At 39.6% G+C, this 117,818-nt stretch overlaps 2 protein-coding genes across 2 annotated transcripts; one reads left to right on the top strand and one right to left on the bottom strand.

The window, feature by feature from the left end:
* Nucleotides 1-29,635: 29,635 nt before the first annotated feature.
* WIF1 (WNT inhibitory factor 1) lies at nt 29,636-98,112 on the bottom strand. The gene is made up of 10 exons (XM_045873037.3): nt 97,678-98,112; nt 97,050-97,189; nt 56,145-56,253; nt 47,548-47,688; nt 46,296-46,391; nt 45,004-45,099; nt 40,928-41,023; nt 34,377-34,472; nt 33,570-33,665; nt 29,636-30,466 (listed from the first exon to the last, which is right to left on the bottom strand). The coding sequence occupies exons 1-10, from the start codon at nt 97,823-97,825 to the stop codon at nt 30,345-30,347; spliced, it is 1,140 nt and encodes a 379-aa protein (XP_045728993.1). The 5' UTR covers nt 97,826-98,112; the 3' UTR covers nt 29,636-30,344.
* On the top strand, nt 86,402-86,980 carry LOC135364414 (large ribosomal subunit protein uL11-like). Its single transcript, XM_064590950.1, has one exon. The coding sequence runs from the start codon at nt 86,441-86,443 to the stop codon at nt 86,936-86,938; it is 498 nt and encodes a 165-aa protein (XP_064447020.1). The 5' UTR covers nt 86,402-86,440; the 3' UTR covers nt 86,939-86,980.
* Nucleotides 98,113-117,818: the final 19,706 nt, after the last annotated feature.

Genomic DNA, 117,818 nt, shown 5'->3' with positions numbered 1-117,818 from the left:
CCTGTCTCACATTTAGGTCTTTCATCCATTTTGAGTCTATTTTTGTGTGTGGTGTAAGGAAATGGTCCAGTTTCATTCTTCTGCCTGTGGCTGTCCAATTTTCCCAACACCTTTTGTTGAAGAGACTTTTTTCCACTGGACATGCTTTGTCGAAGATTAGTTGACCATAGAGTTGAGGGTCCATTTCTGGGCTCTCTATTCTGTTCCATTGATCTATGTGTCTGTTTTTGTGCCAGTACCATACTGTCTTGATGATTACAGCTTTGTAATAGAGCTTAAAGTCCGGAATTGTGATGCCAACAGCTTTGCTTTTCTTTTTCAACATTCCTCTGGCTATTTGGGGTCTTTTCTGGTTCCATACAAATTTTAGGATGATCTGTTCCATTTCTTTGAAAAAAATTGATGGTATTTTGATAGGGATTGCATTACATGTGTAGATTGCTCTAGGTAGCATTGACATCTTCACAATATTTGTTCTTCCAATCCATGAGCATGGAACGTTTTTCCATTTCTTTGTGTCTTCCTCAATTTCTTTCATGAGTATTTTATAGTTTTCTGAGTACAGATTCTTTACCTCTTTGGTTAGATTTATTCCTAGGTATCTTATGATTTTGAGTGCAATTGTAAATGGAATTGACTCCTTAATTTCTCTTCTGTCTTGTTGTTGGTGTATATAAATGCAACTGATTTCTGTGCATTGATTTTATATCCTGCCACTTTACTGAATTTCTGTATGAGTTCTAGCAGTTTTGGGGTAGAGTCTTTTGGGTTCTCCACATAAAATATATCATCTGCAAAGAGTGAGAGTTTGACTACTTCCTTGCTGATTAGGATGCATTTTATTTCTTTTTGTTGTCTGATTGCGGTGGCTAGGACTTCTAGTACTATGTTGAATAGCAGTGGTGATAGTGGACATCCCTGCCGTGTTCCTGACCTTAGGGGGAAAGCTCTCAGTTTTTCCCCATTGAGAATGATATTCGCTGTGGGTTTTTCATAGATGGCTTTTATGATATTGAGGTGTGTTCCCTCTAACCCTACACTCTGAAGAGTTTTAATCAAGAAAGGATGCTGTACTTTGTCAAATGCTTTTTCTGCATCTATTGAGAGGATCATATGGTTCTTGTTCTTTCTTTTATTAAGGTATTGTATCACACTGATTGATTTGCGGATGTTGAACCAACCTTGCAGCCTAGGAATAAATCCCACTTGGTTGTGGTGAATAATCCTATAAGGAGGGATTTTTTAAAGGAATTATTTTTTGAGGACCACATTCAATTTTTTTATTAAGATTTTATTTTCTAGAGCAGTTTTAGGTTCACAGTAAAATTGAGGAGATGGTAGAAATTTTCTATATAGTTCTGCCTGTACACATACATAGCTTCCCCCATTAGCAACATCCCCCATTTGAATGGTACACTTGTTACAATCAGTGAACCTACCTCAACACACCATAATCACCCGAAGTCCAGAGTTTGCATGAGGGTTCATTGTTGGTGTTGTACATTCTATAGGTTTGGCCAAATGTATAATGACATGTATCCATGATTTAGTATCATATAGTATTTTCATTGCCTAGAAATCCTCTGTGCTCTGTCAATACATCCCTCCCCTCTACTCCCACCCTGCCAATCCCTAGCAACCACTGATCTTTTTACTGTCTCTATAGTTTTGCCTTTTCCAGAATGTCATATAGTTGGAATCATACAGTATGTAGCCTTTTCAGATTGGCTTCTTTCACTTAGTAATATGCAGTTTAAGTTTTTTCCGTATCTTTTCATGGCTTGATAGTTTAATTCTGTTTAGTGCTGAATAATATTACATTGTCTGGTGTACCACAGTTTATTGACCCACTCACCTACTGAAGGATGTCTTCATTGCTTCACTAAAGCTACTATGAACATCTGTGTGTAGGTTTTGTGGGACATAAATTTTGGATTCCTTGGTTAAATACCAAGGCGTGCAATTACTGGCTTATGTAGTAAGAGTATGTTTAGTTTTGTAAGAAGACAAACTGTCTTCCAAAGTAGCTGTACCCCTTTGCATTCCTACTAGCAATGAATGAGATTTTCTGTTTCTCCACTTCCTTGCCAGCATTTAGTATTGTCAGTGTTCCAGATTTTGTCCTTTCTAATAGATATGTAGTGATATCTCATTGTGGTTTTAATTTGCATTTCCTTGATGATATGTGATGTGGAGCATTTTTTCATATGTTTATTTGCTATCTGTTTTTCTTCTTCAGTGAAGTGTCTGTTTTGTCCCATTTTTAAACTGGGTTGTTTGTTTTCTTATTGTTCAGTTTTAAGAGTTCTTTGTGTATTTTGGATAATAGTCCTTTATCAGATGTGTCGTTTGCAAATATTTTCTCCCATTCTGTGGTTCATTATCTCATCTTAACATTATGTTTTACAGAGTGCAAGTTTTTAATTTTATCCAGCTTATCAATTATTTCTTTCATGGCTTATGCCTTGGGTGTTATATCTAAAAAGTCATCAACATATCCAAGATCATCTAGGTTTTTTCCTATGTTATATTCTAGGAGTTTTATGGTTTACATTTAGGTCTATGATCCATTTATGTTAACCTTTATCCTGCAAACTTGCTATAACGCTTATTAGTTTCAGTAGGTTTTTCTGTTGATTCTTTCGGAATTTCTACATAGATGATCATATCATCTGTGAATAAAGGCAGTTTTATTTCTTCCTTCTCAATCTGTATTTCTTTTATATCCTTTTCTGATCTTATTGCAGTAGCTAGAACTCCCAGTACAATGTTCAAAAAGATTTGTGGGAGGAGACAGGAAGTATCTTTTCAAAGACCGATCAGACTCTAGTAATTATTAATTGAAGGGAAAAGAAACATATTTTTGAGGTTTCATCTTAAGCTAAGTGTAAAACACTTATTAAATTAAAGAAATTCTTCATGCCCTTTTGAGCCCTGGGAAGAAGGAAAATTCATTTCTATGTAGAGAATGGCTTTTTAAAAAACTTAATGCAATTTTCAGTTAAACTCGAAAACTTAGCTTTGTGGGGGTATGATTATAGGATTTAGGCTTAAAGTCTGAAAATCGAATAAATGTGAAAGAAACTGTGAAGATTGGAAAATGTCTTCCCAAGCTCCTTGGAGAGCAGAACTATTTGAGAAGTATTCATGTTACCAACCAGAGTCTCCACCCCAGGAACCCAAACCGCAGCCGATCAAACTCCTAGACACTAACCAGGGGTGTCTGGATGAGCACTCCCAACACTGAGCTCTGGTCAGATTTCTCCCAGGAGTATGTTGTGCTGACTTTAGAAAGAGGTTAAGTTGAATTCAGTGCCCCCTTTATCCAACTTCCAAGAGACATTTAGAATTTTTCATGGAGAAGTTTCTTGGAGGAACTGTGGGGTCACTATGTTTCTAGAATTGTAAGTTTTAAAAGTAATAGTGTAATGATGTGAATACGTCTCCATAATGTGGGTATGAAAAGAGGCCACTTGTCTTTGTTTTCTTTTTGTCAAATCAAATCTAACTCAGAAGCAATCCCCACACCCATGCTGTGACAGCAAGAAATTTATGCTCAATGAAGAGGGCGCACATGTCTTACCCAGGGTTGTAAAAAAATCTTATGTGGTTCTTAGAAAATAGAAAATGTGCCCCTAATCTTCAGCCTGTCACTGCTACTGATATCTTCACCATCCAGATCCTCATGGTCCTTTGAGAATGGGTAGTTACTGGGCCATGTAGTCCATTCTTTCTCTAAGAACTCGCCATTTTCTTGACATCACCAAGGTGGAGGATGCATCTTCATCACTAGCCAGGCTGGCTGGCTTACATTTTAACCTTTCTGTCTTTCAACATAAACCTCCCTTGAGGCTCAGAGTCATGAATTTCTGTCCGCATGCTTCAAATAGGATAGAAAAAATATGATGACAGTAAAATACAAATTAGAATCTCAATAAATGATTCTGCCACAACAGAATAAAGATATGATTATTCCACTGTCTACACTGTTCCTGGCAAAGCAAGGGCTTTGAACTCAGGCAGTTTGACCCCAGAACACATACGGAATGAATTTATTGCTTCATTCTTAAGAAAACCACTGATCCAATCAACCAATGGTATTTATCACCTACCACACTGAAGGCACTTTGTGAGATGCTAGGAATATAGCACTGAACAAAATAGATAGGGCCTTTCTTCATGACGCTTAATGACAGACATAAGCAAATGCAGCAGGGTTGAGTTTATGTCTTACACCTCAGATGTGCCAAAAATTAAAGTAGTTTTGTTTATTTTTTATGATAGGCCTCATTCCTATTGGTGGTGGGGAAGACATTTAAAATTATAAATCTATAAAAGTAATTCATTTAAAAAAACAGTTTAAAATAGCCAATGTTGGTCTAATTCAGTGTCTTTGGGTACTTGTATTTTTTTCCCAAAGGTTTTCACTCCTTCTTTTTCTCCTTCCTTGGGCACAGGGGGAACCTAAGAAACATGTGGGCAGGGAAAGTACTCTCCTGAGCTATGCCCAGAGAATTGTACTAGAATCTCTTTGCCAGTGCCTCATGGGAGTTCCTACAGCCACACAGTTCTTCTCTCTCACAGGGTTTCAGCCCCAAGGAAGAGCCAGGGCCCTATAGTCTGACCACTTTGTGTTATTCCCTTTCTTTCCCTCAAAATGTCCCCAGCAAAGGAGGAGCTTCTACTTCTTGTTGGATGCCTCTATGATGGTTTTTATATGGTCTTCTGCTTCCTTGAGCCATTTACTTATACATTCATGAAATATTTATGGGACACCTCTAATATACCAGTATATACTAGTCTGTATACTCAGGATATGTCAGGGATCAAAACAGAGACTCCTGTCTTTATGAAGTTTACATTCTCCCCATACATAATGTGAGGAGGGGGGGAGAGAACTAATAGACATAGAAAATAAATAAATTATATAGTATATTAGAAGATCATAAATGTTACTGAAAAAGAGAAAGAAGGGCAAGTAGGATGGAGAGTGTAGGGTTGGAGGGCAGGATGCAATTTTAAATAAATGGTCAGGGTTGGCCCCAATCATAAAGAAGTATTGAGCAAAGGTTTGAAGGAGATGCCTGAGTTGGCCATTTGAACATCTGGGGAATGAATGCTCCAGGCAGAGGTATAGCAACTGCCCTAAGGTGGGGGGCTTGATTTGCACACAGCAAGGAGATGAGCACGCCTGGAGCCAATTGAGACGGGGGAAGGTACAGTAGTGACTACAGTAGGGGAGCTTAGTGGGGCAGGATCATGTAACTGTCTGTAATTGTTTATATAGCTCATTTTACCGTTACATTCTTAACTCCTTTTGCAAAGAGGTGTTTCATACTTCTTTTTTTGCTGGCACTGGAGGCACTCAATAACTACTGATTCATTTTAAAAAATTTAGAAACCTCTTCGCGATTATTTGAGCATCGGTCTATAGTGACAAAGGTGATGAGCTAAATTCCCTTCTGTAGTTCTTCATATCTCTAAATTCTCGACAAGGGTTGCACTTAGTTTTGAATTATGGTGAAATATTTCTAGTTTACATTCAGGTCTATGCTTGTTCTGTTGGCAGAACCTCAATGAATCGGGTTGGAGCAAGAAGATACTCATTTGACATTGGGCCTTGCTTCAACAAGACACGCAGAGATTGTATTCCAGGAGAAAGAAGGTTAAAGGTGACAGCAGATTAGCAATGGCACTTAGCTCAAAAGCACAAGGGCTTATGGGTAACAGATGCTTTTTTCCTAAAAAAACGGGGCATTCTCACTTAATATTTACATAAAGAAGATAGCTGTACAATGTCCACAATAGCCAAACTGTGGAAAGAGCCAAGATGTCCATCGACAGATGAATGGATAAAGAAGATGTGGTCCATATATACAATGGAATATTATGCAGCCATCAAAAGGAATGAGAGCTTGCCATTTGCAATGACGTGGATGGAACTGGAGGGTGTTATGCTGAGCGAAATAAGTCAATCAGAGAAAGACGTGTATCATATGACCTCACTGATATGAGGAATTCTTAATTGCAGGAAACAAACTGAGGGTTGCTGGAGTGGGGGGGTGGGAGGGATGGGGTGGCTGCATGATAGACACTGGGGAGGGTATGTGCTATGGTGAGCGCTGTGAATTGTGTAAGACTGTTGAATCACAGATCTGTACCTCTGAAACAAATAATGCAAGATATGTTAAGAAAAAAAAAAAAGAAGAAGATAGCAGGAGGGGAAGAATGAAGGGGGGGACATCGGAGGGGGAGACGAACCATGAGAGACGATGGACTCTGAAAAACAAACTGAGGGTTCTAGAGGGGAGGGGAGTGGGAGGATGGGTTAGCCTGGTGATGAGTATTAAGGAGGGCACATATTGAATGGAGCACTGGGAGTTATATGCAAACAATGAATCATGGAACACTACATCAAAAACTAATGATGTAATGTATGGTGATTAACATAACAATAAAAAATTAAAAGAAAAAAGACAGCTGTAAATGGCCATCCCAGGAAATTCATTGCAGGGATTTGCCTGGCCTACCCTGCAGAGACAGTTCAACTCAGTGATATATATGTTAGATTTGTAGAGCAAATCTAACAAAGGGAAATTAACAAGTGCCATTCCTGCCCAATCAGTTAATTTAATATAATGTCTTGCTCCTAATCCTATTTTTTGTAAACTTCATGCAAACAGAATATACTTGTTTTCTGAAGGGGATCTGGATAAGAAGCTGGTAGCTGAGCATCCAACAAGTTACTTTTCTGCATTTGAACAACTCAGCTGGAGAAATGTGAGGAGCATGCTGGAAAACGAGGGACTGCCCTTTAGTGTCTGTTAAGAATTCACTGTCTTTGTACTGTATGAAAGTACAGGCTGTAAAATATCACATTCCTAGATTGTGGATTAATGAAAATTCTGAAACCACCTACATATGATATATCTCTTGGGTAATCTCACATATGTTAAAATTATTACAGACATTTTCCTATCACCACAATTACAATTTTTTTTTGTGTCAGGGTGGGGAGGAAGAAAGGGAAAGAATTGATAAAATAAAAGTTAGTCTTCGACATGTGGCAAGTCCATCAGATACGTGATAAATCTTTTTCATAGCTGCATTCCATAAGGTGAGAGAGCCTGCTCTCCTTCACCATGGTCTGGCCTTCAGTAACTCAGTACTTCAGTGTATAATTGAACTTTGCCTCAGAAGGAAGTTCCAGAGGCCCCCAGTGGGCAGTTTGTTTCTTGCTGAGCACATTTTAAGGTTGTGTTTTGAGTTGTTTGTCCTTCCCCTCTTTGAATGCAATGCAGTTTACTAGAGTAGAGTTGCTTTTATGTTTCCTTTCTCTTTCATGTCCATTTCTGGCTGACTCTTCAATATTGTGGCCATTGGCATGAGTCGTAATGCTTGGGTAACTGGGCAAGCAATTAGTTGAACCAGACAAATCTTCCTTCTTCAGCAAGTCTTTCCTGGCTTCTCCAAACACAGCTGGCCAAAGACGATGAGAATAAACTAGACAGTAAATCACTTCTTTCTTTAACAGAAATAAACTCAAATTTTATTAATAGCTGTCATTTTGTAGTTGAAGACAAGAAGCTTCAGGCACCAATGCTATAAGGATAATGTTGGCGTGTGCTTCATCTTTTGTGGCTCCCTGCCTCCATTGTAGCACATAACTTGGGGAAAAACATTCAGATTTCAAATCAACACATGGTTAATGGAAGAAGATTCTGGAAATCTCCGCTAACATTCTGAGAGGCCAGCTTGAAAGGGAAGAACTCAGTGAGACACCTCTTCAAACATCTTGGGAACAAATGATAGATTAGTGCTGGGGCTGTAATTAGAGCCTGAGATGAGAATTCTTCTATCCTGGGAACTAAACAAACTGGAGGGAAGGAAAAAAAATCCAAATATAATTTATAGACACAAAAGGAACAATTGAATTAGTAAGAATAGGCAAGAGCTCAAAGGTAAATTGGAGCATGAATTCTGTAGGCACGAGATCACATGAAATGTATTTTTAAAAGCTTTTCAAACCTCTGAATCCCACTGCTCTTGAAATGCAGTTGAAGAAATGGAAAAAACATGGCTGGAAGCTCTAGTGAAGCCAGGGGAGTAAAAATTCTTGGTTCTAGCAGACTGAGCTCATCTCAGGGGTTGGGAATGAAGACAAAAGGGGTTGTGTTCCCACATCGTCCCTGTGGAGTTCGCAAGCACCGTGGCCTCGCCCCTCATCTTTGTAGACACCATATGGGATCAATCTTGATGATGATGATGAGTCCTTGGTGGCTGTGATATTCCCTTAGCAGATCCTTCAGATTTGACCTGGGCTGGGGTGGGGTGGAAGGGCCAAGAAGGAGGAGGGAGAGAAAGGGATCACAGGGGATGAAAAAGGGTAATGAATTTCAAACAAACCACAGGAACACAAAAAGTTAGGACTCCCCAGAAAAGCTTCAACACTTCCTAAACAAGTTAGGGAAAGATCGCTAAATGTGCTGCCCGTAATTTAAGGTAATAAGGAAGAGGATTCCTTTATATTGTGCTTTCTGAAGGCTGGATTAAGTTCTGTTGGATGCTTTCACAAATGATACTATAATTTTTAACTTTCCAACTTGGTGAAGCTTGCCACTTAAGCAGGACACCTCTGAGGAAGTTGGTTTGTGTGTTTTTCCAATTTACAAGAACAGTCTCAAGGGAAAGAGCACTATACTGGGACATTTCAGATGTGGGTTCCTGCTACTGGCTACCTGTGCGACCTTAAGCAGATCAGCATCTCTGGGACTGCCTTCTAATCTGTAAAATGAAGGCTTTGGGTTGGAAGACTTTTCAGAGCCCTCTAAGTTCTGGAAATGCCATCAAATTGAATATTCTACAGATTTAAGTTTATCTTATTCCTCCCCATGGACAGGACTCTTAGTCATCCCTTTTGGCAACTTCCTCAGAATTCTCTTTAAAAGGAAAACGTCATGTAAAACATTTCCTATACAGTGAAAGAGTTTAGAAGACACCACCCCCAAAATATGCTGTTCCGGCATATTGATTATTTTGAGTTAAAGACACTTGAGAAACAGCAGATGCATGGAGGGCACTCTTCCTTTTTCCTCCTGAAAGCAGGAGATGGGGTGCCCATATGGAAGATGCTCCACCTACATGAGAAGAAAAGAAACATTCTTATCACCAGGGATGAGGAGCCAAGGCCAAGAGAAATTTGTGCAAACAAACCTATTAAACTAATCCAATCTTTCTAGTCGCCTCTCCATAATTAACTACCCGAGCCTAAGCCCCGTTGCCTTGTCACGTGCTCACAATTAAGTACTGCTTGTCTAACTTCATGTGGAAATGTTTGACTCTAGCTGTTTCTTTGCTTCTTCATTTTTCTTTGTGAGGGCTCCAATGTACAAGTATAAAAAAAATAACTAGAACTTGTATGCTTTTCATCCTGTTAATCTGTCTCATGTCAGTTTAATTCTTAGGCCCAGCCAGAGACCCAAATGTAGAGGAGAAATTTTTCTTTCCCTGCAATGGCAATATGTGTCTCTAGTTTTTATTTGCTAAATGCATGTGACGGAACATTGCCATCTGTAGGAGTGTTCTCCTCCTTCTTACCGCTCTTCTGGAGGAAGAGTTGTCTTCCTTTCTCTCTGTTCTTTATATGATTGCAAATGATGAGGCCCAAGTAGAAGCCTTAGAAACAATAATGGAGTGAGAGGAAAAAGATAGGAAGGAAAGGAAGAGAAAAGTAAAAAGAAAGAACAGGTCAGAGTGAGAGGGAAAAGAGGATGTGAGGAAAGAATTGATGAAGGAGGAAACTGACCTCCATGAGGAATGGACTCCATCTCTGCGCAGCCCTCAAGATGAGAGGGGTTCAACAGCCCTGCAATTGCTCAAAATTTCTTTAAAAACTAGAGATACTTTAACTGGCCTAGCTGAGGATATACACCTCCTTCCTTTTGAGCTCTATGGGGCTTTCTCTTACACAAATAAAAGGGCACTTGAACAGTCCCTGAGAAGAGGCGGGATCTTCTGACATACAAGTGAGCAGCCCCAAGGGGGCAGCACCACCACAGGAAATTAGGGAGGTATTCCTTAAGGCCTCCTATTAAAGAAGCAAGGGCTGGGTTCTTTTGGGGACGCCTGAGAATCGTGCAAGCCCATGAGTTGAATTGCCATGGATAAAGCTGACTATGCCTCTCCACTCACTTTGCCAACCCAAACAACTCATACATTCAGGGTTGCCACTAGGCCTTCGTATGAGATGGATGCTTGCTGTATCCTGCCATGTTGCATCTGGTCTAAAGAAAGGGACGCCCTGCTGGCAACCAAATTCAGCAGTTCTGCTCAACCTCTTTCATAGGGGAATTATCATCCAGGTCCATACCAGGCAAAACTCAAATTATAACCATTAATCAGCAGCTCCCAGCACTAGGGAGAAGCAGAATCAAGTCACTGTGCAAGGAGATAATGTTAGCACTGGATGATCCTGGTCCCCAGGAGGAGAAATTCCATTCTGGAAGAACCAGGACTTAGGTGTCCTCCTTGAAATATCCTTTAAAAGTGAAGATCTGCCAGCAAAACTAGGCTTTGCTAAAAAATCAGGAGGTCAGGGAGGAGTGGTAGTGTTTGGAAAGAGCAACAATGCTTCTAGGTGGTGGTAATGTTCTCTTTCTTGATTTGGGTGCTCATTACGCAGGTGTGTTTGGTTCATGAAAATTCATGGAGCAGTACAATTATGATTTGCATGCTTCGTGTATATATGTTACTGTTCAATATGGAAAATGTGATCTTTAGAAAGTACCCTAGGTTGTACTCTCCTTGAGGAGAAAGATTGGGTTTTTATTCTTAACTCTGTCCCTTTCTTTGAGCACAATGTCTGGCTCAAATTAACTACTTGATAAATATTTGTTCAATGGAAAAAAAAAAAAAGGAATAGCTTTCTCCTGGTGTCCTAGCACCAACCATTTGTCGTCCTTCAGAAGTTTTGGCTTCTGACCAATGAGCCACTGTACGCACAGAGCTTACAGATGTCAACTAGTGGCAACAATTCTGTGCTACTTGGCAAAAGAAACTCAACGAACAGGTGCCTGGCTTTTTGTATTTTAAGTTCTCTTTAGCACAGGATGGATTTTTAAGCCTGGAGAAGCCATGCTAATCACAAAGGTAAATCATCTGGGACAAGAGCTCCATGGTGGAGAGAAAACCAGACCTCAAGGGTAGAGACCCAGCTGCTCTGGAGGAACACACAGAACTGCTCCAGAAGGTTCTGTCTTACCCAGAGTAGGTAGAACAGCCAGGCCCTCTGGTATCTGTAGGAGAGCCTTGCTGTCTGGTATTTTCGTTGTCATCACAGGACATATTTATCCTGATATAAAAAATACTTAAGGGCGCTTGGGTAGTTCAATAGGTTAAGTGGCTGCCTTCAGCTCAGGTCATGATCCCAGGGTCCTGGGATCGAGTCCTGCATCAGGCTCCTTGCTCAGTGGGGAGCCTGCTTCTCCCTCTGCCTGCCGCTCCCCCTGCTTGTGCTCTCTCTGTCTCTCTATCAAATAAATAAATAAAATCTTTAAAAAAATACTTAAAATTTCTTGTAAACAATCACAGACTTATAGAAAGTTTGCAATGATGATATAAAAACCATCGTTTTTTGCATAAAAAGCATATTTTCTGAACTGGCTGAGAATGCCACTCATCTGTAAATACTTGAATGCATATTGCACACAACCAACAAGAACTTTGCCCTCCGTGGCCACCGTACAACCATCCCAGTCAGGAAATGAACAGACATACATCACTGTGGTCTACATTTTAGTCTCCGCTACAGTTCACCAACTGACCCAATAAACACCCTTCATGGCGAAGAGATCCGGTTCAGAATGATGCATGCCATTCGTTATCATGCCTCTTTGGTTTCCTTACCCGGCAGCAAATTTGCAGTCTTTACCTTGATTTTCGTAACTTTAAAATATTATAGGCCGGTTGTTTAGTAGACTGTCCCTCAATTTGGGTTAGTCTGCTGTTTTGTCATGATTACATTTTGGTTATTCCTTTTCGGCAAGGAAGTCACAGAAGTGAGGCTATGTTCTCGCATGGCATCCTCTTGGATGCACAGGGCTTTAATTTGTCCAGTGACTGGTGATGTTCACTTTGATGATGTGATTAAGGTGGTGTGCACCTGGCTTCCCTACTGTATAGTTACTCACATGTATTCTGGGGGCGTTAATCTGAAACTATGTAAATAGCCCATTCATCATCAAACTTTCAATTTATTCATTTATTAAGTCTGTAAGGACTCACGGTTTCCTTCCTATGTATTCAGTGGGCTATACTGCATTAGATGCTCTAATTTAATTGTCCCTCAGTTTGGTCAGTGGACCCCCTTCAAGTTGGATTCTGTGTCCTTTGACATGTCTTCATCATTCTTTGAGTGCTGTGTTTCCCAGCATAAGATGTTCCAGGCTCGTCTTGTTTTTTTCCTGCTCCGGCCGGGGAATGAGCCATTTTTCCAAGGAGTAACACACATACGCACACACGTGTGCCCCCCCCACAATCTTTATTTCTATAGTTAGCTTTTATATGGAAAACCATGAGTTCACATCCATACCCCTGATTCTAATTCAACACAAACATCTCAAGGTTCATATTTGTAGCTTCCTCCTTTGACAAGGAGAGACTTGACTCCCATTATCCTTAATATATTTGGTCTGCCCCACCTCATGGCTTTAGGAGTGAATTCTTGAGGAAAGGAAGGAAAAAGAAAGGAGCGGGAAAGGAGGGGGCAGGAGAGGTTTCCCCCACCTTTTGGCCCAGAAGAATGCAGTCAACATAGTTGTTTAAAACGCTTATCATATTCTACTATTTAGATGGTTCACTCATATCCTTTGACTTTAACTGAGAAAGAGATATCCCTTCAGACCAGTGAGGAGAAATATCTGATTCTTTTTATCATAGTTTTCAGGGAAGTATTCACCATAAGTCTTGTTACTAATTCAGGTAACCCTGGCCAATCCATCTTGGTTGAGGAGGATTGAAGAGGCGGGTAATGGCTTCAGTGAGGAGAAGATGACCCTGCCTTTAGTTTGTAGCTCTCAGGAGAATCGCTGGAAAACCCAGGCTGCCACACCTCCTTCTTTCAGAGGGACCCTGGTCACACCCAAGAGCCGGGCTACACTGTTGCTGTGGAGAGGGTTGGGGTGAGGAAGGGGCGGCATTCTATTTCCATTACCCCCCTCCCCCCCACTCCCACCCCCAGCCCCGGGGAGCTGGCCTGGTGGGTCTTCCAGTGGCACTGCCTTCCCATTCTTATCACACCCGCACAGCACTCCTGCTTTTTCCAGAGTCCTTCATTTTTTTCAACCTCAGAAAGATCCTACCAACCCGAAGGCACTCTTCAGGAGTTTGGGGCCAGGTTTTGGGCCTCTTTTCCTATTTGAGGTGCTTAATCAGGGGTCCTAACACAGAACATCAGTTGCAATGCTGTTATCAACATTTCTTCCACAAGTGACCCTGCCTGAAACAATCCATTCTTTGCTAGAACAACTTCATTGCCTTGCCTCCTTCTGCCTAGAAAAGTCTTTCATTTTGTACAGCTCCTGGGAGCTCTTTTCTGCTTGCTAAATGGGATGCTGCTGATTCATGAATCATTGAGTAAAGCCAATTCGATCTTGAAATGTACTCAGTTGAGTTTTTTTTAAACACGACCTTGGGAGTTGTAAGACTTGTCATCTCAAACCAGTGAAATACAAGAACTTCATGCTGCGCATGGATTGTAACTAGAGGGAGAAGCTGGTTTCATAAAAACAAAACAACAGCAATAACGATAAAGCCCAGCAATATTGGGCTGATTTTCAGAGTATTTTGTGGCAGACATCATATGAACGATCTCATTGTCTTCTTGTCCACCTAACTTGTTTGGAATTAACTTGAGGCATTTCTTGTCCAAGGAAACATAACCACCTCTCCCCTCTCTAGCTCAGGCCTCTTCATTGTATTCCCACAACACCCTCTGTCCTGTAGAAGGGTAACAAACGATCCACTTTTCCTCTGCAATGATTCACTTCTTCTTCCTTTTTTAAAATATTATTTATTTATTTATTTGAGAGACGGGGCGGGGGGAGAGAGAGAAGGAGCAGTGGGCAGAGGGAGAAGCAGGCTCCCCACTAAGCAAGGAGCCTGATGCAGGGCTTGATCCTGGGACTCTGGGACCATGACCTGAGCTGAAGGCAAGCGCTTAACTGACTGAGCCACCCAGGTGCCTCCGATTCACTTCTTAGTGCAGGGACTGACTCCCCTTTGAACTTTAGCACCTGATTAAATAAATGAGCAACTACTTAGCTCTGCACCGCCATTGCTGGGTAAGACGCTTTGGATTTGAAGATGCCCGTGTACAAGGACATGCTCCAGCTCCTCAGGAAAGGGCAGCCATGGACCCTTCTTTTTAGGAAGGGAAAGCAAGTTTCTGGGAGCACTGCAAATGTTTTGTGGAAATCCCACTTCGGGTTCTCTTCAGGACTCTTTTCTTATTCATCACTCCATGTGCCTCATAGACCAAATTACCACATTTTCTGATGGCTCAACGTGTTCCTGGCTACAGAAGGATGAAATGCTGCTACAAATTGAGCCTTGTAGGAACTTCAAAGGAGCTGCATCTCGGGGGAAACCTGTCCTCCGGCATGCCTTCAGTGAGTCGCAGGCATCTGAAGACAGCAGACCCAGACACCAGAATGAAAATAACAACAAGGGGCTCTGGTTGGGGTTGGGGGGGACAGGGTGCTGCCTCAGATCCGAACGGTCGATTGAGTCCAGTAAGGGTGCTAATGAGCTGTTTTACGTGATTCTGGCAAACTCACCCCGCACCCATAATTTTCTTTCAAGGTATCATTAAAATCAAATGAACCCATATTTTGGGTATCCATTTACACTGTAATTATTTTGGTCTTTTGTAGTGACTTTCATGGTTAAATTAGGCAATTCTTCTCCTGCCTGGTAGATAATGTAATGACTTTTTAATCATGTGTTTTTTTTACCAGCCAAATTGTTTCCATGATCCCATTAGAAATTCTTCTGTAGTGATTCCAATGGGTTTATTGAACTACTGGTGACAGCCACGCTGATGAACTACAGGCTGCTTGCTGCTAAATTCGGCCAATGAATCAAACACCTTCCATTTTCCTGCGAACCCAGAACAAATCTAATGATTCCGATCAATGGACGTATTTCCAGACATTCACCCTAGAAGTCATAAGGAATACCTTGTAGTTGTGGCAGGTTTTTAAAAAGTTGCATTTATTTTTTGTTCTGATTATAAGAGTAATATGTTTTAGTATAGAAAATTCAGAAATACATGAAAATACAAATGCTATAAAAACATCTATAGTTTCACCAATTACTTAAAACCATTTCATATTTGATGGTATTTCCTTATAATTTTTATCTACTTTTGTTTCTGTTATCTGTCTCCAAAATTGGAGTTGTAGCATACGTGCAACTTCTTAAACAGATTTTTTTTTTCATTTAATGTTTGTGATAAGCATTTTTCCAGGTCACTGAATATTTTTCTTTTCTTTTTTTTTTTTTAAAGGAAACCACTTTTCTTTTTTTTTTTTTAAAGATTTTATTTATTTATTTGAGAGAGAGAATGAGATAGAGAGAGCATGAGAGGGGGGAGGGTCAGAGGGAGAAGCAGACTCCCCGCTGAGCAGGGAGCCCAATGCGGGACTTGATCCCAGGACTCCAGGATCATGACCTGAGCCGAAGGCAGTTGCTTAACCAACTGAGCCACCCAGGCGCCCTGAATATTTTTCTTAAATACTTTATTTATTTATTTGAGAGAAAGAGTGAGCGAGAGAGAGACAGAGAGAAAGCATGAGCAGGGGTAAAGAGCAGAGTGGAGGGGGAGAAGCAGACTCTTCCGCTAAGCAGGGAGCCCGATGCAGGACTCGATCCCAGGACCCTGGGATCATGACCTGAGCCAAAGGCAGACGCTGAACGACTGAGCCACCCAGGTGCCCCTAGGTCATGGGTATTCTTTGAAGTTATAGTTTTAATGGTTGTATAATATTCCATTATGTTCATCTGTCCTCTAAATATTTTCTGAGCTCCTTCTATAAACAAGCACCAAATTTACTGTAATTTATTTAGTTATTTCCTTATTGTTTGAACACTTGGATCCTTGTAAAATATGTCACAGCATGGCTCTCTGCTCTAAACCCAGCAAAGTCTCCCTATTTTGCCGAGAGTTAAGTCCTTTGAAGCCTTTCATAACTGCCCCGCACACTTTTCTCTTGGGTCTCTGGCTTCCTCTCCTACTCCTCTACCTGTTCAGGCTTCCCCATATACACTAGACTCCCTCTTGTTCTCTGATTGCCAGACAGGCTGTCATTCGAGTAACATCTTTGCACCAGCTGTTTCCTCTGCCTCCAGTGCCCAAGGACCCACTATCTAGCTATCTCGCCTCCTTTGAAACTTGGCTCAAATGTCCTCTTCTTGGTGAAGCAACCTGTTCCTCCTCATCTGGCTGGAAAGCCACTCCTAATCCCTCTTATTTTGCTCTGCTTTTTCTTTTTCTTCAAGCATCTATTCTCTCATGTACTATTTTACTTTAGCTATTTACTAAGTTTACTGTTTAGTATTGATTCTTCCCAGTATAATGTAAATTCTGTGAGGGTAAAGATTTTTGTCAATTTTGTTCACTAAAGTATTGCAGGTGCCCAAAACAATACTTGGCACATGGTAGGTGTCCAGTAAATGTTTGTCAAATGAATGGATAAAGGTTTTGCATTTTTGGTTATTGTGAACAATGCTGTATTGAATCTAAATCTTTGACTGAAGCTCTTGTGATCTTCTGATACCGAGTCAAAGAAACAAATGCTAAACCTTCTTGATAGGTATTGTTTAGTAACCTTTTAGAAAAGTTGTTCTGAGGTACAGATCTGAGATTCAACAGTCTTGCACAATTCACAGCGCTTACCAGAGCACATACCCTCCCCAGTGTCTATCACCCAGTCCCCCTATCCCTCCCACCCCACCCCCCACTCCAACAACACTCAGTTTGTTTCCTGTGATTAAGAATTCCTCATATCAGTGAGATCATATATGTTAAGAAAAAAAAAAAAGAAGAAGAAGAAGAAGGTAGCGGGAGGGGAAGAATGAAGCAGGGGAAATCAGAGGGGTAGACGAACCATGAGAGACGATGGACTCTGAAAAACAAACAGGGTTCTAGAGGGGAGGGGGGTGGGAGGATGGGTTAGCCTGGTGGTGGGTATTGAGGAGGGCACATTCTGCATGGAGCACTGGGTGTTGTGCACAAACAATGAATCATGGAACACTTCATCTAAAACTAATGTTGTAATGTATGGGGATTAACATAAGAATAAAAAAAAATTAAAAAAAATAAAATAAATAAAAAAAAAAAAGAAAGAAAAGTTGTTCTTTTTTTTTTTTTTTTTGAGAAAGAGTGAGCGCAGGGGAGGGGCAGAGGGAGAGAGAGAATCTTAAGTAGGCTCCACGCCCCGAGTGAGCCTGACACGTGGCTCTATCTTGTGACCCTGAGATCATGACCTGAGCCAAGACCAAGAATCGGACGCTTAACTGACTGAGCCACCCAGGCGCACTAAAGCCGTTCTGATTTACACTTTGAGCAGCACTGTATAACTGTCCATCTCTTTGCATTAACATATGCATTAAATATTATTTAAAAATATCTTTGCCAATCTGATTGATGAAAAATACTACTCATTTAAAAAATTTACCATAAAAAATTTTACAATGATTTGCTACTAAATTTGAAGATTTAAAAATTGGTTTACTAGGGATGCCTGGGTGGCTCAGTCAGTTAAGCGGCTGCCTTCGGCTCAGGTCATGGTCCCAGGGTCCTGGGATCGAGCCCCACATCGGGCTCCTTGCTCAGCGGGGAGCCTGCTTCTCCCTCTGCCTCTGCCTCCCCCCCTGCTTGTGCTCTGTCTCTCTCTCTCTCTGACAAATAAATAAAATCTTTAAAAAAAATAAAAATAAAAATAAAAATAGGTTTACTAGTCATGGACGTATCTTCTTTTGGGGATCACCTGATCACATTTCTTATTGATTTTTCTGTTGTGAATATTAGGGTTTATTTTTATTAGGAATAATCTGTGCATAGCAAGATAATATGCTTAGAGAAATAAACAGTCGAACCTACCACCCAGCTTAAGAAATAGTAGTACATCATAGATTCTTTTGAAACCCTAATGAGTGCCTCCCAATCCCATTGCTCAGCACCTTCACAAAGAAACCATTGTTTTTTATGTGTCCCCAAAAGGCATATTATTTAATTTTGTCTCTTTTGGAAATGGAGTCATACTGTGTGTAGTTTTCTGCACTTCAACATTGTGTTTCATATTTGCCAATGTTTGATTTCTGCAGCTATAGTTCATTTGTTTTTACTGCTGAATAGTATTCCCTTTTGTGTATATACAATTTATTTTTTTTAATTTTATTATGTTATGTTAATCACCATACATTACCTCATTAGTTTTTGATGTAGTGTTCCATGATTCATTATTTGCGTATATGCCATTTATTTATCCAGTGTACTGTCAATGGGCAGTGGGGCTGTTTCTAACTCTTTGGCATTATAAGCAACATTGCTACAAACATTCTCGCTCATGATTCCTGAGGCATTATATGCAAAGTCTCTCTAGGGTATGGAATTGCTGTTTCTTAGAGGCTGTGTATGTTCAACTTTTCAAAATAATGTGAAACCCCTTTCTAACTTGGTTGTATCAGTGTATATCCCCACTAGTGGATGGTCATTTCTGTGGCTTTGTGGCTTCACATTCTTTCCAACACTTGTACTGTGTTGGAATGACTGAAAAATGGTATCCCATTTTGGTTTAAATTTCATTTACCTTTCAAATGATTGTTGGGTATTTACTTTTCCTCTTCTTTTCCTTTTTACTTAAAGAGTGATAATACCCGTTATCATCATCATTTATTGGGTTCTACCTTGTGAGTGCTGGTCCCTGCACATTCCGTGTTATCCCCTCATCAACCTGATGAAGTAGTTAACTATCATTTTTGGGGCCCCAGAGAGATTATCATCAGAGTATATATTATAAACTGTATTTCCCCAAATGATAGCCTTCACACATTTATAACATGTGACTTGAGACCCAAGACTAACCTGTAATCCTGTTAGATTGCAATTTGACAGTAGATATCTAATTTCTGAAGTCTGTCCTAAGGTCTTTCAGAGATTTTTTTTTTTTTTACATCGCTAATAGTTTTGTGAAAGAAAAATTTCTGTCTTGGTTAAGCTGAGGCTAGGGTAGAGTGCCTGGTTTATTTCCAAATATATGGAAAATCATCATTTTTATAGAATGTTTGCAACAATGTGAATGGTTCATCAGAGCTAAACAACAGAAGCCTGGAGCTTCCTGTCAACCTTTTTGAGAGAAAGCCCATAGGCAATATTGTAGGATGGATCCAAAGGGACATGGATCATCATTCTGTTTTGGAAGGTTCCGACTAGATGGTCTCCCAGAACATCTTCTGAGGGAGGAGGTCCCAGCAAGCTTGGCTCAGAGCTACGTATGTGGAAGTGGAGGGTGTGTGTGTGACATGTTTTGAGGCTCCCATCTTGGGCCAAGCTGAAGTGGAAGAAGTCCACTGGACCACAGGACCCTTGGGCCTTCAGGCAGCAGACCAAGGGAGGGTGAGCAGGAGGTCCATGAAAGAGGCAGAGAAGGGATGACACTGTGGACCTCAGAGGCTAGACCCAAACCTAACCTTTTCCATGGCACCCCTGGGCAGGCCCTCTCCCTAATTTTGCTCATCTGCCAGCCCAAGATCATGCTTTGTCTGATGATTTGCTCTGTCAGTAGAGTTCTCAACCTTGCCATCATTCACTTTACCCTTAGCATATGTAGTCTTGTGCTATTATTTATTTAAAAAATAATTTTATCGAAGTATAATTTGCATACCATGAAAGTCACCCATTTTAAGTGTACAATTCAATGATTTTTAGTGAGTTTACTGAATTGTGCAACCGTCACCAAATTCTGGTTTTGAAACAGTTACATTATCCAGTGGGACCCCTCATGTTTGTCAGCAGCCAATCCTTGCTTCCCACCTGCCAGGTTCAGACAACCAGGTGTCTGCTTTCTATCTCTATAGATTTTCCTTTCCTGGACATGTTGTAAAAATGGAGTCATATAAAATGTGATCTTTTGTATCTGGCCTCTTTTTTTTTTTTTTAAAGATTTTATTTATTTGAGAGAGAATGAGATAGAGAGAGAGAGCATGAGAGGGAGGAGGGTCAGAGGGAGAAGCAGACTCCCCGCTGAGCAGGGAGCCCGATGCAGGACTGGATCCCGGGACTCCAGGATCATGACCTGAGCCGAAGGCAGTCGCTTAACCAACTGAGCCACCCAGGCGCCCAGTGTATCTGGCCTCTTTCACTTAGCATGAACTTCATCTGTGTTGTAGTATGTGTCAGTATTTCTTTCCTTTTTATTGTTGAGTAGTGTTCCATTTTTTGTATATACCATATTGTATTTGTCATTCACCAGTTGGTGGACATTTGGGCTGTTTCCACCTTTTGGCTATTATGAATAGTACTGCTCTGCACATTACCGTGTAAGTCTTTGTGTGGACATATGCTTTAATTTCTCTTGGGTATGTACAGAGGAACGGAATTGCTGCATCATATGGTGAGAATATCTAACTATTTAAGAAACTGCCAAAGTGTTTCCGCATCCGTGTCCAATTTAACATTCCATGTGATTGACTTCTTTGTATGAGTTCTTTCTCTATAAGCTGTAGACTTTTTGCAGACGGCAATCCTGCTTGTAGCCCCTTGTAACTCCAGCCGTCAGCATAGAATCGGATTGTGGTCATTAACGATGACGGCTGTGATGGGCTGAATGGTGGCTCCTAAGATAGTACCCACATCACAGGCCCTGGAACCTGTGACTATGATCTCACATGGCAAAAGACGTTCGGAGGAGCTCTTCTTGAGAGGAGGAGCTCCTCCTGGACTAGGCAGGCAGGTCCTAAATGCTGTCACAAGTACCATTAGAAGTGGAGAGGGGGAGAGGGAGATTGCATGCAGATACCCAGAGGAGAAGACTATGTGAACACAGAGCAGAGAGAGAAGTGGCCGCAGCCGAGGAATGCCGACAGCTACCCAAAGCTGGAAGAAGCAAACACCAAACTCTTCCTTCCATCTTCCAGAAGGAGTATGGCCCTGACAACACCTCATTCCAGCTCAGTGAAACTGACTTTGGACTTCTGGCCTCCAGAACAGTGAGAATCAATTTCTTTTAAGCCATTACATTTCTGATAATTTGTTACAGCAGCCACAGGAAACGAATACAATTAATTGCTTAAAATGGTGGCTGAATGGAGCACGAGTAGAAGCTGAAACGCAGCATATTGAGAGGTCATAAACATAGGCCCAGATCCAGAGGACAGAGAGGTTTCCAATTCCTTCGGAGAAAACCTTTCTTATGAATGAAGTGCATTCACAGATTCATTCAGTCGTTCATTTTCAACCACTGAAGTTCTAGGAACTCTCTTTGACTGCCCTTACTATATAGTGGACGTTTTTTCTTTCCATCTGGGAAGGAATTACGTATCAGCCATTTTTGAGTTGTTTGAGTTTATTTTCTGTTGTACCCAAACCAATGCCTATAATCATAGAGTAGATTTTGGAACCAGATTGCCTGTGTTCAAGGACTGGCTTTGCCACTAACTAGCTGTGTGGTTCTGGGCATGTCATTTAACCTTTTTGTGCATGGGATCCCTTATCTAAAAAATGGACATAATAATTGTACAAACTTCATAAAATTTTGGTCAGGATTAAATAGTAAAGGTTTAACACCCACCTCCCTTGATGTGTAGCATTTGCCAATCTCTGTGGTGTAAATGCTCCCTCCATGGACAATCTGAAGCCATCAAGGTAGCATCACTGAATATGGAGTTGAAAAGGGATGCACAGCAGTGCACCATGACATAATATTTCCTCTAACACAGTTACAATGCACTGAAATAACCTCAAGAATGTAGATAATAGTAAAATATAGTAAAATAATTAGGGAGAGATTCATTTTGAGTATTTGTTAACCATGTTTTTATTTTATTTAATTAATTAATTTATTTATTTTTTGAAGATTTTTATTTATCCATTTAATAGAGATAGAGAGCACAAGCAGGCAGAGCGGCAGACAGAGGGAGAGGGGAGAAGCAGGCTCCCCGCCGAGCAGGGAGCCCGATGCGGGGCTCGATCCCAGGACCCTGGGACCATGACCCGAGCCGAAGGCAGTCGCTTAACCGACTGAGCCACCCAGGCGCCCCTAACCTTGTTTTTAAAAATAATTTATTTAATTATTTAATCATGGCTGTGTTTAACAACTGGCTCAGAAATTTCCAAAAACGTAACAACTGACACTTTCTCACAAGCTGGTATAAACTGACTCCAGCTTATTTAAATTAATGTATATAAGGAACTTGGGACAAAGCCCGGCACACTGCAAATAGTATGTAAGTGTTAGCTGATTTCTACTGCTACTGCTATTATTTTGACTGTTGAGCTCTTATGAATGCTGAAATTAGGGCACTTTTCTTCATTACCCTGGGAAAGCCCTGGCACTAACCTAGGATCCTCTCTTGTCCCCAGGGATGACTAATTACTGTTAGAAGAGACCCAAATTTAAGAGCCTGGGCACCCAAGAACAGCACTGAATTGGTAGCAAAATGGAGGAGATGGTAGCTTCTCCATCTCTTTATCAGAATGCTTGATGCATTCAAAGCACTTTGGGCTTGGGAGCCACGTGTTAGGAATAAAGAAAAGGCCCAGAGTGGCACGAGGAGGGCAGCATCTAGCTTAAGCCCCATTTTGGGGATCTTGGGTGAGAACCACCAGCCTGCCAGTGGCAGGGTTGAAGCTTGGGTCTCTTCATTCCAGTCTGCTGTTCTTCCTGCTACACCCTGCTCCCTGTTAGTCTGTAGATGGTGACCTTTTGTTCTCTGCCTGACATCTCCACTTCTGATTTAAAGTTGAGTAATAGTTAAGAAGCAATGTGGAGATCAAGAATTTATGAATCACCATAAACACAGTCCAAAGGCAACTGACTTAAAGAAGTGCTTTAGCTGGGTAGTTCACACAGGCTCCCTCAATGTTGGATACTGCTTAAACCCCTAGAAAACGAATTCATTATAATGATCCCTTTATCCTTTGTTGATGAAACTAATTCCATACGTTGTAAGCTTTTATCTTAAATTTTAAAATACTTACAATAATTAAAGTGTTTTTCTAATACTCCTTTAAATGAGTAAAGCTAGAATCTAACAGATCAATTTATTCTGGAATATGTAGGGGAAAAATAAACAAATTACGTAAAACCAGTTGATTCACCAGTTAACCTGGAAGTTCTTTGTGTTATAAGTTGTAAGTTTCAGTTTTCCTTGAATTAGCTCCAAACAGATAGCATAACATTAGAAATTCTGAAGAAAAAAAAGAGTGCAGTAAAGACTCAACTTCAGAGACTCCGAAGTATTCTGGGACTGTGCACCACAGACTGAATAAATTTTATTCCCCGGGAAATGCTTTAGGGAAGAAAGTTCTCTTTGATCCAGTAAGTTTGGGGAAGGCGGCATATTAGTCCCCTCTCGGGGATGCACGATGCACGATAGGGTGGTAATGGCTCTGGGCAGCGCTACTAGAAAGACAACTTCCTGATTTCATGGAACTGCCCATCTCTGAGACTTACTTGGCCTCAGAATCCTGTTTTCACATACATCATGTCCTCTTGGACAACTGGTGTTCTTCGGGAACGAGTTTGGAATCCCCACACAGGGGGTATTGTTAGCAATAATAAATTGTTTTGTGATCTTCAGCAAACCCTAGCCTCAGTTTTGCCTTTGAATTAAAAACCCCCTGACAGAGATGCCATGAACCAAAATTTCCAGAGAAAACTTCTCTGGAAATTTTGGAATGCTACTTCCGTGTTTGGCCAGTTCATCACCAGAACACCACCTTCTTGGTTCTCCTGTTACTCCATTCCGTTACAACTCTCAATGATGTCCCTCCGAAGAATGTCATCCTGGACTCGTGCACACATAGAAGTGGACATGGCTGAGGCCAGGGAAGCTAGAACTTGCTTCAATTTCAACCAGACGCTTTGTTTCAAAGGTCCTTTTTATTTTTATTTTTTTCTGAAGTCACAACCGCTAGTAATTTCCTTTAGCACATTTGTAGCCACTTACACTGAGACAAGCTATCATGGCATAACCCGTATTCACATCATCATTTCAAGGGTGGCTTAAATGTGAAGGCAGGATGACTGCTACCTTAAGGCCCATCTCGGCTTCATCATCTGTGCCTTCCCAGTCTGGGTTCAGTTTAGAAACCAAGTAGTACTTAATCCAAATAAACAAGCTGGGGCAGAATATCCACATGACTGAAAAGCAGAGCAGCTTTAAAATTCCAGTAGGATACTTGGAGTTTAGCTCTTGTGACACAAGCCAAGGATTGATAAATCAACATGGCGCCCAATGGACTAGGGGCCCATAACTGGCTTCGCTTCTGCTCCTTCCCAGAGTGTTTTAGGCTTAAAGAGGAGCAAATATTCATCTTTACAAAGTAGAAAATAATCACAAATTAGTTTTGGGTGTTTCCTTGAAGTGACGGCTTTTGGGGATATTTGTCTTTGGGGTTTCTGGAGAGTGTCATAACGCTCTTCACTGAATCAAGCTTTCCTGGGTGGAGATTAATTTAATTTCTAAAACAAAGCTTTCGATCCCAATTCCAGCCAGGTCTCTGCCTTTCTGTCTTCTAATAAAGAACAGCAGTTATAAGTTGGAAAAACCCAAGATTATCGCTTTGGTTAAAATAGATTGTTCACAAAATTCTGAAAAATATCTTTCCCTTGTGAGCTCTAAATGAAAGCTACAAATTCTTTCCTAAACAGGAACTGAGGTTCAAAGAACTTGATTGGACTGAAGTATAAAGCAATACATTTTTTCCCCTTAATTTACCCCATATTTTCTTCCCTATTTTTTGCATTTGCAGTATTAATACAGAAGCCATTCAGTAAATGGTCACCGACTTACCTGGTTTGATGGTGAATGAGTCTTCCATTCTCAAGGTTTGGGTTTTGAAGTTGAAAGAGGGACAGGCACAGAAGAGCTTATCTGGCCAGTGCCTAAGGAGAGGCAGATGTTTTGCATTTTACCTAGACTTTCTTGTCCACAGACCTAAGAACTTGCTCCCAGACAGGGCCAGCTCCATGGATGTGTGAACTGTGCAGTTGCACACGGCCCTTGCATGGAGAAGGACCGCAGGCTTAATGCCCTGTGGTCACCATGGTGATATTCTTAATGCTTTTTGAACAAGGGGACCCATATTTTCATCTTGCTCTGGGCCCCTCCAATGAGACAGCTAGTCTCCTCTTGGATTATTGTTGACCAAGGCTCTCCACTTCCCTCTTGCTCTTCTCTCCCACCTATGGCTCCAGACGCAGCCTCAAGCCCATGGTCAGTGTTATGGTCACTGGAATGGGAAGTTGATATTCACTCTGTGGTGAGTCAACCTTCAATGGTCCTCCTGTGGATTGTATGGATTATTTGTCGTCTCAGAGTGGCTTTCTCTTGGTCTGGACTTTTGAGAAATGTCAGGTAATTTCAACAGTTGTGCCAGCCAAACATGATCAGGAAGGGAAATGTGTTACCTAGGAAAAGCTTTGCAATGCCAAAGCTCAATAAAAATTATTTTTCATTTGTAATTCCTAGATTCTTATTAACAATAAACCAGTAAATAGGTGAAAATCAATTTCCACTGGAGTCGATACTAGAATTAAAAAAAAAAGTCTTACTGAACACCTGAGTACTTTGTTTTATGATGTCAGTTTCCTGTAGATTGTTTCTATTTTTTATGTTGAGCCATATGGAGGACATTTATTCAATAGGTTTATTAAACTTTTATATTTGCACCACTTGCATAAACTGCTTGAAAATTATGATGATGAAACTCCTGTCTTTGGATAGTCCTTTGTTTTCTTTCCTTGTTTTTCTTTTTTATTGCCTCAGGAAATTCTTCTGAAATGGCAATGTTTCTCATTTAACTAATTTAAAAATTGCTCACCTCACCCTATGCCCTCTTCCTCCCTTACTTTGGTAGAAATGCTTTTATGAAACCGCACTTTACTGTGATGATTTGCGCCTTCTTGATGAGCATGGAAAGAAATAGTGCTATCTGTGGTTACTCTGTCGATACTCCTGAGAGCATGTGTCACGCATGACCCTTGGGCCTCCGTGCGAGAACCCCCAGGAGACACTGCTCTCCACTGTCAATTAGAGCTGACAGAAGGGCTAGCTCAGCCGGGGTGCTGCCTAGCCCAGCAAGCTAGAACTGCGTCGTAAGGGTCACCGGACAGGGAATGAGATGAGAAAAAAAATCCCGTTACCAAAACTTGCTTTAGGAGGAGTACTATATATAGTTAAAGGGACTATTTGGAGAAGCCACTTGGGGAGGTGCTAAGAATTTTAAGGAGCATGATCAAGCAGCCGTATGCTCCATAAACTTCCCTCTGAGCATCTTGGCTGGATTTAACTGGAGATCTTTTGTTTGCTGGGTGGGGCATGGAATTTTAGGACCAGAGACAAATTGCCTGGGATACTGGATGAGAAGCTGAACCCTGTCAGCAATCCTTTTTTTTTTTAAACCTCTTTAAGCAGCTCCTCTGTAAATAAATGTGGAAGAGATATTTTAAAGACTATTGACATGAAGGGAGGCCAAAGCAGCTTTCCCACAGACCTTCCTACCTTGATTGAGCCCTAATGTAAGTGCCTTGTATAGTTGAACTTCTCCTGAGAAACTGATTAGTTTTTGTGTTTATGGTCTTTGGGACTCATAACCAGCCCCGGTTTCCTCTTTGAGGTGGCTGGAGCAGGGCTTAGAGCTAAATGTGTTGTCCACGTACCTCTCACAAGTGTGTAGGAGTCCCCGTATGCCTTCTGTCTTAACCTCATTCCCAGGCCCATTTTATTGTTTAGCCTTTATTTCCTCTTGCCTAATTTTTCCTACTTATTTTATCTTGTCAGACAGTATACATCTTCTCAGACCACCTTAACTCCCTACTCTTTTAGCTTTTAAATTATTGTTTAGAAGTATTTTATATAAATATTCTCCTCCTCTTTCAGGGGCGGGGGGAGGAGCAGAGGGAGAGGGAGAGAGAATCCCAAGTGGGCTCCAGGCTCAGCCCGGAGTCCAACGCAGGGCTCAGTCTCACAACCCTGAGATCATGACCTGAGCTGAAATCAAGAGTCGGAGGCTCAACTGACTGAGCCACCCAGGCGCCCCTCCTCCTCTTTCTCTTCCTTCTTTTTTTTCTTCCTCTCCCTTCTCCTCTCTTGTGGTTGCTTTATAAGAGTAACAGCAATTATTTCATATCCCTTATTACTGGCCTTTGTTTCAAGAGCTGGCCTCCATTGTTGTGATTCTACATAAACCGACAAAGTAACCAAAGGGCATGTTTTGGATGAAGATTCATAATACATATGGGGGAGGGAGGGAGGCAGTGCTCAATCAATTTGCCAAATAGTAAAGGCTATATTGTTATACAAATAAACATAGACACAGGAAAGCAGCAAATGGTATTAACTATACAGGATCTAAAGACAATAAAGGGGCGCCTGGGTGGCGCAGTCGTTAAGTGTCTGCCTTCGGCTCAGGTCATGATCTCAGGGTCCTGGGATCGAGCCCCCACATCAGACTCCCTGCTCAGCAGGGAGACTGTTTCTCCCTCTCCCACTGCCCTCCCAACCCCCCCTCGTGAGTTCTCTCTCAAAGAAATCAATAAAATCTTTAAAACAAAATAAAGACACAATAAAACACAAGTGAATTGTACTACACCTCACCAAATAAAGCTGTTATGTATATTGATATTAAAAGTAATTTAATATAGAGTTAGTACTATTCACTTACAGTAAAACTAATAATAAATTATCAGACTAACCTCCTAATAACAGTATTTCCGGTTGCCTATCAGACATTTCCACCAAGATGTCCCAAGGGCACATTAAACTCAACATCTTCAGTACGAAACTCAGCATCTCTGGAAACCCTCACCACTGCCCATACTTCTGCCTTCTTAGTCACTTACATCACTGTTCAGATTCCTCTCTAGAACCCTACATTCAGTCAGTGACCCAGTCCCTTGCTTACGTTTGAAATCCTTCTTGAGTGCAGACTCTCTGCTTCTAAAGCCATTTTGGATCCTACTGTCTCTCCTCTTAGCCTGAGTTCTCCCGTGAGGGTGTGTACTACCGGGCGTACATAAAACTGTCTTCTGGATAAGTGGAGAAAATATTAGAGCTTCTATTTACGTTTTTATCTTTTCAACATTTCTGGCTTTTATAAAGCATACCAGTTAAATATGTAAATAAATCATAGTCACATGTAGGAGTATGGGCTCAGAAATTTCTAATGGAATGTAGAGTCAAAATGGTTGGGAGATGATCAATGTAGACTATTGTGGTTCGTCATGCTGCCTTCAGTCTAACTTCCCCACCATTTTATTACTCATCCATGAGGTAAAGTGCTCGGAACAAGCTAAGTACTATTTGTTAGCTATTAGTATTATTATCCTATCCCCAAACTTAACTTTCTGTCACCGTCTTAAATCCTCATTATCAAACATCTGGATTTTTACTTCCAAGTCTTAAATCAGTTGGTTCTCATATTGGGATCCCCAGGGTGAGCTCCTTGGCTCCTGGCCTGCTTCGCCAAGTCTACGTGAGCAGAAGCTGCACTCGGGGCTCTGGCTACTTAGAGGAGGAAGACTGCCGTGGCCCAGCGCCACAATAAGACGTGTTCACTTTGCTTCTAGCCCCTCCCTTGGTCACTTCCCATAACACGTCACATCCCTGAACCACACAAGTCATTATGCCATCGCCCAGCGAAAGAAAAACATATAGGCTTTAGATTATCTATAACATAAAGTCCACATTTCCTTGGGAGAATGAGGAGACTAAAATATATTGGAAAGTATCTGCCTGGGATTTGTGGAGTTTCGTGTTCTGCATTTGCTGAGCAAAAGGAAGGTGGGGAAACCCCCTAGTGTTAAGTCTTCGGAGTCAGGTGACATGAATTCAAACCTGTCCCTCTCAAGTGTGATCTTGGGTAAATTGCTATGTATCTCCCTACCTCAGTTTTCTTATCTGTAAAAGGGCACAATGATACCTTCCTCACTGGATTGTAGGACAACATGCTATCATGTTCTTGGGGACCAATAGGTTTTTAATAAATGGTAGCTCTTGTCATTTGCCACATTCTGACACTTTCAGAAAGTCTTAGGAAGCCTCCCACTAAAGGGATATTCAACACATTCTAGTTAGAGAGGACTTCTTGAAAGCAGTGCCAACTAAATGGGGGCTGACGAACCTAGGAAGGTCTTAGTGCCCAGAGTGTAGCCCGGCGTGGCTGGAGCAGGGGCAGAGGGCTGGGAGGGCTGGGTGGGCCTGGGGAGCCGGACTGGGTCAGAGAATATATCTTCTCTTTTTTATGATACTGCAGAGTTTTCATTGCGACCGACTTTCTTTCCATAAGATAGCACATGCACAGACCACTCCATACAACCCTCAGAAAACTAAAGCAGCACCTTTATTTTATACAAACAGTATAAAATGTTCATTATGTAAGAGCTGTGTTTTGTTTACAATATATTATATTGCTTCAAGCCAATGCCAAAAGTCCATACATTATAGTTCCTATTTTATTGTGTTTACAATATATTATATTGTTAAATGCCACTGCCACAATGTTCTTTTTTTTTTTCTTTCTTCTTTCTTTCTTTCAATACTGAATTCTCTGGAATCATGGTAAGGTCAAAATATATTGTATGGAGAGTTTAAGAACAAGGGGAATTTAAAAAATGTGACAAATGTCTAAACACATGACAGTAAAATTAGAAATGTTGTAACTTCAATACGGTTAACTGCTCCATCCAAACCCTTGATTTATGCATTTTGTTCTATTTACCTTCTCCAGTGTTCCCTAGCCCCTCGACACCGTGAGTGCATTGTGATTTTGGAAATTATTCGCCGGCTACACAACTGAAAAGACACAATTTTAACCTGATCAACTGACATAATATCAAATCTGTTCCAAAGCACTGAAACAAGAAATCTATACCATCCCACTACAGACGTACTTAGAAAACTTAAAAGGAAGAGTAAATATCAGCTCAGTGATTTATAATGAAGCTAATAAAATTCAGGCCAGTATTCTTAACTGTAATGAACATTATTTGAACATTCAACACATGAAAGGTTAACAAAGGCTGTGAACTTGGTGTAACTTAAAACGTTTCAGATGTCGGAGTTCACCAGATGTAATTGGATTCAGGTGGGTCCTGCCGCTCCTCCGCCTTTTTAAGTGAAGGCGGGCGCTGCCTGAGCCGCGTGCTTGCTGGCCTCAGGGCGTGCATGAGGCTGGCTCTGTACCCTGTAAAATTATTCACAGCTTAAAAGAAAAGAAACTACAAAAACAGGCTCTTCAGATTCATTATTAACCATTCAAATGAAATCCATTTTCCCTTTTCAACCCAGAGTGAAAGACCACAGCCACACAAAAAGCCACCTGAATGAAGAGATGTTACAGGTTCAAGATCTCTCCTAAAAAAGAAACCCATTTTAGGAACTCCATCAAATCTGGCTTCCATCAAAGCTCTGACTCACTATAGATTTTGGTCATGCAGAAACTCTTGATGCAAAGTTTGGATGGATGTGCTCGAGTGAAGGATTTTCTCCACCCAAGGTCTGGTAAGGATGTGGCACTGAGGTCCCCAAAGCAGGGATGCACCTGCAGAGGATTTGATCGTTTTCACTGAGTTGCAAAACCAGCCTCGATTATATTGATCCAGAACACGGCCACTCTTCATATCGATCACACAATCAAGTGTGGCTATTGCATTTATACAAAATGGGCATTTTGTAAGAAGTAAGGACTTCCATGATACATTTTAGAGAAGGGTTATGATTTGAATGGATTCCTTATCAATGGGGATTTGTCAGTTTCAGTCATGGCCGGCATCTATCCATTTCCAGCTTAGTTTAAGTAGACGGTAGCACTAATTTCCATCACTTCAGACCTCCCTTTCTCCTACTTGTGAACTTCTGGAGGTGCTTGGGGCACTGACTCATTTCTACTGATTTCCTAAAACGGATCCAAGACAGCAATCACATTTAAAAAATCTGCCTCCATCTTCCTGTGCATTAGAGTCAAGTTTGGCATTCCATTTGTTCCCTGTGGTTTTTAAATGCAAGCATGCCATTAAGTAACTACTGAGAACAGAATACTTTGTTCCTGAATGTGTTTCTTTGAATTGTCAGTATGTAGGCTAGTAGCTCAAGGAACAGCCAGAACATGAGCCAACAATGCGCTGGAGTAAATCCCTACCCTGCTGTTCTCCCCGCCACCCATGAAGCCCGAACCTCCCTGCTGGGGAGGGTGAGCCTCAGCCGGGAAGTCTGTCTCCAATGTCCTCCTCCCCAGTAACATGTCTGGGTGCCTGAGACCTCCCAGACTGTCACCTCGCTGGGAGTCTGTTCTCAGCAGAACTCCGTGCCTCTGCGCTTCCTCGTCACCTCCCCCTGGTCAAAATAAACCTCTTTCTGATTCTCTAAGCAAATGTACAAAATGGTTGGGTGGCCTCTCTTGGACAACACATTTGCATTTTAATCAGGCACCAGGGTATCTTCTTGAGGCAACGCCTTGATCTGAGGGAGGTACATTGATGACAAAACTCTCAGCAGCAGGTCGAGAAGTGGTGGTGGGTGGGGGCTGGTGGACCTGTCCGAATTGCTCATCGATGCCACCCAAGGGCCCCTGACTTGCCTTTTTTTTGGAGGTGTGACTGCTGTACTCTCAGCCATCACTCTTGGTCACCAGGTCCCAAATATTGGTCCCTGAGGATCTCTGTAACTGACTCCTGGGATGTATAGTGTGACCTCAGGCCATTCCTAGGCCTGAGGATGTCTCAAAAGTTACTTGCATCCTGAGTTAAGGGTGGCATAAAGGATTTGGTTTACTCTCTCCCAAAGTGTCTCTAGAAATGGTTCTTTTTCTATAGGTCTTTTAGCCCCCCCAAAACTTCCCCCAAGTGTGTCCCTGCAGGGATACAATTCATCCATTACTATCTGGGGAAAGAATTATTTTCCAGAGGAGCTTGTTAAGCTACACCCACCTGAAGCCAATTCAATCTACCATCTAGTCAATTTAGCGCCTGACAAGACTCAAGCCAATGGCTTAGTGTAGCCTAGACCAGACACCAACCAGCCTTAAAACTAACAAACAAAAAAGCATGTATACCTACATATAAGTATATTAGATATACATCATAATAATATAATGTGAACATTATAAAATATGCACAAAAATTAGAGATTTGGGATCGAGATATATAAATATATTTATATCTATGTTTATATATAAATATAATAAAATAACATAAAATAAAAAACTATTGTCAAATCCGTCTTTTCCATCCACCTAACTGATCATTTCCATACTCCCTGGGCTACATGGACCACACTTTGGAGACTGCAGATCTAGAAAAACATTGGATGTGAAGGTGATCTGTTCCATTTGTGTCCATTATTTTGGAGACTCACTGTGACAGGCACAATCTGAACTTCCACATTTGAAGGCTACTGTATGACTGAAGCCTTCCTTCCCTCAAAGGAAAAGTGGAGCTGGGCCCACAGCTAGGAGACGGAATGCTAGCTGCCAGATGTACCGAAACCACAATGTTTAGCTTGTTCCCTTGCTCACTGACTGTCCTTCCCGCTAGAACCTGGGCTCCACCAGGCAGGGCATTTTCTGTCTGCTCACTGGCAGGTCTTCAACGCCTGGATTCCTGCTTGGAACAGAGAAGATATCAATCAAAATGAAATGGTTGAATTTAACCAGCTTCATTTTGTGTCGAAAACAGGCCAGTGGTTTATCATCTCTACAGCTAGCTCATTTTGGGTAGTCAGTAAATTTTAAAAAGCTCAGCTCCATTATAATCTCTCTCCCATACTCCATAGACCTTTCCTTTCTTTCTTTTTTCTTTCTTTCTTTTTTTTTTTTTTTGGCCTCAAAAGATCTTATTTAAAGTATACCATAACCAATAACATTTAATGATCTTAAAAGAGCAAAATTCTTCATGTTTTATATGCTCACGGATAGATCTTGAAGGATAAAATCAGAGCCAAATAGATCTATATATTTGGTTTAAACTCTTATACTTGTTATTTCTTTCATAGTTACCACACTGTATGACCAAATCAACCTGAATTACTGATTTCACTTAGAAAAGAGCCACGGAGCTGTTTTATAGATGTGGTGATAATTTACACAGCTGCATTGCCCTTAGACACTAAAACTTAGACTCGAAGGTTTAAGGAGTTGAGGGGGCCAGGGGGGAGCACCGAGGAGAGGAGGCAGAGAGGGGGAAGCTGCTTTTACTAACACGGAAGGCAGGGCTGAGCTATGGGTTATCCATTAGCCCCAGGAGCCAAGACAAGTTAGAGGCGGTCTCTCCCGATGTCTTCCACTCACTCACTTTTATTGCAGTTTCTCCCGTGCCAGCCTTCCTGACATTGGCATTGGTTGGGCTCGTGGCAGTTTCCGTGGGTACCACAGCCAGGCTCGCAGACAGCTAGAATCGGAGGAGATAGAAAGTGTTTTCTGAGCTTTCATTGTTCAGAATTAGCTGCTTCTCCTGCAGTTCTTTAGAATGTGTTTTACTGGGGAGCCTGGGTGGCTCAGTCGGTTAAGCGTCTGCCTTCGGCTCAGGTCATGGTCCCAGGGTCCTGGGATTGAGCCCCACATTGGGCTCCCTGCTCAGTGGGAGAGTCTGCTTCTCCCTCTCTCTCTGACCCTCCTCCCCACTTGTGCTCTCTCTCTGTCTCAAATTAAAAAAAAAAAAAAAAAAAGAGCTTTAACAAAAAAGGAATGTGTTTTATTTTGGGCTTCATCCCTTGTTGTTGTTGTTGTTGTTTTTTCTAAGCCAATCTCCAGCTCTAAGTCAGTTTGGGACTTTTTGGAAAAAGGCCCAAGAGAGATGGCAAACTAAAGTTGATGCTTCTCAATCACAAAAGATGGCTCAGTAGGACTCAGAAACTGCTGGAATGGAAGCTCATTTTCCTTAAGAAAACCCCGGATAGTTAAAAAGCTGAGTTGCTTGCGTGTGAATGTGTCTGTGTTTTCCCATGCATGGGTTTCAGACAATGTCTTTGTTCTAGATAAAGGGAACACAGATGTCCGTGAAGAAAGGTTCATTGTGATGCTTAGGCAACATGCAGTAGGTCCAGAAGTTGTGTAGGAGGAGATCCCCAAGCCCGGGCTGATTCCGTGGATGGCTACTTACGCTTTGAACAGAGGTCTCCTTGGTAGCCTTTGGAGCACTTACATTTGCTTTTACCAATGCATTTACCTCCATTTCGACAGGGCTGTGGGCATTTGCCTGAAACAGAGGAGAATGCAAATAAGCAAGGAACTCAGTGCTTCATTCAGAGGTCCTCACATTTTTCAAAGGAACTGCAGGGCTTTGGAGGGTAAATGCTTTTTTTAAAAAAAGATTTCATTTATTTATTTGGCAGAGAGAGTGAGAGAGCACAAGCAGGGGGAGCAGCTGGCTCCCCACTGAGCAGGGAGCCCAATGCGGGGCTCGATCCCAGGACCCTGGGATCATGACCTGAGCCGAAGGCAGACGCTTAACCGACTGAGCCACCCAGGCGCCCAGAGGATAAATGCTTTTAAATGGTAGCTATTCCCACTTAATCAGACCTGCTCTGGCTTTGATACTGTTCGAATTTCATTCTTGGAACAAATGGGCTCGTATTTTTACTTGTGATTTCTAATGTATATCTGCTACAATAAATGTGTTGCCCACATGCTACATTTATGTTACTTTTTAATAAACAGAACAAAATTCTGATTCATAAACGCTTGTAATTTAAGATACAGTACAAGTTAAGATGTGAATAAGCCGCTAAGTGATCTTTTCTCTGAGTTCTGACTTTGCATGTTACTCTATCTGAAAGCAGGCCTACACCTGCACCCAGCAGTATCTTTCCTAGCTTAGGATGCTCCAGAGAGCAGGGCTTGTATGCAGAGAGTTTCTTTGCTAAAGTGATCCTAGGAAACCGGAATGGGGGACAAGGAGAGCAAAGGATGGAAGGAGGAAAAGCCAACACAGAAGTGTGCGTGTGGGTTGGTCATTACTATAGGCACCCAGGCTCTCTCCTGCAGGGTCCTTCTGAGGAGCCATGGAGACTGCACCTTCAAGTCACTTTTAAGAAGGGAGAGGGGGAGCATTTGTTCTTTGGCACCTGTCTCCCGCTAATCGAGGGTCACCCTATGGGATGACTTCCTCACATTTCCAGTCTGCCACTATGTGAGTGTAGACTGATTTTGTAGGACTCAGAGGAGCCTCTGGGTAGAAAGCAGGAGAAGCGTGGAGCAGTTAAGATGGGGTACAATCAGGTTATGCCTGTGCAAAACAGGTTCCCCCAGCAGTGACTGGAGTGAAAGGCGGGCTGAGGAGATATGAGGTAGGGCACCAAAGGGGCCCCATCCCACACCTGTGCTTTTTTCTAGAATGTCTTAGATGCTCACAATACATCATTCTTTCTGTTATGTCAGTGCCAAATGAGAAGTGCTAATGTTTTCATAGCTCTTTGGGTTACAGGGTTTTAGAGCTGGAGTGGGGTCTGAAATGTAAAAAATGATATAATGATTGTCTTCTTATTCCAGAAGCTATTTATTCTCCTTCTGCAATCTAGAATTTGCCATCCTGAGGCTGAATGTTTTAAAGAAGTAGAAGAAAAAGGATTGTTCACCCAGAGCTGAGACCGCATCCCGTGACGGGCATGATGACGTTCCAGAGAGAGCAAATAGCCATTAGGTTTTGGTAGTGGAGGGGTCTGGATTTTTTTATTGTTGTTCTTTTTCTTTTTTTACATTTTAGCAGAACACTCACTACAATATATAAGGAGAAGAAATGAAATCTTTATTATAAAACAACACCCTTTTATTCTCTAAGCTCTTCTTTTTATGGTCAAATGAGCCTTCGAAAGAAGTGAGCTACTCTATGTTTTATCAGCGAGCACTATGTTTGATAAACATGAATTCCATATGCAAATTATCTTGCTGAAACACTTTGCTTCTCTTTTCACTTATCCAAAAGTACTTTCTTCATGTATAAATCGACCATTGTCGTGCAGACAATACAGACATAATAGTGAGATGTTAGAGTCTCTCAAAGACCTGGAATACCATTACACCTTTAAGTTTTTCTGATGCAGGGATGTTCTAGAAACAGGCATCAAACAACCTTAATAATAAAATACCACCTTTTCATTGACCATTAAAAATCCAAAAGGTTCCTTTTGCTAGGTTTGGATACAAAGAATAGCATTTACTATTTGGTCAAGATCCCAACTCTTACCTAAAGGAAAGGAATGCCTAACTCTGAATTTCCATTTGTATCAATGAACCATCTGACCCCACTGTACGTACAAAATTGGTTCATATCACAGTACTCTGCCATGCACTTGGGTTTTTCAAGTAAACAAGACATGGGGCAATAATTATGTGGCAGAAAAGACAGTACTTATTGTGAAATGCTTGGTGAGCCCAAATTTCCCCACATTCAATGAGAGGTGAACTTGGTAGCCAGGGTATCACAGAGAATGACTGGTGGAGAGAACCTTTTCATTGGCTCCATGGGTCTTTTTGTTTTCTTGGTCAGAGGGAAGTGAGAGTCCTTAGGTTCACCACAGCCAGGAATAAGGATGTTCTCTCTTGGTTATCACACAGCAGAAATGTGATTACAGGTGACTGTTCCAAGGCCATTCCAAATCAAATCTTATGAAGCCAAAGCCTCATGAAGGTCTGATTGCTTTAAAAATCAGAATCCTCTAAGTGTCTTTAACATTGACTTCCTTTTCCTGAAAATATTTTGCAACAAATTCTATCCATTGGACAGTGGGAAAGTGAGCCAACTTGAAAGATTACACATTTTTACCTAAAACAGACTAAGCATTGCCTGAAGGCAAACAGATTTGACTAAGTTTATATGTTAGCATTTTTACTATAACCAGTGGATGATTCCAGGGAGACAATGAGTTAGGGATCGACAAAATAAGGACATTAAACTTCCTCTGCCCATCGGATTGTAGGATAACGTAAATGCGTGACTCTGCTTCACATAGAAAACAGACAAAAATGGTTTATAATAGTGTCAACAACTATCATCTCTGGGTCTTAGGATTATGGGTGATTTTTAATTGTTTTATTCAGTATTCTAATTTTTTTTTTAGTATTCTAAATTTTTTTAATAAAGGACATTTTATACAGAGGACTTTTTTTTTTTTTAGTCCCATAGATTTTATTTTATTTTTTTATTATATTCAGTTAGCCAACATATAGTACATCATTAGTATTTGGTGTAGTGTTCAACGATTCATTAGTTGCGTATAACACCCAGTGCTCATCACAACAGGTGCCCTCCTTAATACTCTTCACCTGGCTACCCCATCGCCCCACCCCCCTCCCTTCTGTAACCGTCAGTTTGTTTCCCGGAGTCCAGAGTCTCTCATGGTTTGTCTCCCTCTCTGATTTCTTCCCCTTCAGTTTTCCTTCCCTTCCCCTGTGGTCCTCTGCTCTGTTCCTTATGTTCCACATATGAGTGAAACCACATGATAATTGTCTTTCTCTGCTTGACTTATTTCACTTAGCATAATCCCCTCCAGTTCCATCCATGTCAGTGCAAATGGTGGGTATTCATCCTTTCTGATGGCTGAGTAGTATTCTATTGTATATATGGACCACATCTTCTTTATCCATTCATCTGTTGAAGGGCATCTCGGCTCCTTCCACAGTTTGGCTATTGTGGACATTGCTGCTCTGAACATTGGGATGCACGTGCCCCTTCTTTTCACTACATTACAGAGGACTTTTATAAAAATAAGAACCCATTAAGTTATTTTAAAACTTCATTTATAATACAGTATAAATAATCCATGTAAACTTTTTAGCTGAAAGTTCACTGAAGATCCTTGGGATGTCTCTGAACATTAAGTAACGGGGTAAATGTATACTCTATACATCCAGGTATTTCTAACCATGAAGTTATTTGTTAACTGGCAAGAGTATCTCAAATTAAGTCAAAGTGAAGTTTGAGAAGATATCAGTCCTGAGAGAGGCCACGGGAAATGAAAATATAAGTAACATCAGAATATATATCTCATAAAAAACCAGACAATAACAAGTGTTGTCAAGGATGTGGAGAAACTGGAACCTTCATACATTGCTGGCAGGAATGTAAAATAGTACAGTGGCTTTGGAAAACAGTTTGGCAGTTCCTCAAAAAATCAAACATGGAGTTAACATGTGGCCTAGCAATTCCACTCCTAGGAATATATCCAAGAGAACTGAAAACATATGTCCACACAAAAACTTGTACATGAATGTTCACAGCAGGTTTATGCACAATCGCCCCAAAGTGGAAACAACCCAAATGTCCATCAACTGATGAATGGATAAACAAAAGGTGGTTTGTATATCCATACAATGGAATATTATTCAGCAATTAAGAGGAAGTAATGATACATGCCACAACATGGATGAACCTCAAAAATATCATGCTAAGTGAAAGAAGTCAGACACAAAAGGGCAAATGTTATATGATTCTATTTATATGAAATGCTCATAATGGACAAATCTCAAGAGATAGAAAGTAGACTAGTGGTTTCCAGTATCTTGGGGAAAAGGGAATGAGGAGTGACTGCTCATGGGTACAGGGTGTCTTTTGTGGGTGATGACATGTTCTGGAATGAGACAAATGATGCTGCACAACTTCATGAATATACTGAATAGCATGTGTTAAAATGGTAAATTTTACGGTATGTGAATTACATCTCAACTTTAAAATAAGAACTCATAATTCAACTTTTTGTCTCTACTGTACTAGAGGCACTTTCAACTCCATATTTTCTTAGTAATGTGGTTCTTGTAACAGAAACAGGACATTTCCTAGAGGGATTTGAGCATAACTTGTGATAGGGATAATCAGAAGGCTTCAAAGGCCTACATTTTTGGTGCAGTTAGGGAAAAAAGGAATAGAAATCATTGTCTCTGTTAATGGAAATTTCATAAACCCAAGGACATACTTACATGAAGAGAAATGAGCCCAAGAACAAAGATTCGTAAATATGATCTAGCTAAGTACGTGAAGTCTGAGAGTAATTACGGGGAGAAAATTGAGGGGAGTTTGTTCAGAGATATCTTTATCAGGGCAGGGTAATTAATAAGAACAGACACCACATCCTGAAAATTAATTACATGTTCTATGGAAACTTCAGAGGTATTTCATTTGAACTCTATCAAAAATGGTTACCTCATCTACTACTCATTAAAGTACAAAAACTCAAATAAATTAGAGATTGAAAGTTAAACTAGGAAGTCAATATTACTTAATTTTGAGCCCACTGCAACCCACTTCAGAAACTATGGTTGTACTAAACACAGCAGTATTTTACAGATACAATACAGCTGGAAATTGGGGCGCCCAGGTGGCTCAGTCGGTTAAGTGTCTGTCTTTGGCTCAGGTCATGATCCCAGGGTCCTGGCATCGAACCCCGCATCTGGCTCCCTGCTCAGCAGGAAGCCTGCTTCTCCCTCTCCTCCCCGCTCAGGCTCTCTCTTGCTATCTCTGTCTCTCTCAAATAAATAAATAAATAAATAAATAAATAAATAAATAAATAAATAAATAAATAAATAAAGTCTTAAAAAAAAATACAGCTGGAAATGCAAACGCTACATTCCAGAACTTCCAGAAAGGCAGGGACACGGCACCCTTAGCAGACATGCTCATATTCTTTTTGCTCCTTCCTGAACAGAGCACTGGCGTTCTCTGTCTTCTGGATCATAAAGCAATCTAGGAGGCAGTTGGCTTGTTGCTGAATTTAGGAGAGAGCTTCAGTGATTTGCTGAGGGTTACACGGCCGGTAGGTGGCAGAGCCAGGATAAGCAGTTGGATACCCTGATTCTGAAAACAGTGATTATCTACCACACTCCACCCTTACATTTTTCTTTCTTTGTGTGGGAGCATGACAAACATACCACGAATGCACAATGAAGACATAACTGCGTTGATCCTAAGTTCACAGCTCAGCTATTTTTTTTACCTAAACAAACACCCATGTGATACTTCATCATTCAAGATATAGAGCATTTTTGGCACCCCATAAAGTTCCTTTGCGCCCCCAACCACCATCCTGGTTTCTACTATCATCCATTAATTTTGCCTGTTCTTCAACTTCATAAAAATGGAATCGTGCAGTATGCACTTTTTCCTTTACTTAACATCTGTGTGATTCATTCGTGTTGTGTGTGCTGTTAGTTTGTTCTTTTTTTTTCTTTTTTTATTGCTGTGCCACCCTTTCTCCCTTTTTCTTGAATCTATCCTTTCCTCTTAGATGGGTCACTGGCTCCGTCTAACTCAGGGAAGAAATTCTATGCCTGCAGGTAGATAAACAAATCCACCTGTCCCGAAACTCTGGTCTACATTTCTAGGCTGAAGCGAGAGGCTCTGCACAATGAGAAGGGGACAAACTCACTCACAAGAAACAACGCAACATGCCGAACAACCCAAACCCAGATGTAACTGAGTCAGAGTTTGTGCTCAGAGTCATCTGAGCTAAGCTATGGCACCCACTGCCCCACCTTTAGCCAAAATGAATGGTGGCTAAATCTAGTGTAAAGAAACCACTGGCCTGAGACCTTCGATAAGCTATTCATTGTCTCTGGGCTTCAGCTTCCTCACTGATAAAATGATAGGGTTAGGTGGAGTATTGAGGCTCCCTCTGCCCCCCTCCCCATGAAACAAAGAGAATGCAGAAAGTCAATACTCACTTATTTCACACTGTTCTCCCTCTAGTCCTGGAGGGCAAATACACTTGCCAGGGTAGAAACAGGTCCCTCCATTGAAGCAGGTAGTTGAGCAGTTTGCTATTAGAATGGATAACGGGTAATTGCATTAGACAGTAGGTTAAATCTTAAAAAAAAAAAAAAAAAAAAAATCCAACTTCACTTAAAGTGGGGTGGTACTTCTGAGACATCTGCCTCCTGCCCATTTACTTAGTCAAGTCAGCCACTTTGCAAATGCAAAAATTGTAACCAGTTGCTTGACCAGTGGCAGGTTCCAACAACATAATAGGATAGCACACACATTATACACTATTCTCCCCCGGGGGCTTCTATCTTAGAGAAAAAAGGCAGGGTGTGTAAAAAAAGTTATCTTTTTTATTTTCTTGTAAATATCTATGCCCTTAAAAAAAGAACCCTATAAACCCCCTAAAGTATTTTTTGAAGCTAAAAGAAGAGTAAAAAAGGGAAGACTTACTTTAGGATGGATGAAAGGGAGAGAGGCCGTAAATACTAGGAGCCGGCAAAGGAGAAAGCAACTTTTTGTTTGTTTGTTTCAGAATGAGAACAGAGATTCATCTTATGTAATAGGGATTTAAAAAAACAGGCTTTTAGGACATTTGGAGGAAGGAATGCTGGTGTTCAGAAAAGAACAGACTGTCAATCCTCCTCAGATCCCATTCGCAGGGGAACAGCAGCAGCTACTTGGACAGATTATTGTGGGAGTCCAATTAACTAGATTTTCCAGGTAATAATCCTACTGTTTGTGATTCATCCTAAACCCTGTCTTCGTGTCAACTTCTGGAATTTCACTGCTCACACCTAAAATAAAGGGAGGACAAAAATGGGGACGAGGGTAGAGCAAGCAGCTAAAAACAGACAAGTTGGCTCCTGCTATAAAGGAGAGGAAAATGAGAGCTTGGAGTCTCAGCAATTCCAGTTATAGGGCCTATTTGTTCTTGTCCTATATAAAACAGGCCAAAGCTGGCTACAGATGAACAAATGCTGAAGTAAGCTTCCAGGAGGAAAATCAGAGAGGAGATCCAAAAGTTATGTGTATGCTTTCTTTGTGGAGAAGAAGTCCAACCGGCATGTTCTGCAAATATCATGCTTCTTAAATGATAGAGCTTTTTGTTTAAAATCACAAGTATCTCCCGTCTTAATGCAATGCCCTATTGTTTTGGCAAACCCAGCCCCCCAATACAGAGGGGAACAGCAGCATTTGGGTATAGAATTTAGGATTTAGGAGAACCAGCTCTTTGGGCTTCCTCCTTGCTACTTGCTGTTAGGATTGTTACGGCTTTACAGTTAGTTGTTTTTGCAAGTGTGATTCTGTCTCCCTACTTGTCCCTGTTTCTCCTGGGGAATTAAGAAGAGATGAGAAAACATCAGGATCAGGGTCTGCTTGGCCAGAGCCCTCTGGGCACTATCCCTTCTAACGAATAGAAGGCAGTGAACCTGGGAGCTGAATTGGAAATCACGGAATGATGACAAAGCTAGTTAAAGAATGTGGCCCTGCTCTTAGTATTTGTATAATACTTTACAAGCTTCTCTACCTTTCTCTTGTGCAATGATTCTGGACTAGGAGAATGAACCTGAGACACCAGCTAACTTTCACTGGGGCTGAGGGCATGCCGGGCCAGGGCTTAACTACTCATTTCCTAAAGTTTGCAACGGAAGTCCCAAGAGCCACTGAAAGTTAATCTTTAATGTTGCTTCGAATATGTTGTGCTCAGCTCTAGCTCTGTGCCAGTAATTAAACCATTTTTCAGAAGCTCTATACTCCCTCCTGGATGATAAATGCATCTCTTTGTTGAGGTAGTAAAAACCATTATTTTTTAATATTCCCGGATCTCCAATGAGACCAAGTGGAATTTCAACAGACTTTCCAAAATAATAATAATAATAATACAATTACTGGAGTCTAACAAGTAGGGAAAAATCTTTCATCTGAAAGGTAAAATATTACAAAATGTAAAACATACTGGAATACACATACTTTCCTTCAACAGTGACCATGCAGTGTTTGTGACTCCGTAGAGTTAGAAAAACATTACAGTTGGTACTCCATTGTTCAACGCCAATGACGATCACATCTCAGCAAGCAGCCCTCACAAATGATCTCTCTTTTTTTTTTAAAGATTTTATTTATTTATTTGAGAGAGAGAGAATGAGAGAGAGCACATGAGAGGGGGGAGAGTCAGAGGGAGAAGCAGACTCCCCGCGGAGCAGGGAGCCCGATGCGGGACTCGATCCAGGGACTCCAGGATCATGACCTGAGCCGAAGGCAGTCGCTTAACCAACTGAGCCACCCAGGCACCCACAAATGATCTCTTTAAACTTGTTCATTCCTGAGTTCTTTATCCAAATCTCTGAAGGAGATTTGCTCTATTTCCTAACAGTTTTGTGATAATCTGAGCTTAATTCTGTGTCAAGAATTACCCAATTTTGGAAGAGCAGAGATACTGAGTGCTAAATTTCGACAAATAAAAAGAAACTTTTTTACTCACTGGCTGTTCTTATCTTGTCCTTAATGCTTAACCTTTATGAATTCAAACTTTAAGATTGTGTTAAATCCAAATACTCTAGTTTTACATCACTTCAAAATAAAAGGTAGAGAGATGGTCTCATGTATTATCTCGATTAGCTTGGGGCTGGGGAGCCAGGGGCAGTGGCTTAATTCCCAATTTAGAGACAGGGAAAGTGTGACCCACAGAGAGATCAAGTCGTCAGCCCAGAGGCAGAGTTACTTGTGGAGGAATGGGGACCCGAACAGGTAGGCTGAGTGACAACACAGTACAGCAGAAGATGTGAGTTCGGGTCAAGCTATTGAAGCTCCGTAAACCTCATCTCGCTTCTCTGAGAATGAAGCAGATACAACTTTACATATCTCTTATCTCAACTTTACATCTCATGCTGAATGTAAAATCAGATAAAGGTGCGAAGTACTTTATGTATCAAAGAGCAGACACCTGTAAGTTATTCTTCTGACTCATGCTGAGGGAGTCTTCTTGGAGTTTTTCCTTCTTTTTTAAAAAGCAGTTCATTTACATCTTAATTGGTGCTGACTGCATGATCACTAAAGAGACACTTCTCAAAACTAACACATCTTTCTTTTTTACGGCATGTATTTATTTTAAAAAAACAGGGCTCTACTCATGCAATTAGCATTTTTGACACAAGGATAATGTCATTAAATACATACACTTTGCATAATATTATTTAAGTTTTTCTTCCCCATAAAAGATGTGAACTGGGCAAAACAAATAGGTATCTCATACAGCCTGTGGTCCATTGAGTATTTTAGAGCCAAGTTTGAACCCATTTTCTGAGAGTAAGCCTGGCTACGATGTTACGTCACAGGAAGGAGGGAAACTATCTCTCAGGGCTGTCCTCTGTGAGCAGACCATTGAATTGCTGGTCAGTTGGGAAATGTGGAGCAGGTGCTTTCATTTCAGTCTTCGAAGCTCACCCATAAAACGGATTTAAGACATACCCAAACCCCACGTGGCACACAAAAATCCATGCTCCCCTCCTGTCAAGTTGTCCATGGGAGACAGCTGTCCAGCCAGGGATGACATCTCTCTAGCCTGCATCTGGGACGGGCACCTAGTAGGACCATGAGGCGAATTCCTCTCCATGGAAAAGAATAGGTGTGGAAGTTTTGGCGATCACTTCTGGAACAGGGTTTTTTTTTTTTTTTTTTTTTTTTTTTAAAGCAGTGTCTACTCCAATCTCCTTCTCTGCTCATTGACTGGTTCCAGAGAGCTCCAGAGCTCTAGGTGGGACCACAGGTGGAAGGTGCCTGGGCCCCCAAATCATAGCGTGAAGGGCTGCCCTGCCCACTGTAGGGATTCCTACACTGGAGCATTCTATGAGTGCAAACAAACTTCGAGTGTGTTGAACTACACTAAAATTTGGGGTTAAAGTTATTATAGCAGCCAATGAAGTGTTATACCCTATTTACAGAGCTATTACAGAGAGTGATGATATATCAAATATACTTCTTTTAACTAAACATTTAAAAAGTAAAAAGAACCTTGTTCTTAGAAAGAAACTGTTACCTTTATCACAATTGACTCCATAGAATCCAGGTGGGCAGATGCAGAACCCAGGAGTGACACAAAGCCCACCGTTCATACACCGTGGTGTGCAAAGGGCTGAGAGAGAGAGAGAGAGCTCTGATTAAGGCCAAGTAGGGTTTTAGGGAAGGAACATTTTGGAAATATCAATAATACAAGAGCTCTACATTTTTGATCTTTGTAGTTGGCTTTAAAGTCTTTAGAGATACAGGTTTGCTATATTAAACATTATTTGTGAATTGTAAATGAGGCCTTTTTTCTTTTTTACCAATTTCATAGATGAGAATTTTGGAATTGTTCCATTTCAGTGGCTGATGAAAATTTGTCTAGAATCATTATTTTGACTAAGACATGGCTTTCTTAAGACTGTAAATATTTTTCCCTGCCCTATTTCCTAGATCTTCTAATTCCAAAATATATGCAGACAAGAAAAATTCTTACGTCTTGAAGATGAAAAATATTTTGCTCACTCTCATCAAATAAGCTCTTGGTATTTGAGCATCCTGAGGTTAGTCCACATTCTCCTCTTTAACTCTTTCATATAATAGTAATTTCACTGAGATAGATGTACTTACAATACAAATGATTTTCACCTTTTTTTTTTTGCCTTATAGCAACTTCCTAACTCAGGTGTAGACTTAGTTGTAAATCAAGCTACTTTTAATTGGAGTAGATATTGTCAAATCAATCGTAATATTAGCTTTTTAAATCCAATGTAAGTGGAGGAGAAAAACTTCAAACCTTTCATAAGATTATGCCAAAGCATAGTGTATATAATAGTAAATTGGGGGTGGGTGGGTAGTGGCCACAAAGAATGTAAACATTGTGCTAACGTTTTCTGCCCCTGTCACCATATATTGGATTTAACAGAAAACCACTCTTAGAAGTACTTTCCAACTGCTCTTCTGTGGCTCTTTAAGATTTTACCAATCCTTATGATATGACCACAAAAATAATTCCAAGGACTATGTTAAAAAAGCATATGTGGGGCTCTTGTGTGACATCAATTTCTTTTCTTTTTTTTTTTTTTTAAAGATTTTATTTATTTATTTGAGAGAGAGAATGAGAGACAGAGAGCATGAGAGGGAGGAGGGTCAGAGGGAGAAGCAGACTCCCCGCCGAGCAGGGAGCCTGATGCGGGACTCGATCCAGGGACTCCAGGACCATGACCTGAGCCGAAGGCAGTCGCTTAACCAACTGAGCCACCCAGGTGCCCCACGATATCAATTTCATCAGGAAGCAAGCGAGGGTAGCTGGCTCTCTCCGTTCTTTACCTTTCTCACAGTGAGGGCCATAGAATCCATCAGGACACTGGCAGACACGTCTCTCATTGCAAAAGCCTCCATTTCGGCACCCTCCTGGGCATTCGGCTTCACCAACAAGAAACAAGGTTATATGGACACCTCTGAAATTGTGTTGGGTGAATTACAGTGAGCACGAAGAGGTTCATGGTGACTTTTCCCCCCAGTGCACCGATAACCATCATTTACTGAATACTGATAACTTCTACCTATATTCTCTCTATACCTCTTGTGCTTCACTAAATCCTCATCAAAGTCAGATTTTGCTTCTCTCAATTCTACTTCCAACAGTAGGGGGCTCATGGAAGAAGGCAAAGCAAGGTTTATTCTGCCTTCATCCCCACCTATCAATCTATTGTACCTTCTTAAATTCACACTGAAAGAAATGATAAGACCCACAATGTTCACTTTCAGAGGGTGGAATGGCCTTTTGGTTCATCTTTAGAGCACTGAAAGCCTCCAGAGTTTAAATTCTGTGCTGGAAAACCTTGTATCAAGATGGGAAAAAAATCTAGGCCTTCATGCTTACATGGGCATCAGGGTGAGATGCCTTTGTCTGGCAGAGATTGCTGGTGTGATGGTGGTACCCTGTCCTCCGGGAAGGTCAGCAGCACCAAGCTTGTGGTGGGGGTATGAGTGGTATTGCCCTAATAGATGGTAGATGCTGGTAATGACTGGCAACCTTGCTATGAGGTTGGGGACTCCCAAAGATGGTGCTGGAGGAGGGGAAGGAGAGAGGTAGAAGAGAGGGCTTTTAAAGGGCTATTGGGAGTTCCTAAAATTGTGAGTGGTGTCATAGAAGAGAAAATCTCTTAGTACTATACTGGACCCTGTAGTAACCAGCCCCTCCACCCACTGGTGTGGTTATAATAATAATACCAAAAAATTTATCTATTTATCTATTTATCTATCTATCTATCTATCTATCTATCTATCTATCTATCTATCTATCTATTTTACCCACATCACACTTGGAAGCCTTATGAGCCTTCTCTTGATGGTGATCACTGATTACCTTGTTGACATGTTTTTTTTTTTTAAAGATTTTATTTATTTATTTGACAGAGAGACAGCGAGAGCAGGAACACAAGCAGCAGGAGTGGGAGAGGGAGAGCAGGCTTCCTGCCGAGGAGGGAACCCGATGTGGGACTCGATCCCAGGACCCTGGGATCCTGACCTGAGCCGAAGGCAGACGCTTAATGACTGAGCCACCCAGGCGCCCTACCTTGTTGACATGTTTTAAAGAAGATAGCGTTTTGAGGCGTCTGTAGGATGGTGTTGCCTTCAGAATTCATTACAATCACATTCACTTCAAATGCTGCCACTCCATCTTGTTTTCCAAGACACGGGAAACCGACTTGAACAACTAAGGAAAAAGCAAGTATAGAGAAACAGTTTATCTAGTTGATTCCAGTTGTATAGAAATCTTGGTAAGAGAGACAAAAAGCAAAGCAAAAATGTTCACTTTCATTATTTGATATTCTTGTATCTCCACCAGAGTAGAGACTGTATTTTGATCATATGGGCATTCTCCACAGAACTTACATATCATGCTGGGTGGAGAAAGAATGAATGACTCATTAATTTGTGCCCTCCTAATATGGAATCTGGGATATTTTGTTCCTAGTCTGGGCTTGTACTATCTTGAAAAAAAAAGTTTTTCTCTAAAAAATAAAGGTGCAAATAGGTAGCACAGATTGATTAATTAGGGAAAGAAACCTTGTGGGCACCTTTACCAGACTCCATATAATCCAAAAAGAGCTAAAAAACAGTATTCCAGAATCTATTAAATAAGGACCCATAGGCACTAGTTTATTTTTACTCTGTAAAAAGTGACACAATATTTTCTTTGGAAATATTCTACGACTCAGACTAGACTCCAATTATTGGATTGAGTTAGTAAAGCTAATATTTTCTCAGGCTATTTGTTAATATTAAGAAGTGTTCATATCTTGGGGATCTAGAAGGGAGTTTGGTGTGATAAAATAGGCTTATATCTAATGGTTTAGGTTCCTAAGAATGAGCCATTTGTGTGCATGTGTGTGTGTGAGTGTAATGATCGCTTGGGAGTAAGCAGATGTTGACTTGGCAAAGAGTGGCAACTAATGATGATGGTGTACTGGGAGAGCAAGGAGGCCACCAGTTGTGGATTACCCACAAGTCAGTGGGTGGAAAATGGACCAGGTCATTGGCTAAGAGATTGATTATGTAAATTTCTTCTTTTTTTTTTTTTTAAAGTAGGCTCCATGTTCAGCATGGAGCCTGCTGTGGGGTTGGAACTCACGACCCTGAGCTCAAGACCTGAGCTGAGATCAAGAATGAAGACGCCTAACTGACTGAGCCCTCAATTATGTAAATTTCTAAAATCAACTGGATTATCATAACATATCCACTGGGGAATACTGATCTAACTGATACAATAGGCTCTAGTTCTTCCTTATAAACAGGAATAAATTTTGCTAATAGGTAGATATTTGAAATTTTGCTTCATTTTGTTTCTATATGGCAGGTTATTGTTACTGCCAAGATTGGGGAAATCATCCCAAGGCAAGAAAAATCCTTTTCCTTTAGAGTTTTCATAAACCTTTCCCCTAGGTTTATAAGAAGGAATGATTTGGAAATTGGTATGCTCTTCCATAAGGTGTTGCACATGACCTGGTCATATAATCTTCTTAATGGGCTTAACAACCAAAAACCCTTCTCAAGGCTTTGGCATTGTCGTGTTTATTAAAGTGCCATTCTCAAAATAACATGGATTTCCAGTTCTCCTGAATCTTGAGATCTGAGCATTGCAAATAATCAATTAAATGGTATTTAGACATTTTAACAGAAGTAATAAGAGAGAGAAAACCAAAATTGTGTCTGAAGTTTCAAAGTAAAATTTTCCCCGCTGAAAGCCTTGGTTTAATGAAATCTTATACATGAAAATGCCAATTTACAAAACACAAAAATCCGCTGTAGGGATTTACATTTCAAAAAGAAGCAAAAGGGTTGACAAATTTCTTTCAATTGTTAACTCTTCCAGTGCATTTTCACTTGGTTCAGTTCTAAAATTTTGTTAATTGTTCTCATGAATCTTTTGCATGGATGGGGAGGTCAATAAACTGCCCTGAGGCATAAAAGGATGGAAGAACCTGAAAGGATTCTCAGAGATAAAACTTTCCGAATTTTCTCACCACATGTCATCAGCCGAACTATTATTTTCCAGGTGCATCTTTTTCCTGGACCTTATTCAGCCTCCACTTCGCAGCCTACTTAAAAAAGGCACTTCCTGGGGCACCTGGGTGGCTCAGTGGGTTGAATATCTGACTCCTGGTTTCAGCTCAGGTCATGATCTCGGGGTCATGGGATCAAGCCCTGCATCCGGCTCTGCACACAGTATAGAGCCTGCTTAAGATTCTCTCCCTCCCTCTCCCTCTGCCCCAACCCTCTCTCTTTCCCTCTCTCAAAAACAACAACAACAACAACAACAAAAAACCTCATCAAAGCACTCACTCATGTAGCATAGTTATGCCTAATTCTGTCAAATGCAAAAGAAAAAAAGTCTTTTATATTTTTGAATGAAAAACTTTAGGCAATCTTGGCAGAGAACTAAAGATGTAGCATCTTTATTCTCTTAGTAAACCAATAGGAAAGCTATCTCTAAGAATTATTGTACTAATCTAAAATTATGTCCAATTCATGTTAATATTCATATGAAATACTTTCCCTCTTCATCTTTTAAAGATCTAACACTCGAGGTTTAAAACTGTGCTTATTTTCTTTACATATTTATAATCACAACTTAACAAATGCAACTTCAATTAAAAATGAACACATCACAAACTCCCTCAGCCCAGGTGGAAAAGTTTTACCAACACATACCTATCTCTTTTGAAACAGGAGGTATGTCAACATAATTACGGTCTGAATCTCAATACAGAATGATTTGAAAGGAACCAGGAAATAAAGTTTAAAAGTTAGGAGATACCTAGTTTATGAGTTTCTGTGAATTAACTTTTAAAATAAAAGTAAAAATTAATAAAAGATACGTAAATTACACTAATTACACTTGCCTATTTTTCAGTGTTAAAACATGAAATAGAAATTTTATTTTTTTTGTGCAAATTCTACCTGTCTTCCTTTCTGCTTATAAATTTTATCTATAAGACCATTCAAGTAATAAGAATTGTAATTATACCTTTTAAAGTGTTCCCAAAAAATTTGCTTAAAAAAAACACCTGGGTGCCTGGGTGGCTCAGTCAGTTGAGTGTCTGATTCTTAGTTTCGGCTTGGGTCATGGTCTTGGGGTTGTGAGATCAGGCCCCACAATGGGTTCTGCGCTTAGCAGGGAGTTTGCTTAAGATTCTGTCTCTCCCTCTCCCTTTGCCTCTCCCCCCCAAATAAAAACAACAACAACAAAACCAAAAAACAATACCTGACTTTAGTTAGCCTCAGCTTTAGTAATTGACTTTTGTGCAACTTGTGCTCTACCCAAATTAGATTTCTTTCTGTTTCTCAACATGTGGTATTTGGCCGCATTGTCCTGACTCCACACCCCCATCCTGCTGCTTGGAATATTCTTTCTCTTCTTTTCTGTCCAATGTCCTATTACTCATCTTTCAAGACCAAAATGAAAGAGCACTTGCTCTCTGTAACCTTCCCTAACACCCCCTGCCTAAATCATTTCACTTACGTATTTCACCAACACCTCTATATATGATTGCTTATAATATAATGATTTAATTATGATTCTGCATCCTTCGCTAAGGATGAGATTTTCAAAGGCAAGGACCATATCTTATTTGTTTTTGTAATTCCAGCACCTAGCATGTTCATCACAAACTAAGCACTGACAGAGATAGACCTTGTGGGAGACACACCCATACACCTTTATACACACAGGCACACACCTGCACACATACCAGCACAACATACACATAAACAGACAGAAATTCACCATAGACAGGGGGAGATACAGAGTATAAGACAGGAACAGTGTGCATGCAGAAAAACACACACACACACAAAGAAAAAGAGATCTCGAAGAAAAAGCACAGATGCCCTACTTCCAAGAAATAACAGAAACGTGACAGTTACGTTGTGTTTTTGCAACAATAAGCATATGAGTAGAGGCCCACTTTTACCAAAAGCTAGATGAAATTAGTCCAGATGTTGTGAATTCTAGGGCAGTGTAGATTGTATAACTGAAGCTGAGGTAAATTAAAACAACTCAGAAAAACTAAAGCAGATTGAACACAACCCACAGGGTGTTCAAGTACACACTGATGTGCAGCTGACTGCACACAAACTAAACTCATATAGAAGTAAACAGCCAATGTATTCCTCTTCCGCGCTGGGATGGGGGCCTCCAGTCACGCGAGCCACTGCCCTGACGAGGGAAGAGATGAGAGAGGAGAGAGAGCTCATCCGCGGCACCATGTGACCACCATTCGCTGTGCGATCACAAGATCACAATATAGTCATCAGTGTCCCAAGCTGTGCTGGCCGCCATTCATTCTCTCAGCGAATACTGAGCCCCTTCCCTGGGCTTCACTCTTTCCTGAGGTCTGGGGTCCCTCCAGCATTAGCACCTATTGAAAAATTTCTAGACATGGAATTCCTGGAAGTCTTTGGTTGAGAAACAAGCCTGCTCTGTTGGTTTCATGGTCTGACAGAAATAGTGTTCAAAGAGGTAAAGCCTTGGCTTGATGGGAGCTGTTTTTTGTTATCCAGTTTTACTGAAGCAACCTGCAGTTTGTATTTCCTGTTTTTGTTTTCTTCAGATGCCAGAAGGCAGGCACTTCATAACTGCTAAAGATCAAGAGTTTTCTTTTTCATGCAATGTTTTGGCATGGAGGAGTCTGGGGGGATGAAAGAACAACTTAGCAGCGTGAGGGTATAAAATAGACCAGTAGAATAATGAATACTACCTGGATGTTTAGGGGCAAAGACACACTGATTTGGTTACTTTTTAATAATTCAAGGTACCCTTACTGCTCCTACTGTGGGGACTGAGCTAATAAGGTTAATGAATAACTGCCCTGCAATGAGCTAAAATTCCCATAAACTTCTTGCACCTGCATTTCTGCGAACAAATCCTACATCTGCCTTCAAAACCCTATATGCAGGGGGGTGGGGTTGTACATGCAGTGTGTGTGTGTGTGCATGCAAGTCACCTCAGCCCAGAAGAAGGCTTAGCCTTTTTACTCCTACCTTGTCCAAAGCATCAATTACTTTCCCCCTAAATTTTATTATTTATAAAGATTCTAGATTATTAGAAATTGAAGTTTTATCTCAGCATGGTGTATGAAAATATTGTCACATCATATATTCAAAATTGGATTGTTTCAATATCTGAAGAAATAGAATTTCAGTAAGCTTTTTTTACTAGACACTAAAATGAATAAGGCTAGGAAGATTTAGGATACAAGCATTAAATTGGAAACCCAAAGAAGCAAGATTTATTGTAAGTTGAGCAGGTGTAACTGTATAATTAATTTAGTTAATTAATGGGCTACAATGAGCTTGTATTCCTTTAATAATCAGAAAACGACAAAGGAAAAATTTAAGAATATAAAATGGAAATTGAGATATATCATGTATTTGTTTTATTCCTGACTGCTTCTAAAAAGAAAGAACAAAAAATATGATCAAGAAAATTTAATAAAAAAATTATCTTTGACTAAAAAGAAACACAGCGTGACATGGCATGAGAATGAGTAATGGCCATACTCCAAGAATGTTCTTGTCTCCGTGATGTAGCAGTATGTGATTACATAGCAATGCCATCTGTGTGGAATAGGGATGCCCATGGATCTGGAATGGGATATCCACAGCCTTGGGGCTACAAATCTCAGGTGAGTTTATCTCCAGAATTCAAGGCCTCATTCCTTCATAGGAACTTCCTAGAACCCCAAACCCATCTGGATTGGAAGCAAATACTCTGGAAGGGCTGCTAGTTGTAACTTCAACACTGGGATGACCCAAGAGAAACCCAAATTCACACTCTTGCTGTCTACACCTACATGGGTACTTATGCCAGGAAATTGAAAAAACTCTGCTTAGAGAAAGACAAGTATCATATGATCTCACTGATATGAGGAATTCTTAATCTCAGGAAACAAACTGAGGGTCGCTGGAGTGGTGGGGGGTAGGAGGGATGGGGTGGCTGGGTGATGGACACTGGGGAGGGTATGTGCTATGGTGAGGGCTGTGAATTGTGTAAGACTGTTGAATCACAGACCTGTACCTCTGAAACAAATAATGCAATATATGTTAAAAAAAAAAAAAAAAAGAAGATAGTAGGAAGGGACAAATGAAGGAGGGGGAAATCGGAGGGGAAGATGAACCATGAGAGGCTCTGGCCTCTGAGAAACAAACTGAGGGTTTTAGAGGGGAGGGGAGTGGGGGTATGGGTTAGCCTGTTGATGGGTATTAAGGAGGGCATGTACTGCATGGAGCACTGGGTGTTATACGCAAACAATGAATCATGGAACACTATGTCAAAAACTAATGATGTAATGTATGGTGACTAACATAACATAATAAAATAAAATTAAAAAAAAAACGAGAAGAAGGTTTAATTAGATATCTGAAGCATAAAAAAAAAAAAAGAAAAGAAAAAAGAAAAAACTCTGCTTATTTAGTCTGCAGCTCTTCCAGTGCTGGGATGTGATAATAGAGATCCACCAGAAAGAGTAGATGGTTGCAACCTGAAAATGGACTTTTCAAGGCTATCTGATTTCCTAATTATTGTATAGATTTATATGAGTGCTTATTGAGATTTTCATTTGATATCAAAGTTATTCTAACATTCCGCTAAGAGAATAAGGCTAATTTTTTTTTTAAAAAGGACAGGGTTATGATATCAGTTATTTAAAAATATTATAAAACTAAAAATATTGCACTATTAGAACAAATAGTAAACTCTAAAATTCTTTGTATGGAAGAACTTAATGTGAAATAAAAGGCATATCTTGAATCAATTCAATCTCTCACACTGGAAAAGCTGAATACTCAGGAAAATAATTCAATGAGAGCCCTACCTCATACTATTGCCAAAAGAAATTTTGATAAAATACTAGAAGCATGTGTAAATTATCACATAACTGCTCTTTGGAATAAGAATTAACTTCCAAGCACAGAAGTAAAAAGAAAAACAAAAATGACAACGGGAAAGACAGTTTTGATCACGTAGACTTAGATTCTGCATATCCCCACCTTAAAAAAATAAATAATACACTGAAAAATATGCCAGAAAGTGTAAATAGTTAATATATAGTGAGCTTTGCAGTCAATAAATTATTTTATATTTTCAATATAAAAATGAGCATGGTCAGTAGACATTTTACATCATTTAATAGATACAGGAAAATGTCTTCTACCTCAGTTGGAATAAAAAAATCAAATTAAAAGAACACTAAGAAACCTCTTTTCACTTTTTAAGTCAGCAAAATAGTTCACATGATTAATAACCCTCGTTGATGAGGTTATGGTGAGCTAGGCCCTCTCCCACTGCTAACCAGGATACAAATGGGCACAACCTTTGTGGAAAGTAATTTGGCATTTTGGCAATTTGTTCTAAAAGCCTTTTGAAATGTTCATAGTTCATGTCCTTTGACACAATAATTGTACTTCTAAGAATCTATTTAACAAAATAATGAGATGAGCTCCAAGATTTTGGTACAAACATTAATTCAATAAATATTTGTGAAGTCCTGTTCTGTGCTGGGCCCTGTGTTGGCAGTCGTGATGAATAAGACAAACAGGGCCTCCTACTCAGTGACCATCTATTACTTTAAAAACATGTTTATTGTGACATTTCTAGTATGAAAACCCTGAAAACAATCTAAGTAACACACAATAAGGGAATGAGTAAACCAATTATGGGTATGTTCATAAAATCGATAATGGGGCATCAAAAAACAACTTTTGGAAAAATCTAAAATGACATGGGAAAATGCTTATGTTAAAATGTTAAAAGCAAAAAAACAAAAACAAAAACAAAACCATAGTGCAAAACTAAATATATAATATTATCACAACTATGGAAAAATATATATTCAAGACCAGAAAGAAATGAACATGTATTTGACCATGTTAACATAAATGATCTCTGTACTTCTCTGAAAGTCATGAAACCTGATCTCAGCTCCACTGCTTATTACTCATATATGACTTTGGGAAAGTCAGTGAAGCCTCAGAAGGCTTAATTTTCTAATTTGTAGAATGGAGTGGTAATTCTGGCCTTGACTCCTTCCTAGAACTCAAACTGGATAAGGCATGAGCTCCTACTTTGCAGGCCGAACAGCTCTAAACAAATACCCCATACTATATTTTCTCAGCAGAGAAGGATGATCAGCTCTGAAATATTAACCCTTTTCTCCCACTTTTCCATGTCTCCTCGCTCCTTCAAATTCCTGTTTAATACAATGCTCATTTGCGGGAAGTTTTTCTCGATGTATCCCATTTCCCCCCAATTATTTGCTTTGCATCTTTGCCACATTTATGGACACTACATTAATTCATACTTATTGGCCGGATATATCTCATGTGGTGACTTTCTTTTTTTAATCTGGAATCGCTTATGAACTGGGGCTATGTTGAGCTTTTAGCAAATTAGGAAACAGCCATTTTGTCACTCCCATCCTAATTTTTTGCCCAAAGGAGGTAGGGACATAATAATCGAGCTGCCCTAAACTCATCGGATCTCTTCAGGAAAACATTCCATGATTCCTCTGATGGGTGACTTCCAGATCTTGAATATTATTCCCATCACCATTACATTTTAAGTGTAAGCATCCCCCCCCGCCCCACCACCCCAAGGCAAAGACCACCCACCTGATGCCTTGTGAGGCACTGTTCCCAGCAGAGGGACATTGACGGTTGGGTCTGCCATGATGCCTTTATCCAGGGAGCGTAAGGACAGGAATTCATAGAAGTATTCTGCCTACAACAAAAGGCATTGACAATCAGTACCATGGGAACCATGGAGTGTGAGAAGGCATTTCTTAACTGGTCACTCCTCTGATGGGAGAGTGACATTTTTCACAACAGGAAATCTGGAAAACATGACATCTAAAAAACTGTGTAGGCATAACTCCCCCTTCTGGATTTTAGAACTCTAGAATTAGACTCTGTTTGGAGAGAAGTGATGCTTTAAAAACATTAATAACATCTATCTAAAATATCCATAAGGTAGCTTTTTAGCTTAAACAATATTATTTAGTTGCTGTCTCTTAAAAGGATTGAGAAAAAATGCTCTTAAGGAAACAAGTGGTGTCAAAACAATCAGCAACTGGTCCTTAGAAAACCCATCTCAGCTTCTTGGGTCATTGTTTAATTCTTTTCAAAGCTGAGGTGAGTCTTTTGATCAGAATTTGGAAAGCTGTGATACATACGGGATAATGAAAGCAGTAAGCTATTGGCAAAAGAAGATAAGAAAGTCCAAAATGTAATGAACTTGCTGTGAATATTTATTTTTCAGTATCATTCCCTTTGGCAGGTTTACATTTAAGGTCTCAATTTAATTCTGGAGAGAAAAGCCTAAAAGTGTAAAAACACCATTGCAATATGACAACACGCTATAAAATTTTACATTGTAAACATTTTCATTTCCCCACTAAGTCTAGTAGAGAAAATGGTTCCTGCTACTTGAATAGTCATGAAATACTGAAAATAGTGAAGTATAATCTCCCTGGAGAGCTTTGATGCTTAACTGATTCTCAACTGGGTCATTCAAAGGATTTGTGATAGAAACAATGTGTTCTTGCTTGGGAATAAAGAAAATCAATAAATAGTGCAGATGCCAAAATGAGAGGCGAGCTGAGGGGTTCTGCAGTTACCTGTAGAGATATGCAGGGTTTGGATGGGTTAATTAACTAAATTATGAATTACATAAACATGGGCCAGAATGACGTTTAAAATAGAATATGGTCTTTCTTATAGTCAGTATCAAATTTATTTCCCAGTATGGAAGATATTAAGAGCTACCTGGTAGACATGCACACAATTTTTTTGCCTTATGTCATAGTATCAGTGTATTAGGTATTAAGGATTCCATATGAGGATGACAACGCAAAGGGGTGATCTTAGCTCTTGTGGGGACACTGGCAACACTTGCAGCGTGTTAGGAAACACTTCCTGGTTTCCCCAGGAAATCTGACTAAACTCCCACTGCGGCCCCTTCTTTGGGTGTGGCAGTGTTCCAGATGACCACCATGCAGGGTCCTTAGATGGGCAACAAAGTTTCGTGAATTAATTTTATTAAATTCATTCACCAGAAGGGCCCTGAGATAAAGAGTTTTAAGACCGTCGACTCCTACCCTGTTTGAGGGAAGGCAGAGGATTACAAGAAGTCTGATGAAAAAAAGGAGTGTCATCAAGAAAGGTAATTCAGTTTGGAATGAATGTCCTTGAAAAAGAGAACATTATTTCTGACCCTGCCGTAGAACCTACAACTATTAAAAGTGGGCTCCTTCTTAGTGTTTTGTGAATCCAGGTGTTTTAAATGACCTCCACCATCTCTGTGCCGTACAAGATCATGTTTACCACTTAACATTTTGTTCTAAAACATATTTTAGTTTTCATTATGAAAGGATTTAGTGTTGTATGCCCTTAGAATTAATAACTTTGGGTTATTTGTATTACTAAGTACAGTAATAACAACTAGCAAACAATAACATAACAAACACCTGTGTAATGCATACCACGTCCCAAGATTTATTTTGAACACTTGAATTAACAGTACATATAATGGTGGAAAAGAGCTGAGTGGACAGAGGATGCTGTACTAAATAAAGCATGCTGAAAATAAAACATTTCAGTGGCTAGATTGCTTCAAATACCGTTAAGTTGTCATTTGCGGTTCCATAATTATATTTTCGAACTTCATCACAGTATAAGTGAAATTTAGATTTATATGGGTGATATACTTTAAAAGGGCACTAATAAGAAATACAATTAAATATAAGTTAAAAATTTTTGTGTGTGTTAATAAGAAAAAGGATGAAAGACTAGCTACCCATATTAAAACATGATTGTGTAGGATTGATCCTAATTCATTTTTTCCCAAATTTTCTACAAGTGGTTCCATGCCTTTTATAGTGAAATAAATACATTTATTTAAAAACAAACATTAATTATATATCTTGCTTCAGTTCTGTGTGGCTGATGATAACATTGGCTCTATCTGTATAATTCTCTGATCTGATCATAAATGAAATATTCTTCTTGGACCTCTACTTCATGAGACTCTGCTCATGTAACAATTTGAGTTATCTCTTGTTTGTCTCCTTGAAAGTGTGCTTTTTTTTTTTTTTTAAGATTTTATTTATTTAGGGCGCCTGGGTTGCTCAGTTGGTTAAGCGACTGCCTTCGGCTCAGGTCATGATCCTGGAGTCCCTGGATCGAGTCCCGCATTGGGCTCTCTGCTCGGCAGGGAGTCTGCTTCTCCCTCTGACCCTCCCCCTCTCATGCTCTCTCTCTCTCATTCTCTCTCTCAAATAAATAAATAAAATCTTTAAAAAAAAAAGATTTTATTTATTTAGAGAAAGAGACAGTGTGAGGGGCAGGGAGGGGCAGAAGGAGAGAGAGAATTCAAGAAAACTCTGTGCTAAGCGCGGAGCCTGACATGGGGCTCGATCCCAAGACCATGAGGTCATGACCTGAGCCAAAATCAGCAGTCGGTTGCTCAACTGACTGAGCCATCCAGGTCTCCCTCCTTGAAAGTGTGCTTTAAGAAAACAACATGTAGTAATAAAGTAGCTTCTGAATGTGTCTCTCAAAAACTTTTGCTGATGTTCAAAGAATGTGGAACTGAAAGAATTTCACTCAGGGTCCAGAAACAACTCCATAGAGCCTCTGGGTCTCCTGTTGATGCTTTTGGCTATGGCCACATTAAGTAGGCTGGCAACCTCAGAATCCATTACATTCAGTGTCAGAGAGTTTGTAATTAGCGTTGGCATGAATGCTTAGCATTATGCAGCTACGTTTAATGGATTTGTCCGGACAGCCAATATTCTCATCTTATCAATAACAAATTTCACACTAAAGGTTTTAGGGTGTGCCTTTGATTTCTCTGAGAATCAGTAAATATCAGTTTTTCTACTGCAATTCTAAGACTATATCACAGGACAGGAACTGGTCAAAACAATTTCTTGCTTGGATTTTATCAGCAATAGGCAGTTTCCAGAGAAAAGTTCTTTTTTGTTGTTCTTTCTTTTTGAAGATGCTAATGATACTGTAATTTCTGAGATATATAATTTTACACTTTCCTTCATACTTGGTATATATATTTTAAGGGGGTTTGTCCATCTACTGTTTTCATTGCCTTCTTAAAAATTCCAATTTGAAAACTACTTAGAAATTGACCAACCCTTTGTCTCTGATCTTGACACTGACTTCTTTCATTGTTTCATTTTGTCATTATCAACAGAACTACCAAAACCACCCATGCCATATAAATATTTCTATAAAACAGTTACCATTACCATGTAGTAGAGATGACCTATATTCCTCATTTAACTTAAGTATTAACTTCAATGGCTAAAATATTTCCCTCAAAGCCAAAGAAAAATGGCGGATGAAATAAATGATAGATTTATAATGTCATAGTTTAAGTTCTAGACAAGACTTTCCATTTTTACTTCATTTATAATATCATAAACAGTCTTAGTCTCAAACCTCTCCACTGGAAACACTTATCTGGGGGCAAATAAAACCTAAATTCTATGCCAAAGAGAACAGCGAGCTTGCTTTCAAGTTTGGGAACAAGTTTCACAGATTGTAGATTTATTACTTAGATAAAAGGAACTCAGAGCATGAACTGTAACAGGGAGGTGGCATATTGGAGAGCATGAAAACCCTATTAGGGAAAAGTACATTTTGTTTTATTAAATGACACTAATGGAAACTCAGGTAGAGGTAAGTAGGGTGCTTATTTGAGAAGCACATGAAAAGATTGCCTGTATTCAAACAAAGAATGGGTCTATTCAGGAGAATAATTCACTTCTAAATTAAGTTGCTGAAAAACCTTGCTGACCTTGCTTGCCACGCAGTAAATTTTCTTTTCATGGAGAAGTATAAAAGACACCCAAATATTATCAAGAGAAGAGTGAGTGCTGGAGGCCATTTAACTTGCTTCCAAGCAACTTGGCTGAATATTAAGGTCGTTCTTTCCAGAAGAGAGGAAGACATCATTTAAACGGCAAAATGGGACAACTCAGAAGGCCTTCACTCTGGCACTATTTCTTGGGTAGACACGGAGAAAGGAAGCAGGGAACTGCATTAACCATGGGGAGGAACAGAGAGAATCCAGTATTTCTTTTCCATCTTTGAAGTTCTGGGTTTGTGGTGCCTACTTAATCTAATATATTAGCACGATAATTACAGGAACCCCTGAGTTAAGAATCAAAGGTTCTTCATAAAACCACGGCTCTCAAACCTCTTTTAACTTCATGTATCATGATGCTGACCTAAGTGTTCATGAGGAGCACTGGAACAATAAAGGTATCAGTGTCCTGAAGAAAGTTTCAGGCGATTCACAGATACAAAGCATACAGATGCCATAAAGCTTGAAAATTCACAAATAATTTTTATTGAGTGTTTACTAAACTCTGGTCGCTGTTCATCTAATTCTCACAAGAACCTGGTATTATAGCATACATTATGTTGTGTTGGGTTGTGTTGTGTTCAGATTAGCCGGGCATTCAGTAGGAGCATGACTAGTGTGATCTGAAGTAGCTCCTACCCTGTAAACGAAGGGCAAGAAGAAATCTACTGAAGTAAGCAGGAAAGGAAAAGAGTTGGATGTTAAAGTCCCAAACAAAACGAATCAGCACAGCCGATGCTTAAAATAATCTGACGCCTGAATGTCTAGACCAAAAATTGCCAGATCTCACATTCTTCTTGGGCATTCTTTTTGTCACCTCCCTGCAAAATTTCATCCTTCAGACTCACAACTCATTATCCTTGGATGCTAGGACACTCTGCTGATTGTTCCCCCATGTCGTGATTTTCCTGCATTTCCTTGTTAACCCTCCTCCTCTCAGCTTGATCATTAAAAATCGCTAAGACTCAGGCCTCAGCTCTTCTCCCTTTATTTTCTATCCTAAAACTCAGGCACTTGCACAGATGGAACTGTTTCCTTCTGGGCCAGTGATGCTCACTCAATGAAAACCATTCCCACTGCCTCATGGCCAAGCTTGTGTGCACGGAGCTTCATTCATTACCTTCCCAAACCAGCTGCCTCACTTGATGTCTTTGTATCTGTCAACAGTATTATCATTTTTCCAATAACAAAAGTACTGAACCTCTGAGTCATTGTTGTTTCCTGCCTCTAACTCACCTCCTGACAGCCAGACAGACACCAAAGTTTTCTCCTTTCTCCTTGTATAATCTTTTGATTCTGTCCCTGCCTTTTATTCCCACTGCTTCTACCCTAACCCAGCCCTTATTTCCTCATGTTGGCATTATTATAACATTTTCTGAAATATCTTTCTAGCCTTCCTCTTTAAAATCTCTGCCATGAGATGAGCCAATATATCTAATGGAAACAATAGTTTTGCCATATCACAATGCTGTCCTGTTACCCCTTATCTCTAGGATAAGGCCCTCAGCCTGGTAAGTGTCCTCCACAGTCTGGTTCCAAATTTCCTTTATTTCAGACTACTCCCCAACAGGGATCCTCTTCTGGAGCTCAACTGGCCTGCTCTGAACACACCACAGCCATACCTATATTCCAGTGTTTTCACCTACACTGGCCTGCAGTAGGACTCAAACCAGTGTGGCCCTTAAACATATACTGTCCTGTATTATTATTAAACTTTTCACATGTGTATATCATGTATTGTCATGTACAGTTTGGATCCTTTGTGGTTAAGGATGGGGTTATGTTTTGTCCCCCACCACTCTCCTGGAGATTGACTCAGCATTGGGTACAACCAGGTATTTAATAAATATTTGCTGAATGAATGAATGACCTACTGAGAAGCATCCAGATGCGTAAGCCCAGTGCATTCCAGAACATTCCATTCACATTGTTATGGTGAAATGGCATTAGCCTCTGATTTTACTGACTGGACATCAGCTTTTCTGTTTTGGCAATTGCTAAATTACCTTTATGGGTCAAAAGATTCTCTTTTACTTTGCTGTGTGGCCAGTCACCACAGCATATATAGAGAATAGAGAACATTTTTGAAAAAAGAGCAATGAAACAAATATTGACATTTGATATCCAGTCAACCTCTGTGTAGTTTGTAACTGTTTTATGCTTATTTAGGGACAAAACCTTGGCAACGAGGCTCCCAGCATAAATATAAGCAGATAATGTGGATAAGGTCCAGTTCTGAAACATGACGTTGTCCAATGCTCTTCTGGTTCATATTTCCAGAAGAGACTTGATCTCTTCTATAAGTTACATATATATAATTTTAATTATATGTTATTTATATAATTTTAAGTTTATAAATTTTTTAAAACTGTATATAAATTTATATAAATTTTGCCTTCTGCAAATTATAATATGCAATTACAGTATCACTGGGAAAGTGTGAATATCAACAAAGACTTCTTTCATGACTTCTTTTGAAACTGGCTCTAAGAAGAACTTGTTTCAAAAACAAAAAGAAAAAGTTCCTTCTCATGCAGAGTAGTTATTTAATTGTCTCACTGGTCTTGGCTTAATTGATAATGAAATGAACACTACTTAGAGAATCTCGATCAGCCTCGTCCTTCTGTTCTAGTAATTGGTTTTATCCACACTGCCATTGACCACAGTTAGCAGGCTGGGTTAAGGGAGTAAAGCTATTGGAATATAATGGTAATATTAAAACTTAAAGTCCAAGTAAACACATCCGGGACCATGAAAGTTTTGTAAACTAAAACTGGCAGGAGATCACACAGTTTGGCTTCACATGAATCTGAAATATCCAAGACATTTTCCATCTTTTTCCTCCTACGGTTTGGAATCACCATTGCTCATGCAAACCAGAAACAGACCTGGCTATCTGACAAATCACTGGCTAGTCACTCTCTTTTAAGATTCCTAAAGATAGAAAAGCAATGTAATAGAGCACTATATTGCTGTTTTGTGTTAGATAAAACCAAAAGCTAGGGTTTTTTATTTATTTTTATTTATTTTTATTTTTATTTTTTTTTTAAAGATTTTATTTATTTGACAGAGAGAGACACAGCGAGAGAGGGAACACAAGCAGGGGGAGTGGGAGAGGGAGAAGCAGGCCTCCCGCAGAGCAGGGAGCCCGATGCGGGGCTCGATCCCAGGACCCTGGGATCATGACCCAAGCCGAAGGCAGACGCTTAACGACTGAGCCACCCAGGCACCCCTAGGGTTTTTTATTTTTTTGAGGGCGGGTAACAAAGAAGTAGAAAAGCCAAACATTAGGGAATGGAAAAGAGTTTTGTTTTGTTTTTTTTAGTTCTTCTAAAGACGGAGAAAAAGGGTATCAGTATGCAAAGTAGGCTCTTAAAAATACAGCCCCTCCCCCCTTCAGCATACTGCTTTCACCAGATTGCCAAAATTTTCCATGGGAAGGGCAACACAGGCAGCAGTGGAGGCTTCTGAAAGCTTCATTCCTCTTTATTCTTGGAGGCTCTGGGACAAGGACCTCCTTCTCACAGTAAGCCTGCCCTAATTCAAGCATTTGCAAAGTTATTAGTCATTGGCAACCCCAAAACTGGGCACCAAGAAGGACAGTATTGGACAATATGGGGGGGTGTAAGGAAAGGGGTTGAGGAAAGAAAACTTTGTTCTAAGGGATGCAGCTGGCACTCCGTGCACCAGGAGAAGTCCAAACAGGAGGTGTGGGAAAAGAGACCTCGGGAGCACAGCCGTGCGCTTCTCCTAGAGTAAGACGCTAATTACTGGAGAATGTAGGATGGCTAAGAAGGCTGCGGTATGAATGCAGGTGCTCTAGAGGAGATGAGAGGAGATTTCAGCTCTTGAAAATGGAAAAGGAATACTTTTTCTGTTTTTTCTTATCTCAAGATTTATATTTGAATATTTCTTTTCTTAAAGCTTCAGAAGCAGTCATTGGGTATTCAGGTATACAGGGTGGGGGAGAAGAGAATGGGCTAAGAGCTCTGTCCTGGATAATAATTTCACAACTGAGCAATTACCCTTACACCTCATGCAGTGCATTTATTCCTCATCAGTATCTCATTCCCTTGGTCTCCGTGCAATTCACATGGCGGTATATTTTAGCACATCACATTTTTTAGGATAGAATGACTTTTATAAAATGTCCAAATAAATCTGTGTAACACATATAAGTAGCTCCAAAGAAGCAAGACTAATGTCCCATTTCTTTCAGAGCTCTTTATAATGTATAGTTATCTCCTGAGATATAGATTTATTTCATTCCATTGATAAAAAGTGTTTGGAAATTTTTTTAAAAAAAGATTTTATTTATTTATTTGACAGAGAGAGAGATAGCGAGAGAGGGAACACAAGCATGGGGAGTGGGAGAGGGAGAAGCAGGCTTCCCGCGGAGCAGAGAGCCTGACACGGGGCTCCATCCCAGGACCCTGGGATCACGACCTGAGCCGAAGGCAGATGTTTAACGACTGAGCCACCCAAGCGCCCAAGTGTTTGGAAATTTTTAACTGACTTAGAAGTATCAGTAGATTCTCAGTGATGGCTTTCAAAATATTTAACATTAGGTCATGTTTTTCTTAAGTCTTAGCTTCAGGTAGTTTTCTCATATTCTTTAATACATTTTTATTGAATCCACATGGACAGTATTAACTTACTTCTTGATTAAAAAAAAACAGAAAAAAAAAGACTTTCCTTCTTGACTTTGTGTTTTGAACTATTTGGTAAATATGAAATACGCCTTTTTGACTTCTCTGTTCCTATAATCACAATTTCATATATCAAAATACTATGTTATAAGATATCATCCAATGACCAGTTGTTCTATTCCTACCTAAGAACCAAACAGAAAAGGAAAGTCTGTTAATTTCATAGTTACAGACTTTCAAAGTCTAAAAATTTAGGGAACTAGTGTCACCAGCAGAAGATTCAAGTAGCAGCCATCACTATAAATTTATTTTTATACTTCAGAAAAAGTGATTGCCTAGAACATACAGTGTCATCAGCCCTTTTAATCTTCTAAATCCATCTAGATATTTGCTATTTTAAAACTGTTATTCATACATGCATTATTCAACCTTTTTAAGGAAACGAGAAACTGAGGCAGAACTGAAGCAATTTCCTGGAGAACACTGATGATGAAAATCCATAATCTGAAGACTGGCTAATCTATGTGGCCACTTGAATTACCCTCTAAAACCCCTGAGCAATTCTTTTGTTTATTTGTTTATTAATTATTATTATTATTATTTTTAGAGAGGGAGAAGGGTGGGGAGAGGGACAGAGGGAGAGAGAGAATCTCAAGCACAGTCTCACAACCCTGAGATCATGACCTGAGCTGAAATCAAGAGTCGGATGCTTAATTGACTGAGCCACCCAGGCGCCCCCCACCCCGAGCAATTCTTTTAAACATCCCTATTCTCTCCCTTCTCCTACACACAACAATTCCATAGTTTCCCCAAAGTCCTCTGCCCCACCCCTGCTATCATCACTCAACTGGTGACAATATCCAATTCACAAAGAAAACAGAGATTGCTAGATATGAATTCTCTCAACTTTCCCTCCATCTAGGTACAAACAGCCAACATTCACATTCAATCTGCTTCCTTCCTATATCCTCTGAGATTGGCTCTAACAGTAATGCCATCTTTCCTCATGTATATTAATATGATTAAAAGGTTAAAAACCCAACCCTGTCTCTACCAGGCTATCTTTCTTCCTTCCTGTCATTACAATGCTTCCAGAGAGACCTATACTCATGGCTTCAATATTCTTGCTCATCGGTCTTCTCACTATGTAAGGCTTTTGCCCTCATCATTATTTTTTTTAAAGATTTTATTTATTTATCTGAGAGAGAGAGAGAGAGAGAGAGCACGATGGGGGGAAGGGCAGAGGGAGAGGGAGAAGTAGACTCCCCGCTGAGCAGGGAACCTGACAGGGGACTGGAACCCAGGACCCTGAGATCATGACCTGAGCCGAAGGCAGACACTTAACCAACTGTGCCACCCAGGCACCCCTGTCCTTATCACTATTAAAATGTCTTCATAAAAGATTGCAGATGGCCTCCAAATTGTTAAATCCAATGAGGACTTTCCATCCATCCATATTCTCCGAAATTTTTTATTATAATCAATTTTTTTTTGCCCTGTCTATAGCAACAGTCTTTGTGAGTTCTTCTTCTCTCATCAGTCTTTCCCTAATGACCTTCACATGCTTCTCTTTCTATAATGGCACCTTAAAAAGAGTTCTGAATGTGGGCCCATGCACCCTTAGAGAATCCATAGCTTTTGTGTTCATATATATGTGATTATTTTTCTGCGGAGAGCAGACCCTAGCTTTCATCACATTCTTAAAGGAGTCCATGACTAAAAAAATGCCTTCTTTCCTATACTTTTCCCCTTATCTTTACTATTGTGCTTCCAAGAACAGTCTATTTACTTGTCTTCCCCATTAAACTCTCTTCTATGGAAGGGTCTTTGCCTATTCTTATTTGAATCCCCAGTGACTAACAGTTTTTGTGGCACAAAAGCTGTTTAAAAAAAAAAATACAAGCTTTGAGTCAAACTAGTCGTACCCTAAAAAAATAGATAAATCACCTCTTACTGGAATTATCTTATTTCTTTAGCTTTAAAGATTTTATTTATTTATTTTGACAGAGAGAGAGAGAGAGAGAGACAGCGAGAGTGGGAACACAAGCAGGAAGAATGGAAGAGGGAGAAGCAGGCTTCCCGCTGAGCAGAGAGCCCGATGTGGGGCTCGATCTCAGGACCCTGGGATCATGACCTGAGCCGAAGGCAGACGCTTAACACGACTGAGCCATCCAGGTGCCCCCCCTTTTTAAAAGATTTTATTTATTTATTTTGACACAGAGAGAGAGAGAGACAGCGAGAGAGAGAACACAAGCAGGGGGAATGAAAGAGGGAGAATATTTCTTTACCCTTAAAACAAATTAGAAATGTCTTATTAACTATTATTTTACAGGGAATTTAGAGGATAGAAGGACAAGTAAAACTATACCACAAACATATAATCAGTGAAATCCAGGGTATGGGAAACTATGGACCAAACACCCAGGCTCCTCAATAAAAATCTGAAGGAAGAAAAAAAGAGAAAGAGAGAGACAGGGGAAACTTACAGATTAAAAGAGAACTAAGACTTATCAACCCACCACAGTGTGTGCACCTAACTTGGATTCTCACTCAAATAAACAAACCTTTAAAAATGGATGACATTAATGAGCAAAGTTTGAAATTTAAACACTAACTAGACATTTGATTATGTTAGGGAACTATTTTTAATGGTTTTGAGGATTTTTTAAAAAAAGTTTTTTTAATCTTTTATAGATACATACTAAAATATCTGTAGATAAAATGACATGATACCTAAGATTATTTCAAAATACTATGGGAGGGGGTCATGGGTAGGGAGTGTAGATAAGACATGGTTGGCCATGAATTAATAATGATTCTTGAATCTAGGTGATGGATAAATGGGTGTTTATTTTTCTGTTCTGTCAATATTTGTTTATGTTTGAAATTTTCCGTAATAAAAGGCTTTTTAAAAAAGAAAAAAAAAGCCTCATATTGGTATCTGTGTTGAATGAATGAGCTTTAATTCATGGAGAATAACACATCATAAGTGATAGGGTAATACTTCCCCTTGGGCTGGATGCTCATTAACTGAAGGTCCCCACTCTCCGGTCCTGCCACACCAGCTTCCTTGCTGCTTCCTTTTTTTAAATTTATTTATTTGACAGAGAGAGACACAGCAAGAGAGAGAATACAAGCAGGGGGAGTGGGGGAGGGAGAAGCAGGCTTCCCACCAAGCAGGGAGCCCAGTGCGGGGCTCGATTCCAGGACCCTGGGATCATGACCTGAGCTGAAGGCTGACGCTTAACAACTGAGGCACCCAGGCGCCCCACCTTGCTGCTTCCTTAATGCGCCAGGTACACTCCCATCGGAGGGACCTGGCATGAACTATGCCTTCTGCTGGTGTGCTCTTCCCCCAGATAGCCACATAGCTTGCCCCCTTATTAATTTTATTCTTCTCTAGTACAATGGCAGCTCATCCAAGCAGCCTCACCTGGCCGTCCCCTCTGAGACAGCACCCCCCACCATGCATATTTTTATTTGCTGCTTTATTTTCTCACTAGCACTTATCGTCACTTGATATATGTGCATTTAAACATTTAAGAATTTCTGTGTCTCCTTCTCTGCACCACAGGGGATGTAAGCTCTACAAGGGCCGTCACTCTGTGTTCACTGCTGGGTTCCAGTACCTAGAGCAGTGCCTGCACATTGAAAGTGCTCAATAACTATTTATTGGATGGATCAAAGAAGGAACGAAGAAAGAAAGGTCAGCTAACCTAATGACATCCTTCTGTTTATGTTTCAGTTTGGAAAAGTTTTTGTTATGAATTAATTAGAGTTAATTGACTTTAGGTGGCTGGGTGATAGACAATGGGGAGGGTATGTGCTATGGTGAGTGCTGTAAATTGTGTAAGACTAATGAATCACAGACCTGTACCTCTGAAACAAATAATACATTATATGTTAAAAGAAAAAAAAAGAAGAAGAAGATAACAGGAAGGGAAGAATGAAGGGGGGTGGAATCGGAGGGGGAGATGAACCATGAGAGACTATGGACTCTGAGAAAAAAACTGAGGATTCTAGAGGGGAAGGGAGCGGGTGGTTGGGTTAGCCTGATGATGGGTATTAAGGAGGGCACGTTCTGTATGGAGCACTGGGTGTTATACGCAAACAATGAGTCATGGAACACTACATCAAAAACTAATGATGTAATGTATGGTGATTAACATAACATAAAACAAAAACCAAAAAACAAAAAACCTTTGTCAGGATCAGAGCTGTTGGCTGAAACTGATCCATAGCATAAAAGGCAAGAAGGAAAATCAAACATGTTTTTGGAAACATAAGCACAGTATAATTTTTGTTATTGTTGTTTAGAGAGTGGGTGTGTGCGTGTGGGGGGGGTGGGGGCTGGGAGAAGAGCAGAAAGGGAGAGAGAGAGAATCTCTCTCTTTTTTAAAAAAAGATTTTATTTATTTATCTGACAGAGTAGAGAGAGAGCACAAGCAGGGGGAGCAGCGGCAGAGGGAGAGGGAGAAGGAGACTCCATGCTGAGCAGGGAGCCTGACGCGGGGCTCTATCCCAGGACCCTGGGATCATGACCTGAGCTGAAAGCAGACTTTTAACAACTGAGCCACCCAGGCGCCCTGAGAGAGAGAATCTCAAGTAGGCTCGATGCTCAGTGCAGAGCCCGAAGTGGGGCTCGATCTTAGGATCCTGATATCATGACCTGAGCCAAAACCAACAGTCGGACACTTAACTGACTGAGCCATCCAGGCGCCTCCTACTCTTTTTTTAGCCCTGTATAATTTAACCACAATTTCACTACTCACATGATTCTTTTCTATTCAGATTTTAATACAAGAAATTGGTTGTAGGAGATTAAAACATTGACTTTATTTTAAAATTATTTTTATTTTATTATGTTATTATTATTTAATCTTATTCCTTTCATAAGTTCAGACAAGTAGTATTATTATCAGAGTTTCTCGAAGCCAGAGACTAAGACTTCTTCTGCAACCCTCACCTTGCCTAACACTGTACTAGACAATACAGGTAATAAAGACTATTGACTTAAACCAGTACTTTTTTCCCAAAAAACATACTCTCCATTGTTGTCTTTATCAGAAAAGTTTATGTCGATACAAGTGGGTAAGTACGAGTGTTAAAAACTTGTAAATAATTGAACAAATATCGGAAGGAAGAGCATGCCAGCAGAAAGAATAGTGGCGCCAAGTCCCTGACGTGCGAAGGGACCTGGCACATTCGGTAAAGAACAAAGGAGGCCAGTGGTGGCGGGACCAGAGCAGGCCGGGCACCGCGGTGACCAGCATTCAGCGGGCGGGAAGCAGCACCCTATCATAGGCACAGGGGTCAGATGCGCCCGGTGGAGGAACCCAGGAAAGTGCTCCTAATAACAAGATCAGCTCTAAACATCGTCTGGCGCTAGAGGAAACGCTGTAGGTGACACCAACGCCCTGTCTCTTACCTCTTGTCTCTGGTTTGCACGCCCCCCACCTGCAGCCCAGCCTTCCTGCCCTAGAGGAACTGGAGGCGCCTCTGAGAAAAGTCAGCCAGCATGCCTTCCAGGTGGCAGCTAAGGGAGGCGGGGAGTTTTAACTGTGAAGGAAGATTGGAATTTTAACTACTACGCAGGAGCGGATATTTTAATTACTGAAATGAGAATAACCTTAGCACGAAAGTAATCGGAGGACATTTTATTATCTTTGGCTAACTAGAGAAAGTCCAGGATCTGCCTGAGGAGTCATCCAAAGGCCCAGGGAGAAAGTAGCCTACACCACAGGTTTGCAGGGGCTGCTGTGAGAAACAGTAAAGGCTGCTTGATGTCATTACACACGGTGGCATCTTGCTTATTTGGTGTAATAAGCCCTTGGGTCCTTACATAAGGATCTTAGGATCCAAAGAGCGGGCAGCGTATTTCCATTTGTAACCTCACGATTTTTCTATTTTGCCCACTTCAAATATGCCAGAATATTAGCACAAATAGGAACCCTCCTTTATTTCTTTTTAATTATTAAGTTACATATTAGCTTTCTCATATCTAAGAATTATTTCCTGTAAATTCTTTAGTACTTTCAATTCCCCTTCCTGAATGTAAACCTAGTTAATGACCATGACTCTCTCCCAAGAGCACAGTGAATGACAGTACTTTGCAGTTAAAATAAACGGGTACGAGGCAGATGCGAGCAAACACCGTAGTTAGTCAGGCTGATTCATTAAAGAAAAAAAAGAAAAGGCACATTAAAGCTGACTCAACTGTCATCTTTTAGTGATGACTGTTGATCTGATGTGATGAGAGAAAGTTCATGCACATGGAAGGGTTGATTCGGCTCCTGGATGGTCTGGAACATCGTTAACTCATACAGACTGATTCTGGCCCTGGTTCAAACTTCTCAGCCTTTGTTCTTGGGGCTCTGAGGATGGCTTTGAAGTTCAGGATAAGGCTCTTCTAACACACCATTACCAAAGAATAACCTTTTGATTATGATCTCATGAAAGTATAATCAATAACTTACATAAGTTAAAACCATGGCAAACAGTGACGGTCCTGTAATTGGACCTTTATGAATTCCATATGTTACAATCTCTGCATTAGCTAGCCGTCTTGCATAATACATATATTTCTTCCCCAAACATAGCTGTTGAACTTTCTTAAAAGGCTATGAAACTTTTCACAGCTACTGTCAGCCTTGAACTCTTCAGGGCCCTAAGCTCGGTTGTGGGTACATAACAGGCAGGATTTTTGGAAAGCTTAGAAGGATAAATAAATATTTCTCCCAAATCCAATAGACACTCATTTGTGCAAAGCAATTTAATCAAAGTCAGTAACTTTTTACTTAATTGTGCAGCTTGTGTGCTTTAAAAAATATTTCAGGGGGAAAAAGACCTCCAGCAAATGATGGTTAAAAATATAAATAGAAAATATATTCACTTAGCAAAGGCATGTTCTCACGTAATGTTCTCAAATAACTGGGACCTGGCTAGGAAGCCATTATGCTGTTATCTACATTATCTAAGATTGAAATTTACTTCCCTCTCTCGTTAAGCTATATTACACTACTACTAAATTTAAAATGTGTTTAGTGTAGTTTAATTGGCTTCACTTTGGGAGGAAGGGCAGTAAACATACAAGAAAAGATTTGGGAAGAAAAGTACCTAACCCATGGTCACAGTAGTTAAAAACAAAACAAACCAGCAGAGTTCTCTGATAGATTGAATGGGACAAACAAGAAATCTGAGTTGAAGGAATATTTATTGACAGAGTGAAAGATAGCCAAGGAAAGATGAGTCCCATCCTTTTAGACTAAATATCAGATCTTTATTTTTTATTTTTTTTTTAAGATTTTATTTATTTATTTGAGAGAGAGAGAATGAGAGAGAGCAAGCACATGAGAGGGGTGAGGGTCAGAGGGAGAAGCAGACTCCCCGCTGAGCAGGGAGCCCGATGCAGGACTCGATCCCGGGACTCCAGGATCATGACCTGAGCCGAAGGCAGTTGCTTAACCAACTGAGCCACCCAGGCGCCCCTAAACATCAGATCTTTAAAGAGAGATGAGTATATAAAGCCCAAACCAATAATTAAAGGTGGGGGAAGACACATCAAAAGAGTTATTTTTGCATCTTAGCCCTCTCTTTCCCAACTATTATTAGCCCCCTCAGTATTACCTTATTCAGTTTTGCTACCTGTTACCATGAACTTGTTTTTCTTTTGGAACATATTTGAAAATTGCCAAAGGAGAGCAGGATGGGGGTGGGCAAAATGGGTCAAGGGAAGTGGGAGATATGGGCTTCTAGTTATGGAATGGATAAGTCACAGGAATAAAAGGTACAGCATAAGGAATATAATCGTTGGTATTATAATGGCGTTCTATGGTGATAGATGCAGCTACACTTCCAGCGAGCACAGCATAACCTACCTACTTGTTGAAGCGCTATGTTGTATACCTGAAACTAATGTTACCCTGCGTGTTGCCAAAGCTAACTTCCAGCAAATTCATACACCTTTAGATTCCTCGGTCCAAAATAGCACCATTAAAGTAATCTTTGTGACTCTACTGTCACTATATAAACTTCTTCACCTGTAAATATGTTACTAGCTTTCTAATTAAAATTTGAATTATTGACTCACAATGCATTCATTGTACCATCTACATTTAAAATGTGATGTTTGGCTCCGCATCTCCTTTATTTGACTATGTGTAATTCCTAAATGCAGAGACTGTAACTATTTACCAGTCTATTTTCAACTGCTCAAATTTATTTTATAAAAGTATTTTCAAAGTCTTAGACACACACACGCACACACCCACACACACACGCACGCAAGAATGATCAAAGAAGACCAGTACACCAAAGGGGAGAAGGATCAAGCTTTTAACATCTTTGGATTGACTGGTTTTTTTTGAAGATTTTATTTACTTATTTGTCAGAGAGTGAGAAAGAGAGAGCACAAGCAGGGGGAGAGGCAGGCAGAGGGAGAAGCAGGCTCCCTGCTGACCAAGGGGCTGGATGCCAGACTTGATCCCAGGACCCTGGGACATGACCTGAGTTGAAGGCAGACGCTTAACTGACTGCGCCATTTAGGCGTCCCTGGATTGACTGTTTTGTAAGAAAGTATGAGTGAGCTGGTTTCGGTCCAGTTTCTGCCCAGTTATGACAGAAAACAAGAAGCTACATAAAGAGGAAAAGAAATAGATCAATAGGAAAACCAGATATACACAAATCAGCAAGGCCAATATGATCTAAATCATGATTTGTGTGAATGTGTGGAAACTAAAAGGCATTGAGAAATGAGTCTCCTGAGTTCATTTTGCTTTGTTTTGTTTTGTTTTTTGTTTTTTTGCAAAAAAGAAAAAAGGATGGCTCTGGAAATTGTAGACCTTTCAGCATCAGTATCTGTTTTCATAGCTCTCACACCTAGAAGAATAACCTAGATACCAGCATAGAGTCACAAGAAATAAACAATGCCTGACTAAATTAATGTTCTTCCTCAAGAGAGAACAAGAAGCAATAGAGAGTCTACATCTATTTTTTCCCACAATTGGGAAATCCAGCCTTTACTCTTCTGTGGGATAGCTAAACAATTGGTTTAAGCATTTATGTAACACCCAAAACATAACCTACATCAGCCTGGTACGTATTGGGTGTGCATACTGGGTGGTGTTTCATTCAGATCTGTCTTGGAAACCAATCTATCAGATATTCCTCTTCATGACTTTTATAAACAAAATGTGAAGGTGCTCACAAAAGTTGTAGACTTTTTAAAATTAAGTGGGCCTTAATACTCTGGAAGACAGAAGACTCTAAGTATTCTTAATCAATTAAAATATGACAACACTAAAACCAGAATTAAATTTGCAGGGACAAAAGGCCAACCACTGAGGCATAATGGAGCAACTAAAACTAGGGAAACCAGATCTGGAAAATCATAGTTTACCACAAACTGAAGATGAGTTAGCAATTTTCTGCCATATGGAAAATGTCAACTTGATTACGAAACTTACTGTGTGTAAAATTCTTCCTTCGTGTCAAGCATTAGCCATAATGCTAGTATCTATTTAGAGAACAGACTGGTGACTGCCAGGCGGGAGGGGGGTGGTTCCATAGGTGAAACAGGTGAAGGGGGTTAAGAGGCACAAACCTCCAGTTATAAAATAAGTAAGTCACAAAGACAAAAAGCACAGTAGAGGGAATATGGCCAGTAAGATTGTAATAACGTTGTGTGGTGACAGATGGTGACTCCACTTATTGTGGTGAGCACTGCATAATGTAGAGAATTGTCAAACCACTAAGTTGTACACTTGAAATGAAAATAACATTGTATATTAATTATACTTCAATTTAAAAAAAAGAATTGGAAATTTAAAAAAAGTACTACTATTTTAAATGATATGAATGAATCAGAAAGATTTAGAAAAACATATCAAAAGTTTATTGAACCGTAAGAAACTCTTAATCATAGGAAACAAACTGAGGGTTGCTGGAGGGGAGGTGGGTGCGGGGATGGGGTCCCTGGGTGATGGACATTAAGGAGGGCACGTGATATAATGATCACTGGGTATTATATAAGACTGATGAATCACTGACCTCTACCTCCAAAACTAATAATACACTATATGTTAATTAATTGAATTTAAATAAAATTTTTTAAAAGTTTATTGAAATCATTTAAAAAATCTTATGAAGGAGTGTTGTTGAAATTAAGTAATCAGATTGATTACTTTTCCAAGTTCATTGTTGTCTATAGTTCTTCCTTTTTTTTTGTTGTTGTTGTTATTTACATATCATTCTGGAAAACCAGTCCTACTTTGATGTAAACGAATTTTTGGTTCTTGTTCTTAAGTCCTAAAAAGTATAACAAAAAGAAACCAGCTTTCACTGTAGCAAGGAAGATTCCGGATGGAGATAAAATGTGGGTCATCAAAATGATGAAACTCTGGATAGCCAAAGATGATGATAGAGTTCTTAGAGAAGGTAGTTAGAGATTGATCTGTATGCTTCTTGTGAGGGACTGAGATCCCGTCCTGCTCAGCTAATCTACTGTTGACCCTAAAAGACTCTTGTATTCACAAGCAGCTTCCCAGGCAGCATTCACTCCTCACTCTTCCTGCTCTGGGCTGGGACATTGTCTACTTTTTCCACTCCTGAGCTTTACCATTTGTTCCTGCTACTCTGTACTACTCTTCCTGATCCTTCCAAAGTTTCTTTGTTCTGAGAACTCAAATCCTTCCTTAACACTTATTTCTAAATTATCTTCCTCCCAGAGAGTAAATATTTCCATAGTACTCTTTCCATCAGCCCTTTTAAAAGAATCATCTTGGCATTTTTTCTTATGTATTTCCCTCTTTAGTGCTTTCCCCCAATTTTCTTCAGTTGTGCCATATTTCTTTGAGTGATATTAGAGGAAATTGAAGTAATAGGAATTCTAGTACCATGGAGAAAAATCACATTTATTAAATGGAAGAAAAAAGAAGAAGGAGAGGGGTTGTAATGATAGGATTGGTGGATTCTAGGGGAAAGAACTCATCTCCAAAGAGCCAGTGAATTAAGAGAAGGACAACAGAACAAAAGGGTCAGCACACTCTGCTAACATCATGTTGTTCTTCCTCCATAGGCAGTGGATGGAAGACAAAAGCCAACCTACGAGCCCAGGCTTTTAGAAACAGGTTAGCACAGGGTCAGGATTTCAGAGTCATGTAAAAACAATGCTATTTTTAAAGATACATATTATCTGGCAATAAACACTTTCCAAATCTCATTGAAAAATTTGTGTATTTCTTTTGATACTGTTGGGATTTCCACAATAAGGGACCTCAGAGAGGTTTGTGAACAGGTCAGTCTTTTCACAAAGTCCCTCTAAGGGGGAAATTGACACTTTAAAGCTGGAAAAAGTCTAGGAGATCATTTGGGGAAACTGAGGGCCAAGGAGGTTAAATTATATTTCTAAGGCCCGTCCATCAGGACTGGCTCGGCATGCTTTCCATGATACTTCCCTACCATGTCTCCATTACACTAATGTTAAAATTAAAGAGAAAAAGAACCCAACACTGATATTAGCCTGAGATTTGGGGCACTACCATTGTTAAATCCCCACCGCGTCCTGGGCACTGGTGCTGGGTGAAATGTATCATGGCCAGAACTGTGCAGTGCCCTATCCAGCTATTGCCTCATTCTGCTCTTCAGAGCAATGACCAACCCATCCAGCTTTGCCTCAAAATTTCACATTAGTGTGTGTGTGCGTGTGTGTGCATGTGCGTGAGTGTGTATGCATGTGTGTTTATTGGACTGTGTAACCTAAAAACAGACTTTCTGATTCTTTATTCTGGGAGAAAAGTTACAGGCAATTCTTTCCTTACACATTTTATGGGACTGTTGAATTGTGATGTGGTGATGATGTTACCTTCTCATGGACTTAAGTTTCAGACTGAAACAAAGTGGAAAGCTCTGCTCTGGCTGTCGGTGATAAGGAAGATCTGTGTCCTAAGATGGCCGACCGAGCCTGCGAGAGAGCCCCAGTCCTTGCCCTGGGCTCTTCTGGGTTCTTCTCTCTGCTCAGCTTCCTGCGCGCACCAATCCGGGTTCTTCTCCCTGCCCCGCTTTGCACATGTGCCAAAAGTGCCAAGTATGCGGAAGTAGAAGTGTATAAATTGCCCCCTTTGTTTGTGCTCAGGGCTCAGACCTTTGGAGACCACTCTCCTCTGAGCCCGCCGGCGTTAAATAAACCTCCTGTCCTCCAAGATCTCCGGGTGCCGCTTGGTTCTTCCCTTGGGCGATCCAGTCAGGTTCCGTAACATCAGAAAATACGTGCTCTTTTTGCCAGCTCTGTTGCTAACTTTGTGATCCTCAGAAACTCCGTCATCACCTCTGGTCCTTGGTTTTCTAATCTGAAAACTAAGGAGGTTGAAGGAAACTTTAAAATTCCCTTCCCTTCTGAGAGTTTGTGATTCTGAGCGGAGGCAGCACTTGACAAATCCTTCCAGGGTTTAGCACAGAGTCCCTCTTGAGCATTGGAGAATAGCAGAGTTCATTCTGCATAGATAACTGGATAGAGAACTGGGCTCGATAAAGAGTTAGCTCTTGGGGCGCCTGGATGGCGCAGTGGGTTAAGCATCTGACTTTTGGTTTCGGCTCAGGTGGTGATCTCAGGGTCATGATCTCAGGGTCGTGAGATCAAGCCCCATGTCGGGCTCTTGGCTAAGAGGGGCAGTGTGTATCTGCTTGAGATTCTCTCTCCCTGTCCCTCTGCCCCTCCTCCCATCTCTTTCTCTCCCAAATAAATAAATAAATCTTAAAAAAAAAAAGTCAGCTCTTAATGTTAAAGTCTCAGTATATTAGTTCTGTGCTCTTACGACCTAGGACCTAATGAGTAATCTTCCCAGAAACATGCAAACCTGGAAATTTGTTGCACAGATATCCTTGGATGCACACTTTTGCCTTTATTGATTTCTGATGTTTTCAAAATGCAGAGACACATTTTGATAACCAATTGATGAGATTGTTTAGAGTGAGAATGCTTTCCCTCCATCAGACCTGCCCATTTCCCTTTTGTTTGCCACGTGTTTGCTGCAGGAGATTTTGCTCAAAGAAGTCCAGGAGGGCTCCTGTCTTTGAAGTGGCTGCAGAAGATGCTCTGCAGCAGAGAAGCCAGCAGTTTATAAACAACAATTTGTGTCTACCTACCAGGCTTTTTTTTCTTCCCTGAACCACTTTATCCCATAGAGAGCAAATTCAGGACAAGCTCACAGACACTTCAAAGTCTAAAATGCAGAATATTTACTCACATCAAGACCGCTGGGTCAGATGAAACCAGCTCTTTAGATGCCTGAGTACTTTTCTCTAAAGAATCCTCTATATCAACTCTTTCTCCTTCTTCCACTTGGATATACAGCTCTGGGAGCTCTGATCAGCAAATTAATTTGTTTTCCCTTTTATGGAACACCTATAAAGGCATATTTATTCACTCAGAGTTCCCTTATTTTGTAGTAATATAATGTAGTGAACATGCCATTCTTCCTCTTAGAAAGCGCTATGTTCTAGCCACTGATGACAATAGCTCTTTAGGCTTTGAAGTTGATCTACTTGCTAATCCTTCTCTATCCTGTCCCTTTGAAAATCGAGAAAATTCTATCACTGAGTGTTGGGAGGATAAATTACTTAATATGTAAAAAATTTATTTAAAGAGTACATGTGCAGAAATAAATGTTCTACTCACCACTATTTTAAAACATTTCTGAATAAATATATGTATCTACATATGTACATGAAACATGCAGAAAAACTTATACATGCATTCATATTCACTTAAAATTAATAGAAAATGTGTTTCCTTGCTATGTTAAAAAGGAATGACCTATTTTAATCTTCGGAAATCACCCTCTAGTTTTGTATTTGTAATTGTAATTTGAAATTAATATATATCTGAAGAGTTCTGTGTTCACAATTAATAAACATCCCTATGTAGTTTTTTTACCTTGACCGACCTAGCATCTCTTTCTCTGGAAAAGTAGGAGAGCCACTTACTGATCCCTCACTGCCCCCTGCAGTATGAAATTCCTGCTGAGATAAACTCATCAGAACTTAAAAATGCAGGCACAAATCAACAGCCACCAGTACCATTTGGAAAGCTTCATTTAGAGGTTTAGAAATAAGCCACGAAAGAATACCAAAAAAGATATCCTTACATAATTCTTTTGAAAGTATGGAGTAACCATGGCAAGCCATTCAGCATTAATGGATGTGCCAAGAGCAGAACAATGATCAGGTGCTTTGACTCAGAAATTCCACTTGTAGAACTCAGTCCTAAGGAAGTAATCCTAACATGGAAAAAGTTTTATGCATTGGGTTGCTCTTCACTGTGTTATTTATAATGATGAAAAATTATCTAGAGACAATCTAAATAGGAGAACATTTAAATAATACAGACTATTGTGTAGCTGGTAAAAAAAATCATGTTTACAGAATATGTAATAACATGGGAAAATGCCCCACTGTCCTTAAGCAAACAACAAACAAAAAGGGGCACAAGTTGGTGCTTGAATGGAAAAGCACTAGGTGGAAAAACACCAAAATGTTAACATTTTCTTATGTGAGTTAACTATCCATGACTTTCTCTCTCCCACTCTTCTTTCTCTTTTTCTGTATTTTCGAAAGACTTTTAGAGGGTGTACTAGTTTATGATGGAAAAAAGTAATGAACTTAAAACTCTGTAAGGATTCATAAAAAGAAATAGTTATACCCAGGAAATTAAGTACTGCCAACTCTAATGAAGTCCAGTTTATGTAACTGAGTGAGTAATGGGTTTTGCAAGTTATAATTACTACAAAGACAGTTTGCAATGTAAAACCCTCAATTTGTAATAGCGAGACAAAATCTCAGACTACGCTCCTCAGTTCTTTGTAAAGAGCCAAGCAAAGAATAAACATTATGAGTATCTAGAAAGGAACTACTATTTGAAGAAGGTCTTAGAGGGTAAATACTACTAGTAATAATCATCAGCAAAAAAGTCTTAAAGGGTAAATATGAATAATATAGCTGTCTGGTCTACCTGCCTCAGAGCTGAACTCCTAAAATCAGTTTATTAGTCAAACTGAATGAACTGAAATCAAGCTAATAGGAAAACCCGATAAAAGTTGCCTAAAATAGATTTTGGTAGATTTTATTGGCATTATTCAGGCAAAAAGTATTTTGAAAAGTTAATTCTGCTCGAAGTTTGTTTTATTTTTTGTTACAATTAATGGTATGGTCCAAGTTGTTTTCTTCCTGTGATTTGAATTCAAACACAGAACCAAGAACAAAGCTGAAATGATAACGACTAATAAATCATGATTTGAATTCAAACACAGAACCAAGAACAAAGCTGAAATGATAACGACTAATAAATCACAGACATTTTAGAACTGAAAGGAACCCCTTATTTTACAGATGAGAAAGCAAATGAAATACTTTTCTGAGGTCCCACATAGATGGTGTGGGAGCCGAGCCAGAAGCCAGTGTGAGGCTCTGAGTTCAGAGCCTGGGATGCCATCACTTATCGTGGAATTTGGGCACCTCGCCAGCACGCTCCCTAGCGTGGGATCTGGCCAACTAGCTTTCTTTGGCCTCATGGCTCCCATTTAGCACTAACAGCTCATTAATACCAAGGGAAGAGAAGACCCCACTTTTTTAGTGTTGACTGTGTGTCAAGTACTTTGTACGTATTATGCCACTGCATTTTGCTGCCAGCGTAAGAAGTAAATTAATGATTTCCTTTTAGCACTTGAAGAAACCAAGGCCCCAAGCATTTAAGTTGATCAAGATTTGGCCCGGGCTGCTGTTTGCTTCTCTTTGATAGTAACTTCTCCTCCTGTTAGGCAGCTAAGACAGAAAACAGTGTGTTAGAGCTCTCCAGAAAGAATCAATAGGATAGATAGATAGATAGATAGATAGATAGATAGATAGATAGATAAAGGAACTTGTTCATGTGATTATGGAGGCTGGTGAGCCCGAGATCTGCAGCTGGCAAGCTGAAGACTGAGGAGAGACAGTGTGAAAGCAGGCAGGCTCAAGACCCAAGAAGAGCCAGTGTTTCAGTTTGCTGGCAGTCAGGCAGGAGGAGTTCCCTCTTGCTCGTGGGACGGTCAGCCTTTTTGTTCCATTCAGGCCTTCGCCTGATCAGATGAGGCCCATCCACACTGGGGGGTGCCATATGCCTTCAGTCTACCAATTCAAATGTTAATCTCATCCAAAAAACATCCTCACAGATGTATCCAGAATAATATTTGACCAAATGTCTGGGCACCCAGTGGCCCAGTCAAGGGGACGCACAGCATGAACCATCACACATCATGTTCTCCAGTTTGATCGGGGCCTGGACCAGGGGGAGGTGATCAAGGTATGCAGAATGTAAATTTATGGAGGACTTACTCCTAGGTTCACACAAGCATCCTGAGTGCCTCACTTATCTCACTCACCCTAGTCCTGGCCCCATGTCCCTCTCAAAGGGGCAGATTCAATCACCTCCCTTAACTTGAAGGGTTTTATATTAAGGAGGCAGCTTTCTACAATCACGTAAATACCATTCTAGAAAAGTCTTGGCCATGCAGAGTTTCTCAAGGAATTGATGGCAACAAATATCTGAAATACCAAGTATGAAAACAGATGAAGGGTAATTATTTCTATACTTACCATGGCATGGAATGGTAATCCACTTATATTTTCCACTGAAAATGGTTCCTTATAATTTAAATAGTATTTATTGAATGGCCTTTATTTATTTTTATCAAAAAGCAAATGTATTTCTATAAAATCACAAACACAAATCTTTTCATGCATCATAGAAGAATGCACAGCTATTAAAGATCAGATTTGAATTATTTTACATTGGGCTAAAGGCCATTCATCGCAAATTATCACAGTTATTCCTCATATTTAATTATCTACAATGTCAGCAATGCCTGACTTTTCACAGTTATTAGGAGGATTGAGTAAACTCAATGCAACAAATGAAAGCATGTTTTAAACTATTAAGTGCAATATAGAAAGGTGTCACTGTTATTAGTGGAGTGATAGAAATCTCTTACCTTAATTCAAGAGAGCTTTACCAATTTGCACTGTCTCCCTCACTTTATGAGTAAACGTTCCCTCAAACCCCAGACAACATAGGATAGGCAATGAAAACTCTCCAAATTCAAACCTGCAAATACCCAAGAAATCAGATACATTTAATGATCAAACTTTGGGAACCAGAGACATTCCACCAGTCTGGAGTCAAATGGACTTTGTTTTCGTTTCATTTAGCTTCTGAACTAGATCTTGACTTAGTTAATTTGATATTTGCCTTGTAAGGTAGGACTCTCTCAATGAAGCTGCTTCATTAGAAATTGATTTGGCTGGACAGATTGGCTTACTCTTGTATAGCACAGAGTTGAAACAATATATACATCCATATCCCTACTTTGGCATCTGACTGCCAGGGTTCACACCCAGGCTCTGCAGATGACTAAAGTATGATCTTGGGCAAGTTACTTAATTTCTCCACACCTCAGTCTTCTCATTTGTTTCAATGGAGATAAAAATAGTATCTTCATGTCACAGAGTTGGTCCAAGAATTAAATGAGATAACCCATATAAATTACTTAGAATAGCTGCTGGCTCACAGTAAATATCTAATCAATGTCAGTTCTTATTATTAGATTAAATCACATGAAATTTAGCTATTTTAACCTACTAAAAACGACAGTTTCAAGTGAGTCAACTTAATATTTACAAAAGCCATGCTATTTTAGCCTCCTTTAACAGTGAAACCTCTTATCGGTCAGGGTCCTTATCTAACTCATGCTCCACAGCACATGGTGTGCATGCAATAGAACGTCTAAAGAATAAAGGTGCCGATTCAGGAAAATCTCTATTTTAAAGAGTTCAAGTTACTGTTTTGTCATGGATTCTGGAGTCAGATTACCTGAGCTTAAATCCTGGCTCCACTCCTCACTAGTTGTATGACCTTAGGCAAGTTGCATTACCTTTTTGTGACCCAGTTGCCATTTTTGTAAAATGGAAATAGTTGTAGCACTTATTTCCTAGGTTGTTGAATTAAACTAGACAGTGATGAAAAGTGATTATTAGCACAATGACTGGCACATAGAATACCATAATAAGTGTTAGTTATTTTCCTTTTTTCTTCCCCTCCTCCCTTTTCCTCTCCTTCTCTAGTTTATCACACAAGTTTTATAAACTAAAAGATGATTTCACAATTCTAGAAGTAATCTCCAATTCTAGCAATGAACTCTCTTCTCATCAGAATATAAAGAGTAGAGTACCAGTAAATGCCATCTGTGATCATTTAATACTTTTGCTACATATTTAGGAATCAAGGTTGAAGAAATGCAAAATTGCTCATGGGAAGGAGCTGAGGAAACTGGAGGTGTGTGGGGACATGGGCTGCAGGAAATTAATGTTGGTGTCCAGTGGGGGTCAAGGGTCTTAAGTCATGCTGTTTTCGGTGCCAGGTGGCAACGTTCAATGTCAAATTGAGGAAAGGGGTAGACTCCCCATTTCAGCACAGGACACCAAGTTGCTATGAGACTGTGAGGCCCATGGAGAATACAGCCCTCTGTGGCCCCTTGAGTCTTTATATGTTGGGGAGCATGGACAGGCTGCATTTACACCTGACAGGCGGGTCTCACCAGGGCCACACTGTAGCAGCAGAGGTCAAGACATCTCCCTCCAGGATGGCATGTGCAGAGTCCTTCTAAGAACTCACAGAAATAGCTGGTCTTCACTAGGGAAGAAGCAGGAGTAAATGAACCAGAGACCCTACATCTGCAATGGAGAGGACAAATCAGCGGACTTCAGGGTATAAATGCAAGGCAGAACTCTCCAAATGGGAGCCCACAGACTGTTAGTGTTTTGGGATATTCAAGTTACAGCGGGAAGGTGGGTGGTAACCCATTATGAAGAAAACTTTCTCTGAGTAACACAATTAAAAGTATTCAGTAACATTTGCCCTAGTAAGTTTCTTGCCACGGAGCATGTTCAACTAGAGGTTGAGAGACCACGATTCATGGATGCTTCAGAAAACGTAGGGCTTGATGGGGTGGAGGAGCTCTGGGATCTCTTCTAACCCTGCTATTCTGTTGACACCTGAAGATACAGCCAGGGAAGGCAAAGAAAACACTGGATGAATATGGAGAGATGCTCAAAGCTTGACTCCAGCCTGAAATCGAGCAATTGTTTAAAAGGAAGAAATAGAAAATATGTGTAAAATGAAATCTTTCACATTTATAGTTATTTAGGATGAGTTCTCAAATCTATGATGAGTCATAATGCTTTTAGTGGAATTTGAGAGAGTTTATTTTCTAACTTACTTCATATATAAATGGTCTATTGAAATGAGTTATGTCAGATCACAGTACCCCACAAATTGGTCTCTGTTAGACAGAGAGCACCCCCACAGCCTTAAGAAATGTTGAGGTGGAAAATTCCACACAGAAATAACTTTTACATTGCCACCTGCTGGCTACTGCTGTAAGTGACAGCAATATAAGTACAATTTCCAAGTCTTAATCAAGTTCCAACTGGAAACAGGAATACTGATTGTAGTTACAAATGACAGGAATTAAATAGCTTCACTAAGTCCTCAAAAGGCAGATATCAGAGTAATTTTACAAGTGTATTGGGGATCCATCTGGGTATTGCCTTAAGTAGGAGATAATTTGCGTGGATTTGACTTCAGCTGTCAATCACCCCCCTGGTGGTGCATGCATGACTAATACTGAATAGCCCTTGTGAACGAGGCATCCTAACAAACCCTATGGCGGGAGGTTTATTCAGGCCTATCTTCAGCCCACACAGACTGTTTCCTCAAGGTAGTTCTAGACGCTTAATTATGGAGAGATGACTTTCTCTGTCACCTAGTGTTATAGCGACATTTGGCATACTCATTTCCAAAAAATAATGATAACAATGGCAAGTAGGAGGCAGAATACATGAGGCCCAACTATGTCAAGTACATAAAGGCCATGAAGGTGAGCAGAGAAATTGTTCCAAGTATGCATATATTAGTTTTACAGGTTTCAGGCTACACCCTGAAGAACACCAGGAATCCTATGTAGATTAATTCATACCTCTCCCAACAGAGTTATGCACCTTGTTCATTTTGCAATTATAACACATTTAATATTGCATTCTTGTTGTTTTGTTCATCTCTGTTGTCACATTAGACTGAGGGAAAGCTTGATCTCCTTGACGGCAATCTTCATATACAATTTATATAGAGAGAGATATACATAGATATATATAGATATATATATTTAGCATTCAGCACAAGCTTTGGCATTAGGTAGGTCCTCAAATATTTATCAAGTTGAGGTCAAAACAAGGAAGGAAGAGAGGGAGGTACAGAAGAAAAACCCCAAATGTCCAAAATCAGTCTTTCTATTTTACATCTCATATCTTCGCTCTAGACTCAAGTTTTCAAATTCATACCAGACTCTGCCATCTGAATGTTCAGCAGAAAATTCGTGTTCAAGCATTTCCAAATGGACCCCACTGCTTTTGTACCTCAAACTGTTCTGCTCTTGCTCCTGTAATTAATTTCTCAGTTAAGACGTAACTATCCAACCATCTGTCCATCCATCTTGGGAGTCATCCTCTAGTCCCTCATTTCCATAACACCCACGTGTCAATTATACTGACATCTCCGGAATCTGCTCCTTCCTCCCTCTCCCCACTGCCCACCTTCTTTCACACTCGTGTCACCTGGTAATGTCTTAAATAACTTCCTAATTGGTTCCTAGTCCTCAGCCAGGCACCCCAGCATCTACCCTTCCCCTGCCACCAAAGGTATCTTTCATGCAGACATGACATTACCATCTACATTATCATGCTCCCTATTTTCCATAAGATAAGTCAACTATGGCATACAGAAATCATAATCTTCCAGAGCTTTCTGGGACTGATAGTCCTTCTCCAACTACACCAATGAGTCATAATCCTGTGTACTTTCCTATGGGTCACTCAGTATACACAGAACGCCTAGTCCGGCCCCACCTGTCTTGGCCACTCTCTGCCTACTGAACATTTTTCATGACCCAGGTTAGATGTTACCTCTTCTGGGATATCTTCTTCAGAATATAAGTAATTGTAAATTTACCTGATCAATGGCAAAACCCTCTGGCTTTATGCTCCCATAGCACTTCTCTTAGGGCATTTAATGAGGGCCACCTAGCCCATATGAAGGCTCTGTGCAAATTAGGTAGAGGCGTCCTCTCTGGACAGAGGTGGCTCTGTGGCATGCTATCAGAATTGACAAGTGAAATGAGCTAGATTTCAACTCAGGCAGGTTGAATTTGCCACTTTGGTCAGGTTACCTTGTGCAACAAAAGAAATCCCATCCAGGGTCGTCCCGAATCCGGGTTCATCCGACACCAGCCACCTCCGCCATGCCACCTAAGTTCGACCGCAACGAGATCAAAGTCGTGTACCTGAGGTGCACCGGTGGCGAAGTCGGTGCCACGTCTGCCCTGGCCCCAAAGATCGGCCCGCTGGGTCTGTCTCCAAAAAAGGTTGGTGATGACATCGCCAAGGCAACCGGTGACTGCAAGGGCCTAAGGATTATGGTGAAACTGACCATTCAGAACAGACAGGCCCAGATTGAAGTGGTACCTTCTGCCTCTGCCCTGATTATCAAAGCCCTCAAGGAACCACCAAGAGACAGAAAGAAGCAGAAAAACATTAAGCACAGTGGAAATATCACTTTTGATGAGATTGTCAATATTGCCCGACAGATGCGACACCGATCTTTAGCCAGAGAACTCTCTGGAACCATTAAAGAAATCCTGGGGACTGCCCAGTCTGTGGGCTGCAATGTTGACGGCTGCCACCCTCATGACATCATAGATGACATCAACAGTGGTGCGGTGGAATGCCCAGCTAGTTAACTACAAAGGAAAATGTTTCAATAAAGGATCATTTGACAACCAGTAAAAAAAAAAAAAAAAAAAGAAATCCCATCCAACTGCACATGTGGGCCCTGAGAACTCAACACAATTATTGCCTTATATGCCACAGTCTTCACCACCAGCTGGTGAATTCCTAGAACGCAGTTAGATCGATTAAAATTTGTATTCTCAGAACCTAACACATAGTAAGCTTTGATGAATATTCTTTGAATTGTTGTTTTTTTGAATGAGAAGACATTGCAGAAGTTATCACAGGAAGATCTCTGATGTATATAAACATATATACTGCATGGTCTTAGGCAAATATTTTGACTTCCTTGTGCCCTAGTTTCCTCATTTATAACCTGAGGACAATACTAGTGCCTACCTCAGGCCTTCTGTGAAGATCTGATGAGAGAGTATATGGCAAAGTGACTGGCCAAGAGTATGTGTTACGCAAGTATTGACTATTATCATCGACATACAATAAATACATGAGTATTCTGAGATGAACCTTTTTAAATTTGACAACAAATAAGACAATTTTGGAGGAAGAATCTTTCTGCCTTGATTTAAAAAAACAGAAACAGGTATTGCAATTTGAATGAAAGTATTACCATTAATGTTAAATGATTGAAGATACTTCACTTAAGAGATAGAATCATAATATTTTAGAATTTGGAAGACATTTAGAGGTAATCGAAACTGCTTTTCTTATAGATAAAAGAATTAGGTTAAGTGACCTTTCCATGGGTTTTACTGTTTCTCCTTCTGGCCCTTCCCAAACATCCAGCCTCATCTCCTCACACACACACACACTGCCCCCCTCCCCCGGCCCTGACCTCCAATATTTCCCTTGCATACATACATCCAGCCCCATGTCTAGGGCACCATTAGCCTCTCCCAGAATGCACTTGCACAGATCCTTTGCCTCTGCCTGTGATAGCCCTCCTTCCTACACACCCGACTCCTGTCTCAGCTGATTAAACAGCTTCAAGTCCCAATTCGATTGTTGTGTCTTCTCTGGCAAAGCCTTCCCCTCCTTCCTCAGCCAAAGTTAGCTGTTGCCCCCTCTGTGTTCCCACTCTGTGATCATACCTCTATTTAGCACTTATCAGAGCAAGGGCTCTGAATCCCCGCTGTCTAGGTTTGAATTCCAGCTCTGCCACTTACTACCTATGTTTCTCTTGCTCCTCTGTGCCTCAGTCACCTTATCTATTGAATGGGAATAATAATGGGATCTACCTTATGTATTAATTCATTCAACAAATAGTTATCGACTGCTTATTGTGTGTCAGAAACTGTCCTAGGACCTGGAGTAGTTACGTGGTGAACAAGACAAAGTCCTTGTTCTCAGGAGCTTACAATCAATGGGAGGGTTGAACAATTAAAATCAAATATAATCAGGTATAATCATTATTCTAAGGGCCATAAAAATGAACAGCAGAGAAGGAGACTCAAGAATAATGAGGGTGGTGGTGGTTGTTTTATAGAGGAGAGGCAGGGAAAAGCTGTTAGAGGAGATGACATTTGATCGTCCCTGGGGGAAATGAGTGAGCAAGCCACACAGAAATCTAGCAGGAGTGAATTCTAGGCAGAGACAACTTCATGTGCAAAGGCCCTGGGGCAGGAAGGATGAGCTTGGGGGTAGGGGACAGAAAGGCTAACAGGGCTACTGCCAAGTTAATGAAGCAGACAGTGGAGGAGATGAGATGCTCTTTATTCCTAGCACACCAAGATTTTTGGATTTTTATCTCCTAAATGTTTCCCCAATCCATTTTTCTCTTCTCTTCATCCCTGATCTTGTATCCTATTATCCTTGATTTCTCTCCTTGCAGTCAAGCCCCTTCAAAACTATCTTCCATCACCTGACACAAGGATCTAAATACATAACTCTGACCCTACTGTCCTCTGCTTTATACTTTTTCATAGACTGACCCCACACTGTCTGTAGAGTAAATCCCAGATGCACTACCATACTGGACAAGGTCCTCTAGGACTTAGCCCCTGTCCACCTCTTTACTTCCTACTTACACATACACGCCAGCCACACCAAAGTATTGGTTCCCAGATAATGTCTTTCTGGTCTCTATACCTTGCCTTAAGCTGTTTCCTTTTCCTAAAAAGCGTCCCCTCTTCCACATTTTTGCTTGGCTAACTCAATAGTCAGACTCAGCTCTGGAGTCACTTGTACTCTGTGCTCTCGTTATAAGCTGAGAATGTCCTAGTGCTGACACAGTACCACTTCCCAGCAATTACTGGGATGATCTGTTTGTATATATCTGCCTCTCCAGTTAGCTTCTAATTTTCTCAAGGGCAGACAATTGGTCCTTAATCATGTTTTGCCTCCCCAGGACATGATCTGTGTTCTGGCGAAGAGCCTTCAAGCAAGAACTATGTTCATGCCCTTCCTCATATTGTCAGCTAAGAAGTCAATCCTGAATCTGTCCTGTCTCAGGCTCACACAAGACATAGTTGCTCTATGAGTTTGATTCAGATAAATGCATTTCAAAGGATGCCTGACAATTTTCAAGATTCTTTAATCACATTCATTTATAAAATTCAAAAAGAAGACAAAATCCACATGTCTGAGAAAAAAAAGAGAACAGAAATTGTCCTATGATTTTAGGAGGGTTTTTTTTTTTTTAAGATTTATTTTGTTTGAGAGAGAGAAAGTGTGTGAGTGTGTGTGTGTGTGTGTGCGTGTGTGTGTTTCTTGGAGGGGAGAGTAGGCGCAGAGAGAGAGGATCTCAAGCAGTCTCCCCACTGATTATGTAGCCCTATACAGGGCTTGATTCCACGACCTTGAGATCATGACCTGAGATGAAATCAAGAGTCGGATGCCTAACTGACTGAGCCACCTGGGAGCCCCTGACTTTCAAGTTTTAACTAGTAAGTTTCAGAAGTCTCATACTTGAAGAAGCAGGCTTATTTTAAATACATCTATGTCCAGTGTCCACTTTTCATCATGTAAACAGAAGGAAGCATCCCCTGCCAAGTGTAATTTCTATACCTTTGTTGTACTTTTATGATACTTAAAAAGGTATGGGAGTGGAAAATAGATGCTAAATCAATTCTTTCACAAATCAACATATTATTTTCCTTTTTAAGCTTTTTACATTAAATTCAAAGTTCTAGTTCTACTAGAAAATTAAATTGATTTTTTTAGAAGTTCTATGCACTCACAAAATGTGATTTTTTAATAGTTCCATACCTTAATTGCCAAAGATGATTTAACCTGGAGCTGAGACTAACCATTACAAAGTTTTCTGAAAGTTTAATAAGAAAGAAGAGCTAATTGATGATTGTAGAAAAGCCACTGTCCACCCAACACATAAACCAAAGATTTACTTAATATATCCCTGGGACAAACATGCAAAATGTTGAGTCTATTGTTTTCACAGCAGAGAAGAGAGAAATCTCCCTGAATTGTTTCTACCTTCTTCTCCTCCCCCAGAACACTTCTCCATTATTTGACCTTGACGTCCCCTTCACTGAATTTCCATAACCTCTCAGATGGGATACGAGGCCCCTCATGATCACCTAGAACATGCCTTCCCCTTTAAGACCTCCACGCACTTGAACATCCTGAGCTCTCCACTTGGAAGGTACTTTTCCTCCCTTGCTGATCTGATGAATGCTTCCACATCCTTCAGGAATTAATTCAGACATCACCTGCTCAGTGAGATCAGTGAAGAGCTCCCCCGTCTTGTTCCTCCAGGCAGGGAAAAGAGTGGTCTTTTTTGTGCTCTCAACCAATCCTATACTTTCTAACTCATTTGGATGAGTATGATGAATATTTGCTTCCTAGACTATTAGCTTCCTGAGGGCAGGGACCATGCTTATTCCTCTTTGTGTGCTCTATGACTCAGTGTCCATGTTTGTTGATTGACTGAGTGCTTGAGGCAGAGAAACACTGCAGGGGAGAATGACCCCCCATCCAAGAAGGGTTCACAGCAATGTAACCAAGTTACTCCCAGGCTGGCAAATGGGGCATATTGGCTAAATTATTGCAGCAAAAGAAGTTTTGACTTGCCAATGTCTCCTCCAGAGATCCAGCTACAGGATGAAGAACATTTTCACTAAACTCTTAATCCCAAAACTTTTCCTCTCACAACACATCAGGGACATTGACATGAAATGAGTTTAATCCAAGACAAAATGCTTTATTGAATATCATTCCTTTCCACAACAATTTAAAAGACTTTTATTTCTGCAAGCATTTTAAAGTCAGGAATAAACACAGAGGGTAGCGGTGAAGGGCTTGTTTACATGCCTCTATACCACCGTGTACGGAAGACATAGCAGAGTTTACATTTGGGCCATGTAAATCGCCATAGAACCACATGTGGCTTACAAGGTACCTTGTAACTCATCTCCTCTAAGCAATAAAGGCTTTTTTTTTTTTTCTGGCAAAAGTTTGAGAAACTTACTGCTGTTTTCTATCAGCAGATAGAACAGATGGCTGGCACATGCCTGCTTTGCTAAATGAAATGGGCTCTCTGCAGAATTACTCTTTGATCCCTAGTGGCATGTCCATAACACCACAATGCAAAATACCACAGCATAGCAGAATCTAAACATTAAAAGTTTAAAGCTGTGTTTTTGATATGAGTACCTTCTTTAAAAAAATCATGCCCACAGTATGTAAACATATTCACATTCCCACTTTGAAACCATGGACCAGGGGTCAAAAACTGAGGCATTTCCTCCATTTGGTGACATAAAACCACTGCAAAGGTATGATGGCCAACCCCAGGAGTATGAAAGTATGCAACCACTTGGGTTGTAACTACCCAAACCATCATAACTCCATTAGGAAAAAATGCAGACAGTACATATTAAGGGACTTAAATAATAATCAGTGTTACCATAACTTATGGAATTAGAAGAAGATAGTTAAGGGTATTTGGCAGTTCCTTTGAAGAGGGAGAGGAAGTACTTGAATTAAAATTCACTTCTCTATTGCCTTTCTTTCATTTTTGTCAGGGGAGAAAAGAAGGAAAGAAAAGTTTTCATACAGGTCTCCTTTTCTCAACTAGTCCAGTGGGAAATTGGAGACTGCACACTGCAGACTGCCAGTTTAATGGGACCAGTGGGACATCATATCAAACACTATACTACAAAAACAAGCTACCTGGAGCTTTAGGGGCACTTAAATGACAGCTGGATTATGACAGAATTGGATTATCTAGTTCATATTACGGAAACATGTCAGTAGAATGATTCCACTTTTTAAAAAAATTCACAAAAACATGAGTCCGTTTTCAGGGAAATGATCTGTTTTTGACTTTTCTTTTTGCCATCTGGACCTTCCTCATTTTAAAGCTGAATTTGGGTGCTACAGACTGGAATCATTCACGAGGACACCACTATCCCGGCAAAGTTCTTGAGCTTCTCTTATACTTGATCTTGTGTTATTATTGTTCTTATTTCTGGCAGTTTGAAATCATTCAAGAAGTGTTTTAGTTGATAGGGAGCTAGGAAGGGTTAAGAACACATTTATGTTCCTTACATATTGATAAATATTGCACTCGAGACATTTGCATCTTCAGTATATGTAGTATTTTATGTTACACACCATTATGTATGGTGATACATAACACAAAGGAGCATGTTTCTGCAGTTTAACTCAATAATCAATTCTTCTCAAATATACATGTGACCACCCACTTCCCAGGGCACCAGACAAAATTCTCCTCTTCCTTTCCTGTATCTACAATGACACTTTTCAGTTTTGTTTTTAAACATCCTGCAATTGAGACAAATGAGGCTCTATCACTGACTTCCAGTGGTTATAAGAATTGTGACCACCATACATGAAAACAAGCTTACTTTAAGATCTGGACCTGTTGTTACAAATGGTTAGAGCTTGCTTGGTAATCCACGTGGTGGGGTGGAAGTTAATACTGGCTGATTATCTTTACCCAGAGAATTTCTATTCCATACACACCAATTTCACCCCAACCCTTGCCAACCATCTCAGAAATCCAGGCATTTGGTCATAAGAAGTTTGGAAAACTAGTACAAATGACTCAGCATAAATCCATCACCACTGCTTAAAAAAAAAAAAAGCCAACATAAAAAGAGATGCCCAATTAACTGGGTATTAGATTCATAGTACCTTAGCATCTATATGCAGGTGATAGATTATATTACAGTTACTAAAATCAAGTCTATATGATCTTTATAAATAAAAATCTATTTAAATGGTCTATATAAACAAAAAATTTTGGCCTTGAACCAAATTGGTTCAAATGGAAATTAGCAGCGGTGTCCTAATATTAGGTCAGATTTGTCTAACAAAACTTCTCATTAAAGTTTTATTTGAAAGCCATTAGTTTTAGAAAGGGTTATTTTCCAAATAAAATGTTTAATTAGTGCATCATTTAGAAAACCAAAATGGTAACTCATGGCCCCTACCTGTCCCAAATTTAGAGAAAAATTAGAATAAGGAATGCCTCATTGAAAAATATCAACTATTAAAAGTTATATACAGCAATAAAGAGTATTTTCCCTTAATTACTAAAAATCCCTTAAGCCTAAACCTCTTTAATAGAAATTCTTCTCTGATCTAAAGGCCTTGAGAAGGGGCATGTCAGAAAATGAGTATTTTAAATGGGAGATAGAGTAGAGACAGGGTTTTCTATGGAAAATGAGAATTTCAGTGAAAGAGGTCAGGTCATCTGGTTTCAGATAGGAAAGCCTTCCTAGGCAGATTTTTAGGGATCTTGAAAGAATCTGGTGAGAATCAGATAAGCATTAGTGAATTATTTGGGCTCCGTAGTTACGATCGGTCATGAAAACCATTTGTTTTACCATTTTGTTGAGTGATTTATGCTGTAAAAATGATACTGGGTAATAAGTATAAGTAAATTATTTATAATGTAGAACATCATGCAAGTTTAAACTCTAAAGTATAGTGCTTTGCACACATTTAATGTAAAACAGTTTTTGAAATTACAAATCAATACACACTCATTGCAGAAAAATAAAAACGTAATATACACAGATGTAACTAATGTTGACATCTTGGAGAATTAGAGGTTACAGGCTGAAGATACAGTGTATTGAGTGCAGTATTTACCAATATGTAAGGAACATAAATGTGTTCAAAATGCTTCCTAGCTCCCTATCAATTAAAAACCTCTGATACGTCAGATGTTTATTCCTATGTCTGCCTACATATTTTGTAATGGAATCAAACAGAATATACTGTGATAGGCTGTTGACCTAATCTGTCATGAATATCTTTCTATGGCAGTGAGTAGATGTCTAGAATATTCTTTTTTTGATGTCTAGAATACTCTTATTAATGCTTCATTGCATTCTCCTGCCACTATCACTGGACCTCTAAGTTCTACCCATGTTTACTTTTATAAATAGCACAATGAGGAACAGTCTTGCACCTAAATTTTTATTAATATCCATAATTATTTCCTTGGGATGAATTTCTGGAAGTAAAATTTCCCAGTTAAAGGATGTCTATCAAGCTTTTTGCTATCAGAATCAAATAGTCTTGCAAAAAGCCTAACAGGGCATCAGCTACATACAAGCAGGCACCGTTCTTCACATACTCAAAACACTCTTACTTGATGTGGGGAAATGAATCTCACTGTAATTTTTATCTGCACTTGTTTGAAGTAGAACATAAAAGTTATTTCAAATGGTCCCAAGAATACTTTGGGTTAATGGACTAATAATTTATTGGAAGGAGATAACACCTACTGCCTCTAGGTCTTCAATCCTAAAGTTAGTTTAACTTTCTCCACGTGTTGCCAAAACACTTTAATATTAAGTTTAAAATTTTGTTAATCAGCTGTGTGTTTTTGCTTGTGTTGAAATCCTAAATGTTTGATATTATTTGGATGAAATAACTAGATAATGGAATGAACTTTTCATTTTCCATGTAGATGTTTTGATGTGGTTTGGCTTTAGCCAGAGATGCCTTTCAAAATACTTAATTGGTATTGAAGTGATTATTTTTCTCATCTTCAAAATTTCCATGCACTTCAAAAATTATCCTGCTGGAGTCACATAACTTTATTGAGTAAAATAAGTAAAATTTAAATAATATTTTTCAATGTCCCGCTATTTAGCATTGTGTAGATCCTGCCTGCCTCACTTACCCTCCCAACTAATTAAAACAGACACCAGAGTTCATGAAGTTACCTGTGGTAACCTATCCAGAGCAGGCCGAGCATAAAGAGCAAGATAACTGAACTGAGGTGCTAACATTGTCTTGTGTAATGAGATAATCCACAAGGGCGATCAACACCTAAACAAAAGAAAGATGCTAGAAGCTTCATCTCCACGCTAGCTCCAATATCTTCTCTAATCCTTTACAAGGGACATTCCTGAGATTGACTCGCAATTCACTTTGTACTCCACAGTATGTCAGTGCTTGCAAACATGCACTATGCTATAAAGCGACAGGGGAGATGACATAGCATTTAAGTCTTTGCTTCAAATTCCATTCCCCAGAAGACAAATGCATATGAAAAATAAATAAATGAGAACTGTTGACATTTTCTGCTTCTCCTACAGTTACCAAACCCTTTCAGCCAGGAAGGGGGTGTAAGTTAAGCTACCGTCTAAGGGTTCTTATAAATTCATAAAAGTATAGGTAAAGAAAATATCCTTTTTAAAACTACAGAATTAATACTGATCTCCTCTGCCAAGTAGTCAAACACAGATAGATTCAGGTGAAAAGAAAGGAGATGGTAAAAGGCCATTCATTGCTTTATTACTGATTTTGCACTATTCCAAAATTAATTGTCCATGAAGTATGAAGTGGGAATTATAATCTCTTTAGAGATATATCTAAAGAATAATCTCTTTAGAGCAATAGGAGCCTCAGTGAACTTATCTACCAAATGGGGGTATTAGAATAGATGACCTTCCTGTTAGGAACTCTGGTGGATCCAAAACATCTATTTCTTTTTTTTTTTACAACAATGGAAGTGTTGATGGGTCTAGATTTGGTTTATTTTAGAAAAAAAAATGAGAGAACAGACCTGAGGGAAAAAAGACATTTAAAATGGTCATGGTCACACCCAAAATATAACAGATAATTAGAGGGACCCAAAGTGGCTTTTCAATTCAAAATAATTACTTTTTATAAAGTGTTTTCTGGATCACATTCTTCATGAAAATAACCATTTAAGTAAATTTAGAATAAAAAAAGACCTGAAAATGTGATTTTAATTATAATTACAATGATTTTCATAGTGGACACATTTTACCAACTAAAGAGCAAAAGAATTTATTACTTACCCTTTGTCCTCTAGAGTAAATTCTCCAACTGCACAAAAGAAATTAAACTTATATAATATTTGTCCTCCCTTTCTTTCCAAAACTGGAGGTCATTTATGTATTACTGGAACTGTACAAAAGGTAACATACAAAGGATGGTAATGTACTAAAAAATAAAAGGAATAGTCCTTCATAAAAATATATTGTAGTTTTCTTTTTCCATATGAAAGTATTTTAAATGGTACTTAAAATATCAATAGCCTGCAATATTTTACACATGTTCTTACACTTTTTGAAGTTGTGAACTTCAACCAGAACTATGTAGCATTTACACTGTTCCAGTGAATAACATTCAAAAATTTTTTCAAATGCACAATGTCAATATTTACAGATTTTAAATTTTGTTGTAGAGTATAAGTAATGTCAAAAGTGATTGGTATATACTATGGCAAAGAATCTTTTAGATATTATGTTTTTTTGTGTGTTTTTTTTTCCCCATATGTTTTACATATTTTATTCTGGCATAGATATTATGTTAAATTTTAATGTCAATGATCATAGAAAGAAGTGATGTTGGTATTTGTCTCCAGCAGCCTGAAGACATTGAGTCATATCAAAATAGCAAGCTTAGGAACACTGCTTACCTTTTTCTTTTGGGAATCTTTAGTTTATGTGACACGTTTAAATAAACAGGAGTTAATTCTTTATTTGCTTTGGAACTCACCTGAGAAATCACTCTTCAAAGTTGTAAAAATGTACCAGCCTACACACTATGCAGTATTACCTCTACCTGCCATCAGGCGGTGGAAATATTAAAAGGTAATTTTCTCCACCCTTTCTGGTTATCAGTACTTACCTGCCCTGCAGCTTGCCAGGTGAAATTCATGGAATGGATACTGACAGGAATAGCTGGCATTCTCTGTTGTGCTTTTCTGAAATCATGTGTAAAAGGGGCCATTTTCCCCTCAGAAACAATCAAGATATCTTCTTCAAATCCTGTTTAAAAAATAATAATAAACAAAACCATCAAACTAGGCAGACTTAAAAGAATCCAAACCAGAAAACGCACTTAAAAAGAACACTAAAGAATTGGTATGGGCCATTTCTATACACAAAGCACCTGTCTGGGTACCAACTAATTTTCCTCTGTATGTGATAAGAACAGCGCCAACAGACACATACTTTCAGGAAAGGGAGTGCACAGGGAGTCACCGGGTGCTAACAAGCGCTGGGTTCACCCTAAAACATAGGGTTGTAGAAACTAGCAACAGCATGATCAGAACACTAGATCAGCTCAGGTTTCTGGAGACAGAAGTTCATACGCTTTCAGGTGGAAAATAGCTGATTAAAAGGTGGAGGGGAGCAACCTTCCTTGGAAATTAAGTTGTAAAAACATACTTAAATGCATGCACCTCTCCTTTAACAGAAGCGCTGGAGAGCGCGAAGACACAGGTAGGGGAAGGTAGTGGGCGCGGGAGCCTTACCTATGAGCACTCTCGCCTGGTGAGCATCGATCCAGAGGTACAGGCTTTCCTCCCGCGGCTGCCCGACCTCCGCCCGCAGCACCAGCAGGCACGGGAGGATGCTCCACAGCCGGAGCGCGGCGCCAGGGAAGGCGCTTCTCGGGGCCATGCTCCTCCGGACCGCCCTCCCGGTGGCTCTCGCCGCCGAGCCTCCTCCTGCCTCACCTACCCAACCTGCGGCCGGTCAGTCCTCCCTCAGCCAAAGCTGCGCGCGCTTAGACGGCCCGGCGTGCCGCCTCCAGGCTCCGGTGCGAGAGAGCCCGCGAGAGCCAGAGGAGGTGGGAGGGGAGAGCGGGCGCCGGCGGGGAGGCGGCGGGGGCGCGGGAGGGAGAGGGGCGGCGGAGACGCAAGCCTGGCAAAGCAGGAGATGCCAGCACGCACGGCGAGGCCGACAGCCCCAGGGTTAAATACCGCCGGAGAGGAAGAGCGGGAAGGGAGGGCGCGCGAAGGAGGTGCGAGCGAGGAGTGGCGAGGCGCAGGTGGCCGCCACTGGGGGGCGCTAGGGGGCGCGCGCGGGCGGCGCGGGACCCTCGGAGGCCGCGTCCACGCCGCGGGGCGCGGATGCGAGCGCGCGCGAAGGGGGCGCGTGGTGTAGGCGGTTGCGGAGAGGGGCGTCGGTCGGGCCCCTGGGACGTCAGTCGCCTCTGCCTCCTGCTTGGCGAGGCAGGGCCTGAGGGAAACGGGGAGGGCTGACACGCACGGCTTGATGAGGCGCCGAGGACAGTCATGATAATGAGGGTGACGACGACCACGGCAACGAGTTCCATCCCCATGCCGGTGCGAAGGAAGGCGCATATTCCTCCACTTCTCCCTTCCCGCCGCTACCATTCCTCTCTGAGCCGCTCGACGCCGATAACTTGGCGCGTTGCCATCCGTGTAAAACCCGACCCGCCGTCCAGGGGTGCCCTTGATGGCAGGCGCTGGGCTTGGCTCGGGGCGCAGGGCTTCCACTCCGCACTTGTCAGGCAGCAAAGAGGGTGCTTTCACAGTTGGGGAGGCTCTTCTCCCTGCCCACCCGGCAGCGCCGGGAAGAGTTCCCTGGGCGCTGGATGGCAGGCGTACCTGACCCTGTCGGGGATAGGGCTCTTAATATTTGCCGAGGTTTCCAGAAACTTGGGGTACTGGTACTGAAATCACAGGCGCCTGGGGGCAGGACCAAGGCTCTGGCCTTGTCTGTGCGAAGAGTAGTGGGCTGGCAGTGGGCTACAGCCGAACATAGCCACCCGACCCCAGCAGAAGGGATTTAACTTGCCCCCTGCCTAATCCCTTGGCTGCGCAAAGAAAACGGAAGCAAAAGGTTAAAAAACAAAAACAAAAACAAAAACAAAAACTCAAAAAAAACCTTAGATTTCAGACTCAGAAAAGGGTTGTTTACTTCTCTTTGTTCTTTAGCACCCAGATGCTGCGACAAATGCCCAAGGATCAAGTGTCTAGGGTGTGGTGTTTCACTCAGTCCTTTGTAGAGTAGTGGACACCTCAAGAGGGGAAAACAAACAGAAACAACAGAAGAGAAGCCGAACTGGTGCATGCATTTAGTTAAATAAATGTTAGGTCACGAGAAGTTACTAAAAAGAACAAAATATGTATTTCCAATTATGAAATATTTTCGACTTTACAACTGTTGATCTTTAAAAGTAATTAGACAAGATGTCTAATTATGACTGATTTGAACTTGAAATGTCAAACTTTATAAGTACTTTAAAGGCTTACTTAATCCTCAACTCTTTTAAGTAGGTACTGTTATTATTTCCATTTTACTGTTGGGAAGCAGGGTTCCAAAAAGCCCAGTAAGTTGCCTGTGGTGACTCAGCTAGTAAGGGGCAGAATCAGGATTCAAACCCCAGGCACTCTGATCTAAGAGCCCATTCTTTTAGCCACTATACCTCGTACTGATAAGTAAGTTATAATTAGGTCCCAAGTCTCACAGCCATTCTTCCTCTAAAATAAAAATATTTACCTCTTTTCAAACATTTTATTAGTTTTGATTTCACTTCAGTAATTATTCCTTAATATAGTGGATTCACATACGTTAGGCAATCTTTAGAGCCCTTTAACATTTTAATAGCAATTGTCTCTCAAAGATAATTTCAAAACACAATAGACATTTTCTTTGATTCCTGAAAGTGTGGTCATAATTGAAACTTTTTTTTCCTTAGCAGTGCTCAAACCCCTATGGCTCTTGGTGCAAGGACGCCCTCTACAGGTTGTTATAATCAAATACTGAGTAGGAAATATTCATAAAATGTACTTTTGGGTAGAGAAAAAGAGGGGCTAAATTCCCTCCTCATTCAACTTCTTCTGTGTGAGGCCCCCTCTATTCACTTCTCCTTAGCAGTGGACACTTACAAAGAATTAGATTTAATTACAGTTAGAAAAACATGTTATTTAAAAAAATCTTGGATTTGAGTTCCTTGGATTTTAAAGGGAAGGAAAGAACATAATGGTACACACCAGTCAGCTATTTCCAAGAGTAACATGGTGTATCTTTTTTTGGGGGGAAGGGCCACCTAAGACCTAAATCAGGCTTGACTCTCTGTTGTTAAGGAGGAGAATGGCTTTTTCATTTAGAATACAGTCATGTTTCAAATTTCTGTATTAAAGGTAATATTTATTTTCATGTGATAAAAATTTGGAAATAATGTGCTAGGTGGTATTACAAATCAACCTCATTCAGTATGAAAATTCTACCATTTATTGGCTGGCAAGGTGGGTAGACAATCTCGGTGTTATAAGTTTGAACCCCATGTTGGGTGTAGAGATTACTTCAAAATAAAATCTTTTTTTGAACAATTCTATCACTTATTTTCGAGACTGTTATTTTTCCTTTCCTTGTGTAATCCATTCTCATCAGCTACATTCCTAGGCAGATTCATTTATTTGTTCATTAACTCATTCAGCCATTCCACAAAGATTTATTAAATACCTATTTTGTGCAAGACACTGTCCTAAAAAATTACAGAAAAGACAACAGCAGCAAAAAAAAAAAAAAAAAAAAATCACGAAACTGTGTGAAAAACAAAACATGATCTCAGCCCTTGAAGAGTATTAGAGATATTAAAATGAATAAGACAAGCACCCAAGTAATCATAATGCAACACACAATATGGTGGGTGTTGACAGAAGGACTGGGAATTCGAAGAAGAAATCTTATATTCTGGGATTCAGTAAATTTTTTAGTTCATTCCTTCAAAAAACATTGGTGTCTGATGTATGGACTGCATACACACAGGGGATAGAAAGACAAGTAAAAAAAAGACACCTCCTGCTCTCAAAATAGTGGTCTAACAGGAGAGAATATAAAGAATGAACCATAGAGATGGATGAATGCCAGGATGGAGACATGCACTGGGTATTTGGGGACACAGGAAAGTCCCCTAATATAGACAGGGTTCCGGAAAGACTTCTTAGAGTGCTGGGTATCTGAGCAATCTTGAAGGTTAAAAGGGAATTGAACATGCAGGGGAGGAAGCCATGGGACATCTCTGCCCAGAGAGTGGCCATAGCAAGAACAAAGATGAGAGAAAGAATGGTACTATCCAGCACCTGCAAGTACAGGTTTGTAGCATGAGAGCTTGGACTGGGGGAGAGAAGGAGCAGTTGGACGAAGCCAGAAAGGTAGGTAGGAGTTGCTTATGCAAGACTGTGCTGAAAGAGTCCCAAGTAACTTATGGAGAAACACCGTCCTCAAGGAGATGGAGCACAACTCCCCACTCCTTAAGTGTGGGCTGTGAGTAGTGACTTCCTTTCATAGAGTTCAGTACAAAAAGGGGGGGGGGAGTGGAGAGTGAATTTACAGTTGAGAGACCTAACATTACCTCATCTGGGTGACCAAGGTCAGCATCAACCAGGATATGTCATGTTGATAGTATGTACCTTTGGTATGTTTTGAGAATGGTACTTTATCTCTGTGGCCTTCTCCTGAAAACCTATAACCTCTGTTTAATTATGAGAAAAACATCAGAAAAACCAAGCTGAGGGACATTTTGCAAAATACCTGAACAATAATCCTCAAAACTGTCAAGGTCATCAAAAACAAGGAAAATCTGAGATACTGTTCCAGTCAAAAGGAGACTAAGGATACATGACTACTAAATGTAATGTGGTATCCCAGATGGGATCCTGGAACAGAAAAAGGACATTAGATAAAATTAAGGAAATCTGAATAAGTTATTAATATTAATGTATCAATATTGGTTCCTTAATTGTGACAACCTACTGTACCAGTATTAGGAAAATGTGGGTATGAGGGTAGACAAGAACTCTCTAAACTATCTGCCATTTTTCTGTAAATCTAAAACTGTTCTAAAAAATAAAGTTTATTTTAAAAAGAAAAGGCAGGGTGCCTGGGTGGCTCAGTTGGTTAAGCGACTGCCTTCGGCTCAGGTCATGATCCTCAAGTACCAGGATCGAGTCCTGCATGGGGCTCCCAGCTCAGCAGGGAGTCTGCTTCTCCCTCTGACCCTCCCCCCTCTCATGTGCTCTCCCTCTCTCTCAAATAAATAAATAAAAATCTTAAAAATAAAAAAGAAAAAAAGAAAAAGAAAAGGTAAAGACCTAAGTACATCCCAAAACATTTGGCTGGCTGACATTTGAAAATTAGAAGATTTCTCATAAAATTTGGATTTGTAGCTTCTCAAGACTTTTCCTGGCTTCTCATGACTTCTTCAAGGAAAATTCAGAGATCTGGCAATATCCCCCCCTTACAAGGGGATGTGTGTGAGTGGTGGTGTGAGTAGTGGCTGCCATTAAAACAGGGCTCCACTTCTGACAGTTCTAACACTCTTCTACTGAGCCTGCTTCACTCATTTACTTGACTTGCTGGGCTTCTGTAGGCTTCTGAGTTTGCTACTCTTGGACTAGAGGAGAGGCAATGGGACAAAGAGGGGGAAGGTGCCTGAGGGGGCTGAAACCAGCACTCATCCTAAAAGTGCGGTTGTGTGCGAAAGGGGCAAAACCTGCCAAAGAGAAGGTTCTTGTCGGTACCCAGCCACCCACTTGCCAGGCAGGCTGTCTTTCTGCTGCTCACTCCACCTCGTGGGCTCAACCAGAGCTCCAGGTGTTGACACTGAGACCGGGGCCTACCAGCTGCATCCTGAGCTGTGTTTGGAGAAGGAGGGTAGCAGGCACACCGGTAGCACCCTGGTATGGAAAGGGAACCACAAGATAGTAAGTGAATAGAGCAAGTTGCCAAGCATTATTTTTATTAGCAGTCCTGTTTTTAAAAAAACAATGTTTATGTGTATATATGTACATGTTTGTATGTGTTTAAAACTATTCACAGAAAATGTCTGAAAGGTTACATACCAAAATACTTCCAGGGGTTGTCGATAGGGAGTGGACCTGGGTCTGGGGCATGATTGTCACTTGATGCACAAATATTCCCTGATTTTTAAAAAGTGAGCAAATGCTCTTGTAACTAAAACCATTTTTAAGAAGGGAGAAAGGTCTTTTCTTTCCTACTTCAGTCAGTTTCTCCGAAAGTAGGCAGCTGTCAGCACGCTAGGCCAGCGCTTCTTGCTATGCTGCCTGCATACTTTATCACTTCAGAACTGTACATCACTACACATGACAGCTCGTTACTGAAGCACAGCACAGCTTGAGCATTCCTCGTCATCCCATGCAACGCTCTTGCTCTTCTTCCCTCACATAATGGCATTGCTAAGCAACCTAGCACATCTTGTCTTCCACAAACCATATCCATTATTTCCTGTTCATACATGCTGTTTCATCTCTGTGACATTTAACGGCTATTATTTTTTATGATGGGGAAAAGAGGGAAACAATTTTACTCCCCAATATTAGAGGAATGAGAAACAAATTAGAACACTTTCAAAGGATGAAATATTATTGAAGCATTAAAATTGATGTTGTGACATATATGTTCAATCATGAAACTATCATCATAATCTAGATAATGTACATTACTCATCACTGCCAAAGTTTAACAAATCATACACTTTAAATATGTGCAGTTTATTTTGTCAACTAAATTTCATTAATCTGCTTAAAAATTTCTAAAGAAATAAAAAAATATTAATGTTTCACCAGGATACGAAAGGCACTAGCAATAAGAGAAAAATTTGGTAAATCAAACAATATTAAAATTAAGAATTTCTTTTATCAAAAGATAGCATGGAGAGTGAAAAGACAAGCCACAGAGTGGGAGAAGATACTTGGATGTACAGGATTCTTATCCAGATATATAAAGAATTTCTATAAATCCATAAGAAAAAGGATAAACAATCCAGTAGAAAATGGGCAAAAGACCTGAACAGGCACTTCACAAACAAGCATGCTTACATGGCCAATTAACACATGAAAAGCTACTCAACATCACTAGCCATCAGAGAAATGTGAATTAAAACCACAGTGGGAAAGCAATTCACACCCCTCAGAATGCTTAAAATGAAAAAAAGATTATATAAAGTTGGTTAGAATGTAAAACATACATGGCTGGCAAAAGTATAAATTGGTACAATCATTTTGGAAAACCATTTGGAAATAACTACAAAAGTTCAACTTAGGATTTCCACTCCTAAAGATAAGCCTAGCCAAAAAAAAAAAAAAAAAAAAAAAAGTGTATAAATATATCCAAAGACTGTAACAGCACTATTCATCTTGGCCCCCAAATGGAAACAACTCAAATATCTATTGGCAGTGGAATGAGTTAATAAATTATTATTTGTACATGGAATGAAAATATACAAACTAAAATTACACAGAGCATGGATAAATCTCAGACATCATGTTGAGCTAAATGGTCCAAAAGGGTACATACTGGATGATTCCATTTACTAAAAATTCAAAAATAGGAAAAGCTAATGCATGATATTAGAAGTCAAGAGGGTGAAGGGATTACCTTTGGAGGGAGGTGATGATTGGAAGGGGATATAAAGGGGGCTTTGACATGCTGATAATGTTTTTGTTTCTTAATCCAGATGTTAGCTACATGGGAATGTTTATTTGGTGAAAACTCATTAAGTTGCACACTTACGATTGTGAGCTTTCTAATGTACATTATGTTTTAATAAAATATTGATTAAAAATTGTTATACCATATAAAAAAACAAAATCATAAAAGATCAAGTAGAGCACATAGATGAATGTGTTTATAAGCTTAGAATGGAGAAGACCTTTATAAGCAGGAAGACCTTTATAAGCAGATACTTGAAAGCTATAAAAGAAAAGATATATAAATTTGATGTAAGGGGCGCCTGGGTGGCTCAGTCGTTAAGCATCTGACTTCGGCTCAGGTCATGATCCCAGGGTCCTGGATCGAATCCCGCATCTGGCTCACTGCTCAGTGGGGAGCCTGCTTCTCCCTATCCCACTCCCCCTGCCTATGTTCCCTCTCTCCCTGTGTCTCTCTCTGTCAAATAAAGAAAAATAAATTAAAAAATAAAATAAATAAATTTGACTCAAGAAAGTGTTTTTTAAAAAGTATATTAAGTAGCTATGTAGGAATTAAAATAAAAATAGCTACACCATAAACAATACATGGGGAAAAATGTCTGCAAACATATGAGACAAAGGAACAACTTTAATTTCCAAAATGCTTATGCTTACCAGTAAGCATGTCATCTAGTAGAAGAATGGACAAGACTACAGAATTCTGTTTTACGGAAACAGAAGCACAAAAGGCTAAGAGGTGCTTATAATGAAAGAAGTGTAAACCCAAACAGTAAGTATAAAATATTGATAGATATTAAAATTAAATAAATTAAAAATTAGACACATTTAAAAGTAACTAAATATAAAGTATTGTCAAGGGTGTAGGAAAAGAGGTACTCTCATATTATTGATGAAGGTGTAAGTTGATTCATCCTTTTTGGAGAACAATTTCTAATTTCCCAATATGCATCAAAAATTCAAAAGGCATATACCCTTTGACTCACTAATTCCACTGTTGAGAATTTATTCTATGAATATACATGAAAAAAACACCAAAATACGTTTACAAAGATATCCTTTGTATTGTTGCTTGTTATAGCAAAGACAAAGAAACAAAAAACTTGAGAATCTAAATATGCATTAATAGGAAATTGGTCAAGCAAATTACAGTGGAGTGGAATGGAGTGGAATATCAGGCAGCTTTTATCCAGAGAAAGGAAGCTCTGTATATGCTGATTATGAAAGTTCTCAAGATTCATTATGAAAGCAAGATACAAAGCAGTGTATATAGTATGTGTTCCTTAATGTACATGAAAATATACACACAAACATTTAAACACAGATGTACATGTATATACAAAAAAGACACAGTAGCATGCACACATAGGCACCCACACACACCATAAGTTTATCAGGTATAGCAAACTTGATGCTGGTTTCCTTTAGAGAAGGGAACTACTGGTTAGTTAGATTTGGGGGAAAGAGGCTTTTTCTATTGTATTTTTTTCCTCTATCATTTGATATTTTTTAGACGTATAATAGTTGAGTTCTACCTTTTGAAATGTTAATAGAAATGACTAAGGTGATGTGATTATAAGCCTTTTAAAATTTTTTCTCTTTGCTTTTCCATTTTCAAAAATAAGACTCTAAGAAATGTTTATAAATGACATTTTCAAATACTTTTTAATGGCTGAAAATATTGTTTCAAGTGAAAAAAGCCCAAGAGAACAGTGTTTCTGTGTAATATGTGTAATGTAAACACAAAAAACATAATAAAAAATGCCCTGATCTGTTAATGAGAAATGTTGTTTCAATAATAACCACACAACTCATGTGAAAGCATACCGTAAACTGCAAAGCCCCACTAGTAGCTGGTATTTCATGAGTTCTAGTCATAGTGATCTAAGTGAATAGCTAAGACTCAAGGCCTGGGTATAGAGCTGCTTGCTCACCTGTAGATCTGAGGCTACCTTCAGGACAGAGGAGAGGGAGGGTTTTCTTGATGTGATCACTGATCTCTGAAGTCTCTAGAGCATTATAAACCTTCCTCTCTTAAGGAAGGATGAATCTTCCTCCCACATTACTCTTGATGGTGTGATTTTATGCTAATCTGAATTCTAGTCCTTCACTCATTCCCACACCCAGCAAGTTATCACATAGACATCCTAGAATACAGATAGCTGATGCAATGGAAAGTTCCATGAGTAACAGAAATACTATATAAAGGATTTTATTTCAGAATGAGCCTTAAAAGGTAGCAAGCAAGATGATTTTGACACACAGCTTTGGTGAGGCCATTTTGTCCAGAGTAGGAGTAATCACACCCTGCTCACCCACCCTTTTGACAGGGTTGTTTGGGATCAGTAGGGATGTGACTGCTACCACCACCAAGTAATCTTCACACATTCCTTCCCGAATCCTTTTTTTGTCTGGTGAGCCTCAGGGGGTGGGGTTAAGACATCTATTTGTATACCTTGGGGGAAAAGTGTGACAGTTTGTAAACATTCTAGAAAAAAATTTAGGTGATCATTTGACAATCTTTCTAAACAAAAACATCAAAGATATATAGGATATCCATATATTGTATATATGTACCAAAGATATATATATTTCTATCTCTTCAGCCAAATACATTTATATGGCTTCTGTATACATGTAGATACATATCTGTATGTGTATCTATATATCTATATGCTTAGTGATACAAGAAACAACATTAAAACATAAATGATATTCTGAAGGGAAAATGTTAGGTTAAAATCTTTAATATAAGTCAGTTCTTACCAAAATTTAGGTGAGGGAGATGAATATCCCAGTGGAAAAATGGGCAGATCTCCAGGTAATTGAAATACACATACAAATAAATGAAAAACTATGGTCATTTAATATTTTAAAGGATATCCAACTTCACTAGTTATTACAGAGATGCAAATAATAACAATGAGATACTCTCTTTTACCTTTCACTAGAACAAAGATGTAAATAATTCATAGCAGTCACTGTTGTTGAGAGTAGGAATTGGTACAATCTTTCCAAAGAGTAATATATTATCTTGTATCAACATTTTAGATAGGCAAATTCTTTAAGAATTTTTACTTTTGAGAATTTATGAGATAATTAGAAATGTATAATATGAACAAGAATGTGCTTTGTAAGCAACAACCTCTTTGACCTCGGTTGCAGCAACTTCTTGCTAGACACGTCCCCAAAGGCAAAAGAAACAAAAGCAAAAATGAACTATTGGGACTTCATCAAGATATAAAGTTTTTTTTTTATTGAAGATTTTATTTATTTATTTGAGACAGAGAGAATGAGAGACAGAGAGCATGAGAGGGAGGAGGGTCAGAGGGAGAAGCAGACTCCCCGCCGAGCAGGGAGCCTGATGTGGGACTCGATCCCGGGACTCCAGGATCATGACCCGAGCTGAAGGCAGTCGCTTAACCAACTGAGCCACCCAGGCGCCCCAAGGTATAAAGTTTTGCACAGCAAAGGAAACAGTCGACAAAACAAAAAGGGCAACCTACAGAATGGGAGAAAATATTTGCAAGAGTCTTATTAGATAAGTATCCAAAATCTATAAAGAACTTACCAAACTCAACACCCAATATACAAATAATCCAATCAAGAAATGGGCAGAAGACATGAACAGACATTTCTCCAAAGAAGACATCCAAATGGCCAACAGACACATGAAAAAATGCTCCACATCACTTGGCATCAGGGAAATACAAATGAAAACCACAATGAGATACCACCTCACACTGTTCAGAATGGCTAAAATTAACAAGTCAGGAAACGACAAATGTTGGCGAGGACGTGGATAAAGGGGAACCTTCTTACACTGTTTGTGGGAATGCAAGCTGGGGCAGTCACTCTAGAAAACAATATGGAGATTCCTCAAAAAGTTGAAAATAGAGCTCCCTACGACCCAGCGATTGCACTACTAGATATTTACCCCAAAGATACAAATGTAGGGATCCGAAGGGGCACCTGCACCCCACTGTTTATAGTAGCAATATCCACTATAGCCAAACTATAGAAAGAGCCCAGAGGTCCACCGACAGATGAATGGATAAAGAAGATGTGGTATATATATATAATGGAATATTACTCAGCCTTAAAAAAATGAAATCTTGCCATTTGCAATAATGTGGATAGAACTAGAGGATATTATGCTAAGTGAGATAAGTCAATCAGAGAAAGAAAAGCATCATATGATCTCACTCATATGTAGAATTTAAGACACAAAACAGAGGATCATAGGGGAAGGGAGAGAAAAATAAAACAAGGCAAAATCCGAGAGGGAGACAAACCATAAGAGACTTAATCATAGGAAACGATCTGAGGGTTGCTGGAGGGGAGGGGGAAAGGAGGATGGGGTAACTGGGTGATGGACATTAAGTAGGGCACATGATGTAATGGGCACTTGGTATTATATAAAACTGATGAATCACTGAACTCTACCTCTGAAACTAATAATACAATATATGTTAATTAATTGAATTTAAATTTTTTAAAAAAGGAATACTTCTGGTTTTAAAGTGTCTGAAATATAATAGGTACTTTGTGAGTGTCTGTTAAGTATACATTGAAAGATTTAATGCAATATTTGGATCCAAATGGTTATGGTTGGTTCCTTCTTATAAGCTACTAGCTTCTAAGTTACTTCAGACAGCCCACACAAATTTACTCTTAACTCAGGCTGTTCTAATAGCATGAATACCTTGGATATCTATTACTAATTTATATGGAGTCATATAACTTATTCCCAAGGAGCAAATTTTACTCTGCTCTTTGGATATTGCAATAAAAACTACCATTAATGGACAATGAAGACATAAGTCTTATTTCATCATCCCTGCAAACTTAGCAGCATTGCATATGATCTTAGACAGCATTGTGACTCTAAAAACCCTTCCCATATAAAAAAATTATATCCATAATTTAAAAACTTATTATTTAAAAACCAAGAATTTCATAAGATATATTGTGGAAGTTGCCTCATTGATAACCAATAACCACAATAAGACTTGAATTCTTCTATCTTGTACTCATTCCTGAGAATTCTCAAGGTTCCTGAGGTATCTTTCCCTGGACCACCTGAAGGTGATACATTTTCTTTCTACTCATGGGAATAATCAAAATCAACCAATGTCAGATTGTGTGACTGGCTTCCTTTAGGTAAAATACCAAATAGCATTTGTAGTAATCTTGAAAAATGTTCACTTGTGAATTTTTATTTTTATTTTTTTTAAAGATTTTATTTATTTATTTGGGAGAGAGTGAGCAAGAGAAAGAACACTAGTAGGGGGAGGGGTAAAAGGAGGGGCAGAGGGAGAGGGAGAAGCAGACTCCCCTGCTGAGCAGGGAGCCCAATGCAGAGCTCCATCCCAGGACCCTGGGATCATGACATGAACCAAAGGCAGACGCTTAACCAACTGAGCCACCCAGGCGCCACACTTGTGAATTTTTAAAAAGACACATTTAAAATTTCAAAGGAGATTAGCTAATTGTGAATGTAAGACCTATTGAGGGGATAAAAACTTGGCATAGTTATCACAAAATTGAAAGTTAATTTTATGTAGACAAATCTCAATTTTTTTACTTCTGAGTTAATCAGGATCTCAGAGACTGTTTCAGGCTAAACACACTCAGAACTGGGATCAATCAAAATGATAATTTATTAACCTCTAGTATGTGGAGTGTATTTCTGGAGACTAGAATACAAAAGTTAGCAGTCTAAGACATTCCTTTCCTAACATGAAGCTACCCGTAAAATTCTATTGGTAATCAAAAGGTTGGTGAAGGTTGATCCCAGATGAGAGTATTGAATGGTATGAGAGATACTTCATCTTGGCCAGTGAATCTTAACTGCCACCCAGTAGGAGGCATTTTAGAAATTTGTGGGGATATTTCTGGTTGTTACAATGACTGGTGGGTACTTTGGGCTCCTACTGGGTATAAGCCAGGGATAGTGCATTTCCTGTTGTGCATGAGACAGGGCCACATGTGAATTGTGCCACAGTCTACATATTTTTTGATTACCCCAATGGAGATTCATGTAGATGAAAACCTTAAAGTATGAATATAATATAATGAAAACTTTTATAATTATCTGAAGCTAGGAATCTAGTTCCACTTTACATATAAACACAGTTTTTTTTGTTTTTTGTTTTTAAGAAGGCTCCACACGGGACTTGACCTCACAGCCCTGACATTGAGACCTGAGTTGAGATCAAGAGTCAGATGCTTAACCAACTGAGCCACCCAGGTGCCCCTACATATAAACACACAGTTTTAAATACACAATGAATTTTCCAGAAATGCAACTACTGGGAATAGTAAGATTCTGTGAAAAGTAAGATTGTGCTTGGTTTTGTTTGGATCTTTATCAAGAATTATTCACATTTTGAAAAAATCACATCACACCTCTGCTTTTTTTTCATTTTTATACATAATAGCTTCTGATTTTCTTACTTCCCATAAAACCAAACTCTTCCATAAAGTAGATGCAAGCATCCGATTACTTCACTAGGTCTAGAATAGTTGTGCTCAATTATTTCCATTTTAAATACATATTATGTTAGAATTGACTTTTTGCTTTGTCCATATATGTTAGAACATTATATTTATTATTTGGAATTATATGTGTCAGAGTAGCTAATCTTACCTTGTATTCTATTTGAGGATAGTAAAGAAGAAATAACAGAATATCTATTATAAGACGGCAGCTCTGGGTCAGTCTATAAAGGCTATCTACTGGGTGATTCCATTTATGTGACATTCTAGAAAATCACTATAAACAGGGACCACATCAAAGGTTGCCAGGCTCTAGGAGTTCCCAGGAAGGTTTAATGACAAAGGGGCTGCATGAGGGAATTTTTTTGAGGGGCAATGGTAACTGTTCAGAATTTTTTTTTTTTTTTTGAGAGAGAGAGGGAGAGAGAGCGCCACTCACATTCCTAGAGCCCTTGGTACTGGGGAGGTGCAGAGCGAGAAGGAGAGAATCTCAAGGAGGACTCATGCCCAACATGGAGCCCAAGGCAGGTCTCAACCTCAGGATGCTGAGATAATGACCTGAGCTGAAATCAAGAGTCAGATGCTTAACTGACTGAGCCACCCCGGCATCCCAACTGTTCTGAATGTTGACTGTGGTAATGATTACATAACTGTTTGCATTTGTCAGAATTTATGGAAATGTACGCCCCCCAAAGTGAGTTTTACTGTATATAAACTGTGAAATGTTTAAAAATGGGGCGGGGTGGGGAGAAAACACAAATAAAACACAGAAAATAAAACAATCAAAATGGTAGCATTGGTTTCCAGTGTTGAGAATCACTGAAGTAAGCCATGGAAATCTCTGATGACATTCATGCCTCCATAGAACAATTCCTGCCTCTCATGAGTGAACTGTTCATTCTTATTCTCAGATATGTGGAGAGAAAAAAAAAAAAAAAACAAATCCTTTTTATAGAATTCATGACAGTGCACAAATTATATCTCAACAAAAGCCTGCAAGTTATTATCAGTTAGGATTAAAACCTAGCCACTTCATTCTAGTGATCATTTACTACACCACACTGCCTCACTAGTTTATGCTAAAATGGAAGAATACTGTGAATTCTTAAGTTTTTCCATTCATAGCCAGCATTACACCTCTAAAGTAAAATAAAATAAAATACCAGTATTCACATTATATCACCACCTGACTTTACTAAGAAAGCAAAAATAAAATAAAATTAATCATTCTTAATAACATCACCACTCACATTCCTAGAAGAAAAGTGTACTGTAATGTCACTTCTGTTGATAGAAAATACAAGTCTCTTGTGTTTTTTATAAGGTGTTTCCAATAGGTCAGTGTTTTGGCTAGGGTGTTAAATGTTTTTTGCCATTTATAGTATTTATTCTGCAGCCTTCTGAAACTGCTTGGGGAAATTTTAACATGTAGAAATGTTTAGCTCACTTTTTGTAGGGGATTAAAATGGTTAAAGGAAGAACATTACCTAATAAATGCCTTAATTTGGATCATATCCAAATAATAGGTGTCAAAGTGATACATTATTAGCTCTTCAAAAATTTTCTTGCCTAACATCCATTCAGCCAATTAAACTACATGAATCAGTAACAAGAATATAATAACATTTAATCATTAATACCTTTGCTAAGAATCTGTCATTCAAATTCAATATGATTGCTTTATAAAAGAAGAACCAAATAATTAGTAGGAATTATTTATTATTATTATTTAGTAAATTTGCTTCATGATAACATTAGAATTGACTGTGAATTCAGATGATTCAAAATTTTAAAGATGTACTTTATTGACTGTAAGCTGAACCATGGATTTGAAGGCAAGATGAAGGTATTGATGCCCACATTGTACATGCTAGCATCTGTGGGTACACGGTCAACCTTCAAGCGGTGCTACCATTTCAGTCACTCCTAATTAGGTTTGCAATCATCCCCTCCACCATCAGTTTAAAGTCGGTAGTTTCTAGAACATATCTAGGAGGAGTGGAAGTAGAGGTAGAAGTATGAGAAAATAAGAGTGGCTCTGAGTGGATAGTTATTGAAACAGAAACTTCCTCTGCAAGCTACAATGGTGTAACTCATACTGGACTGATCCTCCCAGTGCTTACAACTAGAAAATTGGACAAGATTAAGAAACATCTGTTTTAAGATACCAAACAGCAGGAAGCGCAAGTATGTAAACCCTAAAAAAAATTCAGTTAAATTTAACTGAAGCTCAGTGATCACTCTGGCTTTTTTTCTGAAGGCACTTTCGTGATTATGGAGCAGGGAGAGGGAATCCAAGTAAAGCAAGGTAGTCTCTGAAAAGGCAGAGATTGGGGGCACTGAAGCAGATGGAATTTGTGAAGCAAAGGACTTAGAAGAGAGATTATATATATAATAGAAGTACCACCTGAAGGTTAACCGTGGGCCACAGATGCTAGAATGTGCAGTATGAGCATCAATATATTCATCTTGCCTTCATATCCATGGTTCAGCTTATAGTCAATAAAATACATTTTAGTTTTTTTATTTTTAAATCATTTGAATTCACACTCAGTTCTAATGTTCAGATAAATACATATATATGTATATATACACACATATATATATGTATATATACACAAATATATACATATATATACATGTGTGTGTATACACATCTATCTTCATAGAAGTCCCCTTGAGTCTGTTGTGAATACTCAGCTGAAAATTAATAGGGGGAAATTATTTTCTAAGGCTGATTAAAGAACTCCTGGGAAGCTATAAACCGAAAAATTTCCAGAGTAAGAAGACATTTGAGTTCCAACCAAAAAAATGAAGAGACCTCCCTGAACACCTGAGGCACTTGGTAGAGGCCACAGAAGGATATTCCTTTAATGATTGGGTTAAACTAGCTCTAAAGAGCACCTTAGATTCACCCTAACAAAGCTAAAAACAGGATTCAAAAGACTCAAGCTAATCTACAAGTAAGTTAACTCCCTTCAAAACAATATCCAACACTCTTTAAAGAAAAATTTAAATATCTGGCATTCAAAACCTAGAATCCATAATGTTCAGCATCTAATAAAAAATTATTAGGCATGTGAAAAGCAGGAAAAGGTAATACACAAACTATAAGGCAAATGAGTCAATAGAAAAAGATCAAGAAATGACAGAAATGATGGAATTCACAGAAAAAACTTTCAAGCACCTATTTTAAATATGCTCAAGCGTTTAAAGGAAAACATGAATATAATGAAGAGATAGATGGGAGTTATAAAAAGGATACAATTGGAACTTGCACACTAAAGAGTACAATATCTGAAATAAAAAATTAGCTGAGGGGCGCCTGGGTGGCTCAGTTGGTTAAGCGACTGCCTTCGGCTCAGGTCATTATCCTGGAGTCCCGGGATCGAGTCCCGCATCAAGGTCCCTGCTCGGCGGGGAGTCTGCTTCTCCCTCTGACCCTCCTCCCTCTCATACTCTCTGTCTCTCATTCTCTCTCTCTCAAAATAAATAAATAAAATCTTTAAAAAAAAAATTAGCTGAACGGGCTTAAGAGAAAATAGTTTATTATAGAAGAAAAGATCAATAAACTTGAAGACAGAATTAGAAATTAACTGAAACACTGAGAAGAAAAAAAGATCTGAAAAAAACACAGCCTCAGCGATCTGTGGAACAGTATTAAGCATACTTATATATATGTAATTGGAGTTCCAAACAGAGGGAGAAAGAGGAGGAAGAAAAAAATATTTGAAAAAAAAAGTTTGAAATATTTCCAAATTAGATGAAAACTATAAACTCATAGATCCAAGAGCCTCAACAAGCCCCAGGCAAGATAGACATAAAGAAAACTACACCAAAGCCCATCTCAATCATGCTGAAAACAGATGATAAAGAGAAAAATCTTTATTTATTTTTTAATTAAGATTTTTTTTTTAATTATTTGACAGAGAGAGACACAGCGAGAGAGGGAACACAAGCAGGGGAATGGGAGAGGGAGAAACAGTCTTCCTGGGGCTGGATCCCAGGACCCTGGGATCATGACCTGAGCCGAAGGCAGACGCTTAATGACTGAGCTACCCAGGCATCCCAAAGAGAAAAATGTTTAAAGCAGGCAGAGAGTAAAGGATACATTACTTACAGAGGAATATATTTAAGACTTCTCTTTAGACACAATTCAAGCTAGAAAAAAATGGATTTTACAGTGCTGAAAGAAAAAAACCAGAATATAGAATTCTATATTCATTGAAAACATCCTTCAATAACTTAAAATGAAATGAAAACTTTTTAAACAAAACTTTGAAAAATTTGTCACCAGAAGACCTGCATTACAAGAAATATGAGAGGAAGATTATACCAGATGAAAATCAGAAGTGCTAAATATATGGATAAATATAAAATAATCTTTTCTTTTTTAAAAATCTCCTTAAAAATAACTGACTCTTTAAAGCCAAAATAACAATGCATGGTGAAGTTTATAATATGCAAAAGTAAAAGATATAACAACAATAACACAAAAAATGAGAGGGAGGAAACAGAAGTAGTATGTATGTAAGGTTCTTCATTATATGTAAATTGGTAAAATGCTATTTGAAAGTAGACTGTGCTAAGTTGAAGATAAATGTTGTAAATCCTAGAAAAAAACACTAAAACATAAAATAAAGAGGTATACTTAATAAACTAATAATGGAGATAAAGTAGAATACTAAAAAATAACCTAAAAGAGGGGGAAAAGAATCTGGAACAGATGTAACAAATAGAAAATAAATAGCAAAATGGTAGACTTAAAGCTAACCATATCTTTAATTACATTAATTATAAATGTCTAAATGCTCTATTTAAATAGCAGAGATTATCAGATTGAATTTAAAGAAGAAAGACTCAGCAAAGCCACCTCCAAAAATGAAAAGGTTTAAATATGAAGACTCGGGTAGTTTAAAAGTAAAAAGATGGATAAAAATATATACCAAGGAAACACTATTCATAAGAAAGCTGGAGAGGCTCTATTAATGTCAGAGAAAATTGACTTCAGGACAAGGAGTATTAGCAGAGATAATTGTTGAAGCTGGGTGATAGATATATGGCAGTTCATTATACTATTCTCTCTACTTATGTATATACTTGACATTTTTCATAACAAAATGTTAAAAGTTGAAAAAGGAGAAATATGTTAAAACAATTTTTTTCTGTGTAGATTAAATATACTCATCATTTATTTCAGTCACCCATTTTGAAACAAAATAGCTTTTGCTGTGGATTTGCATTATCAGCCTCATGCTATACAGATCTACTTTCTTTTTCTATTATCCTAATTTCTCTTATAATGATTATAATACTACATTTTTGGAATAATGATACCTAGAGGTATTACAAAAGGTTAATGATTCCCCTGATGAATGTGGATATTAGGTTCTGGAAAGCTGTGGGTGGATTTCAGTTTTATAGAGTTCCCAGAGTTACTGCATATTTGAAACAGTATATTGCACTTCAAGTTTATAGCTAGTTTTTCCAAATACTCCAGAATAGAAAAGAATGTTTTTCATTATTAACAGAATATTTTTCTTTTCTTTTCTTTTTTCGCAAAAAGGGAAGCAATCAGAAAACTGTCAGATTGAAAATGTTATACATTTTACATGATAATAAAACATTTCACAAAGAATTACTATAAATGGCATGATCCCAGTATAGAAAAGATACTGTCATTTAACTTCCATCTTCTCTGTTATTTACCACCCATATAAGACTTTCATACAGTTTATCACAGATAGGTATTATTTCCAATCTCAGAAAAGGTTTTATAGATACATCATATTAATTTTAGCCATTATTCTCATCTTCAGAAGTCAGAAAAATATGTCTATGCATATTCTTCTCTAATTCATTAGATAACATTCAATAAATTTCCATAGAAACTGAAGGATAATATTAAACAGAATTTTACCAAGTATACCACTTTAAACACACAGCATTTTTTGTTATAATGTTGATATCCTATATTTTTTTGAAACTACACAAAACCTTACCCATGGTAATACACTGATGTTATTTGGCAACTATTCTAAAAGCCAGGTACTTTCATGAACACTAAAACAGTTTTATTTGTTTTACTTTATAAGTAAAATTTATGACTCTATAGATTTGTGACTATGCCAAGAGAGATTTTATTTTATTAATTAATTTATTTTTTAAAGATTTTATTTTAAAGTAATCTCTACACCCAACACGGGGCTCAAACTTACGACCCTGAGATCAAGAGTTGCATGCTCTACCAACTGAGCCAGCCAGACGCCCCGAGAGAGATTTTAAAGTGGTTTAAAAGATAAATTGAATATGACTGGATGGCATATGTTTTTAAGCAGGGATCCTCTTAGAGTGTCAATCAGAATATGTCATTTACTCTGTTCAAAACCCTGCAAGAACCTCCCTTCCCTCTCAGGAAAAAGCTTTCAGTAGCTTTTAAGGTTCCTGTTTGTGGTTCTCAAGCCCGGCCTCATATTAGAATCACAGGGAGCTTTTTTAAAACCTCCTCATGCTAAGGGCCTATCTCAGTTACATCAGGGTTGGTTGCTTTGAGCTGGGGTTTTCCAGGTGACTGCAATGCGCAGTCAAGGTTCAGAATCTCCACCTGTACACTCAGGCTTTCCCCAACACATGCATCCCTACTTCTCTGGCCTCTTCTCCCATGTTCCACAGCTCATTCCACGACAGCCACA

Source organism: Mirounga angustirostris, unplaced genomic scaffold (genome assembly GCF_029215605.1).
Source record: "Mirounga angustirostris isolate CCGP_5_RB_7025 unplaced genomic scaffold, mMirAng1.0.hap1 SCAF_5, whole genome shotgun sequence".
Classification (NCBI taxonomy): domain Eukaryota; kingdom Metazoa; phylum Chordata; class Mammalia; order Carnivora; family Phocidae; genus Mirounga; species Mirounga angustirostris.
This window is presented reverse-complemented; position numbering and strand designations above follow the sequence as displayed.

Bases quoted from the DNA above. Each gene is read 5' to 3' on its own strand.
- LOC135364414 (XM_064590950.1), top strand. From the start codon at position 86,441: ATGCCACCTAAGTTCGACCGCAACGAGATCAAAGTCGTGTACCTGAGG.
- WIF1 (XM_045873037.3), bottom strand. From the start codon at position 97,825: ATGGCCCCGAGAAGCGCCTTCCCTGGCGCCGCGCTCCGGCTGTGGAGC. The intron at 56,254-97,049 runs GTAAGTACTGAT...CTTTTGTTGTAG, and splicing joins CCTGGCAAGCTGCAGGGCAG to GCAGAATACTTCTATGAATT. The intron at 33,666-34,376 runs GTAAGTAGCCAT...CTCCGATTCTAG, and splicing joins AGGAGACCTCTGTTCAAAGC to CTGTCTGCGAGCCTGGCTGT.